The sequence below is a fragment of the Saimiri boliviensis genome, chromosome 11 (assembly GCF_048565385.1).
Source record: "Saimiri boliviensis isolate mSaiBol1 chromosome 11, mSaiBol1.pri, whole genome shotgun sequence".
NCBI classification, from domain to species: Eukaryota; Metazoa; Chordata; class Mammalia; order Primates; family Cebidae; genus Saimiri; species Saimiri boliviensis.
In genome coordinates, this window is record NC_133459.1 from 30285127 (window position 1) to 30391047 (window position 105921).

The 105921-nt window shown below is 54.1% G+C and overlaps 3 protein-coding genes across 14 annotated transcripts; 1 reads left to right on the top strand and 2 right to left on the bottom strand.

Moving 5' to 3' along the window:
• Window positions 1-5907: 5907 nt before the first annotated feature.
• HCRTR1 (hypocretin receptor 1) lies at window positions 5908-18454 on the top strand. Of its 5 annotated transcripts, none has more exons than XM_039473756.2 (9): window positions 5908-5968; window positions 6372-6440; window positions 6724-7997; window positions 8143-8321; window positions 9447-9690; window positions 10068-10183; window positions 12084-12298; window positions 13570-13691; window positions 15374-18454. In XM_039473756.2, the coding sequence occupies exons 3-9, from the start codon at window positions 7547-7549 to the stop codon at window positions 15562-15564; spliced, it is 1518 nt and encodes a 505-aa protein (XP_039329690.1). In that variant the 5' UTR covers window positions 5908-5968; window positions 6372-6440; window positions 6724-7546; the 3' UTR covers window positions 15565-18454. The 5 variants fall into 5 exon arrangements, with proteins under 5 accessions (XP_039329690.1, XP_074236526.1, XP_039329689.1 ...); XM_074380425.1 differs by having other exon boundaries at window positions 5914-5968; window positions 7655-7997; XM_039473755.2 differs by having other exon boundaries at window positions 5915-6440.
• A 4-nt stretch (window positions 18455-18458) lies between these two features.
• Window positions 18459-33724, bottom strand: PEF1 (penta-EF-hand domain containing 1). 2 transcript variants are annotated; one of them, XM_074380426.1, is made up of 6 exons: window positions 33654-33700; window positions 33003-33139; window positions 23474-23774; window positions 21744-21899; window positions 21087-21230; window positions 18459-19456 (listed from the first exon to the last, which is right to left on the bottom strand). In XM_074380426.1, exons 3-6 carry the CDS (start codon window positions 23586-23588, stop codon window positions 19227-19229), a joined length of 645 nt encoding a protein of 214 aa, XP_074236527.1. In that variant the 5' UTR covers window positions 23589-23774; window positions 33003-33139; window positions 33654-33700; the 3' UTR covers window positions 18459-19226. The 2 variants fall into 2 exon arrangements, with proteins under 2 accessions (XP_074236527.1, XP_003937632.1); XM_003937583.4 differs by lacking the exon at window positions 33003-33139 and having other exon boundaries at window positions 33654-33724.
• A 9057-nt stretch (window positions 33725-42781) lies between these two features.
• On the bottom strand, window positions 42782-95316 carry COL16A1 (collagen type XVI alpha 1 chain). 7 transcript variants are annotated; one of them, XM_010348155.3, is made up of 72 exons: window positions 95002-95316; window positions 93355-93461; window positions 91289-91363; window positions 91061-91178; window positions 89684-89807; window positions 89106-89372; window positions 88434-88514; window positions 88177-88302; window positions 87319-87372; window positions 86999-87025; window positions 86432-86467; window positions 85394-85420; window positions 84351-84413; window positions 84074-84115; window positions 83905-83949; window positions 83655-83690; window positions 83216-83278; window positions 82811-82855; window positions 82630-82725; window positions 82411-82449; window positions 81784-81828; window positions 81623-81649; window positions 80988-81098; window positions 80573-80608; window positions 80299-80334; window positions 80111-80221; window positions 79716-79751; window positions 77530-77565; window positions 77360-77404; window positions 76917-77048; window positions 76103-76138; window positions 75816-75923; window positions 75088-75210; window positions 74930-74983; window positions 74704-74745; window positions 74329-74364; window positions 74188-74241; window positions 73929-73997; window positions 71947-71991; window positions 71829-71855; window positions 71014-71073; window positions 70778-70825; window positions 70601-70654; window positions 66193-66246; window positions 65951-65983; window positions 63704-63820; window positions 63574-63615; window positions 63394-63480; window positions 62600-62644; window positions 61614-61658; window positions 59818-59871; window positions 59218-59271; window positions 58640-58693; window positions 57157-57201; window positions 57005-57058; window positions 56701-56736; window positions 56305-56367; window positions 53941-54012; window positions 53694-53747; window positions 53028-53072; window positions 52784-52828; window positions 52435-52488; window positions 51969-52022; window positions 49797-49847; window positions 49376-49465; window positions 47571-47606; window positions 46890-46934; window positions 45527-45715; window positions 45036-45102; window positions 44120-44296; window positions 43869-43946; window positions 42782-43125 (listed from the first exon to the last, which is right to left on the bottom strand). In XM_010348155.3, the coding sequence occupies exons 2-72, from the start codon at window positions 93425-93427 to the stop codon at window positions 42923-42925; spliced, it is 4851 nt and encodes a 1616-aa protein (XP_010346457.2). In that variant the 5' UTR covers window positions 93428-93461; window positions 95002-95316; the 3' UTR covers window positions 42782-42922. The 7 variants fall into 7 exon arrangements, with proteins under 7 accessions (XP_010346457.2, XP_074236528.1, XP_074236532.1 ...); XM_074380427.1 differs by having other exon boundaries at window positions 63704-63838; XM_074380431.1 differs by lacking the exon at window positions 93355-93461 and having other exon boundaries at window positions 63704-63838.
• Window positions 95317-105921: the final 10605 nt, after the last annotated feature.

Sequence of the window (105921 nt, forward strand, 5' to 3'; positions counted from 1 at the left end):
TTTTAGTATTTTTAGTAGAAAATTTTAGTAGAATTTTTAAATTTTTGTACTTTTAGTTTCACTGTGTTGAGAGCAGTGGTCTCAAACTGGTCTCAAACTCCTGACCTTAAGTGATTCGCCTGCCTTGGTCTCCCAGAGTGCTGGGATTACAGGCATGAGACACCTCTCCCAGCCAAGAAAAACACTTTCAAATTTCAAAGCCACCGTCATTTGATGGGGCTCTTGGTTACAGTCGCTGTATTCAAATACAGGCGTCAATAGATATCCACAGAAGTAAAATAATGCTTTCCTTTTCTTCTGAGTGGTTTGACTATTTTACAAGAAAAAATGTGCTATTAATTTCAAATCTACTTAAGTTGCAGGACAAAACTGTGGACCTGTCTGTGTCGCACCTGGCTTAAAGCCTCGCACCGCCTTTGGGACAGACCGACTTCAGGAGCCTCAGCCTGCCCCGGAAGCCAGCATTTCACTCATTTTTCTGTTTGTTTGTCTGTTTTTGCTCCTCTTCCTGGGAACACTCTCAGAACGCACTAGTGTTTGTTGCATACTAGTTTGCAACAGGACTTTCACCATGCCCACCGCTTGCCTGTGCTCATGCTGTCCCCTCTACCTGAAATCCTGCCCCTTCTTCCTCTCCCACTCCTGCCTAGCTGGGAACTCCTATTCAGCCCTCAATACCTAGCCCAAATTGTCTCTGGAAATTTTTTCTATTTATCTTGGTCTTTCTCTGTCCTGTTAAACATTTTCCTCAAATGTCTGGTGATCCAGGTTATAGTTTGAAACCCCCAGCTCCCCACCTTTCCCACCACGCACACACACACACACACACACACACACACACACACACACCCCTCCTCCAGGAAGAACAGGCCCCTCCTTCTTTTCCTTCCCCCATTTGTGTCCCTGTGTCAAAATAATCACACCAGGACACATTTACTATAGCCATTGTTTATAACTAATATTACTTATTATTTTAGGATTTAGGTCTTTAGCAGCCCCCAGCACCAATAGGTGGCTCACAACAATACCAAATGTCCACTTGTGTCACGATGTCTGACAAAAATCCTGATTCCTCCCATGATGACCACTTTGACTTCTTGAAGATGTGCATGTGTATGATTATGTCTGTCTCTGCCCTGCTGGTGCCCCAGCTCCCCATGCCCTGCACACACATCCGGTCTTAGGGAATCCTTACAAATTCTGTATGGCAAAGGTCCTTGTTAGTTTCATCTTATAACCAGCGAAGCGAGGCACAGAGAGGCTGTTAGTTTTCTATTGCTGCCGTGACAGATTACCACAGATTTAGCAGCTTCAAACAGCACAAAGCTGGGTGCAGTGGCTCGTGCCTGTAATCCCAACACTTTGGAAGATCAAGGAAGGTGAATGGTTTGCGCTCAGGAGTTCGAGATCAGCCTGGGCAACATGGCAAAACCCTGTCTTTACAAAAACATACAGAAATTAGATGGATGTGGTGGTGTGTGCCTGTGGTCCCAGCTACTTGGGAGGCTGAAGCAGGAGGAATGCTTGAGCCAGGGAAGTCCAGGCTACAGTAAGCTGTGATTGCACCACTGCTCTCCAGCCTGGGCAACAGAGCAAGACTGTCGCACAGGCTTAATTGATTAAGCCTGGACCTGAGGTCCGTGGGGCCCTCCCTTGGACATGGGCATTTTGCCTGACAGAGGTTACTGGAAGGCTACTCAAAATATAGATAGATAGATAATAGATAGATAGAAAGAAAGAAAGATAGATAGATAGATAGATAGATAGATAGATAGATAGATAAAGTACAAATAAAAAAGACACAAGTTTATTCTCTCGTGGCACTAGAAGTCAAAAGTCCAAAATGAGTCTCGTGGGGCTAAAATCCAGGGCGTGGCAGGACTGCATTCCCTCTTCCATCATCCTGTCTTCTCTTTCTGACCCTCTGGGCTCCCTCTTACAAGGACCACGTGATCGCACCGGGCCCGCCTGCACAATCCAGGATAAGCTCGTCATCTCAAGATCCTTAATTTTGCCAAATCTGCAAAGTCCCTTTTGCCATGAAACATAGCCACAGGCTCTGGGAGTTAGGACACAGACATCTTTGGGGTCATTATTCAGCCTATCCTGGAGGTGAAGGAAGTGACCAGCCCAAGATCACCCAGTAGTAAGCAGCAGAGTGGTGTCTAATCCCCATCTTCCTGACCCCAAAGCCCTGCTCCTGACCTCCCCTCAACACTGGGGGGGGGGGGGCGGGAGGAAGGGATGTATTTTTGGTGGTTCTTGTGCTCTGTTTTGGTGCTGTCCCATTCTGCCCCCAACCTGCCTCCACAGGCTCCATCCTGATGCATTTGACACCACTCTGTCTACTCTTCTCCATGAGGGTCTCCCCAGCCGAACCAGGAGGACCCCCATCTCTGCAGCTTACCTGGCCTCCGTGTTTGTTTGTTGAGTGAGTATATGAGTGAGTGGAGAGACAGAAGGCTGTTGGCTTCAGCCCCTTCTCCCTGGCTCCTGCCACTGGCTTGAAGATGCACTCTTGGCCAGGAGTAGTGGCTCACGCTTGTAATCCCAGCACTTTGGGAGGCCAAGGCAGGAGGATCACTTAAGCAGGAGGTAGAGGTTGCAGTGAGTCATTATCGTGCCATTGCATTCCAGCTCGAGCAACAGAGCAAGACTGTCTCAAAAAACAAAACAAAACAAAAAAGGAAGATGCTCTAGCTTTTGAAGTCACAGAGAATGCCTGACTCTGGGTCCTGGGTTTCTCCTCTCCTGGTGGCTGCCTGTCCCCTTCAATCCACACAGACCCTGAAGGAGGAGGCCCATCCAAAGGAGAAGAGGCACAAAGGCTGAGGACCTGGATATGGGGAGCAGGAGGTCTCTGGGTCCCTCCCTGGGCATAAGCTCCCAGAGGCCATTGCTGTTGGCCCAAAGACCAAAACACCACAGCTGCTCAGTGGCCTCCCTAGGCGTCGCCCTGAGAACCCCCCTTGCCTCCACACAGCCCATCTCTGCTGGCCCTCCCCTCACCCGATCCCATACCTCAGCCTGCTGCCTGATCTCTGTTCTTCTACAAAGCACCTCTGCCCTGCCCAGAGTTTTCCTATCCACGTTCCCAGGTCTGTAGCGGCATTAGCAAGAGGAAACCCAATTATATTTCAATTACTCTAGTCTTAGCCAGACAGAGGTTACTGTAAGTCACATCAGAATTGGGAGGGAAGAGGAGGTAGCAACTGGGGCCAGTGCCTAGGGTGACACTTGATGATGGATATGACAGAGACCTGTGGCTCAGAGGCTCAGGATTAGATCAACAAGGCTGGGGCTGGCTGGTTCCAGGAAAGAGGTCATGTGGGCCCCTGTTGACAGACAGCTCAAGCTCAGCAAAGGCTTGAGGCCAGACCTCCCTGGGCAAAGGAGGCGCCAGGGCTGGGAGCCCAGCCTGGACATGGAGGACCTGAGGTCCCTGGGGCCCTCCCTTGGACATGGGCATTTTGCCAGGGGTTCCCAGAGGCCAGTGCTGTTGTGCCCGAGGATCAAAAGCCTGCAGCTCCTTGTAGGCCTTCTAGAGCCCTGCTGCTTCCTACCGCACCGCCCCCAGGATTTCCTCAGCATGCACCCACTCTCTCCCATGCCCATCTAGGCCAAATAACTGGCCTCTCCCACCCTCAGGCTGTGGCTAAATCTGCCAGATTCATGACCAGAGAGGCTGCGAGGTCTAGTGCCTCTAGGCCAGAGCCCTGGCTCCTGCTGCTGGCTTGAAAATACCTGGGCAGAGTCTGATGGGGGAGACAGAGAGATCTGCTGCTTGTGTGTGGCAGGAATCTCTCAGGACCCCTTGACCTGGGGAGCAGTCATCTTTGGGAAACCAAAGGATAAAGGGTTGGGGAAGGTTGGCAATTGACAGTCCTCTTGAGTGAAGCTGGGACGGGCTCTGTGCAACTGTGTACTGGGGGGAGTTCTTAGCCATGAGTTCCTCCCTACACAGACATGCATTAACCTGTATCATGACTTGGGGAACCTGGTGAGCCCCTTGCCCACTCCAACCCAGGGTATCTGGGAGGCCCTGAATTATGGAGATCTGCATTCTGGGTTAGGTTCTAAGCCTGAGCTGTGCTGAGCTCGGCTGGTGTCTCCACCCACACAGACAAATATGGAGCTGTACCTTCCACATCACTGGCTGCACCTTGTTTGCCAGCTGTCATTGGAGTGTCCCTGCGCAATCTGCCTCTCATCCCCCCCACATGGTGCATCCCCCTTCTCAGCCTCAACATAGCAAACAGTCACAGCTCCAGGTTGGGGAGAGAATGAGGGAGGGGGGGTAAGATGAGTCATTGCCGTGGGAACAGCTATACCAAGTTCCACATACACACACTCACAGAGCTTTGCACACAAAGGCATGTCCACACTCACAAGCACTAGTCAAAGCCACAGTTGAGCATTCAGATCCACACTGAGAAACAGACACCCCCTCACACATACACGTTCCTCATAGACAAAAAGGCCAAAGCACAGTGACAGATCAAAACCCAGACAGACACATCCCACCCAGGGTGATGCCAGTCATTAACTCAGAGCCCATACCCTGCTCATATGCACAGTGAGACACACACACACACACACACACAAACTGGATTTCCTAGACACACACCACAGCTCTTGAATTCAAGACTCAAACACAAACACACACATGTGCACACATATGCAGACACACATGCACACACACACACATCAGCCCCTCTTCTGAGTCCCTTCACTCCATCTTCTATCTCAGCCAGCACCTAGGGCAGACAGGACATCACCCACCATGCAGATGCCGTATCTGCCCAAGGACAAAGTTCTGCCTTGGGTTTAGCTTCAGTCCATCCTCCATCTCTGCAGAGGTGAAGGTCACCGGCCCTGCCCCTTGTGCTGCTCCAGTTCCTCTTCCACACCTCCTATGCCTAATGGTGCATCTCCAGAGCCTTTGAAAAGGGCTTTGGCTGCAATGGGAAAGACGGTGGTTACATCCCAGGAATCACCTCCCAGGAGGGAAAGAGTGTGAGTTTCAGAGGGTAATGTGTTAGGAAGGTCCTATCCTGAGGTAGGGAATAGCCAAGGTGACTGCTTGATGCTCAGGCAGTCACCCTTCATCTACCCTTGAGTGAATGATTTCCAGAAGCCCCAACCTTCACGCCTTTACACCTACTGTTTCCTGACCTTGAATACCTCGCCTGGAATACCACAATCCCCCTTGCAGGCTTACCTTCTTATTCTTCAGGTCTCCATGGAGATGCTCCTGCTCCAGGAAGCCTGTTCTCATGCCCTGGCTGAGTCCTCTGTTCTTCTGTGCCCCACAGCCCCCAGGTCCCTCACACTCTCCCCACACCAAGGAAAAATTGCCTGGCTGTGCCCCTGCCTCCTCCAGCAGCCAGAGAGACTTTGCAGGGCAGGGAGCCTCCATCTGGTGAGAGAGGCTGGAAGACCTGAGAGAGGCACAGGCTTAGCCCAGCTCTGCCTCTGCTGTGTGACCTTGGGCAAGTCATTGCACCATGTGGGTCCAGTGTCCTCATCTGTAAAATGGGAACAATAATAACTACCTCACCAGGTTGGTGTGAAAATTAAACGAGATCAGGCATCATGTAGCTTTATTAATATAACTCACTGCTTGGCACATAGCTTAATAAATGGTTATTTGTGGAATTAATGAACCCCCATTCCTGCCCCCACCAGCGTCCCTGTTTTGGGAGGGAAGCAGTAGGTATAACAAAAAGAATAATTGGGGGCAGATAGGACGGGGGAGGGGATGGGAGATGGGAGAGCAGGGCTCTCTGGCATCGTTGGGAGCAAGCTGTTCCAGCAGCATCCGGAGCTGGGCTGGAGGCGGTGCCGGCATCCTCTCTGTCTCACCCCTGTGACCCGCCTGTGCCGTCCTCCTCCTCAGTTAGGTGAGGCAGCAAGGAGAGGCGGGGCCGGGCTCCATCTCTGCACTCTGGCCCTCCGAAGCTGGCAGGTCCGCCGGCACACACTAAGTGCGCCCAGAATGCGGGGTGGCCAGGGGCATAAATGTGGAATGAATGAGGATGGAATGAATGAACGGGTGGACGCAGGAATGAAGGTGGGATGGAAGCGTGAAGTGGGAGGCGAGAAGGAACGAGCGTCTCCCTCCGCCCTGCGGGTCTCGGGGCTGGAAAACACGGAGCGGAGACCTGCTGGGGGCTCCCACCCCGCCCTGCCTCTCCCACCGGCCCCCGTCCCCGCAGCGCGCAGCCCGGCGGGGCCCGCGGCGAGCCACAGCCCGCGCAGTAGCCCGGGCTGGCGCTCAGACCCTCGAGCCGAGGCAACGCAGCCTAGGGAGGGGCTGCCCCGGCCCCCTCCCGCAGCCCCGAACCCCAGAGGTCTGGTCTTCCCCGCAGGAAGGTGAAGCTCCCGGTGCCAGGTCCGGGCACCAGCAGCGGAGAACGCCCGGGTCCCGGAGTCAACAGGTGCGGGGTGTGGGGGACCCCCCAGGCCCGGGATGGGGTTCCAAAGGACCTGCGGCGAGGGATGGGGGGAGCCAAGATTCTCGGGTGGTAATCGGGGTGCTGGGAGACTGGCTCCCGGCCGGCGCTGCTCTCCTCCAGGCAGGCTCCCGCGGAACCCCCAGTGCCCTCTCTCCCCCCGCCTCCCCGGAGCCCCCGCAACCCCCGAGGTGCAGGGAGGTCCCGCGGACGGAGCCGGCCTGTCGGCGTTCAGTGGGGTACCAAGGCGTCCCCTCTTCCTCCTCAGAGGTCTCCGGTGATCCGCAACCCTCCGGCACCCGGCGGGGGTCTTCCCAGGCCAGCCGGGTGAAGGAGGGGCTGAGTGCGGGAGGAGAGAGAGGCGGGGAGCCGGGCTGGCTGGATTTATGAATGGAGAGCGGCCAGCGCGCCAGAACAGCGGCTCCTGGCGGCCGTCGGGGAGCGTCGCGGCCCCGGGGACCCAAAGGGGACCCCGCAGGGGGCCTGGACGCCCCCATTGCTCCCAAGAGGTCGTCAGTCCCTCCCCGAACCACCCCCACTGTGTGGGGGGTGTGTGTGTGTGTGTGTGTGTGTGTGTGTGTGTGTGCTCGCGCGCTCGCGCGCGCGGGTGCCCACCGGAGGGTCTGGCAAGTCTGGCGGGTGGGGTTTGGGTCTCTAACACCTCCATTGACCCTGTTTCCCAACCCAAAATTAAAGCCTGTGAACTGGCTCAAGAAACATTTGAAATCGGGATGGCTTTTCCACCTAAATCTATGGTGTTTGGTGGGTTCGGACAGACCTGGCTTAGGAGCTTTGTGACCTTGAGCAAGGGACTCAATCTCTCTGAGCTTCCCTCTCATCTGCAAAGCAGCGTACTCTACTAAGAGTAGCTGGAAACATCCCCCAAACCACCTTCTCGTGCCAGGTTCTTGGTGAGGCATTTGGCATGCATCAGAGCTCATTACTCCTCATCTCGGCCCTGTAAGGTAGGTAGGGTTATCACCCCATTAGATCAATGGGGAAACCGAGGCTGAAAGAGGCCAGGTAAGTTACCTAAGGCAACTGATGTGGAATTGGGATGCAACCGAGGTCTGTCTTCCTCCATCAATTTCATGACTGTGAGAATTAAGAGGAAACTTACATGCAAAGTACCTGCCACACTCCCTAATGTTTCCTTCCTTCCCTCTTTCCCCACTCCTTTCTTTCCTTCCTCCCTTCAGGAAGTTTGGGGGCTGAGACCCCAAAACACCCGGGTGCAAGCTTCCAGATACTCTAAGGGGAGCAGTCTGAGGGCTGGCCCAGGGTTCCCTCCTCTCCCTCCACAGAGCCTAGGATGCCCCTCTGCTGCGGCACCTCCTGAGCTCATGGAGCCCTCAGCCACCCCAGGGACCCAGATAGGGGTCCCCCCTGGCAGCAGGGAGCCATCCCCTGTGCCTCCAGACTATGAAGACGAGTTCCTCCGCTATCTGTGGCACGATTATCTGTACCCAAAGCAGTACGAGTGGGTCCTCATCGCAGCCTATGTAGCTGTGTTCCTCGTGGCTCTGGTGGGCAACACGCTGGGTAGGTCCCGAGCTTGCCCTGCTGTGCTGCCGGCTTTCCCTGGGGACTGAAGGAGGGGTGTGCGGGGAGGGGCTCGCTGATTGGGCAGAACTAGGATGGGCGTGGCTCTGCCACCAGCTTGACCTCACCTTGCTGCACCCTGCAGTCTGCCTGGCCGTGTGGCGAAACCACCAGATGAGGACAGTCACCAACTACTTCATCGTGAACCTGTCTCTGGCTGATGTCCTGGTGACCGCCATCTGCCTGCCGGCCAGCCTGCTAGTAGACATCACTGAGTCCTGGCTCTTTGGCCATGCCCTCTGCAAGGTCATCCCCTATCTACAGGTGAGCTCTGCCCAGGCACCCCTCACTACTCCTTGTCACATCTGCACTAAACCCATGGCCTTGCGTAGGCCTCCACGACCCTCAGACTTGCCTTTCAGACAGGTCAGTGGCTCGCAACCCCTGAAGTGTCATCTTCTACTGCAAGCAAGAGCAAGCCACCAGATCAGACACTCAAGGACACAGACACAACCCCACACACTCACAAAGATCCCCCCCCGGTCACAGTCACAAACATATACATAGATACGTATGGACACATGTAGTCACCTCCAGGTACACAGGCACACAGTAGAGAAGAGGCACAAGCCCACAGAGACACTTACACAACACCCCAGGACTGCTCCCCAGTCCCAAAGGGGCAGACATGAGGGGGCCTGACAGAAACAGCCTTCTCTCCCTCCCGCACGGGCCAGGAAAAGCCCCAGTGGTGGAAACCAGGATGTCCAGATGGTGTTAGTGGGGCGGAAGGAAGACTTCTCTCGGTTTGTACCCTTCGATCCACTTCCTGCACCCCAGAGGGCAGGATCCACCCCTGGAGGCAATGCCCACACACCTCTGGCCAAGACTCATCTCTGCCTCCCAGAATGAGGATTTTTTTTCCTAACAGCCTGGGGAAGGGATGGCATTAGAGGGCAGAGAAATGCCTGTTGGATTTCCCACTGTTTTGAGGTTTCCCACTCAACTAGTTAACTCTGGTGACCCTGAGCATAAAGACAGAAGGATGAGGGAATTCTGTGCCTCAGTTTCCTCATCGGCAACAGGGGGGTAAGAGCACCTACTTTGTAGGGTTGTTGTGAGGATGTTAAGAACAGTGGCCAGCACATAGTAAGTTCTGTAGGTGCAAGTTATTATTCACAGTAGGGGTGCTCCTACCATGTGCCAGGTCTGAAGCTGGACATTGTTTCTACATGATTTCACTTGAATCCTGCCAGGTAGATGGTATATTCTTATTCTGTAGACAAGCCTCACAGAGGATAAGTGACTTGCCTACATTTGCACAGCCAGTAAGTGGTGGAATCAGGATTTGCCCTGCACTGTGCCTGCCGTCAGCCTCCTCACTCACCTGCTCTCCCATCTCTGAGCGGCCCCAAAATGACTGACTGACATTGTGTCCCCATGGGCCAGGCTGTGTCTGTGTCAGTGGCAGTGCTGACTCTCAGCTTCATCGCCCTGGACCGCTGGTATGCCATCTGCCACCCACTATTGTTCAAGAGCACAGCCCGGCGGGCCCGCGGCTCCATCCTGGGCATCTGGGCTGTGTCACTGGCTGTCATGGTGCCCCAGGCTGCAGTCATGGAATGCAGCAGTGTGCTGCCTGAGCTAGCCAACCGAACACGGCTCTTCTCTGTCTGTGATGAACACTGGGCAGGTAATGGTGGAAGCCTCAAGCAGGCATCCCCTCAGGTGCGCACTTTGGGAGCATGTACCCCTAGGGCAGGCATCTAGCAGGGACCCTTCCAGGGTAGGAAATCCCAGGGCAGGTATCTCCCTAGAGGACACCTTAGGCTGGCACCTACCAGGGATATCCCAGGGTGGGTACCTCCTCTTACGTAGACATCTGCTCTAGTGTAGATGTCCTTCCAGGATGGACACCCCACGCTGGACTCTGTTTGTCATGCTGGCTGCATGGGGTCCAGTTGCTCCTAGGCCTTGCTTTGGCCCTAGTCAGGACAGGGTGGCATTGCTAGCCAGGGCAGGGTGGCGCTCGCAGACAGGGCCTGACTTCGTACGTTTTGACCCCTGCAGATGACCTCTATCCCAAGATCTACCACAGCTGCTTCTTTATTGTCACCTACCTGGCCCCACTGGGCCTCATGGCCACAGCCTATTTCCAGATATTCCGCAAGCTCTGGGGCCGCCAGGTAAGGCCCACTCTGGTGTCACCGTGTGGGCTGGGGTTGGGGGTAGGGGTCTTCTGGCCTAACGGAGTAGACAGTCCTCTGCCATCAGCACATGCCATCTTGGCTGCAACCAAAGAGAGGGGAAGCCCAGAGACATGTCGAGCTCAAGGCGAAAAGCGCTAGTAGCCACCCTGGAATCAACAGTAGTAACACATCCTTCTAATATTAGTGGCTGCCATGTTTATTGAACCATCCGCTCCCGGATAGTCTCACGTCCTCTTAACATCATTTACTGCCCCCATTAAATATATGAGAAAACCAAGACCCAGAAGATCAACATAACTTCCCCCAAACTACTCAGCGAGTAGATCAGGAAGTAAAACCCAGATCTGTGAGCCCCCACTGCTCAGTTTAGTACCACTGCGACAATAAGAATAGCAACTCCGTCTTGCTTGCCAAACTAGGCACTTTGCATCCAATGTCTTAACAACCATCTAACAAAAGAAGCATCGTTACCCACGTCACAAATGGCAAATAAGGGCACCCACTTGCCAGAGCCTTCTGGTTCCAGGGCCTGTCTTCTTTCCTGCATTGCAGACTGACCCACAGTGGGTTTCCTAGGCTTTTTAGGGGTGTTCAGAGGCCCTGGGCCTAGCGAGTGGGAGTCCTGGGTTGGTGTCCGGGAAGTGAGAAAATGCAGTCCAGAACATGACCAGGCTCAGGAAGGGACTCTCACACTTGGGGAAGTCACCTGCATTCCAAAGACAGTACTGGCTTGCACCCAGGCCATGCCGGGCAGTGGGTGGAGACATGGACTGGCTGAGACCCAAGTCCTGCCTGGGAGGAGCACACAGTCCAGTAGGGCTCTTTCTGGGTGGCCAGCACTGCAGTCCACCCACACTGATCATCTGCTCCCACAACCCCCCAGCCAAGCAGGACACAGGCACAATCCTCCTCATTTGACAGACATGAAAGCCAGGCTGAGAAAGGAAAGTGAGGCGGCCAAGGTCATACAGCTCACAAATGTTTCAGCTGGCTCTAGACACAGTTTCCGGAACTGTAGCGCCATACCCCTCTGTTGTGGGTGACTCAAGCGTCCAGTGGTAGGAAAGGCTTCTCCAGGAGCCCAGAAACACCCAGGGTTATGGGCACTGGCCCAGGCCATTCCATGCTGCCCACCTGTTCACCCCTTGCCCAGGCCTCCCCACAGTCTGGTATGACCCAGGGGAGGCACAACTCACCCCCACTCCTACCCTCAAAGATAGTGTTGGAGATTTAGGGAGGATGGATGGGCAGCTGAGGAGATGTGGCCTGGGGCCTTGTCAAGGGTCCCCACCTCCCTAAGTCTGAGTTGCTTCATCTATACCTAAGGGCCAATAAGATCTTTCCACAAGGCATGTTGCAGGGCGTTTCACAATGAGCTAATGGAGAATCAAAGTCTAGGCCAGGCGCAGTGACTCGCGCCTGTAATCCTAGCACTTTGGGAGGCTGAGGCAGGGGGATCACCTAAGGTCAGGAGTTCAAGACCAGCCTGGCCAACATGGTGAAACTCCATCTCTACTAAAAATATAAAAATTAGCTGGGCATGGGGGCACACACCTGTAGTCCCAGCTACTCAGGAGGCTGAGGTTGCAGTGAGCCAAGATTGCACCATTGCACTCCAGCCTGGGTGACAAGAGTGAAATTCTATCTCAAAAAAAAAAAAAAAAAAAAGAAAGAAAAAGGAAAAGAAAGTCTGTTGTTCACTCTCAAGTCCAGAGTGTCTTTGTCATAAACATTAGGTTCCTTCCTCTTGCAATGGTTTGTTCCCTTTGCCCATCTCCACCCTGCCCAGGGTCCAGCCTTCAGTGGGCCCCACAAAAGGCAACCACCCTCCCAAGGTGCTATACCCACAGCTGCTATCTCTGTGTGTACTGGACAGATCCCTGGCACCACCTCAGCACTGGTGCGGAACTGGAAGCGGCCCTCAGACCAGCTGGGGGACCTGGGTGGAGAGCCCCAGCCCCGGGCCCGTGCCTTCCTGGCTGAAGTGAAGCAGATGCGTGCGCGGAGGAAGACAGCCAAGATGCTGATGGTGGTACTGCTGGTCTTCGCCCTCTGCTACCTGCCCATCAGTGTCCTCAATGTCCTTAAGAGGTGAGAGCATGGGGTATGGTTGGGTTGGGGAGAAGTTTGAGGTCAGGGGAGGGAGCTCTCCTTGCTTGGGAGAAAGACCTGGCTCCATCCCTTCTCCACTGTGTGACCTTGGGCAGGCAATTTCTCTTCTCCGAGTCTCTGTCTCCTAGGGCTATCGTGAAAATTCACGCATTCATTCACTCAGTCATCACATTTTAGGGGGCTAGAAATACAGTGAACAAGTGCACAAGACAGACCAAGGCCCTGCCTCATGGAGGCTGCATTCTAATAGGAGAGAAGGGAAGGAAATAGAAAACTCAATGTATATGATAATGTCAGGCAGTGATCACTGCTGGGAAGAAAAGCAAAATAGGATGGAGAGTGCCAATGGCAAGGGTTGGGGGGTTTTTGCTTTTGCTTTAGATATAACAGTTTTTTAAAAAGCAGCGGGCCAGGTGCAGTGGCTCACGCCTGTAATCCCAACATGTTGGGAGGCGAAAGAGGGAGGATCGCTTGAGGCCAGGAGTTCAAGATCAGCCTGGGCAACATAGTGAGACTTTGTCTCTACTAAAATTCAAAAAATTATCCAGGCATGGTGGCATGTGCCTATAGTTCTAGCTACACAGACTGAGGTGGAAGAATAGCTTGAGTCCAGGAGGTCGAGTTTGCAGCGAGCCATGATTGCACCACTGCACTCCAGCCTGGGGCTAGGCCAGCCTGGGTGACAGAGCAAAACCCTGTCTCAAAAAAAAAAAAAAAAAAAAAAAAAAGCCTTTCCAAGGAAATTGCATTTGGGCAGAGACTTGAAGGAGGTGAGAGAGCAAATCATGTATGTGTCTGGAGTGACAGCCAATGAGGGCCACAGGGTGCCGGGGAGAGAATGCGGGCTACTGGACAGAAGACAGTCTCACTTGGAGATTGTGTTTGGCCACTTCCTGGCTGTGTGATCTTCGGCATGTTAGTTTACTTCTCTGAGCCTGTTTCCTTAATGGAAAGATGGATGATGTTTATGACTCACCGTGTTGCTGTGAGGATGGATGAGAAAGCAGATGGGAAGCCCCAGGGAATCTGATGGCCAGGAGACTGGAGATGCCCACTGCAGAGCCTGACACCCTCCATGCTTAGAACCCCAAACCCTGGCCAAGACCTCAGATACAGAAGGCCAGAAAACTTGGATGGAAGTGGGCAGTGGGAACTCCTGCCCTTTACAGCTCAGGTTCTGTGAGCAGCGCTCCCCCAACACATGCACGCACAGCTACCCCATTTCTGACACTCCTCAACCCTGGGCCTAGGGTGTTCGGGATGTTCCGCCAAGCCAGCAACCGCGAAGCTGTCTACGCCTGCTTCACCTTCTCCCACTGGCTGGTGTACGCCAACAGCGCTGCCAACCCCATCATCTACAACTTCCTCAGCGGTGAGCAGGCTGGGGAGGCAGCGATTGAGGGTGGCCAACAGTCCACGTGACAAGTCTCCCCATCCCCAAGCCAGGGCCCAAATAAAGGGCAGCAGGCGAGGATGTGCCTGCTGTGGGCACAGTGATCCTGCTCTGGGAGGACCCACCCCAAGAAGCCCTGGCCTGAGTGAGAGACAGGCCACACTCCCCACAGTGGCCGGCACCCAGGATCCAGTTTTGCGATTCTGCAGAGCAGTGAGTGAGTAGAAGGGCAGGGGCTAGGCCAGCTCGCCCCCACTCCCATCCAGGTGCAGGCACAGCAGGACCTCCAATCAGCACAGGCAGAGGAGTCCATCTTCCCTGGCAGGAGTCACACCTGTGGGAGGAAGGCCCTGGAGCCCTGCCTGAGGAAGGATCGCACAGTCCAGGTGTCAGGGTTAAAGGAGGGTCACCAGCAGAGACAGGCTAGACCTGGGGAAAGGGCTTCCCCTGCTCAGCTAGACACACACTGGCAGAGTGACCAGAATCTCAGGGGTTGTCCCCTCTGGAAGTCTTCCTTCCCAGCCGCCCCCACTCCCACTCCAGGGCTCCCCTTTCTGCTGTCCCACCGTGCCCACCCTCTCCCTCTACCTCCCAGTCTCGGGGTGGTAATGGCCCTGACGCTGAACTCGGCAGAAGTGTGACTCACCAGCCCTCTGATATTGGGACTAGGCTTCTAAAGAACTGGTCCAGATGACTGTTCAAGCCTGGACAGAAATAATCTTTGAGGAACTATTAAAAGGTTAAAGAAGGGATCAGGAGTCAATAGTATAACCCTCAATGAGACTCAAGAATTACTCAGCAAGGCTGGCTGCAGGTTTCCAGCTCAGAAAAGAGAACAGAAGAGATGAGCCCTGTGGGGAGCAGAGGGCAGAGAGACTTCCTGACACATATGCCTTGATTTGGTCTATGTTTACTGAGCACCTACTGTGTGCTCAGCCCTGTGCTGGGCACAAGAGAGGCTGGCAGGCTAATGACACATGATCAAAGGGGCCTCATGCTGACAAAATCTGTTTCCCCGGTATACTTGGGCTGAACAAGGTGGTATGGGTGGTATGGTGGTCCCTCCTTCTCTTCCTCCCTCCCCTGCCTGCTTAAGAGAAGGGCTTTGGAATTCAAATTGGGTTTAGCTTCTGGCTGGGTGGCCTGGGACAAGCCACTGTTCCTCTGTGTATCCCATCTGTGAAGTGAGGAGAAAGGACTCCAGCCTCGCTGGGTGCTGGGATGTTCTGGGGGACAGATGCTGAGGCACCCGGCACATCGTGACTGCCATATGCAAAAGGGCTGCTGCTGCCGTCATTTTCATGATCAAAGGGCAGAGAGGGGACAAGCCTAGCAGCAGATAGTGAGCCCACATACACGCCAAGGAAGGCAGAGGTGACCTGAGGCCCCTGAGCCAGACACCACGTTTGAGCCAGCCTCTGAGCCAGAGCGCAGTCAAGGAATCAGATCGTCTCTCTTTGGCAACCTGCTCCAGGGCCTCTGTCCTCACTCTCCCAGGCGGCGGCGGTGCTGAGGTGGCCTCAGGGCTCTCCCTCCCAGCTCTGTCCCTCCCTCCCCACCCTCACAGGCAGCTTGGCTGGAGCTGCGTGGGTGTCCCTGGGCTCAAGGCCCCTTCCTGCTGCATCTGTCTCCTTATGGCTGTCTTTTGTCTCCCAACCAAGGCAAATTCCGGGAGCAGTTTAAGGCTGCCTTCTCCTGCTGCCTGCCTGGCCGGGGTCCCTGCAGCTCTCTGAAGGCCCCTAGTCCCCGCTCCTCTGTCAGCCACAAGTCCTTGTCCTTGCAGAGCCGATGCTCCGTCTCCAAAATCTCTGAGCATGTGGTGCTCACCAGCGTCACCACAGTGCTGCCCTGAACAAGGGCTGCCCTGGCAGCTCCAGCTAGGGGGAATCTGCCCCTACCCCTCATGGAAAGACAACTGGGTGTGGCAAAAGGCTGGTGCTTCTGTCCTGGGTTTCTGCCTGTGTGACTCTGGACAAATCACTTCTCCTCTCTGAGCCTGTGTCCCCTAAGCAGGGTTGATGTGAGGGTTAAGCATGTTGAAGCAAGTGGAACGCTCCTTGTAAACTGTGAAGTGTTGTGGACATGATTATCATTGTACTTCTCTCATTTGGCCATACCCCACCGTATAATCTGCCGCCATCATCCTTCCAAAGCTTGGCCATCCTCCCAAAAACCCCTTTTCTACCCAATTAAAGGCCTTCCCTGGAGGCTGCTCTAAAGGTCCCAACAGGCATTTCCATCTGGTCCAGTGGCTCCCTGAAGCCCAGGGCTGCACTTGGCTGGCTGTTTTGATGCCTGTGTGAACTAATCTGGGCCCAGCCTTTCTCCAGTGGGCCACAAGCACAGCCCCACCCTCACCAGGTGCCAAGGGCACACACCACAGACCCGACCTTGTTGGCTTTGTGGTGTGACAGAACACTCTCCATGGCCACTTGGCAGAGGCCAGCAGCCCGAAGCAACTGTAATTAAAAGCCTGGCACTGAATGTTCCCTTTCCTTGTCATTGCACAAAATCTGTGCTGCTTAGGTTAGGAGCAGAAGAAGGCGGGGAAGCTGGGGGGAGGGAAGACAAGAAGGCACTAGAATGCTCTTATCTGCTGACCTCCCACCACCACGACACGGGATCCCAGATGGACTCAGCCAGGCCTCGGCACACATGGTGCTGCTTCCTCATGCGGTGCCAATCCTGTGACGCCGGGACCTTGCTTAACACAACTGTCTGTTCACAGGCCCAATGGCCCGGGGAAGGTAAGGGCGGCATGGCGGGCAGACAGCAGGTTAACAGGCTGATTTACTGTTACCTTCTTGGAAACCAGGACTTGCATCTATTTTCTATGAACTCACAGGATAAAAAGAGAAAGCCACAGACTTGGCCAGACACGCTCCGTCTGCCACCGAGATGACTTTAAGGCTGCCAAACCCTGAGCCTTGTTGCCAGAGCAGGACGTGGAACACAGTCTCAAGTGCTACTCTGCTGAGGAACAGGGACATCTGGCAGGGGCCAGCTCTGCTATGCACACCACCAGGTCTGCTTAACTTGATTAATGGAGCTGCGGGCTCCCTCTGACCTCCCCTGTCAAGAAGGTAGGCAGAGCCTTGGTGCTGCCAGGGGCCCAGCTCAGGAGTGCTGAAGCACTGCTCTCTTAGGCACACCGCTTTACCCAGAGCAGGTGGAATGTGTGGTCTAAGGACGACACCTGCTCTCCACATGACTCACCAGCCCAGCCCTCTGTGGATGGGGCAGAGCCCCAGCAGCTGCCAGGAGGATGGGCTCTCCTGCCCATTCCACACTCCCAGTGGCCTTAGGACCCAAAGCTGTTGGCACAGTGCATAGGTAGGCTTGGAGGTGAGTGTGCAGGATGAGGTGTGAGGGCTGGCCCCCAAACTCAGAACCAACCATCATGCTCACAAGATCAATGCAGGTCTTGGGCTCGTCAGCCTCAGCTGAGCACAAAGATGAGAGACTGCAATTGGCAGCATCGGTTTCGGCAGACACTTGGTTCAGTGGGAACAAAGAAACAACAGGTGCTGCTTCCGACGGCTGCAGTTCTACCCCACGCTCTGCTGCCTGAACCCAGCACCATGGAGGCCTCGGCCCTCCACTCTGGGGGACTTGAATGAACTGAAGAAAACTCAGCGGAGGTGACCAGGATGCTGAGCGGGGGGAGATGCTCAGCAAGGGAATGCTCAAGAGCCCACGGCTACCTGGCCTAGGGAAGGGAGGACTTGGGGACAATGTGGCATATAGAGCAGGCTCCACTATGAAGGGGGTTAGCATGCAGAAAGGGTGACGTATGTCCTGGGTGGCCCCCAGAGAAAACCACAGCCAATGGTGGGGTTTTCAAGATGGCAGGATTTAGAATCCACATCAGGAAGATGTTTCTGCCAGTCATGGAGGAAACGGGTTGCCTGGAAAGGCACTGAGTTCTTTGCCACTGGAGGTTGGAAGCAGACGCCAGACTCACAGGGAGGGGGTCTGAAGGGGATTTTAGCTCTGGATGGGGGCTAGCCTCTGGGAACTGGATTCCATCTAATGCTGGGATTCTAGCACTACAGCAGCCCAGAGGAGAATGCAGCTGACCTGGCTGAGCCCGACACACCTGCTGGGCCTCACTGACCTGCAAAACAGTCAGTTACTTCCAACTATCCACTGCAGGGAGGAGAGCCCTGCGCAGGGCCTCAGAGCTCTTATCTTTATCTCAAAAAGCCAAAAGATAATCACCATTACCCAGTATAAAGCCCCCTGGCAAACTAGAATGTCTGATGTCTTTGGCTTTTGACTGAAATGTGGTCAGCTCATTACAGACACTCGGTGTAGACTGGGTATTATGCTGATCTAAAGATCCGACTTGCAAGTACAGATGTCTGTGCTTAATAAAAATGGGGGAAAGTTATGACTTAATAAATGGAGTTTGTCTGGAAGATAAAACTGGGGCCTGAGAAAATAGAAAAGGCCAAGCTATGAAGTTTGAGGTAGCTGCTTTCAGCCCACAATGCCAGCCCTAAAACTGCCATGAAACAGCTTCCTGAATAGACCTCCAGGCCAGACTGAACTGAACCCGGCAGACCCCCCCAGCTGGCTATCCTACACTTAACTTCACTCTGGCAAATGAGAGGAGCCCCACATAGGCCAAGTCCCTCCTGAACTGCTGCTTTCTGCATGGCTTGGTATATAGGATGTACTTACATAGTCACTGGAAGAATGAGTGGATGAACCTGTAGCTGAGAAATCATGGTGGAAAACATGGAACCCCAGAGTTTCATCCTTTTATTGAAGCTTACAATTTCACTGGACTTTTGGTCCCAAATTAAAAAATGCAAATTAAAAAAAGTATTGGCAAGGAGAGGTGACCACTGTCCCCTGGAGACTGAAGTTGGGCAGAGCATGGCAGGCAAGTGAAGGGTCCCAGCTGCAGAGGGCAGTACCTTGGCCAAAGATGCCCAGGGAGCAGATTTGTCTGAGCTCCCTAAGCAGGGACAGCCCCAGGCAGCTAGAAGTTAACACACAAGGATTTATGGGTATGGTGGAATCCAAGCCACTGGTCCCATGGGCAAATCTCTCTCATGCTTGGTCAGATTCCACTTTGGAGAAAATGAGCTCATGTGACAGGATGGCCTGAGGGGTGGTGAGGGAACACAGGTGCTAATGGTAACAGGCCAATGAACACTCACCACTGGCACCAGGGTGGAGCTCAGCTGACTGGACACTAACTCCATTACAAGTCATCTCCTGCTCCTGGGGCCAGGCGGTGCCACGCAACTGCTCATGGCCATCAGGACATTCAGCTTCCATCCTCTCCTCCATCAGGCCCCTACCTGTGGCCTCAGGCCTGGTCCTCACTATTTGGTGGCTATGATGCAGGACTCTCAACCCTCTTTTGGAACAGTGTTGCATCAAGCAAGGGAGAATGTTCTTCTAGAGGGACAGGAAAGGAAGAGAGGTCCACATGCTTCTCTCACTCTAAGATGGCAGGAAAGGTCCGTGGCGCACTCCACTCTCCACAGATGGGTGGGATCACAGCATCCGAGAAGCTGTCATGGTGACGAAGTCCTCGAAGCTGAGCCGAATGTTGCCTTGTACAGCTGTGTCCTTCTCCCGGAAGGCCTCTGTCAGCACCTGCAGCTGGGTGCACACCTGGATGAAGCGGTCAAGCTGCATGGCAGGACTGGCAGATCGTGGGCAGTAGCGGGAGACCAGAAGCTGGGTGAATTGGGGGCTCAGGTTGTAGCCCATTTGAGATAGAGCTGGAGAAGAGAGGCACACAGACCAGACACACAAAAACCTACCATGAGCACCTCCATCAATCAGCAATACTGAAGCACGGCAGCTCAGGGGACTTTGAGAGGATGGGCACAGAAGCATAAAAAGGGCAGAGATATCCCAGGGCTCTGTCCAAGATGGCAGGTGCACAACAAGGGCCCTGTCTGGATGCTCCCCTTAGCTGGAAGCCCCTCATCCCTCTTTCTCCAAATCCCCATTACTGTCTCTTCAACTGAGGCTCATGGGATTCCAGAGATGACAACAGACTACCTGCAATCATCTCTGAGCCCCCAGACCACCTTGCCTAGGGCAGACATCAGAGGCCACACAGTAGAGGTAGGAGGACCTGCTCTGGAGTTAGTCCCTGGGCAAGTTGCTTAGCCTCACTATCCCTGTCTTATAATCTCTAAAATGGGGCTAATACTTGTTAGTTCTAGTAAGGATTAAAAAGGGTGATCATGTACAGCACCTAGCACAGTGACTGGCACGTAAAAAGCACTCGGTAAGTGCTGTTTTGATAGAGGTCTCTTGGAGCATCCTGTCTCTCCACTGGGATGCTTCCTTGCTTCCTCTGCTCATAACTTACCAGGCCAGGCTAAAACCTCAGCTCTCCATTTGCTATGCAGGCCCTTGAACAGGTTATCTACACTAAACCTCAGTTTTCTCATCTGTAAAAGGGAGATAACAAGGGATTCTTCATCAAAAGGTGTTGAATTATAAATAGCACATGGGAAGAATGAATTACATAAACCTACTACAAATAGCAAGCATTCAATAACTATCAGTTTTGTTGTGGTTAGTATCACCCCTACTAATATCTATGACAAAAGCTGCAGAGAGGAGGTGATTAGTATCGGTCATCTCCCCTCCCCTCTACTGGGGGCAGATGTGGTGCACTCCCTCCTGCCCATAGACCTCCTTAGTCTAACTGAAATCCATAGCCTGGGCAAAGGATTAGACTCTCCAAGGAGCCCTTTCTCCCTCCTGGGTGGCAAGGCTCCCTCTCGGGTCCTCCCCACAACATCTTACTAACCTGCCTGAGCCCAAGCTGCAGTCTCCAGCCTTACAGAGTCAGTTTAGAACTAGGCCTGGGACTCTGGCCTCAGGTCATCTTCCCCAACGGCAACTTTTAAAGTGCTCAGGGTCTTTTAAAGTGCAACTTTTAAAGTTGGGACAGAAACTGCCCACTAGCAGAGGTGGCAACAGACCCATCTTTCTGAGCCCTGTTCAGGGCTCTCTCCATTCAACATGCTAGAAACTGGAGAGGAAAGAGCCACCCAAGCAACACACACTGGTCCTTTAGTCCTTAAGGTGCCAAGTTTCTGTTCTTAAGGCTCCCTGTGGCTGGGGTCATCTCATCCAGAATTCTGGGAGTCCTATCACCAGGGGGTACAGCACTGATTTTGGACTCAGATGTTTCCTTGCCTTGGATCTTGGCTCAGTGCCCCAGCTGGGTTACAGAAGGGGTGAGGGACGCAGGCCTGCACTGAGATCAGCGTTCTGTAGTGCAGGCAGACATGCAGTAACAAGAGGAGAACCCCTTGTTGCACCTTAGGGTATAAAGAGAAAAGTCTAGCTCTGCCCTGCCCATCGTGCCCCGGCCATGGCCCGCACCTTGCTGCAGCTCCGTGTAGCTAATGGAGCCCGAGCGGTCCCGGTCATACTGCTGGAAGAGGTTCTTCCACTGCTGGATGAATTTCCACAGGGCTGAGAAGCCGTAGACATCGATGCGGCCTGACTTAGTCTTGTCAAACATGTCTGAAGGTGAGGAGGGAAAAGAAGAGAGGAAGGCTTCAAGACTGAAGGCCAAGGGCCCCAAGCAGGCCTCACTGAGGCAGCCCTTCTCCCCACGCTGGAGTAGATGACTTCACAGAACCAAGGCCTTAAGGCCCAGATGCCTGTACCTGAAACACCCACATCAGGCGTTGCGCTGGCCTCCTCCCCTGGCCACCATTAGCCCCACCCCATCCAGAACTGCATTTTCTCTGCAGGCTTGGCACCTGGCCCTCCCTGCTATTTCCTACCAGGAGAGGGAGTGCCATTCTGCAGAAGAGGAAACGGGTTAACCTGTTAACTAGGCAGGGTCTAGAATATAAGTAAGATCTCAGGAAAACAGCTCTCGGTCTAGAGGATCCCACCCTGAACCCAGCTTCCTCCACACAGTCCTCCCTGGTCAATGGATTTCTCCTCAGAATGTCTACCCACCCACCTACTGTCCACTGTCAGGTAGCTCTGCCCCAGCTCGGGCCCATGGGCAAGGCAGAGACTCACTTATCATCATGAGGCAGGTCTCATCATTGAACGAGGACCAATTGCAGTTGACCAGGGCTTGCTTCAGCTCCTTCATGGAAATATAGCCACTGTGATCGGAGTCCACTGACTGGAACCAGGAGTAAGCCTCAGGATCCACATTGGGAGGGGCGCCACCTGGAGGAACGGGCATGAAGGCCATCAACAGAAAGGCTGGGAAGGGCCAGCCTGGGTAACTACCTGGCTCGGGTTTTTCCTACCCACAAAGCCTCACAAATTCACCTACCCTGCCTTTCATCAAGTTGACATTCTTACTCTGATGGAAGAGGAACTGCAGTGAAAATGCATGAGTATTTGCAGCTGACTATTCCATAAGTCCTCTGGAGTTCTTGTATAATGTTCCAGCCACTACTCTAAATGATTTTATGTTTTTAAGGAACAGGGACCCATACCCCTGTAGCGTTTCAAGAATTCTCTGAAAAAGGTGAGCTGAGAGATGGGGGAATGGGTGGTGGACAGAAGTGTAGAAGCTGGTAAGTCTATCTTAGGACACTGAGTTGACTGGCCACAATAGGGGCCCCTTCACACAAGGACAGCCATGGGCATTTGTGGAGGATGGAGACCACTGCCTAGTACCAAAGCCCAGCAAGGACAGAGGGGAAAAGGTGTGCCTGACTTAGGGATTAGTCTGACCTCCTTGGATGGGAAAAATGCGGGCAGATTCTACCCATCTTCCTAAAACATTAGTGTCACAGGGGAGCAAGGGCCATAGCCCCGAGGCAGGAGAGTTTCTGTAACATGTTTGATCTGTGCAGTTTGTATAGAAGAGCTCAGGCTTTGGAATCAAAGTTGACCTAGATTTAAACCCTGGATCTGATTCTTACTAGCTTGTGTGACTTATGGCAAAATGTGTAATTTTCTGAGTAATGATTTCCACATTTCTAAAACAAACCCATTTCCCCAGGATTGTTATGATGATTAAATGAGATAACAGCAAAATAAAATCCTTAGCAAAGAGCCTGGAATGTGTGCATTCCGAGATATTTGCACAGAGAAATGGATATTTAAACTTTCTCCCCATGGTAGGCTACATTACCATCTCCTGGCTAATAATCTATAGCAGGAGACGTAGTCTGCACACCCACAGACACTGTATCAATATGGTACAAAATGGTTTAAAAGGCCAGTTCAATAATCTAATTATTACTAGATTATTTGCTAATCTCCTCTTCCCTGTAAGAGCATTGTACATCCTCTCCCACTGCCTGGTGGCTTGCAGAGGGGCATCCATTCCCATCCTGCTGATGTCAGGCTTGATCAAGGGTGCTCTGGCCGAAAGAATGCGAATGGACCAGACATACAGTATTTCAGAGAAGAAGCTTTAACAGGCATTGTGCTTTCCTGCTGGCTCACCTGCTCTTTCTCTCTGCCACAAAGATAACATATCCCAAACAGGAACTGCTCCTTCAGCATGGATGCCAGAATGAAAAGACACACAAACAGAAACTCAAGAGCCAACTAACAGCTGCTGGCATGTAAGCAAAAGTAAGTATGAGCAGGCAATACAAATAAATGCTTGCCACAAAACTAACTGACAGAATTCTCATTTTGAGGATACACACTGAAGCTGGAAGCAAGATGCTAAGGGGCCAGGGACCAGGCTGCCTGCCCATTCACAGGGAGGACAAGGGCTGGCCGTGGATAACTCAGATCCATGTCAGACGTACCCAGAGTCCAAGATCACTACTTACCCTGTCCATAAGGCCCGGGCTGCTGGGCACCGTAGGAATTTGGAGGTGGCTGACCATAAGGGCCCCCTGGAGCTGCACCGCCATATGGTCCTCCTGGAGTTCCAGAGGGGAACATCCCAGGATTGGGGTGTCCATAGGGCCCTCCACCAGCTGGTGGTCCATAAGGTCCTCCAGGGGCAGGACCCCCATAACCACCACCAGGGGGTAGCCCACTGCCATACTGCCCTCCACTACTGGGGGGTCCAGGGTAGTAGCTACCCGGAGGGGCTCCTGGCGCTTGTCCTGCAGCTCCTGGGCAGCCCTGCAGGAAGAGCAAGATATCAGTCAGAATGACGAGGCCAGAAACTATGCAGAGTATGGCACTTTACAGCCCTAAAGCACTTCTACCGCCACCCTTTCAACTGATCCTATAGATAGGAATGGAATTAAGATCTCACTTCAGAGATGGACAAACTGAGGCTCCCAGAGGAGCAACAGATTACGCAAAGTCACACCGCCAATAATCAGGGTGGAATCCTGCTCTCCTAACTCTCCTTTCCTACACACCAAGGGGCTCCACAAGGGCTGGGATCATGTCTGGTTTCTCACTTTATCCCCAGCTCCTAGTATATAATGGATGCTCAGTAAATATTTCCTGTATGAATGAATAGGCAGATGAATCAAAAAGAATTCCAAATGCCCATCCTGTGGTACCCCCATCTCTATCTGCTCTATCTGCAGAACTCACAAAGCAAATGCAGTCTCTAACACACATCCCTGACCCTCATCGGTCACCAACAACATATCTATAGCATGGATTCATTCACAGCATGTCTTCCTACCCGGTTGTAGATCCTGATGTAAAAACATTTCCCTATCCTAAGGCAATATGATACAATGGTTTAAAAGGCCAGTTCAACAGCCAGGCATGGTGGCTCACAACTGTAATCCCAGCACTTTGGAAAGCTGAGGCGGGCAGACTGCCTGAGCCCAGGAGTTGAAGACAAGCCTGGGCAACATGGCAAAACACCATCCCTATTAAAAAAATAAAATAAAAAATTGAGGCTGGGCACAATGGCTCACGTCTGCAATCCCAGCACTTTGGGAGGCCAAGGCAGGTGGATCATGAGGTCAAGAGATCAAGACCATCCTGGCCAACACGGCGAAACCCCATCTCTACTAAAAATACAAAAAACAAACAAACAAACAAAATTAGCTGGGCATAGTGACGCGCGCCTGTAGTCCCAGCTACTAGGGAGGCTAAAGCAGAAGAATCGCTTGAACCAGGGAGGCAGAGGTTGCAGTGAGCTGAGATTTTGCCACCACTCCAGCCTAGTGACAGAGCAAGACTCCAAAAAAAAAAAAAAAAATACAGAAATTAGCTGGGCATAGTGGTGCGTATCTATAGTCCCAGTGACTCAAGATGCAAAGGTGAGAGAATCACCTGAGCCTGGGGTGGGGGTCGAGACTTACAGTGAGCCATGATCATACCACTACACTCCAGCCTGGGTGACAGAGTAAGACCCAGTCTCAAAAAAAGAAAGAAAGAAAGAAAAAGAAAAAAAACCAACAACAATCAGTTTAAGAGTTCAAGTTCAGGGTCTGCCACTTACTAACTGGACTGACTTAATCCTCTCTAAGCCTCAATATTTTCTGCTGTCAAATGGGAATAATAATAGTAGCTACCTCTCATGGTGGTATGTGAATGAAGTGAGGCCAGCTATGTGAAGCACTCTGACACAGGGCCTGGCACAGAGTAAGCACTCAATAAACATTAACTACTACTAATTGCCTCCTACAGAGCACAAGACTCAAGTCCAGGAAAGTCACACACAGGCTGTGTGGAAGGGCTGGGACCAGAACCTGGGTCTCTTGGCTCTAAGTCCAGGGCATCTGTGCGTTAGAGCATACATGGGGGCATTCCCTTTTATCCATCTTCCCACACCAATAGCCAGGGATCCCTGAGGCTTGGCATGTTCCGCTCCATCTCCCTCAATGGCTAGCACAGGACCCAGCAGAGCAGAGCCCCAACACATCTGCAGACAAGCTGAGCTCAAGGGCACAGAGAGCAGCTGGGAACACCTCTGAGGACAGAACCATCTAGACACGTTCTAAATCAACCTATAAGTGGAACAGTGGCCAACCCACTGAGGGCCTGGGCTTTCTCTTTTTACTGTGTTTGATAGCTTCTGAGACAATTACTCTTAAGGGTAATTGGAGGCATGGGGTTTTTTGGGAGGAGAACAGGGAGCAGGCCCTGCCACCTCCCCCAATCAGAAATCCTTGGGAGCTTCTCCCTAGAAGCCGTCAAAGCTGCTAGCAAGACTCCTTCACAGGTAACAACGGCTCAGACAGATCTCAATTTAAAACTCTGCTCCCATCAGCTGAGTTCAAGACTGTGGGCCCAAGGCTTCATCTCTCTGAGCCTGCTTCCTCACAAATAGAACAATCCCTTCTTCATTGGACTGTTCTGCAGATTACAAGAAATAAACGCAGCAAAATCATGTTAGTTTAATTTTTAACTAAAGAATCAAATCTTTTGATAACCAACCTGGGCAACACAGTAAGATCCTGCCTGTACAAAAATTTTTTAAAAATCAGCTGGGTGTGGGGGTCCACCTGTAGTCCCTGCTACTCAGGAGGCTAAAGTCGGAGGATCACTTGAGCCCCAGAGTTGGAGGCTACAGTGAGCTGTGATAGTGCCATAACACTCCAGCCTGAGTAACTGATCGAGACCCTGTCCAGAAAAAAAAAAGAGAGAGACAGAGAGAGAAAGAAAGAATCCTTTGATAAAATAAAACTAATACAAGAAAGTTGCTCCAGCTGAAGTAAGGTGGGGCTCTAGAGCCTCAACCATACAGAATTCCCTCCCTTGCTAGATTCTGAGGCACTCTGAAGAACGCTCATAGTGACTGAAAAGACAGTCGGAAAACCACTCACATAAGAAAAATAGTTTTTACAACAGTGCTTGGCATAGTCATAGCTGCTATTGTTACAACTATATTCATTACGATTATCAGCAAAGTCCTGGGCCAGGTCAATTGTGGGGAGTGGGGTATAAAGCAGAGTGAAGCAATCTGAAGGAGCTCACAGTTAACGGGACTTAATATGGAGACACTGTGTCATGTCTATCAAAACAGCACAAGGAAAATAGGCGTTTGAAATGGAGACACGAGTCATGTGCCACAGGACTGCAAAGGAAGGAGGGGAAATCAGGGTGTGTTTCCATGAGAGCGGCATTTGAGCTAGGACTTAAAGAATGAACAAGATTCCCAAGGGGTTGGAGAGGTGGGACAAAAGAAACATCCAGAAGACAAGTCATTTAACCTAACACCCTCATTTTACAGGTGGGGGAGGGAACATACCCAAGTCATGCCGTAAGCTGGCAGCAGAGACAAGGCTGGACTGCTGTCTTGCACCCAATGACTCCCTCTGCCTCCTGCTACAATGCTCCTTCCTTAAGCAGTAGGGCTCAGGATGCTAGCATAGGATGGAAAGGGAGTAGGGACTCTGCAGAATCTGGGCACACACAAAGAACAGGCCAGAAGTAGCTGCCCCACTATAAGCCCCGTGAGCAAAGCTATAAACTGTACCTGGCACCTAGAAAACCAGCTAGGAAGCACCCCCAAGCTAACCAAGCAGGTGCTGCCAGGCAGGTCTTCTGCCCTTCTTGCTATCACATCCCAGAGGCCCACTGCAGTTTGGAGGCAATTAAACCCTTTCCTTTCAGTCCTGCATTAAAGACCTCCTGTGTAGTTTAGAAACACACAAACACTACTGGCAGAATCTTGCCAACAGCCTCCTAACAGAAAAAAAGGAAGATGTTAGTTGGCCTCTTTTTCAGATGAAGAAACTAAGGCACAGAGCTGTTAAATGACTTCATTCAGCACACATTTTCAGAGTGACGATATTGTACGAGGCTCTGTGGTAGGCCTGAGGTCATAACTAAATGGGGTCCTGCCCTTGAGGAGCCCACAGATAATTATGATACCATCTGATCAGTGTCATCAGAAAAATCTACTTATGTGCTATAAAGGAAGCTTAGATGGAGGAATTTGTGCTGTCTGTAGAATGAATAAATGAACACGTGAAGTAGGTCAAGAAAGGCTTCCTGGAGGAAGTGGCAGTGATACTGGAATTAGTCCTGGAAGGATGCAAAGACATTCTCCAAAAGGCAGGCAGGGAAGGACACTCCAGACAGGAGAAAAAAGACAAAGGCACAGACTTATGAATGAACATAGTGCATTCAGGGAATGAGTTAAACTGCAGAGGCAAGAATGCGGTGTGAACCCAGAAAGGCAGGCCCTATACACTCCTTGACCAAGCACCTCTCCCACTCCAGTTCAGTTAGCTGTTGAGTTATCAGTGGCTCAGAGTAGTTTCAATCTGATTTGTCTAGCACAGGCGTCCCCAAACTTTTTACACAAGGGGCCAGTTCACTGTCCCTCAGACCGTTGCAGGGCCGCCACATACTGTGCTCCTCTCACTGACCACCAATGAAAGAGGTGCCCCTTCCCGAAGTGCGGCGAGGGACCGGATAAATGGCCTTAGGGGGCCGCAGTTTGGGGACGCCTGGTCTAGCCTCTCCCCACCCAACAGTAAGCCCCCCAGGGGCAGACACGGCCTCGTTCATCATGGTACCCCAGAGCCCAGCACAGTGCCTGGCACCTGCAAGCCTCCGTAAATACTTGAACAAATGAACATCACTCTAAAGAGTTTGGTTTGGGCTTTAAGCTGGAGAAAACAGAGCACCACAGAAGGGTTTCCAATAGGAGAGGAACGTGATCAGAGCCTTGTTTAGAGAAGTAAGCAGCAACGGTGTGGAGGATGAGCTAGCAAGGGAGGCAGCAGCTCTGGTGCTGGGCAGGCAGGGCAGGAACCAGACAGCACACTTGGGGATAAAGAGAATGGAATGGATTCTGAAGCTATTTGAGAGACAGACCAGACATGACTTGGTGACTAATTAGATTAGCAAAGGGATGGAGGGGGCGTTAAGAAAGCGTTTAGAATGACTCAGGTTTCTAGCTTACACAAGATGAAGGAGGTGGAGCCAACTGAGAGAATCCAGGCTACACAGGAAGTTTGGGGAAGATGAGCTGGTCCCTGTCTCACAGAGGGTCACCCAGTGTCACTGAGCTGTTAGCAAAGGTCTGAACCAGAAATGAAAAACAGAGTCCCTGACTCCATGTTCTTTTACACTACTCCCTGCTGCCAGCCCTTTTTAGTGTTTTTCCAGGAGTATTTCATATTGATAAACACAAGTTTGTGAAGGGGGTAAAACAGGAAGAGTTCAGTAACTGCAGCTTCCGAAGCAACACAGAAAAAAGCTACATCTGATGCCCTGGGGGACTGGGGGCAATGAACATTTATTGAGGCTCTGCTAGGTGCTTCCAGTTCAATCAGCTCTCACTGACCCTCAGTCTTGTGAGGTAAGCACCATCATCTCCATTTTGCAGATGAGAACATTAAGGTGCAGAAAGTTTAATAACATGCCTGAGATCATGCAGCTAGAATGGGCAAGGTGGGATTCAAGTCAGGGTCTGCATGACTCTACACTACCCCGCTTTCTGTTTGTTCACTCGATAAATGAGTGAGTGCCTAGCATGTGTCTGTGCAACGGATTGTGCTAAATGTTTTTGTTAAATATAATATATTTTGTCAAATATAATGAATTTCTACCGTGGACAGAGGTAGAGGGGGAAGGCTGGCTTAGGTGATCTCTCAGACCTTTCAAGCCCAGAAATCAGGGAGTCTCAGAAGAATGTCATTCTTTTTCGTCCCAGCACCTCAACTCAGTTTGAGAGCCATAGTTTGGAAGATACCCAAAAGACTCTTCAGTCCAATCTCTCAGTTCATAATGGAGTCTGTGGAGCACCACCCGGAATGTCTACTTGCACTCCCGCAAGCAATAAGGAGCTCACCACCTCCCAGAAAACCCACTTAGAAAGTCCTGTATCTTTTTTTCCAGTTCTGAGGACTCACTCTTCTACCCTCAAGACCCTTGTGAAGTTCAAAGGTATCAAAGGCTGTTCCAAGCTGAGCCCTGATGACAAACAGAGGAGGGACCATTGCAAAGACGGGTTTGCACCCCAGAACTACCCTACAAGTATCCACGGGAGGAGGTAGGAAGCCTAAACTAAGGGGTTAAACAATCACAAGACAAAAGGAATGGTTCAAGCATTCACCAGCAGAGCCACTGCAAATAGGAGAGAAGCATGCAACCAATAAACAATGAGCAAGGACTGTCCCCAGCCTTCAATTACCACTTCTGTGCTCACACTTCCAAATCTTTCCCTCCAGCTTCATCACTCCTGAGCTGCAGACCCACATATCCAGCAGCCTCCCGGACCTTCCCTCCAAACCTATGCCTCCCTGTGTTCTCATCGCAGTGAATGGAGCTCCATTCCGCCTCATCATCCAAACCAAAAGCCTCAGTGCCCTGCCGGGAACCTCCTCTTTCCTCCCCTCTGTCACCTCACTTAGGCACCAGGTTTTCTCAACTCTACCTCCCAAGTGTTTCTCCAGTCTTCTCTACCAGGTCACAGTTCTCGTTGGCCTAGATTGCCTCAATAGCTTCAAAACTGGTATACATGCCTCCTGTCTCTCCTGCTTCAGTCCACTCTCACAGCACCCCAAGGTAAAATTTGTGCTCCAAAGCACAAATGGGACACAGCACTTCGCTGGCTCCCTCACTACTCTCAGAATGAAGTCACACTCCCCAAAAAGGCATACAAGGCCCTCTGGGATCTGGCCCTTGCTTACCTTTCTAGTCTATTTCTTACCCCTTTCCCCCACATCACTACAACTACACTGAACTTCTTCAAGTCCCTACAGAATACTATGCGGTCTTACTTGCTTCCTGGGCTTTGTGCAGCTATTTCCTCTGCTGGAATAATTCCTTTCTTCACTCAGCTAATTTCTACCAGTGATTCAGTTTTTGGCTTAAATATCACCTCTTTTAAAAAGTCTTGATGCACCCCTAGACTGAGTTAGGTATCTCACTCTCCCACGCTGTCCTAGTACCTAACACTTACTCCCATTTCATACTTATCACATTGCCTCTTCAACCTACATAACTGCATTACTCCTCCACTTGGGAGTATTTTACATGCCCAATACCATACCAAGCACTTTAAAATACAAAAAATTAGCTGGGCGTGGTGGTGTGTAATCCCAGTTACTTGGGAGGCTGAGGCAGGAGAATCTCATGAACCTGGAAAGCAGAGGTTGCAGTGAGCCAAGATCGTGCCATTGCACTCCAGCCTGGGTGATAGAGCGAGACTCTGTCTCAAAAAAAAAAAAAAAAAAAAATTGTTTAAAAAAAAAAATTAAATTTAAAAAGGAAAAACAGAGTCTCAGATTTTTGCAACAAACTTCTGCAAGGGAGTGGCAAAGCAGGGATTTGAAGCCAAATCTCCACGGCCTCAGAGACTAAGCTCTTAAACACTGAAATCCACTAACAGGTGCCCCCACAGGACCCAAGGGTGCTTGAATTTTACCACTCCAACACCCAGTCCCGGCCTGGGTACCCTGGACTGGAATCAGTGGAAAATTACAGGAATCTGGACTCCTAACACTAGGCTGGAATCCTCCAAAGCTATGTAGTGGGTGGAGGGGAGGCAGCACTGACTGAGATGCTTTAAACAACCCGTTTCCTTTCTTAGAACACCTGAGACCAGGAGGCGGCCAAGGGTATGGTAGGAAAAAAAGCACCATTTCTTTTTCTATTCCAGATTCTTCTCCCTGTGCTTCTTTTCAGTATTTCACTCCAAGAATAGCCCAGGCAGCATGGCATGATGAGAGCAGTCACGGCAGCAGGAGCTGCCACCAGACACTGGCATGTACCAGGCACTAGCAACGTGCCAGGCTCCCTGCATTTCAACCTCATTTTAGCCCTTTTCACGGATATTTCTCCTTATAAAGGTGAGAAAGGTGAGGCTCGGAGCCCTTAGTTTGTCTAAGGGTATATAATATTAAGTAATCCAGCTAGAATTCTAGTACAGTTCTAACTTGTCATTGCTTTTAGAATGCAAACAAATTGTCCCTAATGCTTATTAACATGTAGATTCCTGGGTTCAGAACAGGTCTGAAGTGGGACCCAAAAGTGTGCTTTCTTAAACAAGCTCTCAGGTGATTCTGAGGCAGAAGACCAACCACTGGGAAAACAAGGCACTATGAATGTTTTCTTAGCCTGTATTTCTCAGAAATACCGGAGTCACAAAAAATGACCAGACATCTGAAAAGAAAGAGGGGACAGGGAGTTTCTGTGGTTAAACACGTTTAAGAAATACTGCATATTATATTCCTTTCTGGAAGACTTACAATGTACATTAGCAAATTAAGATTTTTGAGCTGGGCACGGTGGCTCAAGCCTGTAATCCCAGCACTTTGGGAGGCCGAGGCGGGTAGATCACAAGGTCAGGAGTTCAAGACCAGCCTGGCCAACACAGTGACCCCTCGTCTCTACTAAAAAGAAAAAAATTAGCCAGGTGTCGTGGTGCATGCCTGTAGTCCTAGCTACTTGGGAGGCTGAGGCAGGAGAATCCCTTGAACCCAGGAGGTGGAGGCTGTGGTGGGCCAAGATCGTGCCATGGCACTCCAGCCTGAGCAACAGGGCAAAACTCCATCTCAAAAAAAAAAAAAAGAATTTTGAAAATGACTTGTGGTCAACATTATTCAGCTACACTTAACAAGACTATTTCCAAAACTTCAGTTAACTACAGACTCCTCCTATATTAACAATATCTATTAACATCTCACAAGACTCGGCAAGTGGAATGGAGTTTAGAGCACAACGACTATGTTACAATTCCTCCTAACTCCAGCCCGCACTGGCCTCTCTTTCCTACCTCTCTCTAAGAATGCAATGAGAGAAGTCCTAGGCTCTGGTCATGGCCTCACCCTCACTTACTACGTATGACCTTTGAGAAGCCACTTCATCTCTTTGGGTTTGTTCCTTAGCAGTAAATGAGGGGTGATAATACCTGCGTGCCAATAGGGCCTTCATGATTAGGATAATGGAGGTCCAAATACTGTGTAACCCGTACAAGACTGCGCTTCCTGGAAGGGCTGTTACATCTTTTAGCATGTAACTATACTCACTTGAGCACTATGCAATATACCAATAGACCTTGTTTTCCCCCTTTTCCTGCATGGGCTTCATCTTCGAAATACCTGTGTGATGGCAGGCCTCTGTGGGCTTCATTTCCTCCTCTGTAAAATGAGGGGACTATTTTGAGGACCCTCCGGGCACTGGCCTTTTAGAAGTCCAGGAAAATCAAAACGCTGAAGGGCAACATATGTTACACCTTATTATGTACCAAATGCTTCATAAGCCTCACTTCCTTACTCTCCACAACAGCTTTATAAGGCAGCCCCTATTATTCGGCCCTATTTTTACAGGAGGAAACTTGGACTCGGAACGGCAAAATATTCAAGCGCTCACAACTATTTAGGTGGTAGAGCCAAGATGTGAACCTACCTCTGACTCCAAACTGCACTTAAAACACCCCTACTATCACCCAACAAAGAATTCTGGCCACAGAATCACCTTGCTGTGGTATTCCTGGCTGAATCAAGATGGGCTGGGGAAGAGGCATCTGAAGACAGCCCGGGTTCTGACCTCGGCCCTGCTGGCTAACTGCCTGGTGACTTCAGGTAAGTTGTGTCTTCTCGGGGTTCACTTTCCTAAAAGCGAAATGGAGGTGTTGAACTGAGTCAGTGATCAAACCAGCTCACTTGTGGCGCCTGCTACAACCAGAGTTGCCTGATGACTGTGACGCAGTGTTGGGGTGGGTCCGGAACCCTGGAATTTTATCCGACGCCCCAAATGAGATCGATGGAATCAGAACTCTAAACGTCCGGTCATGGCTGATGCCCCCACCCAAGGCCCCCGTGGGAGCCTTAGGAGGCTGTGGAGCCCAGGCCAGGGCCAGCCTGGACCTGTGGGGTCCAAGGTCCCCAAATCCTCGCGTGAGCGACGTCAAAGGGGGCGCGACACGACCTCCTAAATGTGCGGTCCTTCATGACGTGAGCCGGGCGCGACCGACGGTCCCCTTTCGGTTCTCTACAGCGCGAAGCCTCGCTGAAGCGAACCCATCATGAGAAGGGCGCAGAGAAAGCGGGGAGAAAGAGTCGGGGGGCGCCGGGCATGCGCTGGTCACGGCCCCTACCCGGATTCGCAGACCCCTCACACACTCACCTGCCGGTAGGGATAGCTGGCCATGGCGATTCTGACGTCACACGCAGGCAAGGGGTGGGGCTTTCCACTCTCAAGCCCGCCTCTCGCCTCGGCTTTGGGGCTGGACCCGCATCTGACTGGACATTCCTGCCTGTCAATCTTGGGCGCTGTCGGCCGACGGAAGTTACGATAGAGGGCGGTGGGAGGGTGCCTACCCGAGACATTAGGATTGTTAAGTGCCTGATGGAGCTTCCGGAAGTTTTGGTGGCTGTACCGGCGCTAGTGTTCCTCCCTTTCCTCATCTGGAGTGGGCCTAAGCGGTGGTTAGGTTCGGATATTTAGTGAAAAGCCTGGGTAGGGTGTTGCTGTGGTAGCCATGTTATAACCTGGCAAATGGGACGCATGATAGTGACGTAATATGGCGTCTCTCCCGAGTTTCCGCAAAGGAGGGCAGTGGTGAGGGGAGGAGAGGCGAGGCGGCGGCCAGGCGGTTGCCCTGACAACGGGGAAACGACCGAGTCCTCCCGGAAGGGAGAGGCAGTGGCGGAATTAATTCCTCCAATGTCAAGACACTGGGTACCAGTTAGTTAGTAACCTTATAGTGGGATACAGATCTGTGGTCTTTGGAGAAAAAAAAAATCCCAGACCGTTAGAGTTGGAGGAAAATCAAATTATTTAGTGTCTCTTCATAAATGGGGAAACTGAGGTCCACAGAGGCAATGTCTTGCCTTAGCTCACAGTGGTTGGCCTAGAACCGGGGTCCATGGATGCCAGTTCTCAACAGGGAAGTCTAGGTCGGTCCCCATTGTATGTCAAATCCTGGTGACTGAGTGATCTCGGTACCATGTACTTGCCACTCAGTGGTTCCGTTTCTACACTTGTGTGCTTATTTGATTAATTTGTCAAGTTCTTCCATGTGGGCAAGGATTTTGTCTGTTTTTGCTTGTTATTATAAGCCCAGTACCTAGTAGAGTGACTGACACAATTTTTAAAATAAAATGAATAAATGAATGTTATGAAGTGTTATCCAGTGTGGGCCCATCTATCTAACCAAGCGCACTTTCCAAAATCATGGGCAAGTGGCATCTGATCATGGATGCTCTTCATCCACGCCTACAAAAGAAGGCCAAATGTCTTCAACCGGGCACTCCAGGCCCCCAGCCTTACCTTCCAATCTTCTGCTACTCTGTATTCCTGTGCTCAGTTTCACCATTCAGCTCTTCTGCTTTGGAGGGAGAATGTTTTATCACTTTCTAACTGTATCACCTTAGGCAAGATTTCTTTTTTTTTTTTTTTTTAATTTCCAGCTTTTAAGATCAGGATATACGTGCAGGATGTGGTTTGTGACATAGGTAAATGTGTGCCAGGGTGGTTTGTTGCACAGATCATCCCATCTCCTAGGTATTAAGCCCAGCATCCATCAGCTATTCTTCCTGATGCTCTCCCTCCTCCCATCTCCCTGCACCCTCCGACAGGACCCAGTGTGTGTCTATGTGCTCTCTTCATTCAGCTCCCACTTGTAAGTGAGAACATGCAGTGTTTGGTTTTCTGTTTGTGTTAGTTTGCTGAGGATACTGGCTTCCAATTCCATCCATGTCCCTGCATAGGACATGATCTTGTTCCTTTTTATGGCTGCATAGTATTCCATGGCTTATATGCACCATATTTTACTTAGGTAAGTTATTTAACCTCTCTGAGTTTCAGTTTTCTTAGCTGACAGGAACAAATATGTAAATTTGAAAATTAGCTTAGTGTACCTGCTCGTACCCCCAAACTTAGGTTCAAACCACTCCTTTCACCTGGACCAGCAGCCCTCCCATCTCCAGTCCTGCAAGGCTCAGTTCCACGGCCATTCTCCACCTAACCTTCCCACATTCTCCTTAGCTCTGGTTAGCCACCCTCTCTTGCCACTCTCCCTTTGCACTTGGTACTGTCACTGTGCCATATTCCAGCCTATCTTGTACAGGAGTTTTCTTTTGATGTTTTCCCCAAAACCCATTGCTCTCCCTCTCAGAAGATCCACCCAGTCTCTCAGGACAAAAACCTAAGATCATTCCTGTATGTCTTTTTTCTCTCCACACACTCCCCCACCTCTCTTATCTCCATATGCTCTAATTTAAAAATGTACACATCTGCTCTCTTCTTGTTCACACTGTCACTGCAGTCCAAAACACTATCATCCATGTCTGGATCACTACAATAGCTGATTGACCAATGTTCCTGCTGTTACATGTAAATTTTCTTTTTTCTTTCTTTCTTTTTTTTTTTTTTTTTTGAGAAAGGGTTTCACTCTGTTGCCCAGGTTGGAGTGCAGTGGTACAATCTCTGCTCATTGTAATCTCCACCTCCCAGACTCAAGCGATTCTCCTGCCTCAGCCTCCCAACTCTCTGGGATTACAGGCACGCACCACCATGGCCAACTAATTTTTTTGCATTTCTAGTAGAGAGGGGGTTTCACCATATTGGCCAGGCTGGTCTTGAACTCCTGATCTCAGGTAATCCATCCACCTCAGCCTCCCAAAGTGCTGGAATTACAGGCTTGAGCCACTGCTCCCAGCCTGTTATATGTAAATTTTCAGTGCCGCAAAAGAAGTAGCCCTCAAATATAAATTTTCTCAGAAAGGCAATTTACTTCTATAGAAGGGTGCATCTTACAGATGGAGCAATGGCAAACGCACACCTAGATACCTGAGTCAGGGGTTCTCATCCCTGACTCAGACAGTCCCTACTGCTGTGTCATTGCCCTAGTGGCTAGGGCTGGACTGCAAAGTCTAAGCTGATTCCGATGGACTGTTGTAAAGAGAGCTGGGGTATGAACCAGAGTGGTAGGGTGAGCAGTTTGGTGGGAAAAACGATTACGCAACAGGTAACTAAAGGTAACGCAGAGCAGGTGACTGGGGGTGACTCAGGTCAAAGCAGGTGACCAGGACGAGTCAGGACAGAGAAGGAGACCAGGGGAACCGATGTGAACTACTGATTAGAACCAATGGAAAAGGCTGTTTACTGAAAGTACGAGGAAGTTAAACTTTAAAATGGAGCACAAGAAACTGAACATACTCCATACCGATTATTTGAAGAGAAACTTAGAGCTCATTGTATCCAGTGCCGCTTTCACTCTTCTCCGCACACTCCATTTTCTCCACAGGCAGCCAGAGTGATGATCTTATTCCTCAGCTTCAACTCCCATGGGGGCTTCCCATTACTCTTATGATAAAAGCTAAACTCATCCTAATGACCTTCATGGCCGAACATACCGGCACCTCCAGCCTCACTTCTTGCTGCTGTGTCTTCCTTGCCTCATTCCAGCCGTGCCGGCCTGGTTGTGCCATTCCTGGAATGTACAGAGCTCATTCCTGGATGTTGGCTTTGGCTGGTCTCTGCCTGCTCATTCCTGCCCCCAGGTCTTTGGATTAGCTCTTCCCTCTGTCTGGGACATTCTTCCCTTGACTTTTCACTGGTTGGCTTCTTTTCCCTATCATCCAGATCTCCGTTCACGTGTCACCTGGGGTGGGGGGCATTTCTTGACACTGCTTCCCTGCAATGTTCCCATCATCTATCTTATTTTTTCATAATATGTGTCAGTACTTGAATTGCCCAATTTGCTTACATGTATATTGTAGAATTGTCATTTTCTTTTGTATTCGTCTAACCTCAGCACCTAGAATAGTGCCTAGCATGAATTCAATGTTAGTAGTTATTATTATCATGTATTGAGTGCTTACTAGGTGCCAGACATTGCGCTGAGTACTATGTGTTATTTAATTTTCACCACAATCTTTTGAGGTACACACTATTACCCATTTATAATAAGGAGCTGAGGCTCAGAGAGGTTAAGTGACCTTCCTATTATCAGAAAGATAAATGTAGCCAAGCCCAGTGACTTATGCCTGTAATCCCAACACTTTGGGAGGCAGGGAGGAAGATCCCTTGAGCCTAGGATTTCGAAACCAGCCTGGACAACATAGTGAGACCCTGTCTCTACAAAAAATAATTTTTTAAAAAATCAGCTAGGTGTGATGCATGTGTCTGGAGTCCCAGCCACTCCAGAGGCCACAGTGGGAGGATTGCTTGAGCCCAGGAGGTCAAGGCTGCAATGAACTGTGTTTGCATCACTGCACTCCAGCCTGGGCAACAGAGAGATTCTGGGAGAAAAAAAAAAAAAAAAAAGATAAATGGAGAAATAGGACTGGATCCCAGGTCTGCATTTTTTTTTAACTACTCAATATTTAACAGTAGGTTATGGGCCGGGCGCGGTGGCTCAAGCCTGTAATCCCAGCACTTTGGGAGGCCGAGGCGGGTGGATCACGAGGTCAAGAGATCGAGACCATCCTGGTCAACATGGTGAAACCCCGTCTCTACTAAAAATACAAAAAAAAATAGCTGGGCATGGTAGCGCGTGCCTGTAATCCCAGCTACTCAGGAGGCTGAGGCAGGAGAATTGCCTGAACCCAGGAGGCGGAGGTTGCGGTGAGCCGAGATCGCGCCATTGCACTCCAGCCTGGGTAACAAGAGCGAAGCTCCGTCTCAAAAAAAATAAAAAAAAAGAAAGTTAATAAAGACATAACCTACTATTTTTTTTTTTTTTTAGACCGAGTTTCGCTCTTGTTACCCAGGCTGGAGTGCAATGGCGCGATCTCGGCTCACCGCAACCTCCGCCTCCTGGGTTCAGGCAATTCTCCTGCCTCAGCCTCCTGAGTAGCTGGGATTACAGGCACGCGCTACCATGCCCAGCTATTTTTTTTTGTATTTTTAGTAGAGACGGGGTTTCACCATGTTGACCAGGATGGTCTCGATCTCTTGACCTCGTGATCCACCCGCCTTGGCCTCCCAAAGTGCTGGGATTACAGGCTTGAGCCACCGCGCGCGGCCTATGTCTTTATTAACTTTCTAACCCCCCAGTTCAAAAAATATTGGTGGAGTTGAACTTCAAAATTTCAGAAAGGAAGGTGAAAGGTCAAGGGGGTATTTGCCTGAAGAGGGGAACAGCGACACTTGGCCTGCAAACTGGAGTCATGTACACACACTCATTTATTCCACCAACATATCCACCCATTGAGTTCCCACCTCTTGCTAGGCACTGTCCTAGGTAATGAGAATCCAACTCCCAGGAGAGTTATTTGCCCCCATTTCCCTATACGCAGCAAAGGGCTTAGGAGAACTATCTGTGGGAGGTCTGTGCTATTTGGGGGGGATGGAGCATCCAAGTCTTTTCTTAGGCAGTCAGGGACCCGCCAAAGCCAACAGCCAGGACTATGCCTCTGAGGCCCCACACAGGCCCAGGTATGTTTGTTTTGGAGGGGGCTGGATAAAAGAGAGATCAGGATCTTCCAAAGACTGAAAAACAATCAACTCCTTTCTAAAACCTCAACTACCTGAGGCAGACAGAGGTGGGTGGAGAAGTTCCTGTTATTGTTTCAGTTTTAGCCCTGGGGGAAAGCATGGATTCCAGCCTTTTTTTAGAGCACAGAGCACTTTCCTGAGTTCGTGGAAGCCCTGTTGTTGACTCATTAGAGGTGAGGCAGAGCTTGGTAATGAAAGGCCCATCCACTGGAAAATATTGCCTCCCCTGGAGACACAACCTCCCAGCGGCCACTTGGCTCTGTGCCAAGCTTCTGTATGGCTTACCAAGAAGGAATACCAACACCCACCTAATTATTATGGAATTAATTCTCTTTGATTCCAACTAGATCTAGTTCTGAAATTTAAATTCCAGTTGGATGCTGTAGATCAGAGGATGATTTGCAACTGTCTGCAGAAGCGACTGAGGAATGAGAACAGCAGATGTGGCAATTTGGCCACACTCCCTTCCATTATGGGATCATAGTGAGAGTACATTGACATCATCTATTCCCATAAACTATTCAGGACAGCCACAAAAAGGATCTAGTCCTTTGGGATCTCCAGCATCAAAAAATATATATGTGTATACATATATCCGTGGCCCAGCATTCTGGCTTACACCTGTAATCCCAGCACTTTGGGAAGCCGAGGGAGGCGGATCACCTGAGGCCAAGGGTTCAAGGCCTTACCAACATGGTGAAACTCCGTCCCTACTAAAAATGCAAAACTTAGCTGGGCATGGTGGCTTGCGCCTAGTCCCAGCTACTCCAGAGGCTGAGGCAGGAGAATCACTTGAACCCAGGAGGCAGAGGTTGCATTGAGCCGAGATCGTGCCACTGCATTCCAGCCTGGGCAATAGAGTGAGACTCCATCCCCCACCTTAAAAAAAAAAAAAAAGAAAGAAAGAAAAAGAAAAATCTAATCATGTAAAGGGGTTAACAGACCCCAGATGAAGAAAGAGTCTAATCAGATTCTGTCGAATTTGAGTGACGGAGGAAAATATTATGACAAAAAGGAAGATTTAAATTCCAGAAGCATCGAAGTTTAGATTTCTCTCTGCATAATAAATACGCAGCAGCCTTTTCTCCATCTTACTGAGCAGAGGGGATTCTCAAATTAAGGACCCTCCAGTCCATCCTTCACACTGCCATCAGCGAACTCCCCATTCAGCAAACCTGACTTGACACTCCTTTGTGAGAAACACACTAGTGGCTTCCCACTGTGTCTCCCCTGTTCATGCTCCAAAATCCAACCACACTGTCCTGTCTCCCATCACTCAGACTGCTGCGCCCAGTCATTCCTGGGCCTTGGCACGTGCTGTTCCCTCTGCCTGAATCCATCTATTTGTCTAGATATGGTCAGTTTCCCCAGCTGTGCACTCCCCTGGTACCTGGCACTGTCCTATCCCACTTTACTGTAAGTGCTTGTTTAACTGTCTGCTCTCCCCGCAGATGCTGTGGGGGCAGGGACCATATCTGTCTAGTTTGCCTTGGGATTCCCCAGAGCCTAGTACAGTCCCTGGGACAAAGTAGGAGGGAAAAATGGACTCATCAAGTTAGACTTTTCCAATCTGAGTGATCTGTGTGCGGCCTTAAAAGCCTGGAGTAGGATAAGAAATGAAGACAGAAGGATAACAGGGTCGGAACATGCAAAAACTGCCTGAGAGGAGTGGAAGACACGTGCCCCTCCTTCCTTTCTCTTCAGCTTACCCGGCTCCTGAACTGATGAGCAAGATCCATGGATTTTTTTTGCTGACCACAGTAACAGAAGAGACTATAAAATTCAGCTTTCCATCTGGTTCTTCATGGTCCAAGAAAATACATTAATTTCAAACTCCAGGGAGACACGCATTCCAATCATGAAAGCTTAAACCTAGCCTGTCGTAGAATCCCCTAAGAGTAGCATGAATTTGACTCAGGAAGAAAAGTGAAGAAGGCAGCATTTACTCTGTAAGGATCGATTCCCTGGTGACCCTGACAGGGTATGAGTTTGATGTTTCCTCATAGCGGTTTTCCCCCTCTGGCCTTCAAAGCCAACCTGCTCAATTCCACAGCTGGTCCTTGCCTCTCTTTCTTTCTGCTGGCGCCAACGCGCCCCTCATCAGAAGGCTCATCATCGGCTAGTACTCGACAGACGAGGCTGCAAGAGGAAGCTGGCCTTCCAATGGGAGTGCTTTCACATCTGTCCTCGACAATGGTCCAAACCCTGGCCGCCACTTCAATGCAAAAATGATGCCTTTGCTTTTTAGTGTTTTATGTTAGAACCGGGGTTAACTGAGAATAGCTGGGGAGGGATGAAAAAAGAATCAGCTCCTCCTTTATCTAAAAACATCATATGAGACCTCTGGCGTGCTCAGGAGTCTGTCTGATTCCATTCTTCTGGCCACCAGCCCACCTTTGCTCCTGGCAGGAAAAAAAAAAATAGGGCAAAGGTTCAGAAAAGCCATCAATAGGCTGGTCTCCTGGTATTTGGGACCCAAGTAGAGAAGGGAATTTTCAGAATGTGCTAGAAATACCAGCTCTGCAGAGATTTGACAGCCGATTTGAAGGCTTCAGGCAGTTTGGATAAGCATCTAGATTTTGGGTACATTTCTGAGCCTGCTCTGTGAGTCCTTTGAAGTGTATCCAACTTGAATAAACCTTCCAGATAGCTGGGGCCGGTGAAAAAGCTTTCTTTGGAAATCCCCCTGGAAGTGCCTTGTTGCTTTCTCACAGGGCAGCCAGCCCATCAGGACAAGGGATCTAAAAAGGAGAGAAGGAAGAAGCTCGAGAATGTTTCTGTAATGTTCAATTCACTGTCTTTTTTTTTTTTTTCCTGCCTACCCTTTTTTACATAGGGAGAAGGAGACAGCAGATAGACCACCGAACTCCCAGTGGACTTCGAGGATGGTGAGCTTAGATCTGCTCACGGCTTGCCTGTGACCCCTTTGTACTGATACAGCCTGGCTATTTCTAAAGGCCTAGGCTAAGATGTACAGGAAAAGCACCACGTATGTTAGAATAACGAAGAATAATAACAGGAGAAGTCATTTGCCCTCCAGAAATTCATTGCTGGAAACCCTTATGGAGAGCTAGTGGCGGGGCCATGCATTGGTTCAGGCAGAAGGTTCCATCTCATTTCCCAGAGAAGCATTCCCTGGCCGCCTAGGCCAGAGCTGGAGTCTGTCTTCTCTCCTGTTTGCACAGGTTTTCTAATCACAGAATTACTGGAGCATCAAGAAGCGCCTGCATGCTTAGAAGGGCTTCCAGGCAGACGAACACACCTCCGCACCGGGTGGCATTTTCCCAGGGTGCAACCCCGACCGGCTCTGGGTCACACCGACGAGTTGAAGTGGATGGGCAAAGAGTGGGTGGGGTGCCGAACGATGCTTTATTTAGGGAATCACATAGATAGGAGCCTTTATAAGCTGGAAGTGGGGCCTTCCAACCTGCTGAATGGTTGGAAGGGCTGAATGATGCTCCTTCTCTAACTCGAGAGAAGTGTGCATAAGGACAGGGAACAAGGCTCCAGGGAGCAGCGGATCATCCAGCAGCATCCCACAGAACCACTGGCTGACCACGAGCCAGGAGGGAAATGTCCTTTATTTTTTAATTTTTATTTTTTGGATACCGAGTCTCATCATGTTGCCCAGGCTGGTCTCAAACTCCTGGCTCAGGCAATCCCCCCACCTCAGCCCCTTGAATAGCTGGGATTACAGGTGTACGCCCCTGTACCCACAATGCCCTTTTTTGATCCTGGGACTAAATGAGAAAAGGAGGGCGACAGGGAGCTCTGACTGCAGGGGAACCCACTGGAAGGAAAAAGGCAGATCGTTTTGTTTCTTTATTATTTAAAAAATATTAACAGCAATTAAAAACAACAACAAAAACATTCACAACCTTTCACAGAGTCCTATAAGCTTTGGCCATTTATTCCCAACGGAGTCCTTCATCCAAAGGCAGGTGTCGATTTCAGCCAAAAGGTCCCTTCATGGTTTTCATGGGTGGGTACTGCTGCTCCATCGGCATGGCCCCAAAGCAGTCAGAGGGGTTACACTGGCCAGCCTTGCCTGGCTGGCCCATGGGACCCGGGGGCCCAGGGATGCCAGGGATGCCTTGCTGGCCCATCGGTCCTGTTGCGCCCATCTTGCCATAGCCTGGAGGACCTTGAGGACCTAGGGAGGGAAGGGCCACAAAGGGACAATCAGAGGACCCAGATCATGAGGGGAAAAAGCCATAATGGCATCAAATAACACCTTCCATTTGGTGACTGTTTCTCAAGTTACCACGTGTTTTCATGAAGACCTAGTCTGACCCTCACATTATTTTAACACTAACAATACTGCTGGCAAGTTTTATTTAGAGCTTCCGTGTGCCAGGCACGGGGCTGAGTGCTTCTGATGCATTATTCATTGAATCTGCACCATTTCCTGAGAAAGGAGCTATTGCCTAGTTTCATAGATGAGGACACACGCTCAGAGAGGTTGCACATCTGGTAAGCTGGGATGCTGGGTCTCAGAGCCAGGTCATCAGGCTTTGGCCACTCTCTTTCAGGCTGGACAGCCAAGACACATCTTAAAGAGCACCTCCAGAGGGCTTCAAAGGCCTCCCGAGGTGTGCAGCCAGTGAGGTGCTGAGTAGAACCTGAACTCAAGTCCCTCAGCCCCAGCTCCATGCGGCTGTCTCCCACTGCGTCATGCTAGCCCAGGTTAGGACTTAAGGACAAGCTCTGAGTTTTCCGCCCCCACATCCCCACAGGCCCTGGCAGAGGATCTTGCACGCAGTGGCATTACTATAAATGGTGGTTGGTTGGCCTGCCGTTATTTGGAGTTTGATACAGCTGTGTCATCGGAGGATCAGAAAGAAAAGGGGTCTCCGCTGCTCTGGATTCATGGTCTCAAGTGGTGGTTTTTCCTACCTGGGGGGCCGGGAAGACCATTTTCTCCTGCAATGCCAACACCAATGTCCCCCTTTTCACCTTTGGTGCCAGGCAGTCCTGGAATCAAAGAAATAAAATAAGTCCTATCCCTGAGCAGAAAAATGACACAGCCAGTCAGATTACTTGAAAGACACATACACACCCCTCATATTCACAAGCGACCTCATGGAATACTTAGGCCTGCCCCAAAGAACTATGTGTGTCCCTTGGGAACTGTAGGGCAGAGCTACCTCTCATTCCTGGCAAGCCCTGCCGTCCTTCTCTGCCAATCTGACCAGGGAGCCCAGGTGATCCGGGAGCGCCTGGCCTGCCCGGAGCACCATCCTTCCCTGGGGGCCCTGGGCGTCCCGGAGCTGCCGCCATCTCCATGGGGAACTGCATCCTGGAGGTGTAGTAAGCCATTCTCTCTGTAAAAAAAGACAAGGACAGGTCAGAGGGTCCCCCAGGGACTCAGAATGACTGCAGATGCTGCATACTGGTCGCCAGCATGGAGCCCACAGCGGCCTGCCTTCACAGGGATGTCAGGGAAAGGAGTATGGGGGTGGGTCTCCCAACTGGGGTCCCATGTCCTGGCCTCCACATCACTCCCTACGGAGATCCTTCCAAAGCGCAGATCTGACTATGGCATCTCTCTGCTCCAACACCCCTCATTAGTTCACCGCTGGCTTCAGAATAAAGTCCAGATTCCTTGCTTGGCATTCAAGGTCTGCTTCCCAAGCAAGCCATCCGGCCCCTTCAGGACAGGGCCCGTGTTTTCCCCAGTCCCTGGCACATCAATGTTGGATGAACAAATGAGCAGAAAAAAACACTTCAAATAAACCACCCCAGCCATCTTACAGTGCCGCTTGCCCCTGTGTTTAGAGCTCACTTCAGGCAGACTCGTTTGATACCAATTTTCTTGTCTGTCTCCTTTGCTCAAGTCAGGGCACGGGGAAGGCAGGAGGGAATCATTTTATCTCTGAACAGAGCAGGTGACAAGGAAGGTCTGAAGGATAATTGAACATATGCCTGTCAACCCCAGGCCTGTGTGTGGAGGGCGAGAGCAGGAGGACATTGAGCTTTAAGGAAAAGGAGGCCAAGGCAGGGCAGAGAAGTCACAAGGAAGGGCAGGCAGCACCCACTGCCACCCAGCTGGCTGCCAGTTACCATCAAACATTTTAATGATCTCTTGTCTGATGAACCTCTTGATTTCGTCGTAATTCACCATGTCACCCTGAAGAAAGAGAAGAAAACCTGCCTCAATTATACTTCCAAACCTGGCACTTTCCCCTGTGGAAATAAAGGATGGGGAGGAAGGCAGAGGCCCCAGGAGCCTCCCACAGACTCTCTTTTTTTGAGACAGAGTTTCACTTTGTCACCCAGACTGGAGTGCAGTGGTACGATCTCAGCTCACAGCAACCTCTGTAGATTCTTAATCCAAAGTCCTAACCACCCAGAAATGGTACAAAACACCTTGTGCTTAAGCACGTTTTTCTGGGGAGAGGGTCCTATCATCCCCACCTTTAGTTAAGAACCACTCTCTGGGAGCCATGCTCTGTCCCACAGAATGTTAGCAGGAGCTTGGAAGATGATCCGTGCTCCACCCCACATGCCTGCTCTACGGGACAGTGCCAACGGCTGCCAGCCTTCCCCCTTACCATGGAGCCAGGCACACCAGGCAATCCAGGGCTCCCTGAAGGCCCTGGAGATCCAGGGTGGCCTCTCTCTCCTGCAGGGCCCGGTGGCCCAACAGGCCCCATGGAACCGCTCTTGCCCGGCCCACCAGGCATGCCGGCTCTCCCCTTCTCTCCTGGCTGGCCCTTCTGTCCGGCAGCTCCTGGATCACCCTACAAGGATAGATAAGAAGTCCTGTCAAATTACATCGTGATGTCTCACCAGTCTGCCCTTTTCTCTCCATCCTCCCACCAGACCCCAGCATCTCTCTCTGGACTGTGGCCACAGCATCCTGACAGGTCACTGGTCCTCCTAGAAGACAGTTCTCCTGTTGTTACTCCCTGCTTAGAAATTCTGATGGCTCCTAAGCCGGGCGTGGTGGCTCACGCCTGTAATCCCAGCACTTTGGGAGGCCGACGTGGGTGGATCATGAGGTCAGGAGTTCAAGACCAGCCTGACCAAGATGGTGAAGCCCCGTCTCTACTAAAAATACAAAAATTAGCTAGGTGTGGTGGCACACATCTGTAATTCCAGCTACTTAGGAGGCTGAGGTAGAGAATTGCTTGAACCCAGGAGGCAGAGGTTGCAGTGAGTCAAAAGATCACGCCACTGCACCCCAGCCTGGGTGACAGAGCAAGACTCTTGTCTCAAAAAAAAAAAAAAAAAAAAAAAGGAAATTCTGATGGCTCCCAAATGCCCTCAGGATAAAGCACTCACTCCTGGACCAGGCATGCAAGGCCTTTCGTGATGTGGTTCTGATCCTTCCTTCCTCAGCCTCCTCTCCTTGCCTTCTGCCTCCTGCCAGACCTCACTGGTTATGATTCTCCGTTGTGGTCCTCCCGGCCTGGAATGCCCTTCCCCTCATCTCTCTCTACCCAGTGCACCCCTCCTGAGCTGAAGCCTCCTCGACTCCCCAGGCTGGGCTGGGTGCTTCTGCCTCTCGCCCACAGCGCCGTGTCTCTTCAGCGTCTGGAACCTTGCTATTCCCCTGTGTAAGTGGGACGGGTCTGTTGTGAGCACCTATTGTCCAGGGACCTCGGTTTACCTGAGGCCAGGACAAGGGCCTGGAATGTGAACAGGAGCAAGGGGATGCTCAGGAAATGAAAACAATGAATGAATGAATGAGTCAATCAGTGAGTAAGTGAACTGGAGATTTCCTTTCCCCCAGCCACAGCTAATGACCCCACGTGGGAAATTTTCAGACACTCTGCTGCTCCCAGTTCTGCCATTTTTTCCCAGGCCCACTGGCCTTCTTGTGTCTCCTTTTTGTGGCTAAAGTGGTCACTTGGAGCTGGGCTTCATCAACTCTCCAGCTTCTCCTCTCACACCCAGCCAGTGCCCACTCACCTTGGGCCCAGGAGGTCCATAGAATCCCTGCTTTCCAGGGGGTCCCTAGAGGAAAGCAAGAGTCAGAGGTGAAGTCCGGGCAGCGTCTCTGAGGTGCCCTGGGGAGGGAGGAGCAGTGAAGAGGCCCCTTCTACAGCCCGAGGCCCCCAGGTGTGTCCAGCCGGGCTCTGTGTGAGAAAGGACCACAGCCTTTCTGCCCACAGAGGGGCTGACAGCTGGAAAGGAAAATGATGTCCCCAGGGCATGGCCTTGTTTAAGCTTGTTGGCTGGATCTCCATCACAGATGAAGAGAGGTGAGAAGAAGTCAGAATGAGACAGCCAGTCTGTGGCATACTGGGGGGACTGGAAAGAGCTGGTGCCCAAGAAATGTTTGTTTGGAATTTATTATAATTATTATTATTATTATTATTATTATTATTATTATATCACTGTTGTTGCTGCTGTCTCTTTTTGACCAGGTACAGGGTTTTAAAAAAGTAAAACAAATCTCACTCCCGTCCTTGGCCCCAATTCTCTAATTCCTCTCCCCAGGACAACAAGGGTTAACAGTTTCCTGTATATCTGTCCAGAGATAGTCCGTAAACATTCAGACAGAATGTTTACTGAATAAATGAGGGGTCAGGGCAAGGCAAGGAGTGGGAAGCATCCCCAAGGAAACAGAGAAGACCAGTACAACTGTACCTCTTTGCCAGCTGCGCCATCTGCACCAGGTTCACCCTGGGGAGTAGAGAGCAATGGAGACGTGATGAGCTCCAACTCAGTTTGGTGTCAGATGCCTCACATGTACATGGGGCATGCCCGGCCCCCTGTTCCACCCAGAGGCCATGATCCTCCAGCCCTCACCCTCTGATGCTCTGGGCACAGGGCGCGGAAACTTAGACCCCCCCACCCGATACCCCAGCACGATCCCAGAGCCCCAACAGCTCCCAGCCCCTGTCTACAAGAGCTCTACAAGGGAAGAACAGACCATGCCTGCCTCGCTGTGTGCTTGGATCCCGGCACCTTGCACACTCCCTGGTTCTGAATCTATGTGAAATGTTTGCTGAATGAACACATGAACAGCCTGAGCCTGCCCCACTCCCTGCAACCAGCAAGGCTGCCTCCCTGGGCCAGCCCCCTTCCAGTGGCTGCTGGGGAAGAGGACTTAGTGATTGCTAGGCAAGTGGGAGATTCAGCCAGGGGCCCTGGAGGCTCCTGAACCTGCAAGGAGGGAGGCAGGGTCCTTGGCAGGAATCAGAGCCAATAGGCGTGGTGAGACTGAGCCCACGTGGCAGATGGGCCAATGAGAGTCAAACACCCCAGCCCAGGCCAGCAGCCCCACGGTCACTGCTGCTGCCCCCCAGCAAAAGTCTGCACTGGTGGAAAGCATCCTGATGGGTCCCAGGAGACCTGGGTCCCTGCCTCTGCTCTCCCAGGAGACTTCATCCCTGAGCCTGGCAATCGGTTGCACCTGATGGGGTTCACCTGTCTGGAACTTCTGAGAGAGGTAGATTTGCAGAATGGCTAAGGACACAAGTTATGGAATCAGGCAGGCTGGGATCAACTCAGAGCTCTTCCACTCACGAGCTGTGTGACTCCAAGCAACCTACCTAACCTTTCGGAGCCCCAGATTCCTCATCTGTAAAACGTGGACAATCAGATCCACTAAATGGGGCTGCGGCACAGATTAAGACAAAATGCAAGGCCGGGCACGATGGCTCACACCTGTAATCCCAGCACTTTGGGAGGCCGAGGCAGGTGGATCACCTGAGGTCAGGAGTTCAAGACCAGCCTGACCTGCATGGTGAAACCCTGTCTCTACTAAAAATGCAAAATTAGCCAGGCGTGGTGGTACATGCCTGTAATCCCAGCTATTCGGGAGGCTGAGCAGGAGAATCAGGTTGCGGTGAGCTGAGATTGTGCCACCACATTCCAGCCTAGGCAACGAGTGAGAAACTCCATCAAAAAAAAAAAAAAAGAAAGAAAGAAAAGAAAAGAAAAAGAGAGAAAGACAGAGAGAGAAAAAGATAAAATGCACACCAAATGCTTAGTCCACCACTCAGCATGCATTGGTGACCAATATCTTAGCACTCTTAGTATGAAATGTGAGCTAAGACCAAGAACTGGTTTTTGAGAACCTCAGGAAGTTACAGTAACAGGACTGCATTTCTGGTTCCTGACATTTAGCAAGATTTTCTGTGGTTACCAACAAGCTCCCCTGGGGCAGGGGCAGGGGCAGAACAGGGCCACGCAGCAGAGGCGTCTGCAGAAGGTTGAGGCTGGTGCACCGTCACAGGCAGTGACCTTGTGTGCAGCCTGGCACAGTACTGCCCTGCAGGGCCTGTCCTTCCAAATACGATCCTCAGGCCTGAGCGCCTCGCTGCCATCCTGCTATGCCGGCAGCCACTCCTTCCTTGGAGGCCCCAGATATGTCGTGCTGTGCTCAGCAGGCCTTGAGCCAAGTGACTCTTGCCCCCTGGGCTATGCTGCAAGATGTGGGGTCTTACCGGGGGGCCAGGGTGTCCAGGGGGGCCGGGCTGGCCTGGGAGCCCTGCAAGGCCCCTTTCTCCGGTGGCTCCTCGGTCTCCTTTCAGACCCTAGAGAATAGGAAGGGAGTCAGTGAGAGGAGAGGAGAGGCAAAGTGGACCCCCATGTAGCCAGACAGATACCCCATCGTGTGCCGGGGACCACAGGGAGAGGTGGCACTGCCCGAGCTTGCAGCAGGACTCTGAGATGACCTTCAGCCCTCTCCAAAGCCCTCTGCCACATCCTAGAAGGCGAGATCTTTGGGGGCAGGAGAGGCCAATGCCAGGAAAGGAGAGGATGAGACAAACTGTTCTCCATCCCCCCAGCTTCCTTGGAGTGGAGCCCACAGCCAAGCAGGGTAAAACTCCTGGGAGGGAGGAAGGAGCGGAGCATGTTACTCACCACTGCAGAGATCCCAGCTGGTCCTGGCTGGCCTGGAGGCCCTGGTGGCCCCTAAAAAGAGATGAGTCAGTGGGACAGAAACAGGTTCTAATAGCAACACCCCGAGGGGCACAGGGCCTGACAACAGGAGCAAGCGTTAAACGTCAGCAGCTCCGTTTCCTCCAGAAACCTTCCTTCCCTGTGGTCTTACATTTGAGCTTCTGACAAGATTTGTGCCCAGAGCTGAGGCCTGGGGGACCCTGGGCACACAGGACCCTTCCTCCAACCCAGGCTGAGTGGAGCATCTGGGGCTGTGCTGAGGAGGATGACCCGAAAGCCATGGCCAGCGGCCAAGTGCAGAGGACAAAGGCCTGGGGAGTTACTACCAGCCTAGGCGGCCACTGAGACCCCTGCTTCCCTAACAGCAGCCCACTTCCTGCTGTCCAGGGAGGGAAGACCAGGAGCTGGGGGCCTGTGTAGTAGGGGGTGAGGGGTAGGGGCTTGGCACTGACCCCGACATCCACAGGAACAAGGAGCCCAGAACTCCAACACCCAGACATTCCCCGCTGCTGCACTAGGGCTGCGTCGGAGACGCCCTCCCCCAGCTCTGATGCCTATATCCACGCCTCTGTGGTGCAGCTCAGAGGTCACCTCCCTGGCCGGAGTGACACCTTCTCTGAACCCCAGGGGCACTTGGGTCTCTCTCAGAGCACTTCCCTTCACAACCCCAGGAGGCACATTCCAGATTCATCTCCAGTCTCCTGGGGTGGAAATGTCCCGCATGGAGACGGCCACGCCGCAGGGCAGAGGGGCTGGACAGACACGTGAGAGGCGGAAGCCTGCACGCTGTCGGCCCCGGCACCGCACTGAGTCTCCAGTGGGGCCACGTTTCTGAGTGTGCCTCCCCGTCACCCATCACGTGAGGGGAACCAGCGTCAATATGCCATTCTGAATCCAGGGCCTCTGGACCCCTTGAGATGCGTAAAAATAGAGATGGAGACCTGAGAGTTCCGTGTTGTTTTTTTTTTTTTTTTTTTTTTTTTTTTTTTGGTCGTGAACTATTTTTAACGTTTCCAAAAGCCTTTTGGAAATTATTATGCAGCCAGCCACAACAGGGCTGCAACAAAATGCCAGTATCTTCGCTTGTCTCTGGAGTCCCATCAGCCTGGTGCTGTCACACTGATCAAAGGCACCGCCTGGCAGTCGTCTGTGTTAGTGATGAGTGAAGTAGACAGGAAATTCATTATTGCTTGATAAATGTCCTCTCCAGGTCCCCCTGTCTTGGGAAACACTCCACCTATTTACCCAGTTGCCCAAGCCAAATGCAGGAGTCATCTCTGATTCCCCTCTTTATGTCACTCTGTGTCCCCAACCCCAATTCAGTTCATCAGCAAGCCCCCCACCTCCAGACACCTCCCAGATCTGACCACAGCTCCCTGTCTCCACTGCAACTATCCATCCACGGCTTCTGTGAGTCTGTCCTCTCCCACCCCTGACCACACCGAGAGGGCCACTCCTATCGCCACCATGTCCTTCTCCGAGCTCAGCTGTCCCCTTGCTACTCACAGCTTTCTCACTCTGCACCCCAGCCACCCTGCTCTTTTTGGGGTTCCTCAAACACATCCAGCTCCTCTCTGCCTTGGCCCTTTGTATCTGCCGCCCCCTCTGCCTGGGACTCTTCCCCCAGACTGCTCAATAACTGCCTCCTTCTTTTATTCAGGCCTCAGCTCAAAGGTTGCTTCTCCAAGAAGGGTTCCTCTGAAGTCACCTCCCGGTCCCTCTCTGTGACAGCGCGTGGCTGCCTGAGGCTTTCACATTGGGTCTTCTGTTTGCTGCACCTGCGTGCCGGCTCTGAGATCAGGGACCTCGCCCTTCTTGCTCACTGCTGTTGCCCAGCGCTTGGATCGCTGCCTGGCATGGCGCAGGTGCTCCATGATTATGTGTTGACTGAATGACCTTCATCTGATAAGTGGACTTGAATGTGCCCAGAAAATAAGAAAATGACGAAAAGCCTGGAAACCACAGGAGCGGCCCCAGTGCTGGGCCACTAGCTTCCACATGGGAGCCGTCTAGCTCCATGGCTGGGCAGCCCCTGTGGCTAGTTCCTTCAGGTCATGACAGCCTAGGCACTGCCACCCACCCCGCCAAAATGTTACCTCTCATAGAGACAGAGACGAAATTGGTTCAACTCACAACATGGCCGGGGGGACCGGGTCTTCCCTGGGGTCCCATGGCACCAGGTTCACCCTGCAGGAGCCAGAAAAAGGACAAAATGACACTGAAACTGACTTGCACCATATGGCTGTCGGGTGGGAGAGGGCTGGGCAGAGCAGGTGTTAACACCCATGGCCAAAGGAGCCAGGTGATTCCCAGCCTCCAGACCCATGCCTCCCGGAGAGTGAGGCAGAGAAGGCAGACCCACAGCCTGAGCAGGCCAGGCCCTGCCTTTTTAGGTTGGTGACCCAGCAACCTCCAGGGAGCAGAACCAGTTATAACCCTTAAGAGGAGGGAGAAAGTTCGAGAGGTGCGGTGGTGGGTGAACCCCTCCCAGAAGACTTAGGTAGAAAGCAGCCACGGAGCAGGAGAAAGCAGCTGCACCCCAGACTCTGAAGAGTCCAAAGGCAAACTGAAGGCAGCCATGTGGCTCCCTGGCCCTTACCTCTGCGCCAGGCCGGCCAGTGCTGCCAGGGGGTCCTGGTTTGCCACAGTCACCCTAGAAGAGAGAGAGGGCAGGCAGCGGGAGTGCGCCAGACCGTCACTTGACATCCCTACCCCAAGTCAACCTCACATCAGAGGGGCCCTGCCACCTGCCCCAGCTTTGGCCACCTCTGCCGCTCTCCAGCTGGTAGACGGAGAAGCTCTGACCCAGTCTGCCAGGCACTGCTGGCCTCAGGAGGCTTTGATGCCGGGATGGCCTCTCTGCCCAGGCTAGGCTGCCATGTCTGCCTGGGGGCAGGCCTTCAGGACAGCAGAGACAACCTGCTTGGCAGAGGTCACCAGGCCCTTACCTTAGGTCCTGGGAGGCCGGGATGTCCTGTTTTCCCCTTAAAGCCCTGGAAGAAGAAGCAAGGAATTCTCACGTCCTTCACGTCAACTGGGGGCCTCTTCCCACTCCTCATTCCTCAGCTTAAACTATTCAAACCCATCCAAAGTCACAGCATGGTCCACGGAGGATCTGGATTTGCTGTTGCAGCCATGCAGGCAGAAGCTGCAGCATCGCAGCTTCCAACTCCTTCCTGCAGCTCAACTTACCGGTGGTCCCATGAGTCCAGGGGGGCCAGCAGGACCAGGGTCCCCCTAAGGAAAGAGACCAGGAGGATTCAGACAGGAGTTTTGCCCAGCTTGTACCCAACTCATGCCACTGTCCTTCCCTCTCTCCAGCCCCTCTGCAGTTATCCTCAGATGGAGGGAAGAATCCAAGCCTGGCTCAGCCTCTGACTGACTGTGGATCCTGTGCCTTCCAGTCCCTCTCTGGGCCTTCGTTTTCCTTCTTTGGGATATAAGGGGTTCATTTTGATGCTCCACCCTTTCCCGTGGCCGCAGCCCTTTCAGATTCCCCAGCAAAACCCAAGGAGCAGGGCTTGCTCAAGTCCTTCCCTGTCCACACCCTGATCCATCCCGAAGCCCAGCCTGGGTTCCGCAGCTGTCTGAGTTTCTGCACACATAATGCCTTCATCATCTGGCCTGTGGTGAGACCTGGCTTGCCTACCCTGCTTAAGGCCACTAGGGGAACTGGAAACCAAGGGGCTGCGGTGCCACTGGGGAGCTGGGGGCAGAGAGAGACATACTGAGGAGGGCACGGGTGCCCCCGACAAAGACGGGGATGCTTTGGTTCTTTCCATCACAGTTTCCCTGACTTTGACTCTCCAGGAAAAAAGGAGAGGAAGGGGTGCCTGCCCTCGTGGCCCATCGTCTCACCCTCAAGCCAGGCTTGCCGTCCTTCCCATCCAGACCATCCAGACCAGCAGGGCCCTGGAAACAGGAAAGAGGCATTTCTGCATGCCGGTGCCAGGGCCCTAGGAGCTAGGAGACATGGCCCAGCCCCTCGACTCCCTCCACCCCTCCACTGTCTGCCCCCAGCACACACACACACACACACACACACGCACCCCACGCGTGCACACACACCCCACACGCCTGCCAGGCTGAGAGGGCACACACTCACCTGAATCCCAGGAGGGCCCGGTGGCCCAGGGGAGCCAGGCATGCCTGATGGGCCTCGAATCCCTTCACTGCCCTGGAAACCAGACCCCCCCCCAACAACACCAACAAAGTCAGCAGGGCTTTGTCCCACTGTGGAGACCAGGCCCTGGGTCAAGGGTTCTGGTGACTGCTGGAACAGGACAGCTAGCTGGCTCCTGGGCCAGGTCTGTCCCTGTCTAACTGCATATGTGCCACACGTCTCCTCCCCAGGAGGCTCTGTCTTCATGTGCAAAGCATCCCCTTTCCTTGCTGTTCCCTGCGGAAGGGACAGGGCATCTTCTTCAGTGCTGACCCAGAGGCTGGCATGGCAGGGGCTCAGTAGCATGTGCTGAACTGGAATCCACAAGGGCTCAATGCACACGGGCCTCCACAGTGCACCCAGCGCCACGTGGGCTCTGAGTCCTCGAGATGAAAAAGCGGACGCCCCTGTCCTCAAAAAGCTCACGGTCCAGTGAGGGTCACGGGCCCAACACCAGCAGGGGCAATGCAACAGTCCATGTGTTCTGCGTGGAAAGGGGCTGTGGGAGCTCAGAAGAGGGAGTAGTTCCCTCTGGCTGGGAACCAGGGAAAGTGTCACAGAAGTGTCACCAGATGCTAGACTCTGAGGATGTCTGGGATTGGGCAGGTGGAGGAGAAGAGCACATGCCAGAGGGAACCTAAGAGAAGGATAAAGATTTGCAGGTGGTCACGTGCCTGGCCTGGCATGTGTCTAGGGTGTCTAGGGGAGCCCGTGGGATGGGTGGGCAGGCAGAAGAGGCCGGATGAGTCACCTTGATGGGCGGAGACCCTGAACGCTGTGCTAAACTTTATGGAACAGTCAGTGGTTTTTCAGCTGTACTTCTCAGAGCGCTGGGGGCTCCTAGGACCCCGACTGAAGTGGGGACTGAAGGGGGGGGGCTCCAGGACCCCGACTGTTGTCTTAGCCAGGGCAGCTCCACTGGTATTTGTTTTATAGATTGACTTTTTACGTTTGCTTTTATATGATAAAAAGGCTCAGGGACTACAAAATAAAGTCTGAAAACCCCTGCTACAGGCACTGGGGAGCCATTGAAGGTTCAAAATAGAAGAGTGATGAGAACTGATGCGTGGATTGGAATGTTTACCAGAAAAGGCGGGGGAAGGCAAGGAGCACAGCGGGGAAGGTTGCTGCATTCTCCCAGTGGGGAGAGGGCAGCTGCCCTGGATCAGGGGCTGTGGGGTGGTCAAGGGACGGCATTTCACTGGAGAGACCCAGCAAAGGAGAAAAAGAGCTTGGGGGGCATTGCAATGCCACCAGCCACCAGGAGGGGTCAGCACAGCCCCAGCCAATGTTGGCCCCCACTGGGACTTGGGATGGAGAACCACTGGCCAGAGGTTCGGGATTCTCTGCAATGACCAGCCTAAGGAGAGCAGGGCCTGCAGGTCCTCTGCAGGGAGGAAAAGTGAAGGGAGCTGGCAACGGCGACTGTCCCAACCATGGCTGATCAGCATGGGCTCTGCCGAGGTAGCAAGGGACCTAGGTCCTCCTGGAGCTGGGAAGGAAGTCTCAGCTCAGCTGCTAACACTGCTGCCCCAAGCCTTTGAGCATCAGTTTCCTCACCTGCACGGTGAGACGTTCATGTGTGTGCTCTCAGAGGAAAGAGGCTCTCCTCAAGGCTGTAGGCTCCTGCTCGTCCCTCTTGACCCAGATCCCCCACCCCAAGCTCAGGGGCTTCTTACACCATCCACCCAGCATATCCAGGGAGCCAAGAGGTTGCACCGAGACACGGATGTCAGCCCCAAACTAAGGCAGGGCCGTCTCCAACATTGATCAAACCAAACTCAAGGGCAGCCAGCACAGGACTCCCCCGACTGCTGCTCCCCGCACCCGTGTCACTAGGCAGGACATAGGCCAACCATCCCCTCTCTGGGCCCTTGGGCACAACTGGAGCACGGCTACCCAGGAGAAGCGCGTGCCCCTTCCAAGTTGGTGTCCTCCTCTGGGACACGCTTTCCCCTTCTCTCAGCTCCTCCCTCCTCCTCGTGCTTAGGAGAGGAAGGCGGCCTGAGCTGCCTCTCGAGTTCTGCCTCCTCCCCCCACCTCCCTGCTTTCCCCCCTCATCCCAGCAGACATGGGCCTGGGCTGCACAGAAGCCGAAGGCATCCTGGGCCAAGCAGACACCCCGGGGAGCCTGCTGGTCTGCTGCAGGCCCTGTCACCCTCCGGTAGTCACCGGGCCCGTCCTGGAGGCCTCTTTTCCCAGCCTTCATGCAGTTGGGTCAGTCTTGGGATTTCCCAACAGCCTGATGCTAAGGGTGGGACAGGGGCATGGAAGTTGGGACTTTGGCCAACCAGGGGTCCTGCTCACCTTCTCTGCTTGGGGGCCGGGTGGGCCAGGTGCTCCAACTTTGCCTGGGAATCCAGGGGGACCCTGTATCAATAAAGGGGCAGGCAGGAATGAAAGTGGGGCTACAGGGGGAGCTCCCCTTCTTTCTTCCTTCTGTGCGTGAGGCACTGTTGTTAAAGCAATTCATTCTGACTTCCTAGAAGCACCACCCAGGAGTATTACGTCTGCCTGGCCTGCCGGGCTGAGGCCCACCCAAGAGGCTGAGCTCTCCAGGTCCCGGTTCCTGGAGTCAGGCCTGGCCACCCAGGCCGTTCTCCCCTGCCTCTCCCCTCTTCTCCCCAGGGCCATCCTCCCAGGACCTGCCCCTCCCGACGAGACCACATCAGACAGAGCCCGCTTTGTGTCTTCTTCACTCACCGGTGGGCCCGGAAAGCCTGGCTGGCCTTGAAATCCCTAGGATGAGAAGCAAGGGGCAGTGTGCTGTGCCGTCCCCCACCCCCCACCGCTGCCCAGGTGGAAAGAATGACGGGTGGGGACACCCTCAAACTCACGGGCTTTGCCCTCTCCTCTGCCCACTATGGCTGGCAGGTGCGGCTGTGGGCATGAGGTAGGTCACAGCCCAAGAACAGGTGGGATGGGAAGACCAGTGCCGGTGACCACCAGGGAGGAGGACCCAGCCCCTTCCCTGCCTCCCTGCAGCCGGGTCCCAATCATCACTCACCTGGTCGCCCTTCTCACCGGAGTTCCCTTGGGGTCCTCGCTCTCCTCGGGGACCCTGTCACTCACAGAGAATGATGCAGCTGAAACCTAATCCTCCTGCCCTCAGACCCCAGGGGTCCCGCATCCACATCTCTCTGCCCCTCCTTCACTCACCGCTGGGCCTGGGGGGCCTGGGAGGCCTTCAGATCCTGGGGGACCCTAAGACACAAAGGAACAGAATCAGTCACTCCACCTGGGGAGGTGAAGGGTGAGGCAGGGGTTCCATGGGGGACTGCAGAGAACAGAGGCGGCACATGCGGGGAGGCCCCCTCTGCCTGGTTTGCCAGGCTTCCCCGCTCCGCCTGAGCCACTGACCCACCCTCCTAGCTTGTCCTGCCACCTCCTGGCTCACTGCAAACCAGCCAGCAAATGGCTGCCCTCTTCTCCTCTAGCACAGCTCTGGTTATGTCACTCTCTTGCTCAAACACCTTGAGCGGCTCAGTCTGCCTCTGAGTGGGGCGCAGGCTTCCCACCAACGCTGGTCTCCGAGGCAGCCTGTGACCTGCACCAGCCACCTTCTCCCACTTCTCCTCCCTCTCTCCTTCTCATCTTCCGTCTTGCTCAGTCAGACTGCTGTTCCCTGACACACTCTATTCCCTTATGTCCCCAGGCCTTTGCACCCTCGGCACGCGCTCCCTTCTACCTCGAACGCCCCTTTCCAGGTCCCCTGAAACCTTGCCAAATCACTCGGCGGCTGGAAGCTGTTCCTGCAGCACCCCACCTGGCCTCTCCCTCTGGAATTCCCCAGTACAGACAGCCTCGGGGATCCCTTCCTCTTGCTAATCAGCTCTCAGCTCAAATGCCACCTCCTCCGAGAGGCCTTCCTGCCCCTCCGCCTCCAAGGTGCCCGAACACCTCTCTAGCCCCTTCCCTTTCCCTGCCCCACTTCCTCCATGAGTGCCAGCCCTCCTCGCTCCTATGCACTTGCTTATTCATCCAGCAGCTGCCTCCCCCACGGCAGGGCACGAGGGCGACTGCCTGCCCTGTTCACCCAGACACCCTCAGAGGCGAGCCCAGCACCCCACAGGCCCCTGAGAAATATCTGTTACTGAGTAAATGCTTGATAAGGTTTGCTGAATCCCACTGAGGCCGCGCTGAACTTGTGAATCTGTAAGGCAGCAGTCCCAGTTTGGCTGTTCCTAGATCTGAGGTTTGTGAGATGTGTCACCAGATAGACGTGGGTTCAAGTCCAGGTGTCACCACTAACTCACTAGCTGCAGGTGAGTCACAGCTTTGTTACTCTGGGGGCCCCAGTGTCCCCATCTTGTCACAGCCCAACTCCTGTGTTCAGCGTGGGGCCTGGCAGGCCTTGGCTCTGGAAGGTGGCACAGCGGGGTCTGGGGCCACAGTGAGGCCCTCCTTTGCAGGAGGCAGAGAACTGCTTCTTCGGCCGCCTCCCGGCCCCCCCCCTTTGGCAGCCCTGTGGGGATTCTCCTCACAGCCTCCACCTCTGCGGGGCCCAGACTGTGCTGCCGGCTTGGGGGTGGGGGCAGCAGGGGTCACAGTGTGCCTTCTCTGGCTGCTGCCAACTCTCTAGCCCCAGGCTCTGCGGCTCCATGTGCAGCCCTGCACCCACCCCCGAGCCACTGGGACTCACCGGCTCTCCTTTCTCTCCCGCTGACCCGGCGTAGCCACGCTCTCCCTTGATGCCCTGACAAGTGGCAAAGAGAGAGCAGAATTAGCCTGCAGAATTAGCCCGTCAAGGTGCCAAGGCAAGGAGAGGAGACTGCAGCTGGCACCCAGACTGGCTCTAGGGGGATGGCACCGGGAAGACCGCTGGATGCTCCAAGGCTGCCATGCCTCCCACCTGCCACGGTGCCCCACAAGCCCCGAGCGGAAAGGACACCCACCCAGTGGCTTCTGTGGGGGTGGCTGTCTCTCCAGTTCTCCCCACCAGCCCCACTGCCTCCCCCCACTCTGGCCCCAGGAGGTAGATCTCAGTTCTTCCTTGTCTGGGCCCGGCAGAGTGCTCCGAGCAGAGTGGTGGGGCTCAGCCACCCTACCAAGGGGTCTACAGTGCGGGGAGGGGCTGCATGGACTTTCAGTCAAGGAAGAGGCTGAAATGCCCCGCAACGGGGAGCCCGCTGAGGGGTGCACAGCCTGGCCCCGTCCTCACCACCAGCCCAAGCCTCTGGTACCCCACACCCACTCCCCAGCAAGGGTCCCCTTACTCACAGGCAGTCCTGGGGGACCCATGGCACCTGGGTAACCAGGTTGCCCTGGAGGACCCTGCAAAGAAAGGCAGCCAGGCTGGACAGCCCCCAGCATTTCCGTCCTCCCTCCCTGGGTAAGAGGGTGGCCAAAGCCAAAACCTCTGGGGCTGCCATCTAGCAGGCGCCAGCTTGCTGCAGCACCGCCACACTGAGCCATCTCCCCAAGCCCCAGGTCCCCTTCGTGGTGACCACCACCACAGACCTGGGCTGGGGAGGTAACCCCTAGCCTGGCCCAGACCCTGAGAGCTGAGTCAGAGCAGGGGCCCCAGAGCACACATGAGGACCAGGGAGGAGGGTGTGGGCAGGGATGCTGAGTGCCCCCAGGGACGCTGCTGGAAGACAGGGGCTGTGCGTCCTTCTGGCAGGGAATCAGGGCACATGGAGATCGGCCTCCTTTGCTCCTGGGGGAGTGCAGAAACCCCACACTAAGGGAATCCCCGCAGAGGAGCAGAGAAGCTCAAGGAGTCCACCTCCCAGCTTCCACCCAGCAACCACCCCTCAGAGCCCAGGCCTTGCCTCCCCAGCTCTGCCTCCCTTTCTAGACCTGCCAGCTTCCTCTTACCGGCTCCCCCTTGTCTCCGGTCAGGCCCGTGAGGCCTCGCTCTCCTTGAAGGCCCTTGGAGAGAAAAATCATGAGAAACTGCAGAAGCGGGCGGTCCCCACCCAGCCCCTGACTCCTTCCCCTGCCCACAGCCATCTGTTCCCACTCCAGGCAAATGTGGAGGCCACAGTGGCTCTCCTAGTGTCTGTGGCAAGGTGACCTGTAAGGGGTGCACTCCAGAAGGATGACTGGTGGAGGTGTGAACCCCCACACATGGGTGCCTTTCAGGAGGACACCCTTCAAAACAGGTAGCTGTAGAAATATGCCCCCTGGGGGGGGTGGTTCTGGGAGGGTACCTCTCAGGTGCCTGTAGCTGGTATGCCCTGTGTGGTAACTGACGGGGGTATCCCCCTAGGAGGGTGACGGATCAGATGTGTGCTCATTCTGAGGGGCAATTGTCAGGAAAGGTACCCCAGATGGATGCTGCCACCAAAGTGTGTGATATCATCAGACACCCCGCACTTACCTGTCCAAGTCCCCCACCCCAAGCCAAAAATCACCACCTTGGAGGGATGCAGGGGAGAGACGCCGGAGGGCTGCCTCCAGAGCAGTCCCTGTCACTTTGCAGGGGGGAGGGCATGTCACTTTCCACGAGAACCACAGCCCCACCCCTAATTCTTTACCCTGGCCTTTGCAGGTGCCTCACCATTAACGTCACCTTTCCTGCCCCCTTCCCCTTTGTCCCCTCAAGAGACGGCGCCCAAGCCTTTCCACGACACAAGACAGATGGCTAGACGGACAGATGGCCCCTTCACCCAAGCAAGCAGAAACAGACAAGGCCCGGCCAGAGATGAGGACGTGGGGACAGATGGAGCTGTGACAACGAGGGGCCCTGCTCCCTGAGCCTCCATCACCACGCCTGGGAGGAGAGGAGCCAGGCCCCAGGAACACGAAACCTGACACACAGGAGGTTAGTTTCCGTGACCCAGGAGGGAGCAACAGTGAGGCTGGGGGTGATGTGAACACACCTGTGACGATGACGAAGGCAGAGCAATTAACGACACCTGGCAGAAGGAGCCGGCCAAGGTGCCGGACACAGAGGGGCAGGGCGCACGACCCTCAGAAACCCAACTGGCTGGTATCACACACCCCGCCTTGGAGCAGACTGGGACTGGAGCCAAAGAAGAGGAAGGGAAGAGGAGGAAGCTGAGAGTTTCCTCCAGCACGATGGGAAGGTGCAGGCAGGGCTGCCTTTAAATCCCTGGGTGCCTCTGGACAGCCCTGCCAAGCAGCAGGGCAGCAAACCTGTGCCAGCCTGCAATGTGAAGCTCTGAAGCTTTGGCATCTCTGCTGGGCTCTGAGCCAGGTGCCTGGCAGGGCCCCAAGAGCTACTTTCAGCAAATCTTCAGGCAACTCCGAAGGTGGTGAGAAGCAGGAGGCAGAGTGAGAAGGCAGGAATGGAGAGGCCCCTAGAGGCACCCGCTTAAGAGGAAGGTTCACGAGCTCAGGAGGACTTGGGAGAGTGCCGCAGGATGGTGGGAGAGATGGAGAGAGAGGACGGAACGGGGTAAGAGGGACGAGAGGAGAGAAAGAACGCAGGAGAAGAGGGAGAGGAGGGACTGGAAAGGAGTCAGAGACTGGGAGGATGTCCAAGCTGCCGGGACCTCGGAGAACCTGTGTCGTTAGCTACCGTGCCCGAGGGGGACAACAAACACGGATGAGGACGGAGGTGAAGTCACGACAGGAGGGGAGCGGAGCAAAAGCCACAGAGACCTGGCTGACGGGGGAGGGGAGGTCGAGCAGCGCTAGGTTCTTACAGGCAATCCGGGGGAGCCAACAGCACCAGGAAAACCTGGGGGGCCCTGGTGGGAGAAACAGGCAGGTCACATCTCACAGGCACAGCAACCCCGGGGCAGCCTGGAGGGCACAGTCTAGGGCCTGGGGGTCATGGGGAGAGGAGGTCATGGGAGTATTTTCAAGGCAGCTAGAAAAGAGACTCCTTGAAAGTCTTGGCCTGAAAGACAACTGCTCCTCCCCTTGGCTCCGGGAAGCACGGCTCCTCCATTGGCAGGGCTGCAGAACGGCTCCGGAGCGGAGTCTAACGAACCCTCGCAGCGGAGGCTGTTTCTATTGGCCTTGCCCACCACGCCTGCCACCCAACCTCCATCTGTGCCCCGAGTTGGGGAGGCGGGTGGGCTCCCTGGCTCTAAGATGGCTCCCACCAGACGTTTTCTTCTCCAAAGAAAGCCTTTTCAGTTCCTTCAGCCTTCCCTAGTCACTTCTATTTGCCTGCCATGTCCACATCACAGAGGACTCCAGAGTAGATGCCCTGGTCTGGTCTTTGTAGATTTACCCTAGCGATGGCCCTACAGAGCAATGGAGGACAGTTCCATCTCAGCTCCGAGCCCTCGCGAGAAATGGCGTCACAGGGGCATGGAGAGGTCTGGCCGGCATGCCGCACACTTCCCTGGCTGTGAGCCTGAAGCCTAGGCCCCCTGCTGAGGGTGGCCTGGGGCCACCATGTAAAGTATAGCAGCGGGTGGGGACAGGGAAGCAAAGATGTGCCTCTGAGGACCTCCCCTAAGCAGGACCACAGGCAGTGGGCAGAGCAGGGCGCTTCCAGGGCATTCGGTGTTGGGAGAACACAATCTCTGCAAAGTGCTCTTCGGAGGGACAGGAGAGGGCAGTGGAAGTCCCCTCCTCCTTCCTTGCCCAGCCTTTTGGGGACAAGGCAGCCGAGTGTCTGAGTGTCATGACCCCTTTGACAGCCTTTCAAGCAGGCCAGGGCACCACAGATACTTACGATAGGGCCTGGAGGACCCGGGGAGCCCCTCATGCCAGGCGGACCCTGCAAAGGAAGCCAAGGGAAATAGATGAGGAGGCCCAGGCCCCATAGAGCCCCTGGGGTCCCAGCAGCCTTCCTCTCAACTTGCCAGGGCCAAGGTCAACAGAGGAAGGCTGTCGCCCAAGCAGGACCACTTAGCTGATGTCAGAACAATCTTTCATTTGGTTCATTCAGTCCACCTATGAACATTTACTCAGCAACTATTATGTACCAGTCACTAGTCCAGGAGCTGAGATCACAGCATAAACAAAATAAATAAAAACCCCTGCCTCAAAGCACTTCCATTCCAGGGGAGAGACGGACACTGAAAATAGAACAGGACTGGTACATGGTGTGGAGTTGACACCTGTGGAATGTTCCTGAATGAAGTAACTATGCAGGAGGTTGAATAGTGATGAGTATAATGCTGGCTAGGGTGACTAGAGGCTCTGGGGTTGGTGTGGGGTTCAGTTTAAAGAGGATGGTCAGGGGAGGTCTCTCTGAGAAAGGGACATTTGAGCAGAGCTGAAGGAGTGCAGGAATGAGCCCCGGAGAAGAGTGTTGCAGGCAGAGGATGCAACTTGGTGCTGGGGAGAAAGAGTGTGTCCTGCCCTGGGTCCTGTGTGTCTCAGAGGAGCCATGTGCCAGGAGAGCAGATGAGCCCAGAGCAGTAAGAGGCACCAGTCATGTGAGGCCTCGGAGGCCCCGGAAAGGTCTCAAAGGCAGACAGGGTCCCAGCGCCCTTGAGGATGAGGCTCCATCCCTGGTCTTACCTCTTCTCCTCTCTGGCCTGGCAGTCCGGGAGGACCAGGCAGGCCGGGGCTCCCAACACAGCCAGGATCTCCCTCATTGTTGTCACCCTGGAGAGGGACAGAGATGGTGAGAGTGAGCAGTCAGGGCCCGTCCCTGTGGGGCATGGGGCGTGGTCAGGGGAGATAAGGCGAGGCACTCACCCGGGCCTCTTCGGCTCGTGGGCGCTCCAGCGACAAAAAGCACTGCAAGGTACAAGGAGAGGCGCTCTGCTGGGTGAGGCAGCCAGGGAGCCCTCCTGCACAGGGCGGCCCCTAGCCCAGTCATCCCTACCTGGGCACAGTTGTCGAAGCCTGGCACGCCGGGGATGCCCTGGTCTCCCTTCTCTCCCTTCTCCACGAGGTATGCTGGGTGGGCCCTCTGCCCCTGGACACAGTCTCCGCAGATACTCTGAGCAGGGAGTGAGGCCTGGGTCAGGGAGGCCAGGATGGGCTGACTGGGGAGCCCCACTGAGAACCCAGAGGCGGGCTCCCTGCCCCACAGACTTCCCTCCTCCCACCCTCCCTCCCTCCCCAGCCGCATCCCTGCGGCTGCTTTGCTCCATCCTCGGGGGACCCACTCCCAACAATTGGCTTTGAGTTTCCTCCAAGAAGAAGCTCTGCTAGAGCTAAGCCAAAGCCACTTTCCAGACAGGCGTGTGGGCGGAGGCGAGGGGCCCGCAGAGGGACCATCTGTCCCGGCTGTTCCTGCAACCTGCACCCACTGTGAGGACAAGCCACGAGGAGCGAGCTGGAAAGGCTGGCTCTGAATGCCAGCTTCTCTGCCCAAGGGAGCAAAGGCACAGCTGCGGGAGGAGCCAGGCCCTTCCCAGGAGCCCCGGGATGGATCTCGGATTGCTCACAGGCTCCAGCTCAGCTCACGCCACCAGAACGGTCTCCCCGCAGGAAAGGGTTTAACCTTCTTTGGGTTGCAGGCCCCTTTGAGACTTTGATGGAAGCCATGGGTCCTTTTCCCAGAAAAATCAAACCCACTAGTGAAAACAAGCCTGCAGTTTCTGAGGACTCAGGAGCCTGCAGCCTGTTTGTGGCCAGTGTGGTGTCCACAGATGGCCAGGCAGGAGCCCCTCCTCACCTTCACTGCTCGCTGCCAAGCCCAGTGATAACGGTTGTCATTTCCTCAGCACCCACAATGCTGGGCGTTGTACGTAATAAGCCCTGCACATATCACAGCCCATCCTGATGGTGCAGTGAGGCAGGGAATCTTATAAGCATCGTGGAGATGGGAAAGCCAACACTCAAGAGAGGCGGCATGACTTGTCTAAGGAAAGTGGGAGCCTGGAATGGCATGGGCCTGTCCTAGGCCAAAGACAGCGCTCTCTCCCCAGGGTTCCTGGACTGTGGGGGCAGATGGTGACTGGGCTCCAGGTCAGCACGCACCAGGGTGCCATCTGACCCCTTCTCCATACTATATGCAGTTTCTATTTGGGGCCCTCTGCAGAGCACTTGATGAAGAAGGCAGCAGATGACACGTTGCAGGGAGAAATGTCAACTCCTGGATTTGGAGTCACACCATCACTGCCCAGGCATTGACAGAAGCAGAAGGGAGAAGAGCTGGGGGTTTCGTTGCCACAACCCCACTGTGATCCAACATGTAACTGATGCCAAGTGATTACCGCGACCTCCTCTGGCTGCTTCTGGAGAATCTGCCATTCGGAGCAGGGGAGGGGTAGAGAGTCCCCATGCTCCGCCCTGACCAAGGCCCATCGGGGTCACGGGATGTCCAGGGCACCGACTAGCCAGTGTCAGGAGAGGGTGGCCAGAATGAGGGGGGCTCTGGAGGCCAACACATCTGAGGATGTTCAGCTGGAGGAATGTCCAGGAACCTAAGGGCCGCCTTCAAAAGCCTGAGGGTGACCTGAGGAATTCCTGTGCTCTCGTTTCTAGAGGTGGCTAAGCAAAGATGGGCTGTGCCACCCTTGGTTCCCAATAGGAACTTCTGCTCAGTTCGGGAAGCCGGACCAGGTCACAGCCCTCTGGTGGGGTGTGAAGGCTGTGTACAGGCCCTGGCACAGGCTGACTCTCTGACCAGGTCTCAAGTCCCCTTTCTTGGACTACCGGAAATGCTTCTCACATCCATATCCGCCCTGGATTCTTTCTGGATTGACTAGAGAGTGACTGAAGCCTTCTTCAGGCCACGCCCAACCTCACAGGCCCGACCACCGCACGTTCACCCCTCTGCTTTGCTTTGGAAGCTGCTGAGCTCGGCCGTGGTGCGACCCGGGTGCTACAGAGTCTCCTTGCCAACTGCTGCGGGCAGCCTTCGGGGCTGGGTTCTGCCGACAGCATCTGCCATGTGGGCACCTTCACAGGATTCCTTTAAGCACTCATTCAGCAAATGTCACCCGGGGGCCTGTTATAAGCCAGGCACCAGCTAGGCCTTCTTAGACAGATGTCTGGAATGTGTATTCCCTGCAAACTGCTGCTCTCTCTGCGAGGTGCCACACAGCTGAGCACTTACTAAGAGAATCCCCTCAGGAGACACCCCCGCCAACTCACACTTCCCTCCTGGGTACCCTCTTACCTTAAGGAGGTGCTGTTCAATTGGTAAGGATCCCTGCAAGAGACAGATGTGTGAGCTCGAGCAGGTGAGGGGAAGGGACAGGGGATCAGGTGGAGCTTCGGGACATGTCATGCACCTTCCAGCCTCATCAGGGGGAGAGAAGAGGGACCCCCAACTGCAGCTACTGGGCCAGCTTCATAGCCTGATCAGCCCTGGAAAGGGCAGGGAAGGGGCAAGGACAGGGAGTCCTGGCCGGTACCCACCAGTTCCGCAGTTAGCCCAGGTTGCCCTGGCAAACCGTTGTTTCCAGGCACTCCCTGTAGCCAAGAAGAGACACGAGTGAGTGGGCTCCTTCTCTCCAGCCTGCTGGTCAGCCTGTTTCCTTCTCATCCTCCCGCCTCCTCTTCCCCTTGTCCTGCAGAGCCGAGAGCCCTGGCTGGCACAAGGCTGACATCTATTCTTAGCTTAAGAGCCTCTCGACCCTTTATAGGGAAAGCCAAGGAGGCCCAGAAAAGTGACCCCCAAAACAAGTCCAACAGTAAATGTTTCCCCCACGACTCAGAGGAAGGTCGGAAATTGAGCAGAGTGTCTTCCATGGAACGCCTCTTTATTTCTGTGCTAAATCATTTTTCTTTATTTGCTCTTTCTCTTTCCTTTTCTTTCTTTCTTTTTTTTTCTTTTTAGAGATGGGGGTCTCACTCTGTCACCTAGGCTGGAGTGCAATGGCATAATTATAGCTCACTATAGCCTTGAATTCAGCTTAGATGATCTTCCCACCTCAGCTTCCTGAGTAGCTGGGATTAGAGGTGCTCATCACCATGCCTGGCTGATTCTTTTGTATTTATTGTAGAGACCGGGTCTCACTGTTTCCCATTCTGGTCTCAAACTGCTGTGCTCAAGTGATCGTTCCATCTCGGCCTTTCAAAATGTTGGAATTACAGGCATGAGCCACTGTACCCGGCCTACTTTCTCATTTAATCACCGCGGTTATCTTGTTGAACTAGGCGTTGTTATCTCCATCTTAAAAATAGCACAAAGAACCTAGAGCAGGCTGGGTGCAGTGGCTCATGCCTGTAATCCCAGCACTTTGGGAGGCTGAGACAGGCGGATCACTTGAGGTCAGGAGTTTGAGACCAGCCTGGCCAACATGGTGAAACTCTGTCTCTACTAAAAACATAAAATTAGCAGGGCATGGTGGTGTGCACCTGCGGTCCCAGCTACATGAGAGGCTGGGGCAGAAGAATAGCTTGAACCCAGGAGACTGAGGTTGCAGTGAGCTGAGATGGCGCCGCTGCACTATCATCTGGGTAACAGAAGGAAACTCAGTCTCAAAAAAAAAAAAAAAAAAAAAAAAAAAGAACCCAGAGGAGTAAGTAACTTGCCAAAGGTCACAGGTTGAGCCAGGCACTGGCTTCTAACCCCACTCTCAACCACAATTTCAGCACCATTTCTCAGACATCCCCAGAACATTCATGTGTACAGCAAGGGCGGGTGCTTGTCAATCAGACTCATCTAGATACAAAATTCTTTTGCTAAGTTATTTGGGGGAAAAAAATTCTATGCCTCAGTTACCTTATCTATAAAGCAGGGATAGTTTATGGTGAGGCTTCAAGGAGACAGTGGCTATAAGGATGCAAGCTACCCAGTCTCTGTCCCCCTTGCAGATTCACGAGGCACATTTGCATATTAAATACTCCATAGAGGCAGGGAGTATGTTCCATTTTGAATCCCCAGTGCCCGACACGGAGGAGGTGCGCATTAAGTACGTGTTGAGTGAATGCACCGCTGCTCAGCCTGCTCCTCCCTGCACAGGATTTCCTTGGCGCACTCTGAGATCTGGCCTTCCTTCAAGTCCCAGCTCCCAGCAATGGAACATATCACCAGCCCCAAGCAATTTCCAGGCAGGCTGTACTAGGCCTGGGTCAGACCTGGAGTCAGCCTCCAGCCGGCCCCCTCTGGCACCTCCCTGCACCATCAGGTCTTAGAGCCGTGCTTGGCACAGGGAAAATGCTTTGAACATGTCAATTCTTCTTCTTCTTATGTTTTTTTATCTATTTGGTTTTTTTGAGACGTATCTCTGTCACCCAGGCTGGAGTGCAGTGGTGCGCTCAGCTTATCGCAACCTCCGCTTCCTGGGTTCAAGCGATTCTCCTGCCTCAGCCTCCCAAGTAGCTAGGGTTACAGACATGCGCCACAACACCCAGTTAATTCTTTTTGTATTTTTAGCAGAGATGGGGTTTCACCATGTTGGCCAGGCTAGTCTCGAACTCCTGACCTCAAGTGATCCGCTGGCCTCAGCCTCCCAAAGTGCTGGGATTACAGGCATGAGCCACCACGCCTGGCCCAAACATGTTAATTATTATGCCGTAAATCATTACTCATCCCCTGCTTGCCTCTCCATGGCCAGTGCATTAGTTCTAGCCTGATACTTTGTAATCGTTCTCCTGACCTCCCAGAACGAAAACTTTCTACGCATTGTCCTACTGCTGAAGTGAAGAATGCAGATTGAGTTTAAACCTAGTCTCCATAACCTACTAATTGCCTCTTGCCTCAGGTACCTTTCTTAACCTCAGTGCCTTGGCTTCCTCCTCTGTGAAATAGATTGAGATGAAATGAGATAACTAAGCACTACGACCATATGGCCCTGGATGAGTAAGTGATGTACATCCCTGAGCCTGTGTCTATACTTGAAGAAAGGAGCTGCTCGGCCCTCCTGTGTCCCACCTGGCATGGGGCGGGTGTCTGTTAGCAGCAGCCTCACTTGGTCTCAAGCACTGGCACTAGACGAGGACTTGGGTGCCTGGGACCAGACTCAGCAGTCACTTTTTTCTGCCTCATTCCCCCAGCATGTCTTGGCAGGGTTCACACTACATCAGCTCTCACTTATTAATGGGTCACTTTGAAATGACTCTTATGCTTCCCCAAGCAAACTGCAAGCCCTCTGCAGACAGATTCCTGTTTCCTGGCAGCGTGGCAGGAAGCCCCAGACACTCGGCAAACGTGTGGCTGCAAATAAGTGGTATGGGCTTTAGCTCAGCACTTCCAATGGGCTAGAGAGAACCGGAAGCCTGGCAGAGACTCCCATCAGCAACAGTGGCTCACCAGAGCAAGACTCCCAGCACAGGGTGGCAGGGGAAGTGTGCCAAGGTGGTGGGGGCGGGAAAGGAAGATATGGAATGTATCAAATCATTGGGGCAAGGAGGAGTAGCTTGTAAAAGGCTTCCATGTGATTCTGCCCTGCTTCTTCAGGTGAGAATCACTCCCTTAGGAGCTGGGAGCCAGACACACGGAAAGTGGTGTCTATGCCACCTAGAACCTCCGGAAAACATGGCTTGGGATGCCAACTGCTGGAAAATGTCTTGCAAGGCGTCAGAAGAAGGCAGAAAGTGCTTTGCACGGAGAAGCCTTGGTCTAGCATTGGCAATTCCTAGCCTAACACACCATATTTTATTTTTTATCTTGCTTATTGTCTGCTCTCCTACTAGAATATAAGCTCCAAGAGGGCAGGGATTTTTATCTTTAGCCACTACTGTAAGGTGGACTTAGACAAGATACTCCATCTCCCAGAGCCTCAGCTTGTCCAGCCGTGACTAGGAAGAATAATAGTGCCTTCCTTTTGGGGCTTTTATGTAAGGCTCAAATGAATGAAAGAATGAATGTAAACTAATAATAGTATGCATCCTCATCATAGTGATAGCTAATACCTCCTAAGCATTTGTCGTATAAATAATAGATAATAGGCATGGGCACAGTTCTATACACTTCACATGTGTTAACTCACTTAATACAAAAGCCCTGTGAGTTAGGTGCACTTAGCAGAAGAGGGCAGTGAGACACAGAGAGGTTAAGGAATTTGCTGGCAGTCACACAGCTAGCACATGGCAGAGCTGGGGTTCAGGTTCAGGTTGCCTGGCTCTGGAATGCACCCTTTATTCACAAGGCCACAGAGATCTTGGCTCCCAATGCTCTCCCTTCACTGTCTCTGGCCTCCTAGCGATTCCCCAAACACATCAGGCACCTCCCCACCTCTGGGGCTTTGGCTGGCTGCTTTCTCTGCCACAGAGGCTCTCCCTCTCAGCTTCTCTCCTCACCGCTTTTAAGTTTTGATTCAAACATCACCTTTTTTTCAGCACATTTTACAAATACTTCTCCTGCCCTCATCCTGTTTTCTATCCTCACTCCCTGCTTTACCTTTCTCCTTAGTACGTATCACTTTCTAACACACTGTATTTTATGTATTTATCTTGCTCATTGTCTGCTCTCCTACTAGAATATAAGCCCCAAGAGGGCAGCGATTTTTATTTTTAGCCACTACTGTATTCACAGCACTTTGAACAGTGCGGGAAAATAGCATGAATGAGTGTTGACTGCTGCTCCAAAACAGCGGGCCGGGCTCTGAACCAGCATAAGGGATTATTATCTGACCCAGATTCTGGGTTCCTGGCTGCTGATGCAACAGGGCATTCCTTGAAACAGTGCCGGGAGTGCACAGAGCCTGGAGGGTCAGTGGGCCCTCCATGCCACCCTGCAAGGCAGGTGAACAGAGGAGTGAGAAATGGCATGCGTGTGTTTTGGGGGCAGGGGAGCAGCATCCTTGTCCTGGGGGTCCAGCCTGGAGCAGGCACCCTGACTGTAAGAGTTCAAACTCCTCATTTTCTCCTCCCCCTTTACCTGCAGCCCAGGTACTCCAGGGGGGCCTGGTGGTCCGGGAATGCCTGGTGGACCCTGCGGGAGAGAAGAAAGAGTCAGAGCCAGGAGAGAGCTCTGCCCCATGGCTGAGAGCAGCTGTTTAGAGGGGGCAAGCCGCGGGGCGCTGGCGGAGAGACGGAGGAGACAAGCGACACACACCTGCGGGCCCGGCTGCCAGGAGCTGCCCGTCCACATTCCCGGAGCACCCTGGGTGGGAGTGGGGGTCGCAAAAGAAGGGGAGAGGTTATAGGCGACGTCTACACCAAGCGCAGGGCTGCGTGGGAAGGCGGCTGGCTCGGGCGCGAGGCCCTATAGGGCCCTTGCACACTGGCACCGGAGGAGGCTGAAGCTGGTCCTCTCGCCCAGGCAGGGGGAAGGTTCTCAGCGCCACTTACCGGCATGCCAGCGAAGACGACGTCACCTCGAGAGGGGCAGGAGCACTCCCCCGGCTCGCCCTGAAAAGACAAGAGCCTGTGTGAGACCTGGACAAAGATGAAGGGCCCTCTGGAAACAGACATCAGAGAGGCTCGGGTGCTCTAGAGACGGAGAGGCCGGGGTTTCAGTCCAGGATCTGCCCCTTAGGATTGTGCCCTTGGGCTGCCCTTCCAATCTCTCTGCACCTCAGCCTCGGCGCCTGTCAAATGGGGACAACAATTTCAAGTGCATAGAGTCTCAGGAGGACAAAAAGGATTCGTGTACACAGGGGTCCTGTCGCACGGCGATTATTGAGCAAACGACGGTCCTGCTGTTACGATCGCCAGTGACAACCTTGTCTGCGCCGCGCAGGTAACCTTACCTTCCGTACTCCTGCAGCCACTCCTCTGGGCCACCCTGGCTTCCATGCCCTCCTCTCAGGGGCCCCTCACCCCTCTGCCCTCTCACCGCTAGTCCTTCCCAGCTGAGTTCCTGCCCCATCCTCTGACTCAGCCCCCATTTGAAAATGCAGCTGCCCTCTAAGGGGGCCCTGGAGTCTTCCAGTCTCCTGTGATCCTGGCTGAGTCCCAGGCTAGCAACCAGGTGAAGTTGGGAATATGCGAAGCCCCTGAAACCAGGGAGCCGGGAGGTAGCAAAGAGACCAGGATGCCTCCTCCACCCCCGTCCTCCAGCCCAAGGCAGCTTCCACATGCACAGCTCCCCTGGTTGGAGGTGGGAAGGCTGGAAGGGCTGCCAATTCCCCCAGAATTATGGGTCGCAGGTCCTTGAAACTCACCTTCTCTCCTCTTGACCCCTTTTCACCCTGCAGGGAAGAAACACAGGAAGGTGAATGCATAGGGGTGCCAAGGCTGGGCCAGCCATGGCTTCCTGCTGCCCTGAGATACTGTACTCACCGGTGTCCCTCTGGCTCCGGTCTGTCCTTGCTGCCCATCACGGCCCTAAAGGGAGAGAATCCAGAGTCAGAGGGTGACACTGGGCAGCAGCCAGCCATCGGGCCTGCTGCAGAAAAGGGCTATAGGACAAACAGAAGCATCGCCAGGCTCCCCTGGAGCCCAGAGGAGGAGACCAAGGCATGGGGAAGAAGACTGACATTTCCTGAGCGCATCTGGGCACCAGCCACCGGCTCGAGTACCTGTCAGAGAACACTGAAAGGAAACCCCCTCCCAGCCCGGCAGGACAGTATTGTTCTGGTTTTCAGGTAAGGAAACTGAGCCTTGAAGAAACTTCATCACAGACCCAACGACACTGCTGCAGCCAGGCGTGTGTGGCCCGAAGTCTCTGCTCTCTCCTCCTTCCCTCCAGTGCTTGATAAGCTTCCTCCCTATCATAAAGGCTAGCTCTGTTGACTTAACTGGTAGAAGGGGGTTTTCAGGCCCTGTTTTACCCACAAGAAATTGGAGACTTGGAGAAGCTGTCACTTGCCTAAGGTCACAACCCTAGTGAGTGTGAGGCTGAGACTGGGAAACCTGCTGGATGGAATTCAGCATGAGGAGAGGTCTGGAACGTTCTCCTGAAAAGGAAAGCAGCTTGGACGACAGCATGGAGTCCGCTCAGGCCAGGAGAGGCCAGTCTGGCCACACAGAGGGCGTCCCTATAGCTGCTTTCCTGGGGGTTCCTCCAGCTTCAAACCTGGGACTTGAAGCTCCCTGAGGACCTGGCCCATGTCTCTCTTTTTGCCTTGGGACTCCCTGGGACAGGCAGGGACGCTGGTGTCCAGCTTTGCAGGGCAATACAGACTGGCTGTGTGGGCTTGGGTGAGTCCCTGCCCGCTTTGGATGTTGGAGCATTTTCCCATCATTAATTCCCCATCTGGAATTATAATTTCTCTAGGGATCCGCAAAGATAGAAGAGGATACAGCTCGCTGGGCTATTTTTAACACTACCAAAGCCCCAAGACAAATTACGCATTTGCCCACCGCCTGGCACGGAACAGACTGGCTGAAAGGTGGCATGCTTTTGATTTAGGCTGCAATTAGATTATCTCGTAAAATTCTAGCAGGTTCCCGTGGAGTAGAAGCTGACAACTATACAGGTCCTTGATGACTAGAAATGAGAAAATGCACTTACGATCACTTACTCTGTGCAATTTGTTCAACAGACACGCCTTTTAAAACATGGGAACCATGGGGGAATAGTACAAAGGGAAGGTCTTTCCAATTACGTTGGAAGTAGTTGCTGGTCTGGATCTGTGCTGTCTGAAACAGTAGTCAATAGCCACATGGGGCTATTTAAATTTAAATTATTTAAAATTAAATGACACTTAAAATTGAGTTCCTCAGTCACACTTGCCACGTTTCAGGTGCACTCAGCAGCCACCTGTGGCTCTCCTTTGGGGCCGGGCTGCCCAGGCCACCCTGCCACATCGGTCACTGTCCCCTGTAGCCTGGGGCAGACAGTGCAGCCATCACCCTGGTCAGAGATGGGTGCAGAACACAGCATTTCCATCCTCATAGACAGTTCTCCTGGGCAGCACTGGTCAGATGTCCCTCATGACGCCAAGGTTTGAATGGGGACAGACCCAGCTCACGTCCCTGGCTCTGCCTCCTCACCCTCTGGCCTTCAACTTCCTGATCTATGAAGGGAGTTCCCTTACAGGGCTGATGTGAGGAAGATTACATGAATTTCTGTGTCTAGAGCTTAGCACGGGGCCTCAGCACGATCACTGTTCAAAAAATGGTGGTGATCATTATTGTGTTGTTCAAGCGTTCTCCTAAACCAGTGAGGGTTCCTTGTCTGAGGCTGGGCTAGGCTGAGGCCTCTCTCCTCCCGTCCCCTGTGCTGCTGGGATGGGCAGGGTCAGCCCCGAACCCTCTTCGCAGTAGCAACATCATTGGTTTCAGCAACACCACCAGCATGGAGCACAGAGAAGACTCACCGGAGGCCCAGAGACACTGGCCCCAGGAGGTCCCATGGGTCCGGTGGCTCCTTTCACCCCTGGAGATCCCTGTATAAGAGAGAGTACAAAGGTTGCAGGGGCAGAATTGGAAGCCAGCTACAACCCAGCAGCTGAGACACATCCCGACAGGTCTTGCGTGGCCCTCTGATAGGCATCACTCTGTCCCCATGTCCCCTGGGCCTGCTGCTGGGGCACTCTGGAACACTGCAGGCCTGATGCCCATGAAGCAGAGGCTCACCTGGGCACCCTTCTCTCCAGTGGAGCCAGGTGGTCCCTGAGGTCCTGAAAGTCCCTGCAGATGGAAGCACATTTAGTTGACCTGTATCCGAGAGTGGCCCCCTCCCCCTGCCACCCTCCTCCAGGACTCAGACAGATGTACCTGAATGCCAGGCAAACCCGGAGCTCCAGGCTCCCCCTGCAAGTCAGAAAGGGCAGACTGGGGCACAGCAGCCATAGCCAACCAGCCCCACTGGCCCTGCCACACCGGCACACCTGGTCTGGGTGGGGCAGCTGCCAGCCCAAATTCAGAAGAGCTCCCCAAGAAGACCCTGAAGGTCAGAGAGGCTGGGGTCAAAGGCAAGTCCCTGACAGGAGCCACAGCAGGCCTGGGCTGCAGCCTGACCCCTGGTCCCAGAACTTGGCCCTGTGCATCTGGGGGCAAGCAGAGCCTTGCAGTATGAGAGCGGACCGGAAGTAGGTAGCTGGCTAATGGAACTGTTGAGGGGCAGGCAAAGGCAAAAGGCTAGAGACTCACCTGGGGTCCCTGGACTCCCCTTCCTGGAGGCCCTGGCTCTCCCTGAAGAGGCAAAAGGACAGTCCCTGGCTCAAGATTCCCCAGTCACCCCTCACCCTCCTCCCAGGCCCCTTCTCCTCCAGCTTCTCCCTCCCCTGCATGCTGCCTCCACTTCCCACTCCGGGCCCACTGCCCTCATGGACCTCCCCAGGGCTCCCTGGCCCATGTCCCCAAGACTCACACATACCTGCACGCCTTTCAGTCCTGGGGGCCCTTGAACTCCTGGTAAACCGGGTTGACCCTAAGAGGTACAGGTGGCCCATGGAGTCCCCACAGGGGAAAAGGGAGCAGGAGGGAGAGGAGGCAAAGCCCAGACAGGGAAGGGCCAGAGGGCAGGCAACTCACGGGTTTACCGGGTCGGCCCACGCCTTCAGGGCCCTGATCTCCTTTGGGGCCTGGCTGCCCAGGCCGTCCTGCCATGTCGGTCACTGTCCCCTGCAGGCTGGGGCAGGCAGTGCAACCATCACCCTGGTCAGAGATGGGTACAGCCGGGAGCGCGTGAGCCAGGACTGGCACCCAGGCCAGGACGCCCCGCATGCCTCTGAACACTCTGCCCCTTCGCTACCCCCACCTCAGCCTGGGAAATCCAAACAGGCCCCTGACACTCCTGGTGGAGAAGCCCCAAGGAGCCGCCACCCAGTGATTCCGACAGCTGTGAAGGCCCCGGCGGCCCCCCACAGTCCTTCCCTCGCTGCAGCGCCACCTGGTTTGTCTTGTTTTGTTTTTGTTTTTGTTTTTTTTGAGACGGAATCTCGCTCTGTTGCCCAGGCTGGAGTGCCGTGGCATGATCTCTGCTCACTGCAACCTCTGCCTCACAGGTTCAAGTGATTCTCCTGCCTCAGCTTCCTGAGTAGCTGGGACTACAGGCATGTGCCACCATGCCCGGCTAATTTTTTTTGTATTTTTAGTAGAGACGGGGTTTCACCATATTGGCCAAGCTGGTCTCGAAGTCTTGACCTCGTGATCGCCTGCCTTGGCCTCCCAAAGTGCTGGGATTATAGGCATGAGCCATACCTCCTGATTTTTTTGTGCAACAAACCCTCCCCCGACCCCAGCCACCCTGCCCGACTGACCTTTTCTCCTTTTGGCCCCGCAGGGCCCCGAACTCCAGGCTCTCCTGACAGTCCTGGCCGCCCAGTGGTGCCTGGCATTCCAGGGTCTCCGGGATTCCCAGAGTCACCCTGTAAGGAGTGGGGTTCAAGGAAGGCAAGGACAGCCCAGCCGGGGGCAGGTCACCCCTTGGGACCTGCAGGCACTCACTAGGGCTCAGGGTTGGGGGCAAGGGGGGGAGAAAAAGGAGGCAAGGAGGGCATCTGAGAAGATGCCATGCCCACCCGCATGCCCACGGAGGCCCTCTCACCTTTTGCCCCTTCAGTCCACGCTCTCCAGCCTTGCCCTGAGGAGAAAGCGTTTCCAGCACCCACTTACTCAGACCCGCTGCCCCGAAGTGCCTAGCACCATGTCATGCCGGGGGATACAACAGTAAACAAACAAATAAAATCTCTGCTTTCATGCTATTTGTGCTAGTGAACAACCTTGCCCAGGTTCAGAGGAGAGATTTGTGCCAGACTCCTTGCCTGGGTGACCTGGGCAAATTAGCTCATCTATTTCCGTGACTCCGTTTCTTCGGCTGTCAAATGGGGATGATAAAAATAGTATAGGCTTCTGCCCTGCAGGGATCCTGTGAGGTTAGACAAGCTAATGTGTCGTGTGCAGCAGGGCTTGGCACTTAGTGTCCACTCTGGCAGTGCTGCCCGTTACTCTGAAAGCAGTAGCAACGATAATCACCACATGGTAACTACCACTCCCGAATGCCCACGGTGTGCCACTAAGCACTTCACACACTTTGTAACCAAGCTGTACCACACTCTGTGCAGGAAACAGAGGTAGAGAGAAGGTGACTTGCTCAAGTCAAAGTCTTAGAGGCAAAGCTAAGATTGGAACCCAGGTCTCTCTGGTCCTAGGATGGCGCTCTTTCTGCCCACTCTGTCCCAGGATAAAGGGCACAGACCTGTGAGGACAGCTCCTTCTGGAGACAGAGACTCTGACCCTGCCACATCCTCCCCACTACCCACACTGCCCAGGGAATCAAGAGACCGACGCAGGACCCCTCCCCTCTCCTGAGCCCGGCCCGCATCCCCACTCCAGAGGCCCCTGCCTATATCCAGCCTCACCTGTTTTCCTGGCAGGCCAAAGCCCGGAGGTCCAGGTTCCCCCTTCTCTCCCGACGCGCCAGGCAAGGCCACCACACGGACCTTCCCATTCTGAAGGTTGGACAGTGCCGGGCATGGCTCACAGGGCTCCCCCTGCCAAGCAAGGACATTGAGTTTGGGGGTTCCCCTGGCCCTAATGCCAGGCTTGGACTCTGGGGCTGGGGAATGTCACCGGGTCGGACACAGTACCTCTGCTGGGCAAGGGGGTATCTCAGGAGAGGTAGAGGGAGAACAGGAAAGAAACAAAGGTAGGGCCAAGTCATCAGGGGTCTTGGTGCCTTGCTAAGGAGTCAGACTCTGGCTGACAGGCAGCAAGGAGCCTGGAGGGTTTGAAGCAGAGCAAGACGAGTGACTGTCCAGGAAGTTCACCCAGGCTGCAGCATGGAGAATGTCCCCAGACTCACCTTCGCCCCTTTGATGCCTGCTGGTCCCACTGGTCCTGGTGGCCCCTGCACGTTAAGATGCCACAGGTGATGCCCAGCATCTGCCAGGGCCATGCCTATCAGCTCTCCAGCGGTGGGCAGCCCTCCCACCTTGTCCTCCCTCAAGCTGTCACCATCCAAAACATACTTACTGGACTGCCAGCTGGCCCTGCCTCCCCGAAGTTACCCTGAGAGAAAGCACAGACACCATGATTAAAGAGGGGATGGGGTCTAGGTGCTAGAGCAATCCCAAACCCAAAACTACAAAAGCAGCCCCTTGGGATGTCTAGACTATCCTCTCATTTCCAGAGAGGAAGAGGAAACTTTCCCAAGGTCCCCAAGAGAGTCTGTGACCAGCCAGGGGCTAGAAGCCCTATTTCTGCCCCCAGGGTCACTTCGTGGAATCCAGCCCCACCCTCAGCCCTGGTTCAGCACGCAAAAACCGTGAGTGCGTTCTTCCAACAGCTATTCACTGGACACCTTTACACCCAGAGCACTGGGCTGAGGCACTAGACAGCAGCAAGCAGCCAAACAGCAATGCCTGTTGAGCTGGCACACGCAGAACTTTTAAAATCGCCATTTTGAAAGTGGTGCGTACTATGAAGGAAATAAACAAGGTGATGAGACAGAGTAAGTGGAAGTGCTCAGAGAGGTGTTAACCCTGATTATTACCGGAAGAATGAGAATAAGGTCATCCAATGAAATAATAGGGGAAGGGTAGAGAGGAAAACCATCCTAGACATTTCTGGTGGGAACCGCAAGTATAAAAGCTGACCGGCGGAAGTGGTCCGGACATAGTCCATAACGGGAAGAAGGTTCACGTGGCTGAAGCACAGTAAACCAGAGAAGAAGGGGAGGAAGTGGGTGAATTTGGGGAGGATGGGGGCTGGGGCATCCGGGGTCCTGTGAGGCACAGTGGAGCTATGGTAGAAAGTCAGTCACAGAAGGTCTCTAAGCAGGGAATTACTGATTCTTCTACAAAGCCACATTAAACTACCAGGTGAAGGCCAGGCACGGTGGCTCACGCCTGTAATCCCAGCACTTTGGGAGGCCAAGGAGGGTAGATCACTTGAGGTCAGGAGTTTGAGGCCAGACTGGCCAACATGGCAAAACCCCATCTCTACTAAAAATACCAAAATTAGCTGATTGCGGCTGTGGGCACCTGTCATCCCAGCTAATGAGGAGGCTGAGGCAGAAGAATCACTTGAACCTGGGAGGCAGAGGTTGCAATGAGCAGAGATCACACCACTGCACTCCAACCTGGGCAACAGAGCGAGACTCTGTCTCAACAACAAAAACAAAAATCTACCAGGTGAAAACCGGACTAGTGCAGGGCTGCAGTAGCCACAGGTAGGCCAGAGGAGATTCCACCATGCAGGAGACAGACCATGGGGACACAGATTACTATGGCAGTGGCGGACGTGGAGGGAAGTGGGGGGGGGGGGTGACGGAGCCATGGTGGGCCGAGCTGTCAGGGCTCCCGGTGAGCTGGAGGGAGGGGACAGTGTGACGCATGGAGGACCTGAGGGTGACTGCAAGGCTGGGCTTTGAGGGGCCAGCTGTGAGCTGATGACCAAGATGGAGAATCTGGGAAGAGTCGCCAAAGTGGGGAGGAGATGCAAAGGTCCCATGTGCGATGTGACCTGCAGGCTTCGCTTGTTAGGGTTGAGTCTGCACACATACTTCAGTGTTTCTCACACCTGCGCACTCGTACATCCATAGAGCCCCTCATTTGGGTAACACTACATTACAAGTTCAAGCCTGCCATTTGTCTCCAGTGCAATCATAAACAGATACATTCACACAGGCACTGAAATTGAGTGACCCAGCGGAGTCGTGAAGATTACAGTCTCTTGAGCCAGGCTTCCTGAGCTCAACCCCAGCTCTGCATCCAGTCACCTGTGTGACTGTGGGCAAGTTACTTGGCCTTTCTGTGCCTCTTTCCTCATCTGTGGAATGGGAATAATGGAGCACTTACCCCATAAAGTCTGGGAGAGCAAAACAAGTAAATACACTTACAAGATTTGGAATAGTTCCTGGCACATAATAAGCAATTAAGAAATGTTACGTGTTAGAAACATTGTAAGGTAATCTTGAATGTGCTTAATAGTTTTAAATTATCATCACACCTACACTAACGAATTCTCTTACAGAACATGAGGACTCTCAGAAATAAATTCTTTGATTCCAGTCTGCAAAACACTAGTAAATTAATTTCACTATGGGTTTACCACCTGAATCGCTTGTTTATATTACCCTTATTCCCCACCCACGCTGTTCCTACCCTGCCTCCCTACCAAGATATCCCAGTGTCCCTGACATCTAACTCAGGTCTCACCTTCTCTCCTTTCAGCCCTGGCGCCCCAGCTGTCCCCTGAAAAACAACCAAAACAGAGTCACAGCATCTCCCCATTCCCAACCCTCCAAGGCTCCCTGGGTCCCAGTGTCCAACCAGAAAAAGAAAGGCAAGATGGGAACTATGCCCTTCAGGTAGCTGGACAGTTTTTTCAGTTAGACAGCTAAAGTTAGAGGTGCCAAGAAGAAGTTCCGGGGCAAGGAGCCTGGGGCAGCACAGGAACGGAGGGAGGGACCAGGGGACAAGCCTGAGACACCTGCCTCATCCCCTCCTTCCTGATCCCTGCCCTGAGACCTAGGATCTGAAAAGCCAGGGAGATCACCAGTATGGCAAGGATGGGCTGAACTGGTCTGGGCTGGAAGAAAGTAGTCACTCACCGGAAGGCCAGGCAAACCAAAGCCAGGGGAGCCCACCTCTCCACCGGCCCCAGTGGAGGATGCAAGATGCTGGGCCCCTACAACCAAGCCACAGGACAAGCAGGGCTCCCCCTGGGGAAAGAAGAGGAAGGATCAGAAATGTTCCCAGATAGGTGGAGGAGGGCGGCCAGGGCAGCGGGGTCCCTCACCTTCTCTCCTTTGATGCCTTGGATGCCAGGGTCTCCCTGCAGGGAAAAAAAGGTTTGTGGGCTGAGACAGGGCATGTTGGAGCACCCCAAACACCCTGGCCATATGTAAGGACAGCAACGTCACACACGCAGACTGTTCAAACACCTAGGGGTCCCGTGGGGTTCAAGGCCAACACCCCAGAAGCAGGGTTCATCAACCCATGTAACAAGCAGGAGCGTGGCAGGGAGAAGGAGGCCAGGTAAAGCTACCCCAATAGAAATTTCCTGCACGTACCCGATCACCTTTTTGTCCGCCAGCTCCCAGGTGCTCCTGAAAGAGGGGGTCTGTGAGAGAGGGGGCTCATCCAGCCCTGCCCACTCCTTTCCTCCACCCCCAAAATTCACCCAATCCTAAGGCACAGCCTCACTCACAATAAGGGTGGGCTCCAGCCCAACTTGCCCAAAAGGCATCCTAGAGTCTCCTGGTGAGCCCTGGGAGGTTGCCACGGAGACCTGAGGTGGCACTCTAGCCCAGCCCTGAGCTCTGTGGTTCAGACCCCTTACCACCATAAAAGCCTAGACTCTGCCCATAATCTCTCTGTAGCCAGGGGAAGTACCCAGTCCCTCTGCCCAATTCCTCTCTAGGATCATGCCCCCAGGTTTCTCTGTGTGTTGGGGGAGGTCCCTCAATGGTCACCCTGGGCACTCACCCTGGCTGGTGCAGGGTCACCGGGCTCCCCTTTGGGCCCTAGCTTTCCAGGGAGCCCGACAACGTTCTGGAACCCTTCAGGCAGCGTTGGGCACACTTCACAGGGTTCACCCTAGCAGAAGGGAGAGGCTATGAGTGGACAGGGTGGGGCTGAGACCCCCGGGAAGGCAAGGAGCCTTTAGCACACACCAGCCCTAGACGTTGGGCCCCCCCAGCTCCCCAACCCCAACATCAAAGTGGACAGCAGGAATGCCGCTGGGGCTTCCTGTTCAAGTGACTCATTCATTCACCACAAGATTCCAGGGCCACACAAAACGACATCCTCACAGTAAGCCTTAAAACACGACTGTGTCCTACTGACAGACAATGGAAACTTGGGCTTTGAGAGAAGCTAATTGACTCAGCACATTCATAACCATGTGTGTGGCAGAGGCAGGGTTTGAACCCAGCAAAGCTCCAAGCCAGGTTCTTTATGAACTGATCAGAGGACAACGACATCAGAGGAAGAAAGGGGGGGGGCGGTTCCCTGAGGAAGGTCCAGTACCCCTAGACCTAGGGCCCTTGATGCTCCCTGTCATTTGCAGAGACGGGGGTCCCATTCCCACCCTGATCTGGGCAGCCAGGCCGGAGACTCACCTTCTCTCCCTTCACACCTGGCTTCCCCTGTTAGAAAAGAGTCAGTGGGCATCAGTGCCAGGGCACAGGACTGATGTGCACACTGAGGGCCCAAGGACCTAGCCCTCCCTCTGGAGGCCTTGGAAGACCCGACCCTCCCCCACCAGATCGGGCTCACTCACAGGTTTCCCACCAGGGCCTTCTTTTCCTGGCATCCCAGAGCTGCCCTGTGGTCAGAAGGAAGGTTAAGTGGGGAGCCTCCTGGCCAGTGCGACCTTGGCGCATTCCCCGTCCCCACCCGTGCCCCTCTCGATGGCAGAACAATCTTTGCCCAATCTCCTGGCGCCGTTGGCTCCCTTTGGTTGGTTCCCGTTGCCTGCCATCCATGTCTAACCCAAGCCATTCTGGGTTTCAAAGGAAGGGAGAAAACGAGGCCTCTGTGTGCCCCTTCACTGGTGCACAGGTTAGGAGGTGATCCGCGCAACCCCCGGGAAACCACAGCAGTCACACAGAAATTTCGCGGGCTTTCTGCACATCCGGGCACAAGGCCCTCAGATGAGCCTAGGCCCTCCAGCAAAGTCTGCTTCGGTCTTTACAACACTTAGGCCTGCCCACCCCCATACCTGGAACGCAGGCCGAGGCTCCCACCTCAGTGAGCCCCGGGATGTGGACAGGGCACTCCCCACCAACGGGCCTGGCCAGGCCAAGCCCAGCCTCCTCCTCCAAAGGCCCGGCCTCTTCCCTGGGACTTGCTTCCCCTGTGGGAGGCCACCCTCTCTCTTCCTGCCCATACGCCCACCTCAGCTTACCTTGTCTCCCTTAGGGCCTGGTGGGCCACCTGGAGCTCCCTGAGGGCAGAAACAGAGTCAGGTGGAAGTTTCCGGGGGCCTCTCTCTACAGCAAGATCTTCTACCGGCACCGTCCTCCAGCCAGGAACCCTGGGACAGAGCTTTATCTCCCACCCCCCGGCCAGAATGGGAGAGGGGACTCTGAGAAAAGGCCAGCAAGAGAAGCAAGGAGGTACTCACCGGGGGCCCAGGCAGTCCTATCCCAGGGGGTCCAGGGAGGCCGGGGAGCCCGGGCTCTCCTGCCAGCCCTTCAGGCCCAACAAAGCCAGGGTCCCCCTGGCACAAACATAAAGTGGGCATCAGAGAGCTGCCACCTCAGCCCTGCCACTCCATCTCCACCCCACAAACACCCACAACTCACCTTCTGCCCTTTGGGTCCAATGACACAGATCTCTCCAGGCCGGCCCTGTGGGGGGTTGAGGGAAGGGCGTAGGAACAGCCCTGAGGCCTGGCACTTCCCCATGGGGACAGGTACATGCCTGCCTGTCCCACCCTCCCTGCCCCTCCCCCAAGCCGGAGCCCACCCCAGTGCCCTGAGATCAGCACCCGTCAGTCTTAGGGTGTTAGAGGTTCCGGTTCCGGGGCTGGCAGTGAGGAGCCCTGGGACCTGGTCCTTTTTCTGTCCCCTTCTTGCTGTGCCTCCCGGGGCACAGCCCCTCCCCATCCTGTCTGAGCAAGAGGAGGGGGCTGGATTCTGAAGGTGAAATCCCCGCATCCTCAGACCCCATGCTGGGGGTGGCAGTGGGGAAGGATCCCAGGCACCTACGTCCCGGCCTGGCTTTCCCGGCACGCCCTTGATGCCGCCGTCGCCCTTCTCGCCTTTCTGGCCCTGGGGAAGGAAGAAGCAAAACGACCAGGATGAGGGAAGGGACTGGGACAGCCAGGCAGCTCCACCTAGGGGAGGGACAACAGCCTTCTAGAGCCCTGGTCTCTGTCTCCCCTGAGGGTGAGCGGCTTCAGTCACCACAGGAAGGTAGACAACAGGAAGAACTTCCAGACCAGCCAGGCCACTGGGGGAGTCTGTGGCATTCCCCGCCAGGTCAGGTCGGCTGGGCATTTGGACCAGGCAGGATGACTGGGATGGGTGCGGGAGGCTCCTGCCAACCCCATGCTCCCAGACACCATCTCCTCCAAGAACCCCGGCTCCTCCGTAGAGCCCGCAGACCTCCCTGGGGAACCCGCCCCTCCAAATCCAGGCTTGTTACCTTCTCGCCTGTTGAGCCTGGGAGTCCTGAGGGTCCCTGAGAGGAGGAGGGGACACAAAGGAAGGGGGAGTGAGGCAGGGAGGGCGAGGGAGGGAGGGCGAGGGAGGGAGGGCGAGGGAGGGACGGTGAGGGAGGGAGGGCGAGGGAGGGAGGGTGAGGGAGGGAGGGTGAGGGAGGGAGGGTGAGGGAGGGAGGGCGAGGCTAGGCCCAGGACCCACCACCCCTGCCCTATCCCTGGTCCCACACTCACCAGAGCTCCTGATTCCCCCTTCTCTCCCTTCGGGCCTTCCGCACACTGAACAGGGGAGCACAGTGTTGAGGGGGGCAGAGGGTCCCTGGATGGGCCGCAAAGTGCACAGCACCTCCGCAGGGGCTGGCCCCATATCAGCCCTGAAGCAGGCATTGCCTCCAAGTCTTACCTGAAGTGGGGCATCCGGGGAGATTCTAACGCAGTCATTGCCCTGGGGTAGGGAACAAGGGATCAGGGGCAGGAACCCCGTAGTCCTAAGTATCCCTAGAAAAGAGAGGCTTCCACACCCAACCCCCTAGAAAAAGACCCTGGCCCTCACCCCTCAGCCCCTGATCTGGGCCAGGCTGCAGGCTTTCTGCTGGGATGACGGGGTGAAGGCTCACATCCCACCTCACCCCAGGGCACAGCTGGCAAGGGTCCTGCCACGGGCGGGCTGGGACACTTACCTGTGCTCCCTTCTCTCCCTTGGAGCCTGGTGGACCGGGCAGGCCCCGCTCACCTTTCCCTCCCTGAGAGTGAAACCAGAATGGAAGCTAGGACCACAGAGTACACATGGGAGCCTCAAGGAAGCTCTCCCCACCCCTGGCCCCCTCCACCCTCTTGCCATACATGGGTGTGCAAATGTGAACACATGTGTTCAGTGTCCACCGCTCTACCCCCGCCACACACAGGCATATGGATTCCACACCCATCCATCCACAAGCCCTCCCACCCCAAGAGGCTATATTTGGCAAATCTACAGTCTCAAGCAGGGGATATCCCATCCCCCACACCCATATCCAGCACATCAGCTCACACGCAGCACAGCTGGATGATATGGACACACAGGCAGGGTGGCAGAAACCCATGCTGGCTGAGCATCAGGCTGCCTGACTTCAAATCTTGTATTTGCTAGCATGTCACTCAGAGCAGATCATGTCACCCTTCTGAGCCTCAGTTTCTTCAGCCATAAAACGATACTGACGAGCACACACAAGCGCAACCCACAGTTGGGAAGTTTCTCTCCTTATGACTCACAAGCTCCGCGGCCTCGTTAGCCCCATAGGCCTATGGGTTGAACCCCAGCCTTCGTGTGCCACACGTGTGCAAGCACGTGTCCCAGAGATGCATGCAGCCACACCCAAACAGAATCATTCTGACACTCCCAGTCAGACATATGTGGGCACAGCTGGTCCTCAGTTTCCCCTGAAGTAAAATGATAGCAGCCACCCTGTAGGCTGAGTAGTGAGAGGGCTCAGAAAGGTGACAAGTGTGCACGGGTGCAGCCCAGGGCACAGTAGGGCCTGGTGCACAGTAGGGCCCCAGAAAAGGGGCCGCTCTTAGCATCTTTGTACACACACAACCCCCTGCTTTCTCTACCACGCATACACCTAATCGCCCTACACACATACAGGCTCAGCTGGCCCTAATATAAACACACAGCCACAGGATCACATGCTGTGGGGGTGCCAAAGAGGACAGAAAAGTCCTTTTCTCCATTATGACTCACCTTGGGGCCAGAGGGAGCAAGTGTGACCTGAGGGGACAGAGGAAAGCGTATCATACTTCCAGGAGAGAGAGAAAACCAGGGGCCCAGAGAAGTCAAGCAATTTAGACGGGGTCACACAGCATGTAAGCAGGACCAGCAGCCTGTATCCCAGCCTCTGTTCTGCCTCCCAGGCAAACCAGCCAGCTGACTCCATGTCCTCAGGCTGCAGCATTTCCAGAGGGTCTAACTTGCCTCCTCTAACCTGCCTGGCTTTCGTTAGCTCCGCCTCCCAGTTGCTGGAATAACATGGCTGCTCGGTTTCCATGGTAACCCCTGCACATCTGGGGACCATCCGCCTTACCAGATTTGGTGGGGGACTGGATTGAAAGAGGGGCAGGGAACAGAGAGGGTACTCCTGATATCCCCCAAAGTCAGGGGGCTTGGAGCTGAGGATAGCTGGAGTTGTGCCCTAGGTGGACCAATGTGGCAGGTCAACTCAGAACGTCAGGCCACAGAAGAACGGTGACTCATGCTGCCTATGGAAAAGGCACCGTTGGGTGCCAGATGGGCTCACGCTGAGCCCCTCTCCCTTGCCCTTCTGGACCCCCAGAGGAAGGCTGGACCGTGGCCAGCTGGAAAGGGATAGCAGGCCCCGAGCCAACACTGCAGCCCCTCACCCGGCTCAGCCAGCCCTTCCCCTTCTCGAAGCCTCCAGGAGAATGCAGGAAGCCTCCACCAGAGCAGGCTAAGACCTCGTGGGGACTGCAAAGCTGGGATCAGCAACCAAGGCCCTGGTCCTGCCGGCCCCCACCCCATGCCCATGCCCTGACCCCCAACACGCTGTGGATGACAAGGCAGATCACAGGCTTGCTTCCACACAGCCCTGCGCTGGGGGGATGGGAGTGGGGGTCAAGCCTGGCTCTGGGATATGGGCAGTGGGGGAGTGTGGAAGTGCACAAAGTCCCCCTTGTCCTCGTCCGGGAAGCTGCCAGCCAGCTCTAGGCAATAGCCACTCCCAGCTCTTGCCCACTCCACCCTGCACACCCTCCATTCACTCACATTGCTGTTCTGGGCACCATGGACACAGGGCGGGCACTGAAAGGGAAGGACAGGCCAAGAGGTCAGTTCTGAGCCCCTGGGGTGAGCCTTCCCCACCTCCACCACCGCCAAGCCCGCAGAATAGCACGCGTGTCTTAAGTGGAATCTGAGGAGAGCCTGAAGACAGGAATCCTATAAAACAAGCCTCACCCCTCATTTCCCACCCACCCAGCCCCATAGCCATTTTTCAGATGGGAAACTGAAGCCCAGAGAGGAATAGCAACATGCCCCAGGTCACACAGCATGCTGGGGCAGAGTACAGCCCACAATAAAAGGGCACCATGGCTGAAGGCTAGGCTCTCCCCATGATGCCTGTGGCCATTTGCTGCCAACTCAGCAGGAGTGCCCTCCAGGGCTACCTACCCACCAACCCAAGGAGAGGCAGTGGGTAGACAGGGCCCAGCATTGGGCCCCAAGGAATGCCGAGAGCTGTGTAGTCAGCCGGCACCCCCATGCTCTGTGCCCAAAGCCTGGTCCAAAGGGTTCTTGCTGGCACCTCCCCTGCTGCCAACCCACGGGGAGGCTTACCTCATCAGCTGCTGTCTCCCGATGGACCTGAGGAAAGGGTTGGGGGGCGTGGGAATGGGCAGGGAGCTCAGGGGGCCTAGCACTGTTTCCAACACCCCTAGCTCCAAACCAAAAGGAGTGGGCACTCTAGAGAGTGCCAGGCACTGCATCTGTCTCAATCCCATCCGTCCATCTTGGTCAGAGCTGGCACCTACATTTCCTAGCTCTGTCCAGGAGGTGGGAAAAGCAGGAGAAGAATGGGAGTGGAGCACCTTATCCCTGGGGTTTACAGGGGCACAGAGGGCAGACTGAGGGCATGTGGCCCCCACCCCCACCTCTACCTTTGCTCCCCTTTCTGCCTTCTGGCTGATTCTTCCTGTCAGCTGGGCATCCACCTGGGCAGACAGAGCAAAGAGAAACCCTTGAGGAGGGGGCAGTTCTGGGGCCCATGCTGGTGAGGGGCACCCAGGCAGGGGGCATGGACCCCAGGTATCCCCTCAGCCTGGCATCTGGCACCTCTCAGGGCTTCAAGGGCCCACTCAGGGCCCTGTGGCTGCCCCAACAGGTCCCCTTCCTTTCCCCCACCCACCCATGTGATGTCAGAGCAAACAAGACCATGCATCAATGGGATCCTGTGTTCCTGCAGCCCAAGGCTGGGCAGGACGCCCGGGCAGGCAGGGAGACTGCCCAGCCGGAGGTGGGGCTAAGGGAGGAACCAGGCTTCCGTGCCACCTCTAAAGAACCTGAGAGTGGGCAGGGCAGCTGGCCATGGTGCTGGGTCAGAACCAGTCTGGCACTGGCTGGCGATGGGGCCCAGGAGAGTGAGCCATCCCTGGGGGAAGCAGTATGACCTGACCTCTGAGCCCAGGTATCTCTGTCCTGGACAAACTGCCTGTGAGGGACAAGCCTGGTCCTGCCCTCATCAGAAGTTTGGATGGCATCCATGAGGGTCTAGGCAGTGCCGGAGCTAGATGATACCACTCTCAACACCCATAGGTAAGTGGGCACAGGGCCACCCAATGGGCTGCCTCTGCCTCCCTGAATCCTTTAGGGGTGGTGTACAAATGGGGGGGCTTCCAGTGCCCTCCTGCCCTGGGCACATGGCCAACTGACCCTGGTGGCAGACATCAATCAGGTCAGGGGAGGGGTATCTCACTTGGGCCTGCCTGTGCTGGCATCTGCCTGCCCTGCTCACCTACCTGGCTGTTCTGAGGCTCCTCCAGGCAGAAGCAGCGGGTGTAGACCTTGCCTTCAGTCTGCGGATTGATCTCGATCAGCTCATTGCTCTGGGTGTCCCGGCGGGCCTTAGAGGTCTCTGGGGGGCACTGTTCAGTGGAGGGGCAGGGCTAGGGTCAGTACAGAAGCCGAGTCCTCCAAAAACCTCGAGGCATCACCTTCCAGGCCCTCATCTCTGGCACAGTGTATCCCTGGGCAGTACGAGGGCTGGGCCACTCACCCCTGCCGGTAAAATCTCACAGCAACCCTCCTCCAGCACGAGCTCCGGGTCACAGTAGACGTGTGCCTGCTGAAGGTCAAACTGCAGGGGACACACACATCAATTTCACTTCATTTTATCAAATAGCTCTGTGTCCCGGCCCCCAAGGAGGCACAGAGATGTCTCTGCCTCAGGATCTGACCTCAGGGTGTTTCCGGTCTGGCCTGGGAGACATCAAAAATGGAGCTGTCGCCAAAGGCCGAACAAAACTGTGTGCACGGGAACAAGGGAGAAGAGCAGGCCCAGAGGACAAAAGAGGAGGAGGCTCCATTCATGCTGGGCTTTGAAGGGCTGGTAGCTACACAGCAGATGAGCACGTAAGAAAAGGCATTCCAGGTGGAGGTAGCAGTGTAGCCGAAGGCACGGCAGTGTGAAGGTACTAGGTGAGCTGGGTGACTAGGGTGGAATCGATCAGAGCAGCACTGCACTCAGAGATGTAAAGGAAGACGATGCTGCAGACACTTACAGGGACCAGATCATGAAAGGCCTTGAATGCCAGGTAAATATGTTTAGGCTGCGTTTGGAGGGCAACAGAAAAGCAGGGGAAGATTCTGAGCAGCAGCAGGACTTGTTCTGATGCAGATTCCAGGAAGCTCATTCAGGTTCCCAGAAGAGAGGAGCAGAGGCACTCACCGAGACAGGCTTGCCCTGCTCAGCATCCAAGCCGAGAAATACATGGCCCGCGGGCCGCAGGGGTCTCCGGGGCCCCAGAGGCTGGGAGGAGGCTGAGCTGCAGTCCACATGCACAGAGGCCACACGTCCAGCCACACTCAGCATCAGCTTGTGCCAACGCAGGTCAAAGAGCTGGGGCACTGGGAAGACGCAGGACACAAAGTCGCCATCCTGGCCCTGGGCCCTGAGCTCCAGGCTCCGCTCTTGGCTATTGACTTCCAGGGAAATCTGAATGGAATGGAGAAAGGGGCAGGACAAAGATTCAGAGCTCCAGAGTCCCAGCACAGGCACAGTCAGGGCCCCCAAGCGCATTTCACAGGAGGGGAAACTGAGACCCAGAAAGGGAAGGAAGCTGGTTGGGGTCAAGGAGCTATACATCCTGAAAAAATGAGGCAGGTACCAGTGGGCTGGGGGCAACCTTGAAGGTAGGCACAGGATGGAGCAGGGACACCCTGGAAATCACAAGCTGGGAAGAAAGTTGGGCTGGACTGGTACTACCCAACGCCCTAAGAAGCAGCGAGGGCACAGGGGAAGTTCACCTGTGGGTATCCATCTGCATCGGTCACTTGAAACAGATACCACGTCTTCTGGTAGGTGTGTTTCTTCAGCAGTAGCGTCAGCACCAGGGCAAACTCCTCCGGGAGACCCCGAGGGAATACTCGTCTGGAGATGGAGCAGGGAAGGTGCCCTGAGGCTCCGGTGAGGTCCCAATTGCTGCCCACCCTGGGCCCTCAGGATTGCTGAGCCTACCTAAGACATGCACAGGCACCCACCTTGCATCACATATACATTCATTCACTCTCCACACCTTTACTGAGTGCCTTCCACCTGCTAGGTGTGGGTCTGGCTGCTGGGAACACAGTGGTAAAGGCCGGGCATGATGGCTCATGCCTGAAATCCCAGCACTTTGGGAGGCTAAGGCAAGAGGATCACCTGAGGCCAGGAGTTGGAGACCAGCCTGGGCAACATGGTGATACCCCATCTCTAATAAAAATACAAAAATTAGCCAGGTGTAATGGTGCGCACCTGTAATCCCAGCTACTTGGGAGGCTGAGGTAGGAGAATCACTTGAACCCAGGAGGTAGAGGTTGCAGTGAGCCAAGATCGTGCCACTGCACTCCAACCTGGGCGACAGAGCAAGACTTGGTCTCAAAAAACACACTCACAATCGCTTCTCGGCCTTTTGGGTAAGATCAAGTGTAACACACACACACACACACACTCACACACACACACACACACAGTGGTGAAAATACGGAGGCAGTGCCTGCCCTCATGGAGCCTTCAAGTCTGATGGGGGCAGGGAGGCCATGAGCAAAGAATCCCCAGAATGGCTCTGTCACTCTCGCACTGCAATTTGCATAAGTGCTTCCAGCGAATCCAGGATACCCTGGTGATTAACTGGGCCTAGGGCGGAAGGAGAGATGCTGAAAAGAGCTGGAAAGAGTTCAGCATGACTAGAGCAGCAAGAGAGAAAAAAGAGCATTTTGAGAGCTGAGGTTGAAAAGGCAAGCGGGGGCCAGACCACCCAGGGGCTTGTGGGAGTTTGGACTTCACACACGTGGGTGCACATACTCACACATATGCGCGCGTGCGCACACACACGCGCGCGCGCACACACACGACTCTTGCCAGGTTCCCATCCACATCCTGTGTTCTCACAGTGCCCATAGGTTGCAGATCTGTTCCCACCCACTCCTGGCCAGAGACAGGGGAGAGGGACAGAAGGTAGGTCTGCCAGGTGCCCCTCTCAGCCCACCCTGCAAGCCTGGGGTGGAGGCCAGGTTGACTCCTGGCAGGGGGTGGGATGAGATGACCCACAGAGAGGCCCCTGGGCTTAGGCCCCACATCCAGAGTTGCCAGGAAGCGAGGCTGAGGTCAGTGTTGATTCTTGGTGGTCTCATGGATGGCTTTACCGGGTGGGCTGGGTCACGGGGGCCGCCCCCAGGCGCAGGATGAGAGGCCCCTTGGGGTTGCGGATCTTCTTGATGGCAGACGTCTTCATGAGGCTGAGTCGGCGGATGAGGTTGAAGCCTTTGGGGAAGACACCAGGTGAAGAGCTCAGCTAAGCAGGTGGAGAGGGGTACAGACCACTCCCAGAGGAAGGTCGCGGGGTCGGCGGGATGCGATGGTTGGGCGCTCACCAGTCACGTTGGCTGGCAGGCTACTACTGTGTTCCAGCTTGAGTCCTTCCTGCTGTGAAGGTGGGCACTGTGCATCTGGAAGAGAAGGGGCAGGGGGGCATTAGGTGCGCTCAGGTGACGGTTGCTGCACTGTTGGACGCTTGGGGAACCTGGGAGGGAGCAGGTTTATAGTCCTCACTCTGGACGTCAGCTAGATCTGCCTTCACCACCTGCCTTCTGACCCTGGCTTTCCAGGGAGCCGGAAGGCTGCCCAGCATACAGTTGAGAAGACTGAGGTCCAAGACTGAGGTCTGGGCCAAGCCCACTAAGTGAGCAAACAACAGACAAAGCCCAGATCTCCAGGAACCCAAATCTCCCAACACTCCAGGTCAGGAGCTAGGTCAGAAGAGGAGAGAATACAAGAAACTCTAAGTGGTCCTCGAGCTCGGATGGAGTGGGGAGCTCTGTATTTACACGTGTGCCCTCTCATGACGTACACCCAGGTGGGGGGCAGAGGAGCTCTTCGGAGGTGAGGAAATGCCACAATCATGCACGCTTTGTGTTATGTACAATTATATGTACATGTCTGTACATGTGGGAGTTGTAGCTATCCTGCCAGCAGGGATGACATGTGCAGCTGGCACACGTGCTCCCAGCAATGGGAACTTCCTATGTCCAAAGTAGACAAGCAGGCCAGACACAAGTTTGAGCCAACAGAACGAATATTTACCTGAATAACTACCTTGTGAAACAGTGAGAAGAGACTGAGGGTCCGAGGGGACCACAAGCTCAAGAGTACCACCAGGGCCTCAGAGCTCCAGGCAGGGCATATTAAGGGGCAAGGGTTCCCAGAGAAGGAGATAGCTTAATTCAGGTTTCCAAAGCCTTGAAAGAACATGTGGGCAGCCATGGGCTGCCCTCTTCCTAGGGCTTACTGAGCAGAAGTGTTGGGGGTGGTGCTACAACAGGAATGACAGAGGCCAGAATCAAAAAGGCCTTCTCATCAATGCAGAGGGATAGGTGGGAGAAGACAGTGAAGACAGTTCCTAGAAGCTGGCCTTGCACTCCCTGGCTAGACTGCCTGGAAGAAGGAGTCCTGGGTCCCTGGGTCCCGGTCCCAGTGACCCCACTGGACTCTCCCTCCCCCAGGTCTGGTCAGAAAGACCATCACTGTCTTCAGCGTCACAGCAGCAGTGGGTGACTCACCCCTTGGCAATGGGCCCAGATTCTTTACAGATGTTGAAATTCTCTGCCCCATCCCCCGAGGGGACCCGGTGAGGGAGAGGAGAGCAAAGCTCACGCACACACAAGCAGAAACACATATGTGCATATACAAGGGGCAGGCGGTCACACTCACCCCGGGTGCACAATCCCTCTCACTTCAGCTCCTTGGTTTTTCTGCCTTTCCTCGCTGGATTTGGGTTCTAGGAGTTCTGTTCCTGCTTGGCTAGGCGGCTGAGCTACTGAGCCCAGAGGGCACCCAGCAAGGCCAGGCAAGTTGCCCGGTCAACTTCCCCTGGCTTTGGGCCCTGGAAAGCTGCACCCTCTGTCTCATCCAGAGTCTGGGCCTTGGGGCGGGCCTTTTATTGGGGATTCAGGGCCAGCCGTGGAGAAGAGAAGCACGTGAGCTAGAGGGATGGAGTCTCCACCATGAAAAGGATCCGCGGGACTGGGGGTTCTCTGGGGCGGCGGCGTCCTTCTGCAGGGTGAGCTCACTGCCTGTTCCTCCCCACCCCACTGGCCCAACCAGCAATGTGTCCACAGGCTTGGCTTATGTATTGGGGTGGGGGGTGTTCTCTTACACACAGAGACACAGGAATACCTACAAATGCATAGAGCCAGTCTGAGAGACAAACACAGATGCTCAGAGACATACACGTATGAAGAGACACGTACACACACTCTCCAGCTGACCGCGCACAAGCTCGAGGGTGCCCACGCCCCAGACCATCCTGAGCCCAGCCCCTAGACTCTGCTATAACTGTCCATACGACCACACATACGTGGTCACATATGTGCAAGGACGCCAGCACCCAAGGAACCCAGTTCTGCAACTGTGATACTCTGAGTCTCCTGTGTCATCTCACCTGTATTTGCCCCATGGCTGAAAGTAGCCCAGAGGCCGAGCAGCCACAGGCCAGGAGCCCAGGATGCCCACATCCTGGTCCAAAGAGGTCAGCTACGGCCACAGCACCTGAAAACCACAGAGACCGGGAAGGCGGATTCCTGAGTTCACACAGCACAACTCCACATGTGGGCAAGTAGTAGCCAGCCCCTGGGGCACCGGTATTGGGGTGGCAGGAGGTCTGGCCAGGCATCAGTCTCTCCCAGGGGCCCAATCACAGGCCTTGGGCTAGGATTTGGGCAGAGGTGATATTCAAAATATTTAACCACCGGTATGGCACGGATACCAACCAGCCAGAGCAGAAAGCTGCCCACTGCACTGAAATCGTGTCCAGGCAGCATCCGGCCTCACCAGTGGATACTTGCTGGATTGAGGCGAGGTCTAGAAGATCTTAAAAGGCCAGAGAAGTTGGAATAGTGATGGGGGCTTAAAACAGAGGCTATTCATCAAGACACACGAAAGGCTTTCAACAGCCTAACAGCTTGTGCGCTGTCCTGGTGTATATACCAGCCTGAAACCGACCCAGCCCAGGCAGCCCTGTCAGGTACCCACAAGCTCAGGGGCTGGTGACTGGGCTGAGACTGTGGGCCACAGGCTTCCACAGGCAGTGTGGGGGCCACGGAAGCTTTCCCCATGGGTACAGTAGACAGGAGAGCAGGTCTCTAGGGCTCAGGCTCTCATGGCCAGCCCCACCGCTGATGGATGCTCGTCTTTTAGTTTTATTAAACCCTGATGGATGGGCCCAGATAAATCAATGCAGGCTCAGCAAGCGGCCAGCAGAGCCATACATCATCTGGCCTTCCCCAGGACAGGCAGCTCACGTGCACAAACATAGAGCCAGGCAGCACACGCAGATGCACACATACATCAGGACACATATGTGGCACCGGTGTGCACACACACCTATCTGCACACAGGCATGCTCACAGAAACATATGCTCACTGATAGACCCAGACACAGCAGCATGCATATACCCATGTGAGCACAGCCAGCCTAGGACCGCCCCTCCCGGAGATCTTCCTGTTGGGAAGTTCTAATGCAAGTCTGACCTCATTCCTTCCAACTCTAATGGAATCCGATTTTCCTTCTGGCAATCACGGATAGGAAATGAAAACAAAAAGGACCCCTTATTCCAATATATTTGGAGCTAGGACTCCAGCCCCCTTCTCCCTGGGACAGAACTGTGCCCCCAGCCTATTCATCCCCCATCCCAGCCATATACACATCCCACCTCTCAGACCCTATCCTGGCCTTCCCCTCCTGCCAGCCAATAGAAGGGCTTCCAGCTGTGGGCCGCATGTGGGTGCGTGTGGAGGCGTGAGGATGGGTGTGATCCTGTCCCCACTCCTCGGGCTCCAGCCAGAGTGGAGGGCTACAGGGACAGAGCCAGAGAAGCTTCCAAGGAGACCGCTCACCCCAACACAGAGGTACAGATTTGGGCGCAGGGACAGTCAGAACCAGGTTGGAGTTTAGAGCTCATCTCGCTCTAGAGGAGACGAGCAAGGCCCAGAGACGGAATGCCACTTTCCCCAGATCACACAGCAAGTCAGGGGCAGAAAGGGCCCCTCAGCCCAGAGCCCTGAGGCCACCCACTGTATCCCCACTTACCAGTGGCCTGGGATCTCCCCACCTCACTGAGCCGTCCAGACAGCAGCCTGAGGAAGCAGGGCCCAGGTTCCTCAGGCCCGCTGAGGGTTCTCCATCTCTTCCTGAGGGTTGCGGGTCCCCAGCTTCCTGGCGCTCAAGCTCTCCCGGCTGTCTGCTGCCCCGTGCACGCCTGCAGAGGACTGCCGGCCACTCCGGGTGGGGGAAGAGGGGCGGTTCCAGGGGGCTGGGGGCCTGCCAGGGACACTAATGGAACACAGCTGGACCGGCCCACCAGGCAGGAGGAGGAGGAGGAGAGCTGGGAGGGGGCTCCAGCGCCAGCAGAGGCGGCTGGACTGCGGGGTGCACAGCCCCGCCCCTCCCCGGGTCTGGCCGAGCTCCCAGGCCCGCCCCTCCTGCCGCCCTGCCAGGTGAGCCAGCCTCGAGCTAGGCGGGACCCTGCGTGCCCAGAGCTGCCCTGGAAGGGGGCTCCTGTGAGCCCTTTAAGAGCCAGGCCTGGAGTTTGAAGTGCCCTCCTACCCAAGTCCTGGCTGGGCCCCCAGAAGGCTGCGGGGGTTATGGGTGGGGGAAAGAGGTGGAGGGAGAGGGGTAGAGACCCTCCTCCCAAGTGCGTGGCACCCGTGATGTGGCTGCCGCCCAAGCCTCGGTGGTCAGCTTTTTCCAGTTCCTCGGCCTAACATTCCCAGTCAGTCTGTCCCTAGTCTGTCTATACTGGGAGGAGGAGAACACAGAGGAAGAGGAGGAAACCCTTCACTCCCGTGCTGAATTAACCCCCTCTGCTCTGGCCTGACTCCCAGAGAAGCCGCACTGAGGGAGTCTTCTTATTCCTCCTGGCTCCATGAGGTTGAAAGGGCTCAGATCCCTGCCCCCTGCTCTGGCTTTGCAGCTCTAAATGTGCAGTGTGACCGCACTCCGTTTTCTCATCTGGAAGATGGGATCGTGAGAGCACAGGCTCGTGGCCTTCTGTAAGCCGGAAATGGGGGCAAGGCTGCAAGAGTGCTTAGCGCACGGTCTGGCGCACACGGGAGCTCAGTAAAATCTGCTGCTATTATCCTTATCACTGAGATCCCCGGCGGGGTCGGGACTGGATTTTGAGTTTTATACCAGCACCGGGGAAGGAGCTGCTTTATATTCAGGGTTCAAGGACGCAAGCGGAATTGAGCTGGGCTGAAAGATTGGAGCTCTGAGGAGGAAGGGGTGGGTAACGTTTCCAGTTCTGTCCAGAGGCAGGGCCGGGCCGCGGACCAAGGTGAACCCCCCGCCAAGGGTCTCCTCCCCCGTGGGCTGACCCGAGGCTGAGGAGCCACAAAGTAGGTTCAACAGGCCATGAGACGCTGGGCTGAAGAGGGAGAAACTGAGGGCCCCCAACTGAGGGGGGGCCCTGTCAAAGCAACGTGCCCAACCGTGTGGCCCCGGCTAACCCGGGCAGGGGGAGGCTGGGGGGGCAGCCCCGGGATTTCCCACCTCCAGACCCAGAGGCGCTGAGTCAGCGGAAACCCCAACCACGCCACAGAGGCGTCCACTGTGGTCCCAGTGAGGAGCCAGCCCCAGATGTGGCGGTGGCAGCGGTGGGGCCTGGGAAGTGCTGAGCTCAGCAGGCGGGAAGCGGAGGGGGTGGGGCCTTCTGAGTGCTCTGGCCCGAGGGGTGGGCGGGCACAGGCCCTACCTGCCCTGCCTGAGGGTGCTGTGCTGGCGGTGGGCACTTGGGAGAGGTGGGAAACACATATATGTCAGGCTCTGTGGTGGAAATTCACGTATGCTAACTCGTTCGATCTTGACAACGTGAGGTAGAATTCCATTTTTATTCCCAAACCTGCAGCACAGGAAAAACACGACTTGCCCAGGACCCCACAGCTAGTCAGCGGTGAAGCAGGATCACATCCAGCCAGCCTGGACTCAGCGGTGTTCTCAACCCCGAGCCATCCTGACAGCTCCCACCGCGCCCACAAAGGGCAGGTGGCGGGACCAGCTGAGGAGGAACCTGAGAAGGGAGAGCCAGATGCCTTCCCACAGCACCCCAAGGGTGCTCACAGGGACAGCCACGCCTGCGACACACCTCACACCTAGAAACACTATCATAGAATGTGCCACGCCCCTTCCTCCCTTCCACCTAGGTGCACACATCCAGAAACACGAGGTCAAGTACGTTCTAGCACAGCACTCGGATATGCAGACTCCATATGCATGTATAGGCATTCATGTTCACATAGACACACCCTGGCCCTAAAAACACTCACACACAGCAGAGACACACTAGAGATGCCTCCACATAAAAGATACACAGAGACACAGGTAAGAGCCCGGATCACCCCACAGAAGTCTATCCCTGGACACACCCAAGCACAGGTGCGTAATTCTCAGAATGCATGCACACAGCGCTGCATATACTTGAATGTGCACGCACAGACACATGCATGTACACGCAGACATGTGTGCACACAAACATGCATGTGCCCACAGGCATAATACTCAGCTATGCAAGCAGAGAAGGCTGCAGACCTGAAGCACATACTTGTGTGCACACATAGGTGGCCACACAGACTTGGCTCCCAGAGAAGCACCCACTGGGACGTGAGCACACCAATGCAGGTACACGTATGCATACATGCAGCCATGCTGACACATTTACATGCATGCAGCGCCAGAAAGCCCTGCATGCCAGCAAGCCGGGTATCCCCTGGGGCTGGGCTCAGTGCCCTCACCCCAGATGGCATCACCACGAGGTAATCAATGCTGCTAATCACTGCCAGCTGCCCTGGAGCCTGTGTGCTGCTGCTGGGTGGGGCTACCAAGGCCTCCTGGACCTGGAGTAGTCTGCCCAGATGTTAGCAGTGCCCAAGGGCCTCCGTCCGCACTGGGGAATCCCCGTCTGGCAGGGCAGACCCTGGGGATGGGGCAGGGTGAAGAGCCAACAATAGAGGCTGGTCCCAGGACAGGCCCAGGAGCCCCCACGCATTCAAGCAGAGATGGTGTAAAGGCCTGAGGCTTGCAGAGTGGACCGGAACTCCCGTATGTACAGTGCACACCTGGGCCCAGGCATATGCACATACGGGTGCACACACAGACACATCACACATGATTGATTACTCTTCACAGAAAAGCCCTTCCTGACTTCCTCATCCCTTTAAATGCCACCATAATTCATTCTGATGCTCAGGCAAAAACCTGAAAACCTTGGCTCCTTCCTTTTCCCTACCACCCCCATCCAGTCCAGTCAATTCCACCTCCCAAAGACAGCCCACGTTCATCCACTCCTCCCCACCTCCCCAGCTACGACCCTCACCCAGGCCACGATCATCTTCTGCTGGGCTGTTGCAAGAGCCCCCAGCTGGTCTGCCTACTGCCTGGGGACCTCGCTACTCCCTCACTTCCTGCCCGGCAGCCAGTTAGACCTTTTCAACCCCCCATCAGTTGGCTTCACTCTCTTGCCTCCCTCTTCCTAGAATAAAGCCCCAAATCTTTCCCAAGTCCTTTATGATCCCGCCTCTGCCTTCCTGCCCACCTCACCCCAAAAGCTGTAGCCTCCCACTCACTTCCTTTCCCAGCCCTGAAGTCACTAAGTTGACTTTCCCCTCGTGGCTTGTGCACCATCTCTTCCCCTGGCTGGGAAGGATTTGCCCCTTGTCTTTGCCAGGCTGGCATTCTGATATCCAGTTCTCACCTCCTCAGAGTGGCCTTTCCTGACCACCGGGAATGAGGAGCCGCTAGTTGCTCCCCATCACATGATGCTGGTTTGGGTCTTTTTGTTGTTGCTGGTTTGCTTTGCTTTTTTTTGAGACGGGGTCTTATTCTGTCACCCAGGCTGGAGTGCAGTGGTGTGATCATAGCTTGCTGCAGCCTTGAACTCCTGGGTTCAAGTGATCCTCCCTCCTCAGCCTCCTGAGAAAGTAGGACTACAGACTGGTGCCACCACTCCTGGCTATTAAAAAAAAAAAAAAATTGTTGAGGCACAGTCTCGCTGTGTTACCTAGGCTGGTCTTGAATTAATTCCTGGCCTCAAGTGATCCTTCTGCCACAGGCTCCCAAAGCGCTGGGGTTACAGGCATGAGTCACTGTGCCCAGCCTGCCCTGTTTGAAATCTCTACATAGCTCTGGTATTTGTTTGCTTGTTGTCTTTCTCTACTAATAAGCACGGAAACTCCAGGAATGTCACTGTCCACCAATAAAACCGTCCTTCAGCTGAGCCTGGCACCCTGCAGGTACCCACGATTGAATGTATGACTAAATGCACATAGGCACTGTCCAAGCACACAGACAGACGTGCACCGCGGGAGGTGTGGCATCAGCACACAGGCGTATGCACGTGTGTCTTCATCTGCAGACACTCGGGTCAGCCTCGGGCGCAGAGGAGAGATGGAGAGCAGAGGACCAGGCTTGGTCCTGCTTTGGTTTCTCTGAGTGTGTCTCTCTCTGTCTCTGTCCTCTGTATCTGTGTGAGATCTCTGTGGCTCTTCCTTTCTTCTCAGCGAGTCGCCCATCTCCAGCTCTGTCCCTCGGGTCTCTGTTGCCCTCTGGTTTGGACCCTGTGTCTCTAACTCCGCATCTCTATGTCTTTGTGCCTCTGGTTTGGACCCTGTGCCTCTAACTCCGCATCTCTGTGTCTTTGTGCCTCTGGTTTGGACCCTGTGCCTCTAACTCCGCATCTCTGTGTCTTTTTGCCTCTGGTTTGGACCCTGTGCCTCTAACTCCGCATCTCTGTGTCTTTGTGCCTCTGGTTTGGACCCTGTGCCTCTAACTCCGCATCTCTGTGTCTTTGTGCCTCTGGTTTGGACCCTGTGTCTCTAACTCCGCATCTCTGTGTCTTTGTGCCTCTGGTTTGGACCCTGTGTCTCTAACTCCGCATCTCTGTGTCTTTGTGCCTCTGGTTTGGCCCTGTGCGTCTAACTCCGCATCTCTATGTCTTTGTGCCTCTGGTTTGGACCCTGTGTCTCTAACTCTCTGGTTTGGACCCTGTGTGTCTTTGTGCCTCTGGCCTGTGTTTCCCACACTTGCTGCATCTTTACATTCCTGCCTTCTGTCTCCCTTTGTCTCTGACTTCCCCGTTCCTATATCGCTGTGCATTTGTATCTCTCTTCACCCTGTCTCTGTCTGTGTGTGTGTCTCTCACTCATTCTCCATCTGCCCATCTCTGTTTCTGGGTCTGGTCTCCAGCTTGCCGGCTCTAGATCTCGGCCTCTCTGTCTCTCCTTCTCTCTCCCTCTTGCCCTAAATCAGCTGGGCCACCACGTCTCCACGGCTGTCCGCGTCCCTGTGGCAGGGAGACCCATCTTTCATCTCTGACTGGCAGCTTTATGGTCATAGTGGGAAGGTCAGTGCTCCTTTCTGATAATGCCCACCTTCCCTATGGGGCCATGGCAAACTCCTCACTGAAACCTAGGCCCTGGCAACCTTCCCCAGCCACCAGGCCCAGACAGGCAGCCTACTTCAAGCAGCTCTTGTTACCAGACACCTGCTTGGTTTGACCATCCCGGGGCTGCAAGAGAGGTGAGCCCAGAGCCTGGTGGGCCCTGCTGTGGATGTGGCAAACGACCAGGAAGGTGGACACTGGGGGAGGGAGACACTCCGGGGATCCTGAGCCCCAGCTTGGCTGCCCCTGGGCTCTGCCCATCTGTTTTTAATGACTCACAGAGTTGTGGCAGGCACAAAAGCCCTGGGTGCCAGTCTTACCTCTATCCACTGTGTGACCCCGGGCCCTGGCCTCCATGTGGCATACAATCCCAGCTTAACCTATCTACCTGGTGTGTTACAGCATCTAAAAGAAACTGGCCTAATTATTCTGGCCAGTGGTTCTCCACAGGGGGCAACTTTGCTCCCCGGGGACATTTGACAGTGCTTGGAGACATTTCTGATTGTCCACTATCTCCTTTAACCCTGCCACAATTCACAGAGGTAAGGTGCTGCTATCACCCCGCTTCACAAGGAGTAGAGATTTAAGGCTGGGGCCGGGCATGGTGGCTCATGCCTGAAATCCCAGCACTTTGGGAGGTCAAGGTGGAGGGATCATCGGTAGTCAGGAGTTTGAGACCAGCCTGGCCAACATGGTGAAACACCATCTCTACTAAAAATACAAAAATGAGCCAGGCATGGTGGCACACACCTGTAATCCCAGGTACTCAGGAGGCTGAGGCAGGAGAATCACTTTAAGCCAGGAGGTGGAGGTTGCAGTGAGCTAAGATCACACCATTGCACTCCAGCCTGCACAACAGAGCTAAACTCCATCTCAAAAAAAAAAAAAAAAAAAAAAAAGATTTAAGGCTGGAAAGTGGTGGGACAGAGATTGGAACTCCACTCTGCCTAACCCCAGGGGCCGTGAGTTTAATCAGGTCCCCCATGGTCCCCCAAGTACGGTAAAGCAGGAGGGTAGGAGTTCTCAAGCTTGGAGGACTTGTTAACACAGATTGTCAGGCCCCACTCTCAGCGTGATGCCGGTGTTGCGGACCCAGGGACCACTTTTGAGAACCCCTGCAGGAGAGTATGTTTGATTACCTGCGTGTGGGTTCAAATCCTGACTCCAGCTCTTACTGCTTCTATGACGTGGATATGACTTAACCTCTTCTGCATGGGAGATAACAGGAGTGCCTATCACTTTGGGTTGCTGGAAGGATTAAGGGAGATAATGACAAAGAAAAAGTCTCTCACATGATGCTGGCACCTAGTGGACTCTCAGAAATGCTTGCCAGCATGAGGATCCCTAACCCAGGCAATGCTCCCTCTCTCCGAACAGAAGAAGCTCCCAGAGAGCAGGGAACTAACACATCCTCGTCTCCTACTTATCAGATATCTCTCCAGGCCTAAGCAGAGCAAGGACAAGATGCCATCTGAGATAAGCCCAGGCGGGGCAGTGGGATGTGGCTCACATCTGCCTAGGTGTTCCCAGGGGCTCCTGCCCCAAAGCAGAAGTTCTCCTGGAGCAGAAGTGAGGCTGGCACATAGGCAGCCATGAGAACCCCAGACTGGCCTGGGCCCCAGACTTCCTCCAGACCCAATCCCACACCTAATGACCCTAGCCTTTCAGGGCAAGACTGGCATAGCTTGCTACCACCACACCCTTATCCAAACATCCCTTTGGCCACTAACCAACACAAGTCAGTCCTGCTATGCTGTGTGACCTTGAGCTAATCCCTAGGCTCCTCTGAGCCTTACTTTCTTCACCTGTGAAAATCAAATAAGAGCCAGGTATGGTGGTTCACACCTATAATCTCAGCACTTTGGGGCGGGGGGGCCCAGACAGGAGGATCACTTGAACCCAGGAGTTTGAGACCAGCTTGGGCAACATATTAAGATCCTTGTCTCTACAAAAAAAGTTTTTAATTAGCTGGGTGTGGTGGTGCACGCCTGTAGTTCAGCTACTCAGGAGGCTGAGGCAGGCAGATCTCCTGAGCCCGGGAGGTTAAAACTGCAGTGAGCTGTGATTATGCCACTGCATTGCAGCCTGGGCAACAAACGGAGATCCTATTTCCAAAAGAGGCAAGTAAGAGCTCAGCATAGTGGCTACAGGAAGGGGCGAAGGGACTGTAGTTCCAGGGTAACTGGGTTCACATCCCGCCTCTACCACTTACTAGCTGTATGACTTTTGACAAACTACTCTATCTTCCTGGAATAAAGGTCAGTTTTCTTGTTGGTAAAACAGAATTGTCCCAACCTCACAAGCATGCTTTGAGGGTTACCCGTGATGTTACATTTCAAGTGCTGAGCTTGATTCGTGGAACTCAATAAACGCCAGCTGTTCTAGACATACAATGAGAGTGTGTAACCCTCATTGCCACCACAGAAAGAATGTGTAATCTTCACCACCACAACACACAGTTCCTTGGCGGGCCTCCCTCCCCTCGACGTTTAGCTTTGAGGCTATCTTCGCTTTCCTTCCCACTTGGAGGTGGGGAAGGAAATTGGGAACAGGCCCCCAAAGGGGGTCGATCTGAGCGGAAGCTTGGAGGAGGGAGGAGGATCATCAACTATTGGCCATTGATTTGCTTGAGTGTCTTTGTGTCCTGCTAAACCAGAAGCCACAGGAGGAGCTGCTTTCGTTACCATTTCTCCCTAGAGCCTGTGACAGAGACTAGGTGCTTTATAAATAGCTGCTGCAGGACTGAAAGAGGGAGTCCAGCTCCTTCTGGGGACAAACTCCCCTCCATGAAGTGCAAACCAAGGAGTCTCCTGGGGGATGACGGGAGCATTCAGGGACTCCCAGATTCTTTCTTTGCATGCAAGAACCTCAGACAGTTGGTCTCATAAATTCTTCGAATCCTGGAATCTCTGGGTGGAGAGAAGCTCTGGCGGCCCAGCTCCTCCTCCCAGCAGAGCCTGGGCGGCAGAGGCCTGATGACCTGGCTAGAAAGGAGGCTAAGGGAGTGAGCAGGGGAAGGGAAAGTTCAGGGAGAAACCCCAACTGTTTCACCAAGGCAGAAAATAAATCAGAGATTAAGAGAGGGTGTGATCCTGGCTCTGCTACTTTCTGGCTTTGTTCTCTTAGGCAAATTCCTTCACCTCTGAGAGGCATAGTTTCCATATTTGCAAAAGGGGTGATAATAATAACACCAACCACATGGAATGGTGAGGATTCAATGAGATAATGCATGAGACAAAGCCAAACCCATAGCAAACATTCAACAATGTTCATTTTTAGGTACCTTATTTTTATTTGAGCAGACTCACTCTTATCCTACATCTCATACTCATATTCATCTCTGACATTTTCCCCTGACCCCCCATTTCATTATTTACATAGCGGGTTTCATGAAGCTTTAAGAGTTCAATGGCATTTCTGATCTGACAGACATAAGGCCTATTTCCATGAAGTGGCCTCAACCATCATATGTAGAGAAAGAAAACCAATTGGAGTATTTGCAGCCTTGACCATTCAGAAAAGGCCGGACACTGGCGTGTCTGAACAAAAGAGGACAGATGGCAGGTAGGTGGGAGAAAGAGCCTGGGACTAGGGGACCGGGGGCCTAGGTTCAAGGCCAAGGTCTGCCTTGATGCATTGTTTGGTTTTAAGAGGCTTCCTGTCCTTGGAAAACAAGGGAAGGCTGAACTTGGAGACTCTGGAGCCCATTCCGTTCCTCCCAAGTCTAAGGGTCTTAAACCTGTAGTGATCCAAACAGGTCCCCTCCTCGGGATGGGGAAGGGGAATGGAAATGGGGTGAAGCCAGACCTGTGTGATAGCCAGGATTCCACCCTCCCCCTGACCCCCTCCCCCATTCGGGCCTCATATATACCTCAGTTTACCAGGTGTCCCTGATGCATCCAAGTACCCTGTGACCGTTCCCCATACCACCTTAGCTAAGTCCCTCCAGGGAGAGGAGCTTGCCACACCACGACCCATTAATCCTCCTCTGTACATCTGGAAGGGGAGAAAAATAGGTGTCAGAGATGGTAACTTGCTGAGTGGGATTGAAGCCAGGGGTATGTGACTCCCAATATGTCACCACTGCTTTTTAAAAAATTATTTTGGCCTGACGCGGTGGCTCACATCTATAATCCCAACACTTCGGGAGGCTGAGCTGGGTAGATCACCTGAGGTCAGAAGCTGGGCACCAGCCTCACCAACATGGTGAAACCCCATCTCTACTAAATATAAAAAATTACCCTAGTGTGTTGGCGGGGCCTGGAATCCCAGCTATTTGGGAGGCTGAGGCAGAAGAATTTCTTGAACCAGGAAGTGGAGGCTGCAGTGAGCTGAGATTGTGCCATTGCACTCCAGCCTGGACTACAGAGCGAGACTTTGTCTCAAAAAAAAAAAAAAAAAAATTATTTCCAACATCAGTACAATCCCAAGTATGTCTCATTCCCAAATGACAGGGGTATGGGCCATAAACCTAGGTGTCGTCCCCAGCTCAAGCACCTATATAGTAGGAAACAGGCCCTAGAAGTTGAGTGAAGTCCAGAGCTGCCATGGGGCACTCTGCTGTGCCATGGGCCTCTTCCTCCCTTTGGAACTCAGTTTTCTCATCTACAGAATGGCAGTGTTTGCTCCAGAATCCCTAATATCCAGGTCGAGACTTTGTGTTGCTGTGAGCCCAGGTTCCCAGCCTGAAGCCTAGGACAGCCCCCTGAGCTTGGGTGGGAGAGAAGGGCAATGCAGACGTGACTGTCCTGCCAAGCGGGGGTGCCGCCGCCAGACGCACGAAAACAACCAAATAAATCAGGCCCAGGAACTCCTAATCCTTCCCGGCTGTGGCTGCTACCGCTCGCCCGGCCTGGGAGGTGGGCACCGCCCGGCGAAGGGCGCAGAGTCGGGCCAGCAGAGCCGAAGTGATGCCCCGCCATCCAGGCGTCCTCAGCCCTCGAGGGGGGAGGTGGGGGGACAGGGGAGGAGAGAGAAAGAAGGCTCTCCCGACACGGTGACTCAGGCCTCCCTGATCCCCTCCTGGATGGGCACTTTCCTTCGCCTCGGTCTATTTTTAGAACCAGCTCTGGGCCTGAGCGAAGACTGGAGGGAAGGGGGGCCTCGTGGGGGGACGAAAGCGCCTGACTAGCTCCTCCCGCTCGGGGCTCAAGCCCCAGGCCCTCCAGCTGTCTACCTGTAAAAGGATGGAAGCACGTGGAGGGTGGGTGTCAGGGGGTGCAGCGCAGGCCCAGAGAATGCGCTCCCCCCACCCCGCCCAACAATGCCTGGCAGTTCCAGAGAACTGGGCGCGGCCTCCCAAATAACGATCTCTGTTAAGTGGAACCAGCAGCCTCCCGACGGTCGCTCTGTCTGCCTATTGGACCAGGGGCCAGGGCGGGGGTGGGGCTTTGGGCGACAGAACTGGTTAGGGTGGGAGAGAAGAGGAAGCTGCCAGGTTCTGGGAATCCCGATCCCACCCCGCCGACGGCCACGCCTCCAGCCCACTCTGGCCACGCCCCCTGTCTGCCTTTGGGCCACACTCGCGGCCGGGGTGCCTTCCCCGACTGCGCCCTAGGCCCGGCCTTCTATCTGGC

Excerpts from the sequence above, each read along its gene's own strand:
- COL16A1 (XM_074380427.1), bottom strand. The coding sequence starts at position 93,427 with ATGTGGGCATCCTGGGCTCCTGGCCTGTGGCTGCTCGGCCTCTGGGCT. Across the intron at positions 83,279-83,654 it reads CAGGCTCAACAGGCGAGAAG|GGCCAGAAAGGCGAGAAGGG; the intron begins GTAACAAGCCTG and ends TTCCTTCCCCAG. Across the intron at positions 66,247-70,600 it reads CTGGAGTACCTGGGCTGCAG|GGAGTGCCTGGAAACAACGG; the intron begins GTAAAGGGGGAG and ends TCTTGGCTACAG.
- HCRTR1 (XM_039473756.2), top strand. The coding sequence starts at position 7,547 with ATGACTGTGAGAATTAAGAGGAAACTTACATGCAAAGTACCTGCCACA. Across the intron at positions 7,998-8,142 it reads TCTGGTGGGCAACACGCTGG|TCTGCCTGGCCGTGTGGCGA; the intron begins GTAGGTCCCGAG and ends TGCACCCTGCAG. Across the intron at positions 8,322-9,446 it reads AGGTCATCCCCTATCTACAG|GCTGTGTCTGTGTCAGTGGC; the intron begins GTGAGCTCTGCC and ends CCCATGGGCCAG.
- PEF1 (XM_003937583.4), bottom strand. The coding sequence starts at position 33,677 with ATGGCCAGCTATCCCTACCGGCAG. Across the intron at positions 23,775-33,653 it reads CCAGCTATCCCTACCGGCAG|GGCTGCCCAGGAGCTGCAGG; the intron begins GTGAGTGTGTGA and ends CTCTTCCTGCAG. Across the intron at positions 21,900-23,473 it reads GCCCGGGCCTTATGGACAGG|GTGGCGCCCCTCCCAATGTG; the intron begins GTAAGTAGTGAT and ends CCGTTCCTCCAG.